Source organism: Chlorocebus sabaeus, chromosome 11, assembly GCF_047675955.1.
Source record: "Chlorocebus sabaeus isolate Y175 chromosome 11, mChlSab1.0.hap1, whole genome shotgun sequence".
In the NCBI taxonomy this organism is placed as follows: domain Eukaryota; kingdom Metazoa; phylum Chordata; class Mammalia; order Primates; family Cercopithecidae; genus Chlorocebus; species Chlorocebus sabaeus.
This window is the reverse complement of record NC_132914.1, coordinates 107,260,835-107,405,013: the sequence shown is the minus strand read 5'-3', so window position 1 is coordinate 107,405,013 and position 144,179 is coordinate 107,260,835. Positions and strand designations below refer to the sequence as shown.

Here is a 144,179-nt window from a genome sequence, read left to right as displayed (position 1 = left end):
GCTGCAGTCACAGTACATGTGTCATTAGGATGGGTCTTTTCCAGAAAGCGCCTTCACCCTCCTCTCCTCCCCACACCGTTCTTCTTAGTTACCTCCCTATATAAAATTAGGGGTAGACGACCGTTGGACCATTCCAGCAAGGCTTGATTTCATTGGTACATAAAAGGGTTCTAGAAAAAAAAAAAAAGGCTGATGTAGATAAAAAGGAAGGAAGGAGGCAGGATGCGGTGAATTACACCTGTAATCCCAGCACTTTGGGAGGCTGAGGCGGGCGGATCACCTGAGATAAAGTTCAGTTCGAGACCAGCCTGGTCAACATGGTGAAACCTGTCTCTACTAAAAATACAAAAATTAACTGGGCATGGTGGCATGCACCTGTAATCCCAGCTACTTGGGAGGAGTAGCTACTTGAGGCAGGAGAATCCCTTGAACCCGGGAGGCGGAGGTTGCAGTGAGCAGAGATCATGCCACTACACTACAGCCTGGGGGACAGAGATTCTGCCTAAAAAAAAAAAAAAAGAAAAAAAAAAGAAAAAGAAGAAGAAGTAAAAGGAAGGAGGCTGGGTGCGGTGGCTCACATCTGTAATCCCCGCACTTTGGGAGGCTGAGGTGGGCGCATCACTTGAGGTCAAGATTTTGAGATGAGAGTGGCCAACATGGTGAAACCCTGTCTCTACTAAAAATACAAAAATCAGCCGGTGTGGTGGCGCTCGCCTGTAGTCCCAGCTACTTGGGGGGCTGAGGCAGGAGAACTGCTTGAGCTCAGGAGGTGGAGGTGGCAATGAGCTGAGATCGCTGCACTGCACTGCCTGGGTGACAGAGCAAGACTCTGTCTCAAAAAATAAAAATAAATAAATAAATAAAAAGAAGGAAGGGACAAAAAGGAAGACATCATTTAGTAGACATGCATTTGCTCTGCATGCAATGTGCTGGGACCTTTTCACATGTTGTCTTAGTGTTTGTCTGGTGGGTATCATTATCATTCCTATTTTTCCAGGTACTGAAAGTTGATTCTCAGAGAGGTTAAGTGACACAAATTAGAAATCACTATTCAATAAACATCTTTGGGAATAGAAGATTATTTGTATAGAGAAGAATTAGCTTGGATCTATTTCTAACACAATGAAATGCAATCTCGCCGGGCATGGTGGCTCACGCCTGTAATCCCAGAACTTTGGGAGACCAAGGTGGGTGGATCACCTGAGGTCAGGAATTTGAGACCAGCCTGGCCAACATGGTGAAACCCCGTCTGTACTAAAAATACAAAAAACTAGCCGGGCGGGCATGGTGGCAGGTGCCTGCAGAGGCAGGAGAATCACTTGAACCCGGGAGGCAGAGGTTGCAGTGAGCTGAGATCGCACCATTGCACTACAGCTTGGGCAACAAGAGTGAAACTCTGTCTCAAAAAAAAAGAAAAAAAAAAGAAAAGAAAAAAGAAAAGAAATGCAATACATTTCATATTGGAAAGAGTGTTAAACATTTTTTTAAAAGTATGTAAAACAATGAAAAGAAGCAACAAACGTATATAGGTGTGGAGGTCGAGGAGGGTGGATCACTTGAGGTCAGGAGTTCGAGACCAGCCTGGCCAACTTGGTGAAACCCCGTCTCTACTAAAAATACAAAAATTAGCGGGGCATGGTAGCACATGCCCGTAATCCCAGCTACTCGGGAGGCTGAGGCAGGAGAATCATTTGAACCCCGGAGGTGAGGGTTGCAGTGAGCCGAGATTGCAGCACTACACTCCAGCCTGGGTGACAGAGCAAGACTCCATTTTGGAAAAAAACAAAAACAAAAACAAACAAACAAACAAAACCATATGGTTGAGGAGGGGAGAGAAAACTTCTAAGTACTTCAGGTATAGAAACATTTTAAATTTGCATAATAAAATGTTATAAAACAAATGGAGGGAATGTATTCATGGGGTTTTAGAAAGAAACTAGATGACTCCTGAAAAACCTTTTAATGCTAGGAATCTGTGATTCTCTGACTGTGCAGAAGCACTCAGAGACACACAAAGATTTTCATTATAGTAAATATCTCCTCAGCCGGTTCTTGGACCAGTTTAATTTCCTGATTCCAGATCTGTCCCTACTTCCCGCCATGGCAAGGGGAGAGAGGATCATTCTGAGTCACTGAAATGCATCTCTGTCCAGGGTGGGGAAGGGACAGCTGCTTAATTTGCAGCACATGTTGCTGAGAAAAGAGGCAAAGCAGAGTTCCCCTTCCACTGAAAGCTGCACAAGGATCTTCCACCAGCAGAATGCAGTGACCTGAGCTGGAATTCTGCCAGGACAGTGGGATTAACTTCCCAAGTGCTGGCCAAAAAGGGCCCCGGGATTTTTATTTTTATTCATTTTCCATTACAACTGCACAGCAACGCAAACAAGCCCCACAACAATGTGAGCCACCAAGAGTCATTTTCCTTTGCTGGGTGCCATGTCAATACCACACATCTTGCTGACCTCATTTTACCGAAGTTTTAAGATGCGGAGCTTGATTACTTACTTCCCTGCTGACGATAATGGGAGAAAGGCATTATGATTGCCCAATTAAAGCTGTATGCTTTAAAGGCAAAATAAAGCAACACATGCACACGGAGTTCACTGTACCCAGGGATAATAATTTAATGGGAAGAAGTGGAAATCCAAGCAAATGTAGGTCTAGCTCCCCGAGTCCCCTAAGATCAGGGGCCCAGAGGCACGGGGATTGGAGGAAATCTGACTACAGGCAATTAAATGTCAATTTAAAAGGGAGTCCAGTGGGGAGGGAAAGGAAAGGGCTTAGTGCACTAGAACCAGGCTCCAGGCTGATAAGACCCCTCAGAGAGGGCTTTGCACTTGTTAGACAGGGGGTGTGTTTTAACTTGTGATTTGCCCTGTTTTTCCAGTCACATGATTCAATATTATCGCAGTCTTCAAAACATCACCTTTTGGAAAACATGGAGAGACAAATTCAGAGAACTGAAGGCACCAGGTAATACTGCTGCTAATGCTCTTAGGTAAGCCACTTAATCTGTGTCCCTATTTCCTCAATTATAAAGAGTGGATAATTGAATCTACCTCATGTAGTTTTCGTGTGAGGTACCTGAGAGACTGTGCATGCGATGTGCCTCGCACATGCCTGGCAGCACTAGTAGAGAGACATTGCACACGCCTTTATCTTAGGCTGATCTTAAGGCCCAACCCTCCTAAAACGTAAACCATTTGGTTTAATCTTGTAACAACAAACATACCCCATCTATGCACCATTTAGAAATAAAACATTATTGGTAGAACTGAAGTTCCTTGTATGTTCCTTAAAACTCATTCGCGACCTTTCTTTCCCAGTGGTAATCTCTATCCTGAACTTGGGGTTTATCATTCTCATGCATATTCTTGTATTTTTACTGTAGATATGTATATCCATAAAACAATATAATAGTAATGGGCTAGGCGTGGTGACTCACACCTATAATTCCAGCACTTTGGGAGGCCGAGGTGGGTGGATCACATGTGTTCAGCAGTTTGAGACCAGCCTGGCCAACATGGTGAGACACCATATCTACCAAAAAAAAAATAAAAAATTAGCTGGGTGTGGTGGCGCGTGCATGTAATCTCAGCTACTCGGGAGGCTGAGACAGGAGAATTGCTTGAACCTGGGAGGCAGAGGTTGCAGTGAGCCGAGATGGTACCACTGCATTCCAGCCTGGGTGACAGAGCAAGAGTCTGTCTCAAAACAAACAAAAACAAAACAAAACAAAAATTGCAAACTGTATTATTTGGTATTTTTCATAGTTTACACAAACCTTACCAATTTTGTACATATTTGGCATCTTGTTTTGTTTTACTCACTACTATGGTTTTTTAAAAAATTTTATTTATTTTATTTACTTTTTGAGACAGAGTCTTGCTCTACCACCCACGAATGATCTCTGCTCACTGCAACCTCTGCCTCTCAGGCTCAAGCAATTGCCTCAGCCTCCTGAGTAGCTGGGATTACAGGCATGTGCCACCATGTCCGGCTAATTTTTGTATTTTTTGTAAAGATGGGGTTTCTTCATGTTGCTCAGGCTGGTCTCGAACTCCTGAGCTCAAGTGATCCACCTGCTTCCACCTCCCAAATTACTGGGATTACAGGCATGAGCCATGGCGCCTGGCCGGGTTTTTTTTTTTTTTTTTTTTTTTTTTAGGTTTATTCATATAAAGCTAAAAATACAAGTGTAGATACACGTAACTCTACTGACTTCCGTTTTTTTGCTTTATAGTTACATATATATTTAAAATAAACAAGTAAAAGAACAGAGAAAAAGCTGAAATTCTCATTGTTTCCTTCCCTCTGCAGTCTCTCTTTTAACTAGTTTACAATGTTTCCCAGAGAAAATCAAAGATGAAATTTCACTTTATCTTTCTTCTCCAAAAGACTCAACTCTGTTTTTCTCCTGTTTCCAAAATGGATAAGGTTTCTTTTATGGCTGTTAAATTTTATGCTATAGGTACCTGTCTGCTCTGCACTGTGGAGGATTTATCATTGTGTGATAATCAGGTCCCAGGCCCTCTTTCCTACCGTGAAGGCTGTTCCCGTGTTGAAGACAGTGAAGGCTGGCATTGCCATGGGGTCTGGCACTGTGGGGATACTGGCTGATGACCATTTATCAATTGTCAGTTTTTTTGTTTTGTTTTCAAACAATGTCTTGCTCTGTTGCCCAGTCTGGAGTGCAGTGGTGTGATCATGGCTCACTGCAGGCTCAACCTCCGGGGCTCAAGCAATTGTCTCACCTCAGCCTCCTGAGTAGCTGGGACCACAGGTGCACACCACCATGCCCAGCTAAATGTTTAAAATATTTTGTAGAATGGCGGGGTTGGGGGGAGAGGTGTCTCTCTATGTTGCCCAGGCTGGTCTTGAACTCTTGCACTCAAGTGATCCTCCCACCTTGGCCTCTCAAGGTGCTGGAATTACAGGTGTGAGTCATCATGCCTGGCCTCAACTGTCAGACTTTTCTTTTTTTTTTTTTGACATGGAGTCTCACTGTGTCACCCAGGCTGGAGTGCAGTGGCGTGATCCTGGCTCACTGCAACCTCCACCTCCTAGGTTCAAGCGAGTCTCCTGCCTCAGCCTCCCGAGTAGCTGGGATTACAGGCATGCAACACCACATCCGGCTAATTTTTGTGTTTTTAGTAGAGACGGGGTTTCACGTTGGCCAGGCTCGTCTTGAACTCTTGACCTCAGGTGATCTGCCCACCTCCGCTTCCCAAAGCACTGAGATTACAGGCATGAGCCACAGCACCCGGCCAATTGTCAGACTTTTGATAGAGCTTTAATATTAAAAGAGAATTGAGTAAAACCTGCAGGTCAGCAGAAATTTTTCACTCAGTCACCCCCTCCCAGACTCCCCATTTAAAATATTTCCGTTATCTTAAAGATAGAATGGTGTGAATGCCCAGACATCTACATGTCACCTTTCCTTTTGATTTTTGCTCTGAGCTACCTCAATCATTCTAAAACTTTAAGTTTGCTTGGAAATTACTGTATAGGGCTGCTGTTTGCACTATATCATGTATATTGTATTTTGTTGGCAATTTAAGGTACTTTCAAAGGTTGTTTGACTACAGCTAATTTTCACGTTACTTATATATGATGTAATTCCTTTGGAGTAAGTTTTCAGTAAATGCTAGTTATTAATTTTGTCACTCTTATTGGAGAGCTGAAGTGCATAACTGATTTGCAAAAGTACTGAAGAACAAAATCGGTTTGGGGTATCATAGAAAATGGCTAATATGTGTGAAGATGGTGCTTCGAGATTTCCAGATAATCTGTTCCGGGTGGACCAGGCGGCCTGGTGAGGTTTGGCAGGGGAGCCTGCCAAGCCATGCATGTGGGGTACGCCGGCACAACAAACAGGCTTCCATCCCAAGATTCATTGCCAAGCCAGCCTTTGGCACATGTGTAATTCAATTTACCTCCTTTTTTCTTTTGTGGTCAAAAACATAGCATAAAATTTACTATCTTAACCATGTTTAAATGTACAGTAGTACAGTAGTGTTAACTATATAAGCACCTTGCACAACTGATCTCTGGAAGCTTTCCATCTTCCAAAACTGAAACTGTATATCCATTGAACAACTCCCCATTGCCCCCTCCCTCGGGTCCCTGGCAACCACCATACTACTTTGTTTCTAAGAGTCTACTTTACATACCTTACACAAGTGGAATCACTCAGTATCTGTATTTGTCCTGTTGTGATTATCTTATTTCACGTAGCCAAATGTCCTTAAGGTTTATCCATGTTTTAGCAGATGACAGGATTTCTTTCTTTAAGGCTGAATAGTATTTTTTTTTTTTTTATTGTGAGACCGAGTCTCACTCTGTCGCCCAGGCTGGCGCACAGTGGTGCAATTATAGCTCACTGCTGCCTTGACCCCCTGGTCTCAAGCGATCTTCCTATCGAAGCCTCTCAGGTAGCTAGGACTAAAGGCATGCACCATCATGCCCAGCTAATTTTTAAAAATTTTGTGTAGGGGCAGGGTCTCACTATGTTACCCAGGCAGGTCTCGAATTCTTGGGCTCAAGCAATCCTCCTGCCTCAGCTTCCCAAAGTGCTGGGATTACAGATGTGAGCCACCTGTGCCTGGCCATTATTTTTCACTTCCTAAAATTGGGAAGCATTGCTACTTGCTATTTTCGTCCTCTTTCTTCCAAGGAGGCAGATGTAACTGTCAGAAGGAGTCTATCGACCTCATTCTGTCATTCTGTTCTTGAGGCCACTGAAGGGGATAAAACCCGCTCTTAGAGGCCCAAGGGCATGGAATCTAAACCATTGTTGGAAACTTCTCAGTGCTCCTGCTCCTCAGGGTTACCTGCTCTAAGTGTTTAATATCACTGAACTTTAAAAGGGAAAGACCCCGAGTCACGCAGGATTCAATTTCCAAGTCACAGAAGGATGGGTGCTTGCTCAGATCTTCCCTCTATGCCCCATATAAGACCAGAAAGTTTCAGTCTTTTCTTTTTTCTTCTTTTTTGAGACAGGTCAGGCTGGAGTGCCGTGGTACGATCTCGCTCATTGCAACCTCCACCTCCCAGGCTCAAGAAATACTCCCACCTTAGCCTCCCAAGTATACAAAAAATATGAGAACATAGCCAGGTGTGGTAGTGGACACCTGTGGTCCCAGCTAATTGGGAGGTTGAGGTGAGAAGATGGCTTGAACCCAGGAGGTCAAGGCTGCAGTGAGCCATGCACTCTACCCTGGGCGACAGAGTGAGACCCTGTTTCAAAAAAAGAAACAAAGAAACATGGTCAGGCTGGAACCTGTATCAATTGTATCAATTAACTGACCTATCTTGAATTAGCCTTTGAAAAATGAGGTGTCATCCCTAAAGGGGGTTCATGATGAACCTAATTTCCCTCTTTGGAGCCTAAGGCTCTACCAAAAAGACACCCAGTTGGATAATTTGGCAATAGGGAAAGATAATAGGATCTGACTCCACAGGAACGTAATGAAAATTTATTAGGTCTTTTTTGCCCTTAATTTTCCCCCTTTTTGGTCCATCCTGTACACATCCTGCCAACTTAATTTTTTTTGGAGACGGAGTCTCGCTCTGTCTTCCAGACTGGAGTGCAGTGGCGCGTTCTCGGCTCACTGCAAGCTCCGCCTCCCAGGTTCACACCATTTTCCTGCCTCAGCCTCCTGAGTTGCTGGGATTACAGGCGCCCGCCACCACACCTGGCTAATTTTTTTTTTTTTTTTTTGTATTTTAGTAGAGATGGGATTTCACCGTGTTAGCCAGGATGGTCTCGATCTCCTGACCTCGTGATCCACCTGCCTCGGCCTCCCAAAGTGCTGGGATTACAGGCGTAAGCCACTGCGCCTGGTCTTAATTTTTTAAAATAGCTTTTATTATAGAAATCCTCAAACATAACAAAAGTGGAGAAAATAGTATAATAAACCCTGATTTACTATGATCTGGCATCAGCAGTTATGAGCATTTCTGCAGTCATCCCACGTCATCCCTTATGGCTGTAAGTGGGCTCTCTAAGCTTCAGTTTCCCTGTGTGTCCTTGCCACATGATTTTGGCTGTATCCAAGTGTTATCTTTCTGTTATTTACATAGGAGTTTTCTTTCCATTAGTACCTATTTTAAATTTAACTAAATATATATAAATATATACATACATATACACACAGCTATATTTTATATATATATATATATATATATATATATTTTTTTTTTTTTTTTGAGACGGAGTCTCGCTCTGTCGCCCAGGCTGGAGTGCAGTGGCGCAATCTCGGCTCACTGCAAGCTCCGCCTTCCGGGCTCACGCCATTCTCCTGCCTCAGCCTCCCAAGTAGCTGGGACTACAGGCGCCCGCCACTGCGCCCGGCTAATTTTTTTCTATTTTTTAGTAGAGACGGGGTTTCACCATGGTCTCGATCTCCTGACCTTGTGATCCGCCCGCCTCGGCCTCCCAAAGTGCTGGGATTACAGGCGTGAGCCACCGCGCCCGGCCATATATATATTTTTTGAGACTGAATCTTGCTGTGTTGCTCAGGCTGGAGTGCAGTGGTGCGATCTCGGCTCACTGTAGCCTCTACCTCCCAGGCTCAAGCAATCCTTCCACCTTAGCCTCCTAAGTAGCTGGGACTACAGACGTGCACCACCACACCTGGCTAATTTTTGCTAATTTTTCATAGGGACAGGGTCTTGCCAAGTTGTTCAGGCTGGTCTTGAACTCCCAGCCGCAAGTGATCCTCCTGCCTTGGCCTCCCAAAGTGCTGGGATTACAGGCATGAGCCACCTTGCCCTGACCTAAGTAAGTATATTTTATTTATTTATATATATTTTTTGAAACAGAGTCTTGCTCTGTCCCCAGCCTGGAATGCAATGGCATGATCTTGGCTCACTGCAAACTCCACCTCCTAGGTTCAAGCAATTCTCCTGCCTCAGCCTTCTAAGTAGCTGGGATTACAGGTGAGCACCACCACACCTGTCTAATTTTTGTATTTTTGTAGAGACGGGGTTTCGGTATGTTGACCAGGCCGGCCTCGAATTCATGACCTCAGGTGATCCACCAGGCTCGGACTCCCAAAGTTTGGGACTATAGGCGTGAGCCACCATGCCTGGCCATAAATATATTTTAAAGGGAAATATTTAATTATGAAAAAAAGAAAACCAAGATTACTTGCCATATGTAGAAAATAATTGTGAAAGTAAATAAATAAATACATAAATACAATGAAAATGTTCTTATTAATAAATACTGTCGCCTGTAATCCCAGCACTTTGGGAGGCTGAGGCGGGCGGATCATGAGGTCAGGAGATCGAGACTATCCTGGCTAACACAGTGAAACCCGGTCTCTACTAAAAAATACAAGAAAAATTAGCCGGGTGTGGTGGTGGACGTCTGTAGTTCCAGCTACTCGGGAGGCTGAGGCAGGAGAAGGGAGTGAATCTGGGAGGCAGAGCTTGCAGTGAGCCGAGATCGCGCCACTGCACTCCAGCCTGGGCGACAGAGTGAGACTCTGTCTCAAACAACAACAAAAAATAATAATAAATAAATAAATAAAATAAATACTGTCCAACACTGGTGACTACCAGATTCTGCTCATTTTGCTAAAAAAGGGAGGTTATCAACAAGTTTAGAGATGTTAAAAAAATCAAGCCAGCACCAAACTGGGACATTCTCTCAGTTAATCAGAAGGGCTGAGAGAGGGTTTAAACAGGAGTTAGCTTTTCCTTTCTCAACTCAGTGTTATCTTAACACCAAGCTCCTGTATCTCCAACAGTCACCCAGTGTGCCATCTTCTCACAGACCTCTAGAAGCAGGATTTCATGTTTTGGAAAACACTGTTGATCCCATTCTCTCTTTCCTCTGTCCTTTCTGATTGGTACTTGTGATGGTCAGTTTTTTGTCAACTTGGCTAGGCTATAGTCTCCAGTTATTCAATCAAATGCTACTTTAGTTGTTGCTGTGTAGGTATTTTGTAGATGTGATTAATGTTCATAATCAATCGATGTTAGGCTGAGCACAGTGGCTCACACCTGTAATCCCAGCACTTTGGGAGGCCGAGGCAGGAAGATCACTTGAGCCCAGGAGTTGGAGATCAACCTGAGCAACATGGTGAAACCCCATTTCTACAAAAAATACAAGAATTAGCCAGGTGTGGTGGTGTGCACCTGTAATCCAGCTACTCAGGAGGCTGAGGTGGAAGGATCCTTTGAGGCCAGGAGATTGAGGTTGCAGTGAGACATGATTGTGCCACTGCACTCCAGCCTAGGTGACAGGGCAAGACTTTGTCTAAAAAAAATAATAATGAAAAGTTGACTTCAAGTTAATGATTTGAGATGTCCTGGGTGGGCCTGATCCAATCAGTTGAATGACTTTAAGAACAAGGCTGAGGCTTCCCCAAAGAAGAAATCCCCAAAGAAGAAATGGCAGCTTCAGGTCCTGGCTGAGTTTTGAGTCTGCCCTTCCTAACGGCCTGCTTCAAGAATTGAGAATTTTCCTAGCCAGCCCCTACAATCACGAATAAGCCAATTCTTTGCAGTAAATCTCTTGCCACATAGCTCCATTTCCTACTGGTTCTGTTTCTCTGGTGAAGCCCTGCTTGGTGCATACCCTATACATGTGTTCCATAGCAGCTAGAACGATCTGGCTATTCCCAAATGCGCCAGCTGCCTTCTCACCTCTGTGGTGTTGCCTGCTTCTCACCCCCTTGAGGGAATGTCCGTTTCTGCGAGGCCACCGTTCATGTCTTACATCTTGCCTTCAAGGCCCACCTCGAGTAGCTGTCTCTGTGAAGCCTTCCTGGGGTCTCGGGTCTGTTGTAGCCCTGCTGCTGAATTGAACAGCACCGTGGGTGCTCACTCACGTGGGCCTGCAGGCCACCTTTATCTCGTTCTGACCCTAAAAGGGCTTCTACATCTGTTTCTCTAACCCTAGCTGCTTCTCTACCCGGCAAATGTCCTTGGATGCTTGTTTATTTTTGATTTTTGTTTTTTGTTTTTTGTTTTTTTTTTGAGATGGAATTTCACTCATGTTGCCCAGGCTGCAGTGCAGTCACGTGATCTCGGCTCAGTGCAACCTCCTCCTCCCAGGTTCAAGTGATTCTCCTGCCTCAGCCTCCTGAGTAGCTAGGATTACAGGCATGTGCCGCCACGCCCATCTAATTTTTGTATTTTTAGTAGAGACAGGGTTTCACCAAGTTGATCAGGCTGGTCTGGAACTCCTGACCTGGTGATCCACCCGCCTTGGCCTCCCAAAGTGCTGGGATTACAGGCGTGAGTCACCATGCCCGGCTGATGCTTGTCTTTGAGGCCACTGAAGTTCTGTCAGCAAAAGTGGAGGGCCACCTTTAGCTTCCTGCCGCACCTCATCATTCCCATTCCTTCAAATGGCCAACCTTTTCATGGAGTGGAACACCCACCCCGCCCCACCCCATCTTGGGCTGGGACACCCCACAAGAACAGAAGGGGGCCTTCTGAAAGGGGACTCAGTAGAGGACAGAGTTGAAAACACGATCCTGCTGTAAGACACTCAGGAGTCCAAGGGCTGAGGAAATGTTCTCCTGTCCATTCCTGAGGCCGGCTTCCACCTTCTCCATTTTCCCAACCTGCAGGGATTTGAAGTGCCCTCCGCTTCCACTCAGGGAAGATCTGATAGAACTGAATGTCCAGGCCGGGCGCGGTGGCTCACGCCTGTAATCCCAGCACTTTAGAAGGCTGAAGTGGGTGGATCACCTGGGGCCAGGAGTTCAAGACCCGCTTCGCCAACAATGCGAAACCCTGTGTCTACTAAAAATACAAAAATTAGACAGGTGTGGTGCATGCCTGTAATCCCAGCTACTTGGGAGGCTGAGGCATGAGAATAGCTTGAACCCATGAGATGGAGGCTGCAGTGAGCTGAGATCACACCACTGTACTCCATCCTGGGCAACAGAACTGAATGTCCAGTATATGGGCCAAAGATCCAAGAGAAAGAAAGATCTTAAGTGGAGGAAGCAGGGAAATGGGAGTGAGTTTGGCCTGGGAGAGAGTCCCTAGAAGGGAGAGTACCAAGTTCTTCAGTGACAGGGAGAGGTGCAAGCTGATGGGAAGCCTGGGAAGGATGCATTCAGTGTTCCTGGAGCAGCTGGCAGGACAGGGTAACTGCAGTGCACTGGCACAGGAGCCCCACCCCAAAGGAGTAGGCACCGTCCATCCGGATGGCAGCTGGGGCCAGCAGTGAGGGTGCAGTGACTAACCAGCCAGCACCTGCTTCTCCTCAGCTCGAGGGCTGCACCTTCTGCCCTCCCGATGCTCCAGGCACACGAAGGTGATTGTGTAACCTCCTGGAGATGAAAGTGCATTCCTCGCTGGCTCCAAGGACCCCAGGGCTCCTCAGTCAGGGGAGCCCAGTCAGAAGCTCAGCAGGGAAGTCCATGCTGCCTCCGCCATAGGCCTCATGGGGAAGCGAGTTTCTTCTTCTGGCCCCCGTCCCACTCTCACTTCCCCTGAGAAAAAAGGAATGTAAGTGTCCTGAGAAGAGAAAGCAGAGGGCATGGGCCGGCTGGCTTGGCTTGGTACTTCCTGAATAAAACTGTACTATCTCCAGGACAGCCTGACGGTGCACATTTGAGCTTCCGTTTAAGGAAAATCTCAATCTCTGACCTTTCCTCTGAGGTGGGGCAATTCTGCAAGAGCCACACAGTGTGGTTGCGGGTGAGAGGGAGGAAGGAGGTGCCACAGGGACACAGTCCTCATTAAGACTAAGGTTCTGTGGGAAATGCTGAATCTGAAAACATTCTTCCCCTCCATGATGCACCCCTAAAGTAGCCTCATCCAGACTGAAACTTAGGACTGGGTATGGTGACTCATCCCTGTAATCCCAACACTTTGGGAGGCCGAGGTGGGCGGACCACCTGAGGTCAGGAGTTCAAGACCAGCCTGGCCAATGTGGCAAAACCCCATCTCTACTAAAAATACAAAAATTAGCTGGGTGTGGTGGCGTATCCCTGTAATCCCAGCTACTTAGGAGGCTGAGGCAGGAGAATTGCTTGAACCTGGAAGGTGGAGGCTGCAGTGAGCCAAGATTATGCCACTGTATTCCAACTTGGGTGACAGAGCAAGACTCCATCTGAAAAGAAAATAAAAACAGAGAAACTAAAAATCAACACATGCACACACACACACACACACACACACAAGTGCTAACAGGAATGATGACATTGCTCTCTGTGATAATTACTCATGGATCTTCAACTGCCTAATACATGCATGAAATAAAAATTCAACCCCGGCTGGGCGCGGTGGCTCAGGCCTGTATTCCCAGCACTTTGGGAGGCCGAGACAGGCGGATCACGAGGTCAGGAGATCGAGACCATCCTGGCTAACACAGTGAAACCCCATCTCTACTAAAAAAAATACAAAAAGCTAGCCGGGCGAGGTGGCGGGCGCCTGTAGTCCCAGCTACTCGGGAGGCTGAGGCAGGAGAATGGCCAAAACCCGGGAGGCGGAGCTTGCCGTGAGCTGAGATCCGGCCACTGCACTCCAGCCTGGGCGACAGAGTAAGACTCCATCTCAAAAAAAAAAAAAAAAAAAAAAAAATTCGACCCCACTAGTAATCAAGAAAATGTAAATCAACTCAAAGAGATAGGATTCCCACCTATCAAATGGAAATTTTTTTTTTGGTCTGAAGTGATTTTACCTTTATTTCCTTCACTTTAAGCCAATCATGAAATTTCACAGTGATTTCTGGGGTGGGGGCAGAAGGAAGGCGGTATTAAGAATCATCGGGGCTATGGCCCAGTCAACCCACGGAGGTGCAGGAAGGGTGGGCCCTCACTGGGGCAGCTGGAGGAGCACGGACTGCCCCGCCGGCAGGTAGGTGATACTCCGAGAACGTGAGAGCTGGTATGCAATGTCCTCCGCGGCTTCCAGCTTGCACAGCTCAATCAGGCCGTCCCCTGCAGTAGCCAGTGAGTTGGCAATCAGCTCAGCTGCCTTGGAGTCACCCTCAGCAGGGATGATGGCTGCCTTTTTCTGCTGCTCAGCCTTTTCCACCACAAATCTGGCCCTCTCTGCTTCCTGCTGAGCCACCTGTTTGGCTTCCACCGCTTCTGTGAACTCCTTCCCGAAGGTCAGATGTGTCAAGGACATGTCATCCAGGATGAGCCCAAAGGTGGCTGCTCACTCTGTAAGATCGTCGCTCACCTGCCTGGAGACCAGCTCTCTCTGGGTGATGAGTTCTCCAGCATCAAAGCGAGCCACCACTGACTTGAAGATCTTGGTCGTGATGGACGGCAGCACACGCTCATCATAGTCGTCTCCGATGCTGGTGAAGATGTGAGGAAGCTGGCTAGTGACTGGCGGGAAGAGGATGCGCAGTGTGATGTTGACATTCTGTAAATCTTTGCTACCAGTGATGACTGGCACATGACGTGGTCGAGAACGGCAGTCAAAGACAATTGGTTTCTGTATCCATGGGATGAGAAAGTGAGTCCCTTCCCCTACCACAATGTCCTGTACTCCATGGAACCAGTCCAAGATGACAGCTCTGTGCCAAGCATCCACATTATATAAGGCAGAGTTCACCATGCCTCCTGTAACAGCTAAGGCCAGACCAAACTTGCCAATGGACTCAAACACTTTGGCAGCCATGTTTTCTTCTGCTGGACCCTCTCACACCTGCTTCCACTCTGATGACCACATGACTTCCCCAACCACGCATACTATGCATGCGCTCCTCTCGGAATTGTTTTTAAACAGGGCCTTCTCTTCCACGTGCTGGTGGGATTGTGTGCTGGCTTTCTGGAAAGTCACTTGATAACCCGTAATGATACTTTAAAAAGAATGACTCAGTCATTTCACTTATAGGAATGATTCTAATGAAATGACAAGCCGGGTGCAGTGGTTCATGCCTGTAATCCCAGCACTTTGGGAGGCCGAGGCGGGCAGATCACCTGAGGTCAGGAGTTCGAGACCAGCCTGACCAACATGGAGAAACCCCGTCTCTATTAAAGATACAAAATTAGCCGGGCATGGTGGCACATGCCTGTAATCCCAGCTACTCGGGAGGCTGAGGCAGGATAATCGCTTGAACTCGGGAGGCAGAGGTTGTGGTGAGCTGAGATCATGCCATTGCACTCCAGCCTGGGCAACAAGAATGAAACTCAGTCTCAAAAAAAAAAAAAAAGAAAGAAAGAAATGACAAGAGATAAGAACAAAGATGTTCTATGCAAAAATGCTCATTACTTCATGATCATAGCAAAAGAAAAAACCTTAAATGTCCAACAACTTTAACTGTTCATCACACTAAGTCCATACTGGAGACTACTATGGAGTCGTTAAAAATGGTCATTGGGGCTGTAATCCCAGCATTTTGGGAGGCTAAGGTGGGAGGATTGCTTGAACCCACGAGTTTGAGACTAGTCTAGGCAACATGGTGGGACTCTTGCTGTACAAAAATTAGACTTCCGAGCATGTTAGCACACATCTGTAGTCCCAGCCACTCAGGAGGCTAAGGGTGAGAGGACTGTTTGAGCCCAGGAGCTTGAGGCTGCAGTGAGCCGTGACTGCACCACTGCACTTTAGCCTGGGCAGAGCAAGACATTGTTTCCAAAAAAAAAAAAAAAATTGGGCCAGGTGTGCTGGCTCACGCTTGTAATCTCAGCACTTGAGAGGCTGAGGCGGGAGGTCACTTGAAGCCAGGAGATCTACCTTGGAGGGTTGCTGTGAGAATCACACGTGATAATCTATGTAAACTGCTTAGCAGAGAGTTCCTGGTTTATTATACCACTAGGTAAGGCTGGGCATGGTGGTTCATGCCTGTAATCCTAGCACTTTGGGCGGTTGAGGTGGGCAAATTGCTTGAGGCCAGGAGTTCAATACCAGCCTGGGCAACATGGCAAAACCCTGTCTCTGCAAAAAAATACAAAAATTATCTGGGTGTGGTGGTGTATGTCTGTGGTCCCAGCTACTCGGGAGGCTGAGGCAGGAGAATCACTTGAACCCAGGAGGTTGAGGCTCCAATGAGCTGTGACCATGCCACTACACTTGACCCTGTCTCAAAACAACAACAACAAAAAAGAGTAGATAAATATGAGCAATGATTATTTAATAATGGACATGTGGCCAGGCACGGTGGCTTGCACCTGTAATCCCAGCACTTTGGGAGACCGAGGTGGGTGGATCACCTGAGGTCAGGAGTTCGAGACCAGTCTGGCCAACATGATGAAACCCTGTCTCTACTAAAAAATATAAAAATTAGCCGGGCATGGTGGCAGGTGTGGCTTTCTGGAAAGTCACGTGATAACCTGGACTGATACTTTAAAAAGAATGACTCAGTAATTTCACTTCTAGGAATGTTTCTAAAGAGGATTAGAGCAAGACATTGTTTCCAAAAAAAAAGTCATTGGGCCAGGTGCTCAATGCTACTTGGGAGTCTGAGGCAGGAGAATCACTTGAACCTGAGAGGTGGAGGTTGCAGTGAGCTGAGATCACGCCATTGCACTCCAGTTGGACGACAAGAGCAAAACTCCGTCTCAAAAAAAAAAAAAAGCAAGCAAGCAAGCAATGGACATGTATAATTTTTGATAATGACAAATATCCCAGTTCGTGCTTTTTTTTTTTTCTTTTTTTGAGACAGAGTCTCACTCAGTCACCCAGGCTGGAGTGCAGTGGCATGATCTCGGCTCACGACAACCTCTACCTCCCTAGTTCAAGTGATTCTTGTGCCTCAGCATCCCAAGTAGGTGGAATTATAGGCGTGTGCCACCACGCCCAGGTAATTTTTTTTTTTTTTTTTTTTTTTGAGACAGAGTCTCATTCTGTTGCCCAGGCTGGAATGCAGTGCCACAATCTTGGCTCACTGCAACTCTGCCTCTCGGGTATAAGCGATTCTCCTGCTTCAGCCTACCAAGTAGGTGGAACTACAGGCACATGCCACCACGCCTGGCTAATTTTTATATTTTTAGTAGAGACGGGGTTTCACCATGTTGTCCAGGCTGGTCTTGAACTCCTGACCTCAGGTGATCTGCCCGCCTTGGCCTCCCAAAGTGCTGGGATTATGGAGATGAGCTACTGTGCCCGGCCCTTGTAATTCATGCTATTTTAAAATAACATTTCAGAAGAATTTTTTATGAACTGGAACACAAAAATAATGAATTAAATAGAAAAGCAAGATACAATGTGTGTGCCTATAACCCCATCTTCCAACCTACATACATATGCATGAATATATACGTATATTTCAAAAACAGATTGTTTTGCCCCAAATACTACCAGTAGTTAAATTGTAGATTATGAATGATTCTTGTCCTTTATTCTTTAATGTATTTTCAAAGATTTCTAAAATAAGCACTCTTCTGGTTTTTCAAAAGTAAAACTTTAAAAAAGATCTAGAATCTGCTGTCGGGAAAACACACAGAGGGAAACCGTGACCTCCAGACGTGAGCGGCCCGGCTGCTGGTGTCATGCTCCACAGAAAGCCGAGTCACCCCTTTGGGGCCAGGGTGTCCTGTGAAATATATAGCCCAGGGTCAGGCCAACTCACGAGGCCCAATGGCCTCGGCAGACCTTTCTGGGGAGTGGGCACTCTGCCACCCCGGCCCATATCTTAATGAGATAATGTATGTGAAAGCACTTTGCCAAAGAGAAAACTCTATCCAGATAGGTGATTGCATGGCTTATTCTGGAGAAAGTAGGCTCTCAGAGCACATTCCATTAAGGAATTTCACACTCTATCTCCTCCTCCAAACTCTTCTCTTTTTCTCCCTCCCCTGAACAGAAATATATTTAGCAACCCTATCTAAATCCTCTTCTTTCCCTTAATTTGATTAAGGAGCAAGGGGAACAAGAGATGGAATGGGGGTGAGGGGAGTGGGGTGGCTGAGCTGCGGGGAAAGATTAGAGGAGCTGCATGTGTATCTCCGGCAGAGCGATGGCTGAGTGTGGACAGGACGAGGGCCTCCTGGTACTTAGTACAGAGGCACAAAGGACAGAGGGAGGGGACACAGTTGATCACGAACACACTTCTCTGGGAGAATGAAGACCGAATCAGGGAGGGTCCACCTTCTGGGACTAACTTGGGGGCCACTTCCTAGCAGGGGCACTGGATTCTGAGTCTCCTCTGCTTTCCTGGCGGCTTGGGTCCTCAGAGCCTCAAAAAGTCCCAGGAGGCTGCATGCACTGAGCTCTTGCTATGTGTTTGGTACTTTCACATATTCACATAGAACAGCGAATGTATTCTGTTTTTCCTTTTTTTTTTTTTTTGAGACAGGGTCTTACTCTGTTGCCCAGGCTGTAGTGGCACAATCACGGCTGCAGCCTCAACTTCCCAGGCTCAGGTGATCCTCCCACCTCAGCCTCCCAAGTAGCTGGGACCATAGGTACACACCATCACACTCAACTAATTTTTTTTTTTTTTTTAGTAGAGATGAGGTCTTGCTATGTTGCCCAGACTGGTTTTGAACTCCTGAGTTCAGGCCACCACACTTGGCCTGAATTTATTCTTTTTTTTTTTTTTTGAGGCGGAGTCTCGCTCTGTCACCCAGGCTGGAGTGCAGTGGCACGATCTTGGCTCACTGCAAGCTCCGTCTCCCGGGTTCATGCCATTCTCCTGCCTCAGCCTTCTGAGTAGTGGGGCTACAGGCGCCCGCCACCTCGCCCGGCTAATTTTTTGTATTTTTTAGTAGAGACGGGGGTTTGCCGTGTTAGCCAGGATGGTCTCAATCTCCTGACCTCGTGATCCGCCCGCCTTGGCCTCCCAAAGTGCTGGGATTACAGGCGTGAGCCACCGCGCCTGGTCTATTTTTTTGTGTGAGACAGAGTCTTGCTCTGTTGCTGAGGCTGGAGTGCAGAGGCACAATCTCGGCTCACTGCAACCCTCTGCCTCCTGGATTCAAGCGATCCTCCTGCCTCAGCCTCCCGAGTAGATGGGACTACAGGCACTCACCACCATGCCCAGCTAATTTTTGTACTTTTTTTAGAGATGGGGTTTCACCATGTTGCCTAGGCTGGTCTCAAACTCCTGGGCTCAATCGATCCCCCTGCCTCAGCTTCTCAAAGTACTGGGACTACAGGTGTGAGCCAATGTGCTCAACCTGAATTTCTTCTTTTTTGCTTGTTTGTTTTGTTTGGTTTGTTTTGAGATAGGGTCTCGCTCTGTCACCCAGGCTGGAGTGCTGTGGCACAATCTCGGCTCACTGAAGCCTCTGCCTCCCGGGTTCAAGAAATTCTTCTACCTCAGTCTCCCAAGTAGCTGGGATTAAAGGAATGTGCCACCACATCCGGCAAATTTTTGTATCTTTAGTAGAGATGGGGTTTCACCATGTTGGCCAGCTTCATCTCAAACTCCTGACCTCAAGTGATCCAATCACCTCAGCTTCCCAAAGTGCTGGGATTACAGGTGTGAGCCACCGTGATTGGCCGGCCTGAATTTATTCCTATGAAGTAGTTTGTCTTTACCTACGACGCTGATGCTGAGAGATTGTTTTGCCCAAAAGAATACAGTTGTTAATGTGTAGGGAAACAGGATTGCAGTCTAGTTCTGCCTGATTCCACTGCTCTCCCTGGTAAATATTATCCTCAGGAGAAAATAACAGCAGCCAGTGCTGACTTAGCCCTACTCACCAGGCACTATGTGCCTTAAAATACAGTATCTCATTAAATCCTCACAGCGCTCCTATGAGGTAGATAATGTTATTTTTATTTTTTTTCAGATGGAGTCTCGCTCTGTTGCCCATGCTGGAGTGTAGTAGTGTGATCTTGGCTCACTGCAACCTCTGCCTCCTGGGTTCAAGTGATTCTCTTGCCTCAGCCTCCTGAGTAGCTGGGATTACAGGCGCGTGCCACCATGCCCAGTTAATTTTTGTATTTTTAGTAGAGATGGGGTTTCACCATGTTGGTCAGGCTGGTCTCCAACTCCTGACCTCATGATCTGCCCACCTCAGCCTCCCAAAGTGCTAGGATTACAGGCATGAGCCACCGCCCCCGGGCGAGGTATACTATTAATAACCCCATTTTACAGATGAGGAGCCTGAGGCATACAGTAAACCATTTACATTACAGAGCTGGGAAATGGCAAGAGATAGGGACTTAGAGAGCCTGGGAGAGTGGAGAAATGTTGGGTACGAGGCATGCAAAATGAGCAGGCCCCTCTGCTTTATGTGTGTCTCTTCTGATGGTCTGGTTGCTCAGCAAGGACAGGGACCTTGTCTTGTTTATCCTGTATTGCCAACCCGAGCACAATGCCTGGAACAGAAGGAATGTTTGCTGCAAGAACTAGTGGTACCTGATAAACTTGGCTAAGCAATTGTCTCCACTGGGGGCCAACTTGGTGAGGATTAAGTGAGATTTATTTGTCTAGGGATTTCCAAGTCTAAAATGTCATGCTACTGGGCTTCGGAAAAGGCTCCATTGGCACTGGGGATCCCTGCAGGAGGCTTCAAAGGTGACCAGGACCTTGACAATGGGCAGGCCCAGGGAGATGCAGGGAGATGGCTCCAGCTCCCCTTGTGGGGTTGGATTCAGACCAAGGTGACAATGGGCGGGGGAGATCTGGCACACACTCCCCACTGTCCCCTTCCACAGGGACATCTCCAAACCCCAGGGGATAAAACAGGATAGGAGATGGAGGGAGTGAGCGGGTGGGTAGGAAGTGTGCCACCCAGGCTGCTCATAGAGACAGGAGAGAGGGAAGGTGGGAGATTGGTGTTTGAATTAACAGGAACCCTAAGACTTTTCTAGAAGTAGATTTGAAAGAATAAAGGGCAGGAATTTGTCTTCTTTTAGAAAAGAGGACTCCTCCAGGAAGGGTTCTCGGCTTCAACAAGAGTCTCCTGTTGACTAATAAGCCCCTCACTGCCTCGTAGTCTTCTATGCCTCACAGTGAGGATTCAAGCTTCTCTCCCTTCTATATCCCATGAGGAAGGCTACCAAGGGGCAGAGAACAGAAACAGCCACCAAGTTCTTGGGCCAAGTCCAGGGCTTCTTGGACTGTATTCAGAGAGCTGCGGCTTTTCTCTACCACTTGCAACAGCTCTTGGTGTCTTTATGTGAGTTGCTTATTAACCAGAGGATATCAGGACACTGGGAGGGCAGAGCTGGTGCTGGTTGCCAGTGAGAATAATTCAGAAACACAGAGCGGGGCAGAGGTGATGTGTGCAGCCGATGTGACGGACAGAGGTGCCTGGCAGCGTGGAACCAGGCTCTGGGCACCATGCAGGAGCAGCAGACTGGAGGGGCCTGTGGCCTATGGGGATGGCCAGGAAAGGCAGGGTCCCCTACCAACACTGCAGGCCACCCCCAGGAGAAGGCATGGCGAAGGGCACTGATGGCAACTGGAGGCCACCTGTTGGGATGGGACACGGCACTGGACTGACACTTCCCTCTCACGGCCACACATCTATCATCCTCCTTTTCCAAAGAGACTGCTTTTCCAGAAAAGGCCCTGAGTAAAAGACTCAAATCCCAGACATCGTCTTCCCTGTCTTCCGTAAGCTGCTACTGACAGTCCCCGTCTACAGAGTCAGTATTGATGGGCTTCACCTGCCAGCTGACCCCTTGGGGTCAAACCAAGGAAGCAAAACAGCCATGGGCCCTGAGATGGTTCCTGACACGAGGCCACAGAACAGCTTCCTGCTGTGTCTAAAGAAACACGGATTAGCCACGCTTCGGCCGGGCTGCAGTGCTATGTGTCTTAGGTTTCAAGCTGGTACCAGCTGCACCGAGGGGAAATGGTTGGGGAAGTTCTCCTGTTTGGCTTCTTTCCACATGGAGGACAGCAAAAGGAAGAGGGAGCTTAGAGCTGCTATGCTGGTACCGATGCCTTAAAAATGATGATATAAACACAGCCACAGGAGTCAGCCTGTGAGTCCCTGATGGGGACCAGAGGAGAAATGTCCTGACTTACCCTTCAGCCCACGCTCTGCAAACAGAAGTGACCCAGCCCTCATCTATCACCTCAAAAGCTAAACAACTTCCTCAGACGGCCCTATGGAATATAAATCAGGAGGGCCCTAGCTTCTAAGAAACCAGTACACAACTACAGCCCTCAGAAATACTTATCCTCATCTTCTTTCTTCCTCTCCTTTCAGAATAGGGTGCTAGCGAGTCATATCTGCAGATGAGGCCAGGCAAGGTGGTTCATGTTTGCAGTCCCAGCACTTTGGGAGGCTGAGGTGGGTGGATCACTTGAGGCCAGGAGTTTGAGACCAGCCTGGTCAACATGGTGAAACCCTGTTGCCACTAAAAATACAAAAATTAGCCAGGCGTGGTGGTGCATGCCTGTAATCCCAGCTACTCAGGAGGCTGAGCCAGGAGAATTACTTGAACCCGGGAGGCGGAGTTTGTAGCAAGCCGAGATTACGCCACTGCCTTCCAGCCTGGGCAACAGAGAGAGACTCCATCTCAAACGAATAAACAAACAAACAAAATAACTGCAGATGTATGTCGGAGGTCACCTTAAGCATGTTACTCAAAGTATCTGAGCATGGGTCCTCATCTGTATCTCTGAGCATGGGTTTGAGGTGGGAGGTAAATGAGATCATCCATTCAGAGTTCTTAGTATACTATTACCTCGATAAATATCATCATTTCAGTGGCTGAAGGCCATTCTCAGGTATAAAAAAGGAGAAACAATACTTCTATACTAATCCCAAACAAGAAGGCTATGGGCCAGGGCTTCAGTGATTCATGATGTCCAAGCCTTCTTGCTCCTGCTCTCTCTCATGCCAAGTCTGTGCCAGACCTGGTCGCACTTGGCAACCTCAGCAGCCTCCAACTTGTTTGAATTCTCACAGAGAATCCCAATGGGTACTCCGACCTGCTGGCGCAGAGACAAATTCAAACACACTGGAGTGGCAGTGAAATGTAGTATAAGAAATAGTCACAAGGAACGTTCAAGCTCTCAGAATGCCTGCAGAGCTGGGGTTTACACAGAGGGCCCCACTTTTCCAGACAGGCGGGGGAGCAAGCTTACAAATTATTTCCTCTCATGCATACTTTCATGATAGCATCATAACATGCACAATAAACACCTTTGGCTCCCCACTGAACAGGTACAGACACGACGGCTTTTCTGTTTTAAAGCTCCCGAATGCCAAAGCCTTCTCTGCTGCTCTGATGCCCCAACTTTCGCTGCCTGGGAATTGGATCTGGGGTAATGAGTGGCCCAGCAGGCAGAGATGACAGATTCCTGCCTAATGTAGCAATGCCGGGACAACCTGGAGTATCTGGCGTGGCGGGCAGGCACAGGCAGGATGGGAGAGGTAGCCGTGAGTACACCAACCTTTGTCCCTGTTTGCTCTGGGAGAGGGCAGGCCCTGCCAATGCTGCTCTCCTCTCGTGGTGCCTCTGCCTGGAGCTCTTGGCTAGTCAAACCTCCCTGGGGACCTGAGGCGACCTGACCTTGGTGGGTGGCAAGCCGAGACCTCTTCAGGCAGTCAAAGGGTGCTCTGGCACCTCTGACATGACACAGCAGGTGTGGGGTTTGTAGGCCTTGCCTGCTCCTGCCCCCTGAGGAAGCCTCTTTCCTTCTGGCTCCTTCCCAGTGGAAAGCTTATCATTAACTAGCCGCTCAGAAAACGATGACCTACCCTGGGGCACTCCTTGGTTCAAACCACTTACAGGGTCTGAGGAAAACAGAAGGATGGTGCAGAGCCTGAGCTGGGCGGTGTTGCATGCCTTCCTCTTGCCAGCCTTTGTCCTCTGGGGCAGGGGAGCACTCCTTTTTTAGCCTTGCTCACTGCCATATAAGTGGGTGTCTTGAGGAACCTGTGTGTTCTTTCTTCTGGCAAGGCTGCCCAGTTCTCTGGTTCCCCAGGTTAGGTACAAACAGGGTGACAGAGATACACGTCTGGTGGGGAGGTGGGGACACTCTGGCTCTTGTGTGAGAAATCCTCCTGCTTGCTCTCTCTCTTTCTCTCTTTTTTTTTTTTCCTGGATGACACTGCTGGGGCTTGAAGCAGGCTGATCCTGAAAACCTACTTTTCTTGAGAAAAGTCTGAGGGTTTTCTCTTTTCCTAGGAAGCTAGGCCCTGGTCCCCTGGCCCCTTCACCTTATGGAGGGCACCCCCTCTGCCAGGTCCCTCCCAGCTGGCAGGAGTGCTTACGAAGGTCAGAGAAAAGCATCCTTCCCTTTCACAAATAAACAAACCCAATCCATGTGCTGGAGGACTTAGGGTATATTAATAGCCAGATATTTTGTTTTCCTATTCTGGTGCTTATCCCCTTCCACTAGGATGAAAGATAAGAGAACACAAAATGTTCTCCATCAGCCACCCTTCTCCCCTCCCCCAGGGAGAGGCAAGCCGGGGGCGTGCGGTCTTCTGTTTAAAACCATTCCTGATGGAGAAACCCTGAGAAAATAGACTTAAAAGTTTATATTCAGTCTCTCTTGGCTACTGTTGCTGCTCAGCAAAGAAACTCTATATTGTTTAAACCCTCCAGGCGAACGGGTTGCAAGGCAACCTTCAAACAATAGAAAATACCCCAAACTAAAAATAAAGGCATTAAGAGATGGAAAGCATGGTGTCGCTTTGGTGAAGTGATTCCAGAATTGGGGCAAGGGAGAAGGTTGTCGATCAGGCTGTTTGTGTGTGACGTCATCCAGTTTGCCTGCTCTCACCCTTATCAATTGAGTTTCTTATAATCCAGACGTATGGGGTCCTGCTTCTTTTTATTTCTGAACTCTCTATCCTCTCACTGGTCATCAACTGCTTTGTGGGGGAGGGCCTGTAAGGTTGGGTTTGTCAAAGGCCTGTAAGGTTGGGTGCCTCCTGTCCTCAGGAAACTTCCTAATCAATGCACTTATCCCACTGGCTCCCAGCTGACAAGGAACGCCACTCCCGTTCCTGAGAAATCCTTAGAAACCCAAGAACAGACAGGTCTGGGGCCCAACTTAATATAAGGTTCTTACAGGAAGAAAGCAGGAGGGTCAGAGTTGGGGAGGACACGAGATGATGGAAACAGGCTGGAGCCTGTTTTGAAGACGAGGAAGAGGCCATAAGCCAAGGAATATGGGCAGCCCCTAGAAGCTGGGAAAGAAAAGGAAATGGCTCCTCCTCTAGAGCCTCCAGAAGGAACATGGCCAAGCCAGCACCTTGATTTTAGCCTTGTGAGACCCACTTTGCACTTCTGGCCTCCAGAAATGGAAGATCATGCATTCATGTTGTTTTAAGCCACTGGATTTGTGGCGATTTGTTACAACAGGAGATTAATACAATCATGAAAAGGAGAACCCGAGGAACTTGCATAAGGACAAGGAGTTGACAGTGAGTTCCTGGGCACTGCAAGGAAGCCTGGTGATGCCCTGGCCCTGGCCCTCAGTGACTGCTGCTCTCTGGCTGTGTGCTCTTTGCTGCAGATAGAGACCAGTAGGGGGCACTGAGCCAGCGGGGCAGCCTTTAAACAATCAAACACACATCAATACAAAGGCTGGGGCTTTGCCGATGGAGAGGGCAGGCTGATGGGTGCATTATCCAATAGGCAGTGGGGACGTTGTTTTCACCCATGACCCTTGGCCCACCCCAATCAGTGTCACTCAAAGAGAGATTAGACTGGAAACAGAAACTGGAAGAAAGAAAAATACATCACCTCCACCTCCTACGCCAGGTTGCTGGCCAGAAATTACTGAAGATTCCCTTGGACTTCTCTGGAAAGAGACATGTAAGAGACTACAAGGCAGGTTGTGAGCAAGTTTGCCTTCTCTCTGTTTATTCTCTGATTAAATGTCTTCTAAGGACATTTTCTTCTCTGGTATAACAGAGCCTAGGAAATCCTACGTCAAAAAAAAAAAAAAAAAAAAAAAAAAGGAGAAGACCAATAATTTACTCTGTTCTCATCACATTTCTAGAAGACAAGAACCATCAGTCCCATTTTATAATTTGGGACTCTGAATTACAGAGAGGGCAAGCAACATGGACATGGCCACACAGCCAACCAGAGCGTTTCACTCAAAGCAAAATGCAACTCTCCTGGCACCTGCACTGGTACTGCCTTCTGTGTGCTCACGCTTAGTCTCAGGCTCTGGCTAACCCGGTCAGTAGGGCGTGGCCTCTGGGTAGGTGGTCCCAGTGGAATGCAGAGATAGAAAATCATTAAACCTGTCATCACAGGGCAAGCCACTGACGCCTCAGTGGGAAGATTTTCCAGACCAGAGCTCTGAATTGCTCTGGGGTGTATGTGTGTGTCAGTTTGGAAGGTAATCAGGGGAGGACGGAAGGTCCTAAATAACAGCCAAGTCAAGGTATTAGCACTCTACTTTACATAAATAAACCCACAAAGAGCTCTCATTATTTTCTAGCATCAATCCAAATCTTTTTCTAGCTTTTTTCTCATTCATCTGCCCTGTTTCTCCCTCCCTTTATCATTCTTCTGAGAGTACCTGGAATCTACCTTTAGGAGCAAAGCTAAAAGATTCTCCAAACTCACTGCCAGGGGATTGAAGTGGCTTATGCCAAACAGCTGCTGAACCTTCAGGACCAGCTCTGCCAGGGCCCATGGCTCGGCATGAACGCCAGCAGCTCCGCACACTGTGGGCCATCTCCACTGCCCTTTCACTCAGAGAGGCTTCTGCAGTCACCCTTCTTTCTTTCTTTCTTTCTTTTTTTTGAGACAGAGTTTCGCTCCGTTGCCCAGGCCAGAGTGCAGAGGCATGATCACGGTTCACTGCAATCTCTGCCTCCTGGGTTCCAGCGATTCTCGTGCCTCAGCCTCCCAAGTAGCTGGGACTACAGGAGTGTGCCACCATACCTGGTTAATTGTTTTTTCTTTTTTTTTTTGAGACGGAGTCTCATTCTTGTTGCCCAGGCTGGAGTGCAATGACGTGATCTCAGCTCACTGTAACTTCCGCCTCCCCGGTTCTAGTGATTCTCCTGCCTCAGCCTCCCAAGCAGCTGGGATTACAGGTGTCCACCACCACATCCAGCTAATTTCTGTATTTTTAGTAGAGACGGGGTTTCACCATGTTAGCTAGGCTGGTCTCAAACTCCTGACCTCAGGTGATCCACCCACCTTGGCCTCCCAAAGTGCTGGGATTATAGGCATGAGCTACCACACCTGGCAATTTTGTATTTTTAGTACAGATGGGTTTCTTTTCTTTTCTTTTTTTTTTTTTTTGAGACGGAGTCTCACTCTGTTGCCGAGGCTGGAGTGCAGTGGTGTGATCTTGACTCACCACAACCTCTGCCTCCTGGTTTCAAGTGATTCTCCTGCCTCAGCCTCCTAAGTAGCTGGGATTACAGGTGTGCACCACCGCACCTGGCTAATTTTTGAATTTTTAGTAGAGACAGAGTTTTGCCATGTTGGCCAGGCTGGTTTCGAACTCCTGATCTCAGGTGATCCACCCACCTCGGCCTCCCAAAGTGCTGGGATGATAGGCGTGAGCCACTGCGCCTGGCCAGATGGGGTTTCACCATGTTGGCCAGGCTGGTCTTTAACTCCTGACCTCAAGTGATCCACCCTCCTCGGCCTCCCACAGTGCTGGGATTAGAGGTGTGAGCCACCACGTCTAGCCAACCCTCATTGCTTGCCACCCAAATTTTGTGACTCTCAAAGACTATGAAAGGATGCCTCTGTTTTCCTTAAGGTATAAAGAGAGTGAAATGGAATGATTTGGTTTCAAATGATATTGTCAGGTCTTAAGTATTTAAAAAGTGTAACAAGCTAGGGCAACATAGTAGGGCCCCATCTCTACAAAAAAATTAAAAAATGAGCTGGGCATGGTGGTGTGTGCCTGTAGTCCCAGCTACTCAGGAGGCTGTGGTGGTAGGATCACTTGAACCCAGGAGTTTGAGGCTGCAGAGAGCCATGATCATGCTACTGCACTCCAGCCTGGGTGACAAAGCGAGACCCTGTCTCAAAAAAGAAAAGTGTGTAGCTGAGGCAACTGTGAGCTTTCAACCGCTGGGGACCTTCTGCCCATCCTACATGATAATTGCTGCTCTTGCATCACCACAGCCAGTGCACCTCCTCAACCATGGGCAACCAGAGAAAACTGCACAACACTCAACTGTCCTCTAATTAAACTAAAGAATGAGTATCAACAAATGGGGAAATGGTCTGCAAGATACTGACACAAGGAGACCTCATGCCCAAGAATTTGGCAGTACTTACGTAGCATTACACAGACAAGAACAGAGACACAGTCTCCTGGCCAGTTAGCCGGTCACACAGAACTGTACTTACACAGGTAGAAGTCAAGATACCCCTAGAGTCTGCAGCTGCTTTCTAGGCTCCCATAAGAGCTCCTGATTAGCATCTGGGTGTCCTGGATCCCTTTATAACAGAAAAAGAGGTAGTTTGGGGGCCAGAGAAATATTCTAGGTCCTAGGATTCAGTTTCCAGATCTTCGAAATGTTTTTAATTGTAAAAATATGCGTAATAGGCCAGGCGTGGTGTCTCACGCCTGCAATCCCAGCACTTTGGGAGCCTGAGGTAGGCAGATCACCTGAGGTTGGGAGTTCGAGACCAGCCTGACCAACATGGAGACACCCTGTCTCTACTAAAAATACAAAACTAGCCGGGAGTGGTGGCGCATGCCTGTAATCCCAGCTACTCAGGAGGCTGAGGCAGGAGAATCATTTGAACCTGGGAGGTGGAGGTTCAAATGATCAGTGAGCCAAGATCACGCCATTGCATTCCAGCCTGGGCAACAAAAGTGAAACTCCGTCTCAAAAAAAAAAAAAAAAAAAAGCATAATATAAAATTGCCATTTAAAATGTTTAAGTCCAGTGACATTAAGTGCATTTACACTGTTGTGCAACTATAACCACCATCCTAGATAGTACAAAACTTTTTTTTTTTTTGAGATGGAGTCTCACTGTGTTGCCCAAGTTGGAGTACAGTGGTGTGATCTCAGCTCACTGCAACCTCCACCTCCTAGGTTCAAGTGGTTCTCCTGCCTCAGCCTCCCGAGCAGTTGGGATTATAGACACCCGTCACCACTCCTGGCTAATTTTTTGTATTTTTAGTAGAGACAGGGTTTCACCACGTTGGCCAGGCTGGTCTCAAACTCCTGGCCTCAAGTAATCCACTCACCTCGGCCTCCCAAAATGCTGGGATTACAAGCGAGAGCCAGCGTGCCCAGCCCTACATAGTATAAAACTTTTTTAGTGTGTGTGTGAGACATGGCCTCTTTCTGTCACCCAGGCTGGAGTGCAGTGGCACCATCACGGCTCACTGACCTCTCAGGCTCAAGCGATCCTCCCACCATAGCTTCCCAAGTAGCTGGGATTACGGGGGTGTGCCACCATGCCTAGTTATTTTTTTAAATTGTTGTTTTCTGTAGAGACAAGATCTCACCATATTGCCAGGGCTGGTCTCGAACTCCTGGGCTCAAGCCATCCTCCCACCTCAGCCTCCCAAAGTGCTGGGATTACAGGAGTGAGCCACCACACCTAGCCAGTGCAAAACTTCTATTAACTAGACTCTGTGAAGACCATAGCAAGGTGATTTCCTTGAAAAGGCTCTGCCTGAACGTCTTTCATGGTATCTCAAACTATGATATCCATAAGAAAGGTACCAAAAAACCCTTTTGGCCTCAAAAAGAGTAGTAACAAACCCACTCGTGTGCCAACTCCCCATTCCACTTTCTTTTCAGGCTCCACCGTCCCCACCACTTAGCAGTGACTTCAGAGCTGACCTAAATCTGAAGAGGAGCTTCATCAGCTCCTTTTAGTATCCAAATCTGCCCCCACCCTTGCTCATCCCTTTTAGTTTCTCTGGGTAATTGCATGTTTTCATACATAAATGAAAAGCAACGATTGCAAGGCTGAGGGGTAAAGGTGGTATGGGCAGGTTCCATAACAGAGAGGTTTCCAGAGAATGACAAAATGGGGGAAGACTCCCTGATCTGGAAGAAATGTGAAGCTGTAAGAAAATAGCTTGAGAAAGGACTGTTGGGGGAAACTCAAGAGAGCACAGAGGGAGGGAGGTATGAGTGGAAAGGGGTGGTGAGACCTATACATTGATTCCAAAATCTTTATTTATCTTTATCTATAGCCCTGACTTCTCTCTGGAATGCCAGACTCATAAATATAGCTCCTACCTGACAATTCCTCTTGGATGTCCAATTGGTACTTAACATGGACAAAGCAGAACTCTTCATTTGACCTGCCCTACCCAAGTCTGCTTCTCCCTTAATCTTTTCTAACTCAATTAATGAAAAAATCTGAAAGTAACCGCTAATAGCCCTTTCTGTGACTCCTCCCAACCCTGCAGAAAGTCTTACTGACTCTATTTCCACAAAAAATGCCGTGTAGCTGTCCACTTTTCTCTATTTCTACTTCAATTGTCCCAGTCTAAGCCATCATCATCTAACATCTCTCTACAATGACCTCCTCAACTGACCTGCCTACTTCCATTCTACAACCCCTACACCATCCATTTTCTACTCAAAGTTAGTGATCTTTTAAAATTCAGATCAGCTCATGTCACCTTTCTTGCTTAATAGCTTTCAAGGTCTTCTCATACTTTCAGAATAAAATACAGGCCGGGCACGGTGGCTCACGCCTGTAATTCCAGCACTTTGGGAGGCCCATGCAGGTGGATCACGTGAGGTCAGGAGTTCAAGACCAGCCTAGCCAGCATGGTGAAACTCTGTCTCTACTAAAAATACAAAAACTAGCTGGCGTGGTGGTACATGCCTGTAATCCTAGCTATGTGGGAGGCTGAGGCAGGAGAATCACTTGAACCTGGGAGGCAGAGGTTGCAGTGAGCTGAGATTACACCACTGCACTCTAGCAGGTGACAGAGTGAGACTTCGTCTCAAAACAAAAACAAAAACAAAAACAAACAAAAAAAAAATGCAATTTCCTTACCCTAGCTACAAAGCCCTCCATAAGCTGGACTCCGTACATTTTTCCTACCTCACTTTTTTGTTTTGTTTTGTTTTGTTTTTTGGGACGGAGTTTCGCTCTTGTTCCCTAGGCTGGAGTGCAATGGCACGATCTCAGCTCACTGTAACCTCCATCTCCTGGGTTCCAGTGATTCTCCTGCCCCAGCCTCTCAAGTAGCTGGGATTACAGGTGCCCACCAGCACGCCCAGCTAGTTTTTTGTATTTTTAGTAGAGATGGGGCTTTACCATGTTGGGCAGGCTGGTCTCAAATTCCTGACATCAGGTGATCCACCTGCCTCGGCCTCTGAAAGTGCTAGGATTACAGGCATGAACCACCGAGCCCAGCTTCCTACCTCACTTTATATCATTTTTCCCTGATTCTGCCATGGCCACACTGGCCATCCTGCTGGTTCTCAAACACAAAGAACTTCTTCCTACCTTGTTGACTCTGTATGAGTTAATATCATGTTATGTCTGGAATGCTTCTCTCACATGTCTGTCTATGGATGGCTCCTTCTTATCATATCTCAGCTTAAATGACACATCTTCAGAGAAACTTGCCCTATGCATCTCATCTAAAGTGGGCAAGACACTAATTTACTACTATGTGATATCTTCTGGCTCATTTAATTTTTTGTGTCTTACCCCATAGAATATAAACTCCATAAGAGAAAGACTTTGTCTTTTCTATAAGGGATTCCCAGTGCCTAAAATAGCGTCTGGCATAGAACAGGTGTTCCATAAAGTAAGTTGGATGAATAGGTTAAAAAAATATGATCATTCTATGCAATAAATGATCAAAAGGAACAAAGCAAAGATCAAAAGTAAGGTAGGAAACCAGACAAAGACATAAGAAAACTACAGACCAATGTATCTTATACATATTGAAGCAAAACACTCTCAAGAAAATGTTAGCAAACTGAGGCCCCGCCTGGGGGCTCACACCTGTAGTCTCAGCACTTTGGGAGGCCAAGGTGGGTGGATCACCTGAGGTCAGGAGTTAAGAGACCAGCCTGGGCAACATGGCAAAACCCTATCTTGTCCTAAAAATACAAAAATTAGCCGGGCATGGTTGTGTGCATCTGTAATCCCAGCTACCCAGGAGGCTGAGGAAGGAGATCACTTGAATCCGGGAGGTGGAGGTTGTGGTAAGCCAAGATTGCGCCACTGTACTCCAGCTTGGGTGATAGAGTGAGACTCCATCTCAAACAAAACAAAACAAAACAAAAAACAAAAAACAAAAAAAACCTAGCAAACTGAACCCAGCACATATAAAAGCGATAATACACCATAACCAAGTGGGATTTATCCTAGGAATGAAAGGTTGGTTTAACACTTGAAAGCCAATTAATATATACAACATAATAATAGAATAAAAGGCAAGACCCATCTGTGATCTTCTCAATAGACGCAGAAAAACACTGAACCAAATCCCTTTTATGGTAAAGACACTCAGCAAACTAGGAATAGAAGGGAACTTCCTCAATCTGATAAAAGGCATCCACTTAAAACCCACAGCTAAAATAATACTTAATGGTGAAAGACTGAATACTGTCTCCTGAAGATCAGGAACAAGACAAGGATGTCCACTCTTATCACTTCTACTCAACATTGTACTGGAAGTTCTAGCTAAGGCAATTAGGCAAGAAAAAGAAATGGCATCTAGATTGGAAAGGAAAAAGTAAAACTCTCTATATTTGCAGATGGTGTAATCTTGTATATAGAAATAGTATTGTATGGCCAGGCATGGTGGCTCACGCCTGTAATCCCAGCACTTTGGGAGGCTGAGGCGGGTGGATCACGAGGCCAGGTGATAGAGATAATCCTGACTAACACGGTGAAACCCCGTCTCTACTAAAAATACAAAAAATTAGCCGAGTATGGTGGCAGGCGCCTGTAGTCCCAGCTACTCAAGAGGCTGAAGCAGGAGAATGGCATGAACCTGGGAGGCGGAGCTTGCAGTGAGCCAAGATCGCGTCACTGCCCTCCAGCCTGGGCGACAAAGCGAGACTCCGTCTCAAAAAAAAAAAAAAAAAAAAAAAGGAAAGACATAGTATTGTATATAGAAATAGTATTTTCTATATTTTAAAAAAAACTGTTAGAATGAATAAATGAGTTCAGCAAGATTGCAAGGTACAAGATCAATATACAAAATCCATTTTTTGTTCATTAGCAATGGTAATCTGAAAATGAAATTAAGGGAATAATTATATTTATAATAGCATCAAAGGGAATAAAATACTTAGAAATAAATTTAACGAAAGAAATATAAGACTGGAAAACTGAAAACTATAGAAATGGTCAAAAATAAATGAAAGAAGACCTAAAGCCGGGTGCCCTGGCTCACGCCTGTAATCCCAGCACTTTGGGAGGCTGAGGTGGGTGGATCACCTGAGGTCAGGAGTTCGAGACCAGCCTGACCAACATGGAGAAATCCCGTCTCTACTTAAAATACAAAATTAGCCGGGCATGGTGGTGAATGCCTGTAATCCCAGCTACTTGGGAGGCTGAGGCAGGAGAATCGCTTGAACCTGGGAGGTGGAGGTTGCGGTGAGCCGAGATCGCGCCATTGCACTCTAGCCTGGCCAACAAGAGTAAAACTCTGTCTCAAGCAAAGTAAAAAATAAAAAAGAAAAAGAAAAAAAGAAGAAGACCTAAATAAATGGAAAGACATCCTATATTAATAGATTGGAAGACATAGTACTGTTAAAATGACAACATTCCCCACACTGACTTATAGATTCAATTAATCCCTAACATTTTGCAGAAACTGACCAACTGCTCTTAAAATTCGTGTGGAAATGCACAGGATCCAGAATAGAAAAAAAAAAAAATTCTGAGAAAGAAGAACAAAGTTGGAAGACTGAAACTTTCCCAATTTCAAAACTTATTCCAAAGCAAAGGTAATCAAGACAGTGTGGTACTGCCATAAGGATAGAGATATACATCAATGGGAAAGAATGGGAAGTTCAGAAATAAACTCTCACAATTTTTCTCTTTTTTTTTTGAGATGAAGTCTCTCTCTCTCACCCAGGCTGGAGTGTAGTGGCCTGATGTCAGCTCAATGCACCCTCTGCCTCCTGGGTTCAAGTGATTCTCCTGCCTCAGCCTCCCAAGTAGCTGGGATTACAGGTGCGTGCCACTGTGCCTGGCTAATTTTTGTATTTTTAGTAGAGACAGCTTTTTGCCATGTTGGCCAGGCTGGTCTTGACCTCCTGACCTCGGGTGATCCACCCGCCTCGGCCTCCCAAAGTGTTGGGATTACAGGCATGAGCAACTGCACCCGGCCAATTTTTTAAAAAACAAAATTAAATACATATGTTTAAAAGTAGGCAAAGGAAGCCAGGCATGGTGGCTTACACCTGTAATCCCAGCACTTTGGGAGGCTGAGGCGGGTGAATCGCCTGAGGCCAGAAGTTCGAGACCAGCCTGGCCAACATGGTGAAACCCCATCTCTACTAAAGATATAAAATTAGCCACGTGTGGTGGTGCGTGCCTGTTGTCCCAGCTGCTTGGGAGCCTGAAGCACGAGAATTGCTTGAACCCAGGAGGCAGAGGTTGCAGTGAGCTGAGACTGCGCCAGTGCACTCCAGCCTGGGTGACAGAGCAAGACTCTGTCTCAAAAAAAAAAGAAAAAAAAAAAGTAAGCAAAGGACTTTGAATAGACATTTTGCCAAAGAAGATATGTAAACACATGAAATGCAAATCAAAACCACAGTGAAATACTACTTCACATCTATCAGGTTGGCTGTAATAGAAAACATGGAGGCTGGGTGTGATGGCTCATGCCTGTAATCCCAGCACTTTGGGAGGCTGATGCAGAAGAACTGCTTGAGCCCAGGAGTTCAAGACCAGCCTAGGCAACATAGCAAAACGCTTGTCTCTACAAAAGATTAAAAAATTAGCTGAGTGTGGTGGCACATGCCTGCGGTCTCAGCTACATGGGACGCTAAGGCAGGAGGATTGCTTGAGCCCAGGAGGTCGAGGCTGCCATAAACGCTGTGTCACTACACTCCAGCCTGGATGACAGCAAGACTTCGTCTCAAAAACAAACATTCTAGGCACGGTGGCTCATGCCTGTAATCCCAGCACTTTGGGAGGCCAAGGCAGGCGGGTCACCTGAGGTCAGGAGCTCGAGACCAGCCTGGCCAACATGGTGAAACACTATCTCTACTAAAAATACAAAAATTAGCCAGGCATGGTGGCGTGCGCCTGTAGTCCCAGCTACTCAGGAGGCTGAGACAGGAGAATCGCTTGAACCCGGGAGGCAGAGGCTGCAGTGACCCAAGATCACGCTACTGCACTCCAGCCTGGGGAACAAAAGCGAAACTCCTTCTCAAAAATAAATAAATAAATAACTAAATAAATAAACAACAAAAAACAAAACAAATAAAAAACCCCCCAGCTACTCAGGAGGCGGAGGCAGGAGAAGCGTTTAAACACAGGGGGCTGGCTGGGCGTGGTGGCTCACGCCTTACTCCCAGCACTTTGGGAGGCTGAGGGGGGTGGATCATCTGAGGTCGGGAGTTTGAGACCAGCCTGACCAACATGGAGAAACCCCGTGTCTACTAAAAATACAAAATTAGCCGGGCGTGGTGGTGCATGCGTGTAATCCCAGCTACTTGGGAGGCTGAGGCAGGAGAATCGCTTGAACCTGGGAGGCAGAGGTTGTGGTGAGCTGAGATCATGCCACTGCACTTCAGCCTGGACAACAAGAGTGAAACTCCGTCTAAAAACAAACAAACAAACAAACAAAAAAACAGAAAACAAACAAAAAACCCAGGAAGCGGAGGTTGCAGTGAGACAAGATGGCACCATTGCACTTCAGCCTGGGTGACAGAGTGAGACTCCATTTCAAAAACAAAACAAAAAAACAAATAGACGGATAGATAGATGGACAATAAGAAGTATTGGTGATGGATGTGGAGAAATTGGAACCTTCATACTTTGCTGTTGGGAATATAAAATGACATAATTGCTTTGAAAAAGTTTTTACAGTTCTTTAAAAAGTTACTATACGGAGTTACCATATGACCCATTAATTCCACTCTGTCATGTGGAATTACTCCAAGAACAAACTTGTACCTGAATGTTCACAGCAGCATTACACATAAGATCCAAAAAGTGGAAACCACCCAAATGTCAACAGATGAATAAACAAAATGCAGTGTATCTCTACAATGGACTATTAGTCAATCGTAAAAAAAGAATAAAGTAGGAAGGAAATTCTGACACATCCTACACATGGATGACATGATAGCAATGTTCTTGAGGACATTATGCTAAGTGAAATAAGCCAGTCACAAAAAGACAAATACTGCATAATTCCACTTATAGGAAATACCTAGAGTAGTCAAATTCATAGAGATAGAAAGTAGAATGGCAGGTGCCAGAGGCTGGAAGGAAAGAAAAATGGGGAGTTGTTACTTCACGGGTCTAGAGTTTCAGTTTTGCAAGATGAAAAGAGTTCTGGAGATCAGTTGTACAACAATGTGCACAGTTTACTGTATGTCACACATAAAAATGGTTAAATGGTAAATTTTATGTTCTGTTTTTTTAACCACAATTTAAAATTAATTTTTTTTAAAAGCACGGTCTTGAGTAAAAAACCTTAATAAAAATTCATTTTTATCATGCTATTAAAGTATAACAGACATGGAAAGAATTTTCAAATTTGATAAAGACACTTGCTGGCTGTGTTTACCTTTATTTTTTACTCTTCTTAGAGTAGTGAAAACAGACCACTTGGTTTAATTTTAATTATTTTTACTTCCTGGTTCCTGCCTGATTATGCAATTCTTTTGGTTACAAATAGAGAGGGGAAAGTTTATGTGCCAGTCTATTATATTTATGTCATTACATGAAAGAAGACTGATAAATGTTTCTATTTATGTCAAGTTTTAATAAAAACTTAAATCTTCCCTAAGGTCTATGAGCTGATGCTATTTTATATCCTAAATTCATTCTTATTTTAACTGATTTTATAATACACTAGCTTCCTCTTTCAACAAACCTAAAGGTTATAGAATCTATCTTGAGTAATACAGAATATGTTGCATAGCTTTTGAAAATTTCATCACAACTTCAAAATGTAACTACTGCTTGTCTTTGACAATTTGATAGAAGATATGCTAAAAAGGACAGATGTTCATTACAATCACATGCAAAAGGCCAGCTCCCAGAATAGCTACTATTCCATACGTGCATCATATGATTTCCCAAGTTAGCATCTCCGCCTTTAAACAATAATCACACAGATGCATTTTTGTGTGTCTTAAAGTCACAATAGCATCCATTTGCTATGAACTTTATCCTAAGCCTTGTGGGGGCTCTATTATTAAAATTATGTACCTAGAACTACTGAGAAAGCAGTTGTGACTAAGATGTCAAAGTCCCCAGGACATACTATCTCAACATTTTTCATTATAATCAGGATCCCTTAAATTGTTCTCTGGTAAATTTTGTGACAATATCACTGGCTGCTTCTTTCTGTATAAGAGGACACAAGTGTGTTTCCATGTAAGGTATACCAGAGACACTGGGGATGGTTATTTGTAATTATAAAGTGATATTACATTTACTTTATTCTCTGTTTAGCCAAAAAAATTGAATGCTTGGGCAGTTGCTATATACTAGGACCTGCTTGACTGGGGCCTGAATGGGAACCATATTGAGCTTTGTGAAAAGAATGAGGAAACAGTCTCCTTGGAGAGGGTTCCCACTCTCATCTACCATTTTCATACATTACTTGATTTGATCCTTTCAATAATTCTTGGATGCTGTAGGGAAAGAAACTGAGGTTCAGAGCAATGAAGTGATTTGCTCAAGGCATACTCTTTCTCTTTCATTCATTCTTCATTTAACTAATATATATTCATCAACCCTGCCTATCTGCCTAAGGAGGCGCAGGGAATACAACTGTCAACAGAAACCAATCCTGCATTCCATGCTCTTACAGTCCAAAAGGAGAAACAGATACAGAAGCATCCAGGGTGTGTGTCTTTGAATGGCTGACCCTACATGCTAATCATTTACCATCCCCCAGGGTTCACCACACCTTTATGTTCTTGTCCTGGCTCACTGACCTCATCTCCTGTTTACATATTATGTATATGTAATTATAATATATATACACACACAACCATAAACCTATATGTGTATGTAAACACACACACATACATTTAAGGAAATGTGTATGCTCCTTTTTAAAGGTATAGATTTTAAAGGTAAAGATTCCTCTATCTTCCCTGCCATTAAGGGATCATCGAGCTGCATCTCTGCCACTAACAGACCTATTGGCTCCGAGGAAATCTCATCCAGTTTGAGACTTGGTAGTGACAGGACAGTGTCAAGGAAAGAATGTTAATGATTTTTCCACTAGCTGATCCCAAAAGCTTGGCAGAGGGGAGCTCAGTCCACTGAATATTTATATAGCACCTTGATTAAAAGAGCTCAAAGTAGTACTCTAAGTAGCTAAATTATAACTTCATTTGATAAATTACATATTTTTTGAAAAGCTCCTTTACCAACCTTCATTTTTTGTTAAAAATAATCACAAGAAGATCTTCATAGAAAGAAGCCTAAAGAAAAATTGTAAATGGTAATAATCTCTGGGTGATCTTAATTATCTCCTGTATCATTCAAAATTTCTACAATAATTATATGGACTTCTTTTTCAAATACAGAAAAATGTTACATAAGAAATTAAATCTGGGCCATAAAAAAACTCAACCACACTCATAATTTTTAAAATATAAATAAAAATGATTCTTTAAACCTATCATATTGGCAAGACTATTATAAAGCTAGTATACCTAGTATAGGCAAGGGGACAGCAAACTCAGCATGCTCATATCCAGCTGATGGGTGTACAAATTGGCACCAGCTTTTTGGAGGGCAATTTGGCAATATCTATTACAATTTTAATGCACATACTTCTGAACCCAACAATTCTAATACTTTTCTTAGATATATACTTGTATAAGGGTGCAAAGATATATGTGGAAGGACATTCAATAAGGAACTTAATTGTGCTAGATCCATATAGAAGAATATTTGCAACTATTAAGATAACTCTATACTTATGATTAGAATTTACGGTTTAATTCAAAAAACAAGTTGTAAAACAGTGAATATAACACTTTCTTTCTTTTTTTTTTTTTTTTTGAGACACAGTCTCGCTCTGTTGCCCAGACTCGAGGGCAGTAGTGCAATCTTGGCTCACTGCAACCTGCGCCTCCTGGGTTTAAGAGATTCTCCTGCCTCAGCCTCCTGAGCAAAGTAGCTGGGATTACAGGCACACACCACCACACCCAGGTAATTTTTGTATTTTTAGTAGAGATGGGGTTTCGTCATGTTGGCCAGGCTGGTCTCAAACTCTTGACCTTAAGTGATCTGCCCGCCTCGGCCTACCAAAGTGCTGAGATTACAGACTATGAGCCACCGTGCCCGGCCCTGTTATAAAATTTTAAAAGGATGTAAATGCATTTATGTGCTTGTGCATAAAATTACAGCATCTGGAAGAGTATTTCAAAACCGAATTGTGGAAATACCTCTGAGGAGTGAGAAGACTGGGGCAGGACAGGGCTTTTTATTTTTATTTTTTAATTTTTATTTTATTTATTCATTTTTTTTGAGACAGAGTCTCGCTGTGTTGCCCAGGCTGGACTGAAGTGGCGCGATCTCCACTCACTGCAAGCTCCGCCTCCCGGGTTCACGCTATTCTCCTGCCTCAGCTTCCCGAGTGGCTGGGACTATAGGCACCCGCCACCGCGCCCGGCTAATTTTTTTGTATTTTTAGTAGACATAGGGTTTCACAGTGTTCGCCAGGATGGTCTCAATCTCCTGACCTCGTGATCCGCCCGCCTCGGCCTCCCAAAGTGCTGGGATTACAGGCGTGAGCCACCTTGCCTGGCCGGCTTTTTATTTTTTTTAATCTAATATTCTTTGATATTATTTGAATTTTGTTACATTAAGCATGCAATTTAATTTTTAACAGTTTTATTGGGACATAATTCATACATCATACAATTCACCAATTTAAAGAAGACTTTTGTGCATTTATACATTCAGTGGTTTTTAGTATATTCAGAGTTATGCAATCATACCTACCGCATATATTTTGTAAAATGAAAACATATTTTTGAAAGATGCTTTAAAAGTGAACTTACTACTGCCAAGAAAATTTGTGTGAAAGAGAATCAGAAAAAATTTGAAGAGTATAACACTCATAAACAGGGAGGAAAAATATATATGAACAAAAAAAGATGGAGAAGGTCAGAGACAGAAAACAAAGAAAGATTTTTTTTTCTTTTTTTAGAGTCAGGGTGTCACGCTGTTGTCCAGACTGGAGGGCAGTGATGCAATCATAGCTCACTGCAGCCTTGAACAACTCTCCGGCTCAAGAGATCCTCCTGCTTCACCCTCCTGGGTAGCTGGGACTACAGGCCACCATGCCTGGCTAAAGAAAGATTTTTAAATGAGTTTTAACTAAAAGCATGTTAGATCTGTATCCTTAAATAAATACATCTGGATTTTGTAACTAAAAGATCAAGGTAAGATATTTGGGCACAATAAGAAAAAGAAATCTTTGATTTGACGGGACTGCAAATACAGTATTTGGATAAACCAGATTCCATATAAATGTGCAGACAGCTGGATATGAATTCCATCTATGGAAGACACATAAAAGAGTTTAGAGAACCATGGTATTCTGTAATTTCCAGAAATCTCTCCTGTCTTAGGAATGCTGACAAAGAGGTTCTTACTCTCAAGCAATGAATACTCACTGAACATCAATAATGCTGATTTGGTTAAGTGTATCTGAAAATATAAGGATAGATAGATAGAGAGAAAAAGATTCCTGAAACATACGACAAACTTAATAACCACAAACCATGCAGGAATATTCTGACTTTTTGGCTCAAACTTTTGTCAATGAGAAAATTACTCTTGAAGACACACAGTGTTTTATGAAAACATTCAGCAAAACTCAAATTTAATCTATTACTTAAAATAAAATTATCTTTTCTCTGAGACATTTTCCTCATTAAAATCATCCTTGAGCACTACAGATCTTAGGAACATTCTGTAGATCATCTTATTTTGTTTTTTCAAGCCTTTAAAAAGCACAGTTCCAAAGTTGTGTAGCTGGAGGCATCTCTGACACCAGGAAAAGCAAACTTTACTTTTCCTGTGTATTCTGTAAAATCAATTAGCTTGATTAGTATATGACCTTATTTACTTAATTAGGGCAGTGTGGTGACTTTAGCAATTGCTGTAGTTCAACTTCACTACAATAATGGAAATGTACACAGGATAGCTACTCCCATGCAAAACCTGTTTTTATAAAGGAGTAAATGTTAGATTAAAAATAAAAGTCACTAGTTTTTGAGTTAGGAGACTGCAAAGTAATCCTGGTGCAATAATGTGTAACAAAAATTTAAGATCAGTATGTCATCTGATGAGACGGGTCATCTTTAAAAGTATCTTAAGTGGTAACAGGGTAATAGTTTATTTTTTATTTACTTTGTGGTAATAGTTTAAAAATTTCTCGACTATCTTTTCAAAATCACTCACCTTGTGGCTAACACATGATTAATACTTGATTCCAAATCAATCAAGAAGGAATCCTTGAGAACAAGCTGTCCTTTAATAAAGTGTTATAATATGGTGTATCTGTTTCCACATGTGCATGTTTGCATGTGCCTATGTGTAATGCAGAATTTTTTTTTTTTTTTTTTTTTTTTTTTTGAGACGGAGTCTCGGCCTGTATCCCAGGCTGGAGTGCAGTGGTGCAATCTCTGCTCACTGCAAGCTCTGCCTCCCAGGTTCACACTATTCTCCTGCCTCAGCCTCCCAAGCACCTGGGACTACAGGTGTCTGCCACCACGCCCGGCTAATTTTTTGTATTTTTATTTTTAGTAGAGATGGGGTTTCACCATGTTAGCCAAGATGGTCTCGATCTCCTGACCTCGTGATCCGCCCGCCTTGGCTTCCTAAAGTTGCTGGGATTACAGGCATGAGCCACTGCACCTGGCCTGTAACGCAGCATTTTATTGGGAATTAATGTATTGCACATGCTGGAGACTGTAACTAACAATGTATTAATCTCTATAAATGCTCTAATTGCCTATAACATATTAGGAAATCATATGAAAATAGAAAATGTGGCTATCCCTGGTAATACGCCATGTAGGACAATTATCAGACTAAAATTCTTATTTAATTGCTTAAAAGTAAAACCACCTTATCAGAAAGGTTACCTACATCTTATCCTGTGACCATGACAACAAATTAAAAATGGAACTGCTGAAACCTCCAAAATATGCAAAATGGTAACTGAAAGGATGTCACTTTAATGATAGTTAAAACATCCATCTCCATGGGCTAAATGTAGACACAATTGGAAGCTAACCTTGGCATTCAGGCTTGAGGTTAGACCAGCAGGACTTCTATTGTCATCTGGACAGGTGGCAATAGCCTTAGAAGGGGATGTCAGGGCCTCCAAAGTCTTCTTTTAGATCTTACATCAAGCTACAATGAACCCTGGCTTCAAATGAAAATATGAATGCCAGAAAGCAAAGGCGAAGAGTTAACTGCGGGTTGTTTTTTTATTTCTTAGATGCTAAAATATTTTAAAAAGCAAGGATAGCTCAATTTAGATTACAAAAAGGCACTCTGATGAAAAGCAAATGTGTTCCTAAATGTATGTCGAAGTAGATGGTTAGAAAGCTAATATAGAGTTTGTGGGCTAAATATATCATTTCTTTTAGAAGCAGAACATATTGCTGGGAGAAAAAGTCCTCTATCACAGGACTTATGGCATATAGTAACTAAAATGTTTTTCCATTCGTTGAATTTTCAAAGTTGGGGAATATTATTATTCAGTAGACCTAGAGAGAAGTCCTAAATTGGAAAAGCAGCTGAGTCCAAGGTCATCTCTTTGTTTCCAAATATATCTTGAAACAAATGCAAGAAGGGCACTTTGCTGAGTGTTATCTGGACATATATAGTTTCAATCAAATTCTTCAAGAAGTGTCAGAATAAAAGTTGAACATTTGTTTGACACTGCCAAGACACTAGCAAGTGGGTCTCTTCAAGCGCTGAGGCTCTCCTTGCCGACTTGGCAATTATTCTGTAAAAAGTTCTTTTTCCTCCCCTTAAGAAAAAAAAAAAATCAAGCACAGTGAAAAACCAGCTTTTAATTCTTCTCACATTTTTTAAAATATAGGAAATCACATAAACTTATAAAAATGTCTCCCAATAAAAATATAACTCTAAATATTCTGTTTCTCAGCTTAATTCCTTGGAATTACCAAATCTTTTTCACAAATCTGAAAATGTTAAATGTAACAAAGAAGTGATGGCATAGATGATATAGAGTTGTAAAATGAATCAAAGAATAAAATGAGGCCGGGTGTGGTGGCTCACGCCTATAATCCCAGCACTTCGGGAGGCCAAGGTGGAAGGATCACTTGAGGCCAAGAGTTTAAGACCAACCTGGCCAACATGGTGAGACCTCATCTCTCTCTAAAAAACAAAAAACAAAACAAAACAACAAAAACAAAAACACAAAAGAATAAAATGCTGAATCTTTGAATTAGTGTAAAAAATAACCCTCAAAATACAATGAAACAAATTAACTGGCTTACCACCTGTATTGCTCTTCTCTGTCACAAAAAATAAATCAAACTTAGTCCATGATGGCAGTCTTCTGTGGGAGATGATAATTTGTCATTCCCTACAATGCAGTGAAATCTCATTTCATCAACGGTCCAAAACGATATTAAGAAGAACTCCTATTGTTATTACCAACAGACCATGGCTGATTATCGCACCAACTAGAAACCTTCAGCTTCAATCTCTCATTCCCTTTCCAGCTTCATCTTCTGTTTCCTCCAGCCGGGTCTGGCTCCTACCTCAGGGCATTCCCTTTTGGGGCTTCCTCTTCTCCACGGAGCTCTTGCTCCCTCTCAGAGCCAATTTCTACTCAAGCTTCCATAAGAGTTTTAACTTGAATGTTTTCTCCTCTAGCCTGACCAGATTGCTCCAGCCTGTATTTTCTCCAGCTTTGAGTTCTGTGGGGATTATTAACTCTACTATCTATGTGGTTTTTATCCCATTCCAGGAAGCTGAACTAAAAATTTTAGAGACCCTAACTCCCAAAAAATTATAGTTCTCCTCCCCACTACATGCAATGAGAAGACACAAAAACTAAACCGTAAAACGAATATAAGGACGTCTAACAGAGTTCTGCTTTCTTTCTCTCTTTCTTTTTTCTTTCTGTTTTTTTCTTTCTCTCTTCTCTTTCTTTTTTTTTTTTTTGAGACAGAGTCTCACTCCATCACCCAAGCTGGAGTGTAGTGCTGCGATCTTGGGTCACTGCAACCTCTGCCTTCTGGGTTCAAGCGATTCTCATGCCTCAGCCTCCTGAGTAGCTAGAATTACAAGCGTGCGTCACTAATCTGGGTAATTTTTGAATTTTTAGTAGAGACAGGGGTTTTGCCATGTTGGCTAGTTTGGTCTCAAACCCCTGACCTCAAGTGATCTGCCCAGCCTCGGCCTCCCAAAGTGCTGAGATTGTAGGCGTGAGCCACCGTGCCCGGCTGAGTTTTGCTTTTTCTAATGGAAACTTCTTTGATTTTTGAAATATCAAATACTTTCAGAAAATCTGTAGTGCATGTTTGCCTACTGGCTAATCCAGTACTGCTTTGTTGGTTACATCACTTATCTTGATAACCGGATTTTAAGCTGCTTAGAAGTGACAGCCATGCTTTTCTTGCTCAATATACTTGCTATAGAGCTGGATAAGGGAGAGGTGGGTGATGAATACTTGCTGGTTTCACTCCTGCTGTTCTGCCATTCTCTCCCATTCCCCTGTCCACATCTTACCCATCCTTCCAGGCCCAGATCAATTCCTACCTCTTTGATAAAGCCTCCTTGACTCTACTCTTCCTTGACCTTCTGGTCTTCCCTGTAGCTCCAATTTGATTGAATTTCTATTGCTCTACAAAATTTAGTATTTGGTTATTACTTCTTGATGTGTCTACTGTTGTTTAATGCATTGCTAGTCCTGTTAACAACAGGGGCCATATCTTATATTTTTACTGCACCTTTTCATTCAGTCTAGCTGAGTGTCCAGCACATTATAGAACCCAAGAGCTTGATACATAATAGGACTTCTTTCCCCATCCCCCATGCACCTGTGTAACTTACTGAGCCATACTAGACTTCTTGTCCTTTCCTTAACATGCCGTATCGTTAAATGCCTTTATGTCTTCACTTTTCCCATGCCTATCAAAATCTTAATTCATCCTTATAAATAAGCTCAAGTCCCATCTCCTCTGTTAATCTTTTCACAATCCCCCATCAGTATTAATTGCTGCTTCCTCTGAGCTCCCTGTTCTTTGTACACACAGCACTTATTTTGCTGCATAATATTTGAGTCTTCTAAACTGTGAGGTCTTTGAGAGCAAAAACTAGGTCATGTTCAATTTCTATTTTAGCACTTAGCACAGTGTCAGGCACACAAGATAACAAATACTTGCATAAAAATAAATGAATGGACTTTTAATTTCATTCTCCTATTAATCAAGTGTTATCTTGCTAATTTCCTTGGTTAAGAAAGAAATTGCCTGTTGGTATTTTCACAGAAAAAGACAAGAAATATCTATATAAAATATCTATAAAACTGTTCAGCAGATTCTGGATTTAACCAAATTTGATAAATTTTGTGGTTTTGCTTTATTATCTTATTGTATTTCAATCTTCTTTTAAAATTTTTTTAATTTTTATTTTTTGAGACAATCTCGCTCTGTTGCCCAGACTGGAGTGCAGTGACACGATCTTGATTCACTGCAACCTCTGCCTCCTGGGTTCAAGCGGTTCTCCTGACTCAGCCTCCCAAGTAGCTGGGACTACAGGTGTGCACCACCACACTCGGCTAATTTTTTGTATTTTTATTAGAGATAGGGTTTCACCATGTTGACCAGGCTGGTCTCAAACTCCCGGGCTCAAGCAATCCTCTTGCCGTAGCCTCCCGAAGTTCTAGGATAAGGTGTGAGCACCGCACCCAGCTGTATTTTTTTCTTTTTCTTTTCTTTTTTTTTTCCTCCAGATGGAATCTAGCTCTGTCGCCTAGGCTGGAGCGCAGTGGTGTGACCTCGACTCACTGCAACCTCTGCCTCCTGGGTTCAAGATTCTCCTGCCTCAGCCTCCCAAGTAGCTGGGATTATAGGTACCTGCCACCATGCCCAGCTAATTTGTGTATTTTTAGTAGAGACGGTGTTTCGCTGTGTTGGCCAGGCTGGTCTTGAACTTCTGACCTCATGATCCGCCCACCTTGGCCTCCCAAAGTGCTGGGATTACAAGCGTGAGCCACCGTGCCCGGCCACCCAGCTGTATTTCAATCTTTAAGTTTCATTGCAGCATTGTTCATAAAGTGAAAAACTGGAGTTGATCTAAATGTCCAGCAATTGGAGACATGCATGATTTTAACACACTCACAGAGAGATTTAAATAACCCTATAAAGTTTCAGTTTACTCTGTATTTAAAACTACTACTCATTTCTTTCATTCATTTACAGGACATTTATTTTCAGTATAATTCCCTCATCTGGTTGGTTGAGGTTACTTTTAACCATTTAGTGAAGTCTGTTCTTTAGGTATAGTAAGTAAATACATTTTTTAAAAAAAGGTACTATAATTTTATAATAAGCACTAAAAATTATTTCATACCATAACTAACAAATAGACATCAATCTGTTTGTTTATATACAATAGATATATATATGGGTCACACTACAATATAAGTACTTAAGAGCACAGGTTTTGGATTGTGGCTCTGCCACAATCATTAGTTGTATAATATTGTGAAAGTCTCTCTGTGCTTCAGTTTCCTTATCTATAAAATGGGGATAATTGCAGCTGCCTCATAAGGTTATTGTGAGAGTTATGTTAGTTCTACATGTAAAGCACTCAGGACAGTGCCTGGTATAAGTACATGGAGTGCTCAGTACCAGGTTAGTTGCTTGAATCACTTATATGATCATGGTCATGATTACAGCTTCAGAGAATAAAATTTGTTAAATCTTGATTTGCATAACTGATGTTCATAAAAAGTCCTTTGTAAGTCTGCTTCAGTTTCAGAACCAATAACTTAATTAGGCTGTGCTCTAACAATGAAACAGGCTCCCTCATGAGGAGTGAGCCGCATTGCGGGTACACTGCCATGGCTGGAAAGTGATTCGCTACACGCGCTACAGAACTGATGTCCACACTGGAGAGAGGTTGGAAGAGATCCCTCAAAGCTCCCGATCTAATAAATGATTATATGAATCATTCTGAGGTTCCTTTCAAGCTCTAAAATTCTATGACTGTTTACCAGGATATCACGTGCAGCATGAAGAAGCCAAGCCAGGAACCTGCTGTTACACTCTGAACTGAGGTGGAAACACATACTTTCACGGAAGAACAAAAATCTTTAATTTCTTCCTGTGCTCAGAATAGTGAATTTCCATAGCAGTAAACCGAGTTTGGTGACTCAAGCCTCTCAGCAGTTCTAGAAAGGAAATTGTGAAAATATCGATGTTTGCCAAGAAAGTACTTCCAGTTTGCCAAAAGAGGGAGCATAGGAGCAGAAAGCATATGTTTGTCCAAGTCTCTTAAAAATACTTATTTGGGATCTGCGTTTTTATTTTTTGATCTCTTTTGCAAGGATGGGGTGGGGCTAAATAATATTTACAGTCAACTTTCTCTTGTTAAGATTATCTTAAGACAGAAGGGTCAAAGATAAAAAATACATAGATAACTTTTAATGATCCCTCTCCATCCCCTGAGACAAAACGCTCATTCCAGGCCTGGCTGCCATACACCAAGCAGCTCTAATTAAACTGCTCTCATTAAAAGGAAGAGGAAGAGGAGCTAAGCCAGTATAAGTGGAGGAATAATTTACATATTTAGTAAAGACACATCTTATGTCTCTCCTGGTTGCCATGAATTGTCTAAAAAAGATCTGTTGCATATGTAATCTACTCCTCACCTCACTACAACAATGACGTTACTGATATAACCAAGTTTAAAGAAAGTTAATCATCAGGATGCTATCTTACCCGCTCCCTAGGGCTAAAGACTCCTTCATGCCAGACAAGATGAATGATGTAAGCACCTAGAATCCTTTGTAGAAACAAGTCATTTACTCACACTCATTAGTCACTAATACAGGGTAGAATGCCTATGTAAGACAAGGCTTCTATAAGACACACACCTGCATACAAAGTCATTTTTCTTTTTCTTTTCTTTTTTTTTGGGGGGGATGGAGTTTCGCTCTTGTTGCCCAGGCTGGAGTGCAATGGCGCGATCTCAGCTCGCTGCAACCTCCACCTCCCGGGTTCAAGCGATTCTCCTGCCTCAGTCTCCTGAGTAGCTGGGATTACAGGCATGCACCACCACACCTGTCTAATTTTGTATTTTTAGTAGAGATGCGGTTTCTCCATGTTGGTCAGGCTGGTCACGAACTCTTGACTTCAGATGATCTGCCCACCTTGGCCTTCCAAAGTGCTGGGATTACAAGTGTAAGCCACTGCGCCCAGCCACAAAGTCATTTTTCAATACAAACTTTGTCTTTGTAAAGACAGCTTTGGCAAGTTACTGATTTGTCATATTTTTGTATTCAATTCAGAAAAATTCTGCAAATTTGTATATTTTTAGTTTCAGCGATATATTTAGCCTTTTATTTTACTCAAATTACTAAAAAGTGCTCTGTATTGTGTTACCTTAAAAAGTTAAGAAACATACTTGGGGCCGGGCGCGGTGGCTCATGCCTGTAATCCCAGTACTTTGGGAGGCCGAGGCAGGTGAATCACTTGAGGTCTGGAGTTCAAGACCAGCCTGACCAATATGGTGAAACCCCATCTCTATTAAAAATACAAAAAGTTAGCTGGCCATCGTGGTGCATGCCTGTAATCCCAGCTACTTGGGAGGCTGAGGTAGGAGAATCGCTTGAACCCAGGAGGTGGAGGTTGCAGTGAGCCAAGATCCTGCCATTGCCCTCCAGCCTGGGCAAAAAGAGCAAAACTCCGTCTCAAAAAAAAAAAAAAAAGAAAAAGAAACAGACTTGGAAAGTGCATAGACCTTAAAAATTTATAAATGTTAATTAGGCAAAATAATATATTTACATTTATCTGATAGTTTAAATGAAATTTCTTTTATTATTATCTCCTGAATTAGAGCAAAATAAGGGCAAGTATTAATCTAAAGAAAAAGGTAGGTGTTCTGCAATTTCTGGTTTGATTTTCATATGGATTTGAACAGTGTTCTAAGACCCTTCTGGTACATTCCCCAGACCTAGAAAATACACGGCTTTTGGAATTCAGTTGTTAATAGATTTATAACAGAAAGCACATTATCATATTATAAGATTCTTCTTAAAGGACACCATTTAAAGTTGGAGGCGGGCGGATCACGAGGTCAGGAGATCGAGACCATCCTGGCTAACACAGTGAAACCCCGTCTCTACTAAAAATACAAGAAAATTAGCCGGGCGTGGTGGCGGGCGCCTGTGGTCCCAGCTACCCGGGAGGCTGAGGCAGGAGAATGGCGTAAACCCGGGAGGCGGAGCTTGCAGTGAGCCGAGGTCGCGCCACTGCACTCCAGCCTGGGGCACAGAGCGAGACTCCGTCTCAAAAAAAAAAAATAAAAAAAAATAAAAAATAAAAAAATAAAGTTGGATTGTTTCCTGAACTAATACAGAAAGCAAGATAAGCAGTGGCCTTTTGAAATTTACAATTATACAGTCAGTCCCATGCAACAGCTGGCAACTAGAAGAAGGAAATCTGTGAACACAGAGGCAGATTTCACAGGCTGCATTCTTCTCCTTTATTTGGGCCATCACATGAAAGACAAATTAGTTTCTGAAATGATTAAGTACTCTGATCAATTAGCTAGCCAGAGTATCAATCCTGAAGGAAAAATGTAATAAGCTCTTCAGTAAGTGCCAGCTGTCAAAGACTGTCAGGGTTAGTTAAAGCTTTTTAATGTTCCAATCAAATCATGAAATGAGTGGAAAGTCACTGTGCTAAACCCATTAAGCTGCATTACTAAATGTCCAATGTTACATACAATCTATAAATAACTTTGTACTTTTAGAGTTTTTTTTTCAATTTGCTTTTCTTGAAGTAATAATGATGTTCTGCTTCAGTGAACAAAGTAATTTGGAGCTGCCTTTGCGTTTAATCCACACATTCTTTCTGTATGGAATAAAGGCGGCAAGTAATAATCAAATCAGTAGAATTCTAAGGATTCTGTGGAGTATCTGTCATTAACCATTTTAAAAATCAAGAAGAGTACCAAAGACAGTGAAGAACATCAAGAGGAGTACCAAAGACAGTGAAGAAAATCAAGAGGAGTACCAAAGACAGTGAAGAAAATCAAGAGGAATACCAAAGACAGTGAAGGGCTAAAAAATAATTAACACTAGGCTTAATAATTTTATGAACTGACTTTCCTCTGGGGGAATAAAATGCTGTTTCTATAAAGAGCATCTCGTCTTTTTCAAATACTTGCGAAGGAATTCATATTCTGTTTAAAGTAGCATCACTTACTATTGGCTTAAAAACAACATGCCAGTAGCCAACACCACACAAATATATCTATGTTGCTATCCAAAAAATGATGATTGAATTAAGGATTTGTTTCTACACACTGAGACACCGCTTTTCCTCTTTTGGGGGACTGCTGGTCTGCTAGTTGATCTAAAGGCACAAATGACAATTATGGCAGCTGATACTTGCACAAATAAGAGGATAAAACAAGCAGAGGACCAATTCAAATCACTTATGAACACTGAAATGCTTCTGTTTTCCTTATAAAAATTTAAAAGATATTTCTCTCCGTACTTTCCTGGTAAGTCCAGTTCTTCCTTATTCTGATGGACCCCATCTCTTCTTGCTACAGCTCCTAGCATTACCAATTATCTCTAGCTAGTGAGGCTCTTTGATTACCAATAAAAAACTTTTCAAACAAAAATTAAATGTAGGACACACATGGGAACAAAGAGATCCATATTTTTTACAGGGTAGAAACAATTTTATCCTTTAAAAAATGTTTTTGGTGGTGGTGCATGCCTGTAATCCCAGCTACTTGGGAGGCTGAGGCAGGAGAATGGTTTGAACCTGGGAGGTGGAGGTTGCAGTGAGTCGAGATGCGCCACTGCATTCCAGCTTGGGCAACAAGGGTAAAACTCCATCTCAAAAAAAAAAAAAAAAGTTTTGGGCCAGGCATGGTAGCTTATGCCTATAATCCTAGCACTTTGGGAGGCCAAGGTGGGAGGATCACTTGAAGCCACAAGTTCAAGTCTAGCCTGGACAACAAAAGGAGACCCCATCTAATATGGTTTAGATGTTTGTCCCCTCCAAATCTCATGTTGAAATGTAATCTCCAGTGTTGGAGGTGAGGCCTGGTGAGAGGTGCCTAGATGATGGAGGTGGATCCTTATGAATAACTTAGTGCCATCCCCATGGTGATTAGTGATTTCTAGCTCTGAATTTACACAAGATCTGGTTCTTTAAAAGTTGAGTGACACCTGCCCCTGACCTCTTGCTCTTGCTCTTTCCATATGATGTGCTGGCTCCCCTTTCACCAGGAAGCTTTTGCCATGGCTGGAAGCTTCCTGAGGCCCTGGCCAAGAGGAGACGCCATCACCATGCTTCCTGTACAGCCTGCAGAACCATGAGCCAATTAAACCGCTTTTCTTTATAAATTAGCCAGCCTCAGGTATTTCTATATACTGACACAAAAACAGCTTACATAGCATCTCTTAAAAAAAAAAAAAAAAAAAAAATTAGCCAGGCATGGTGGCATGTGCCTATAGTCCCAGCTACTCAGGAGGCTGAAGCAGGAAGATCACTTGACCCCAGAAGTTTGAGGCTGCATAGAGCTATGATCATACCACTGCATACCAATGCCTTCCAGCCTAGGCAACAGAGCAAGATCCTGTCTCTAAAAAAAAAAAAAAAGAAAAAAAATTTAAAGACAACTGAAAAGAACTAGCCTAAGATGGACATGCTAACAATTTGAAATTTGAGTTTTCAAATCTAAAGCCAAGATATTTTGAAAAACTACTAAAATTGAAATTAAGTAAAGCATGGCACATGAATTTGGTATCTTTCTAAGGGAAACCTAAGAAATCTTCAAGTACCTTGTCCAAATGAAGCAGAGATTGGAAGCACTTTGAACTCTTGAATTTCACTTTGAGTCTTGTGCTACATTTAATATGTGATATCTATATTCTACGACAATTTTTTTTATATTTAAAATATCAGGCCAGGTGTGGTGGCTCATGCCTGTAACTGTAATCCCAGCACTTTAGGAGGCCAAGGCGGGTGGATCACTTGAGCTTAGGAGTTCGAGACCAGTCTGGCCAACACGGTGAAACCCCGTCTCTACTAAAAGTACAAAAAACTAGCCAGGTGTGGTAGTCCATGCCTGTAATCCCAGCTACTCGCGAGGCTGAGGCAAGAGAATTGCTTCAATCTGGGAGGCAGAGGTTGCAGTGAGCTGAGATTGTGCCACTATACTCCACCCTGGGCAACAGAGCAAGAGACTATCTCAAAGAAAAAATAAAATAAAATAAAATAACAGTTCCCATAACTATCAGATTATTATTATTATTATGATTTTTTTTTTTAGACAGGGTCTTGCTCTCTATTGCCCAGGCTGGAGTACAGTGGCATGATCTCGGCTCACTGCAAACTCCACGTCCCAGGTTCAAGTGATTCTCTAGCCTCAGCCTCCCAAGTAGCTGGGACCACAGGTGTGCCACTACACCCGGCTAATTTTTGTCTTTTTTGTAGAGATGGGGTTTTGTCATGTTGCCTAGGCTGGTCTTGAACCCCTGACCTCAAATGATCTGCTTGCCTCAGCCTCCCAAAGTACTGGAATTACAGGCATGAGCCACCGTGTCCACCCTGGTTATTATATTATTAAATCTGTAATACACCAGGCATGGGTGGCTCACGCTTGTAATCCCAACATTTGGGGAGGCTGAGGTGGGCAGATCACCTGAGGTTGGTTGGGAGTTCAAGACCAGCCTGCTGGTCAACAAGGCGAAACCCTGTTTCTTTTCCTTTCTTTTTTTTTTTTTTTTGAGACGGAGTCTTGCTCTGTCGCCCAAGCTGGAGTGCAGTGGCGCAATCTCAGCTCACTGCAAGCTCTGCCTCCTGGGTTCACACCGTTCTCCTGCCTCAGCCTCCTGTGTAGCTGGGACTACAGGTGTCCACCACCACTCCCGGCTAATTTTTTGTATTTTCAGTAGAGATGGGGTTTCACCATGTTAGCCAGGATGGTCTCGATCTCCTGACCTCGTGATCCACCCGCCTCGGCCTCCCTAAGTGTTGGGATTATAGGCATGAGCCACTGTGCCTGATGAAACCCTGTTTCTACTAAAAATACAAAAATTGGCCAGGTGTGGTGGCAGGTGCCTGTAATCTCAGCTGCTTGGGAGGTGGAGGCAGGAGGATTGCTTGAATCCTGGAAGCGGAGGTTGCAGTGAGCTGAGATCACACCACTGCACTCCAACCTGGGCAACAGAGTGAGACTCCATCTCAAAGAAAAGAAAAAAGAAATCTGTAATAGATTTTTGGTGAAAATAAGTAATAATCTGGCTGAGTGTGGAGGCTCACGCCTGTAATCCCAGCACTTTGGGAGGCTGAGGCAGGTGGATCAAGAGGTCAGGAGATCGAGACCATCCTGGCTAACACGGTGAAACTCTGTCTCTACTAAAAATACAAAAAGTTAGCCGGGCGTGGTGGCAGGCGCCTGTAGTCCCAGCTACTCGGGAGGCTAAGGCAGGAGAATGGCGTGAACCCGGGAGGCGGAGCTTATAGTAAGCCGAGATCGCGACACTGTACTCCAGCCTGGGCAACAGAGCAAGACTCAGTTTCCAAAAAAAAAAAAAAAAGGAAAAGTAATAATCCTCCAATTTAATATTAGATGTTAATACTTACTTTAAAAAGAATAAATTTTGACACAACTTCACATTTTTTAAATAGACATAAAATATGTACCAAGTTTATTTGCCTTTAAATTATACAAACAGAACATGTTAGTCAAAATATTAAATTTTCTTGCATTTTACAGAAGAAAAATAAACTGAAGTGAAACTGTACGAACTGCTGAACTTCAGATAAACATTTCTTCAAAACAAGAGATACTAATTCCTAAAAGATTCTTCTAAAGTTTTTTAAAAAAAGATTAAGAAAAACAGTAAGCCATTGGGTTATTACATCCTAAAAAAAAACTACATGTTTCTCAATGGACATATGTTTACATTTACAGATAGTAAACTTAGTTTCCTGTCTCATAAAACTCAGAAGATGCCAGTGATGTCTAAACTACGGAAAATAATAAAAGCCTCTTTTTCATATGAAAAAACATTAAGACTAAATCTACCTTAACATTATTTTCTACAAAAACTTAATAAAGAATGGCTAATCTGAAAACAAAACGCTATACAAATCAGTTTCAGAAAAGAAATACATTATGAGATTAGGCTTATAGCTAGTGGTATGGAGTAAAACTCCAAACGATAACACAATTCACAGTATTAGCCGGTCCTCTCCTCCCTCCTGAATTACCTGACCAATGGAAGTTTGGCTTTGTTGTTTCAGAAAGCACTGTTTCTTACATTCCATTAATTGTTGCAAATCACGCCACATTTTTGCTTGTTTCATATTTGGACCATGACTTTCCCGTACAACTTTTTGTTTTTCCCGAAGTTTCTATCACAAAAAAAAACAGGAATAATTAAATCTCAGTTACAGGGGCATATTTCTACTGCTATAGTCAGAGGAATATGGTATGTTTTCTACACTAGATAAATAATAGTTAGCTAAACCACATACTCCTATAATGTATCAAAACTAAGATTATAAAAGTTAGCTAAGGCCAGACGTGGCGGCTCATGTCTGTAATCCTAGCACTTTGGGAGGCTGAGGCGGGCGGATCACGAGGTCAGGAGATCGAGATCTCTACTAACCTCGACACTAAGTCAACCTGTTTGCCTTTCTAGTTCTCCAAAAAAACACAGAAAGACAAAAATTAGCCACGCATGGGGGTGTGCGCCTGCAGTCCCAGATACTCGGGAGGCTGAGGCAGGAGAATTGCTTGAACCTGGGAGGCGGAGTTTGCAGTGAGCAGAGATCATGCCACTGCACTCCAGCTTGGCAACAGAGCAAGACTCCGTCTCAAAAAAAAAAAAAAAAAAAAATACAGAGAACAAAAACAAACAAAAAAACCACACAAAACTATAGAAGGAAGTGAGAGAAAAAGATACTTAGGAAAGTGGAATAGTATCATGGTGTGAAAAGAAGAATATAGAGTTTGGAAGTCAGAAGACTTCAGTTTTAATTTGGTTTTGTCTCCTCTAGCAGTAAGAAAGGCACTTAATTTCTTGGGACTTCAGTTTTCTCAATTATCAATAAAGGTTAATAGACCAGGCGTGGTGGCTCACAACTGTAATCCCAGCACTTTGGGAGGCTAAGGCGGATAGATCACTTGAGGTTAGGAGTTCGAGACCAGCCTGATGAACATAGTGAAACCCTATCTCTACTAAAAATACAAAAATTAGCAGGGCATGGTGGCATGTGCCTGTAATTCCAGCTACTCAGAAGGCTGAGGCAGGAGTATGGCTTGAATCTAGGAGGTGGAGGTTGCAGTGAGCTGTGATCGCGCCACTATGAGACTCTCAGTCAAACTGCTTGCCTTTCTAGTTCTCCAATGAAAACCAGCTAGGAGGATGTACATGACATATTACTCAAGAATAATGTATAGTTATAGCTCAGATAGCTTTAAAATAATTCATTTATTAGCCTAAGCCTGAGAAATGTTCACCTTTTGTTTTAGAATTTCCATATACATAAAAATTTCTCAAGAAACCAACAGGCTCAGTATATTCTATATACTAAAACCTAATTCTTATTTATTCAAGATATAATTATGGAGCACCTGTTATGTGTCAGGTATACTTGGAGTTTCAAGTGGAAAACAGGACTCATGCTATATAGGTGGGCAGATCACTTGAAGTCAGGAGTTCGAGACCAGACTGGCCAACAGGAAATGAAATCCTGTCTCTACTAAAAATACAAAAATACAAAAATTAGCTGGACATGGTGGCATGTGCCTGTAATTCCAGCTACTCAGAAGGCTGAGGCAGGAGAATTGCTTAAACCTGGAAGGCAGAGTGAGCCAAGATCGTACCACTGCACTCCAGCCTGGGCAACAGAGTGAGATTCCGTCGCTAGAAAAAAAATAAATAAAATAAGGTGAATAATAGGAGGCTGGGGGCTGGGCGCAGTGACTCACTGCATGTAATCCCAGCACTTTGAGAGGCCGAGGCAGGAGGATCGCTTGAGCTGGGGAGTTCAAGGCCTGCCTGGGTAACATGATACCCTGTCTCTATAAAAATAAAAACTAAAAAATTAGCTGGGAATGGTGGTGGCACGTGCCTGTAGTCCTAGCTAGTTGGGAGGCTGAGGTGGAAGGATCACTTGAGCCAGGAATTTGAGGCTGCAGTGAGCTATGCTGTCACCACTGCATTCCAGCTTGGGCAACAGAGCAAGACCCTGTCTCTTAAAAACACAACAAAAAAACCAAATCAAGGCTAACAATAGGGGAAAATAAAAGCATTTACTTGATAAGATTATGTTTTCAAGCGACATAATAGATATTGAAATACTTGATAAATTATCATGTATTATATATATTCTTGTTATTAAATGCTGTATTCTATCCTATCCTGAAACAGTGTATACTCTATTTATGTCCAAATAAATAAAATTGTATGCACATATACTTCAGGGAGCAAGCTTAGTGATTATAAAAATAGTATACTATTAAATAAGCCAAAATCCTTCTCAGAATTGTTTTTGTTACTAACATATTAGACGGTCCACTTGCCAAAACTGTTTTACTCATTGACTCTAAAATTTTAAACAGGAATAAAAGAATCTCCAATACATTACAAAAATATACTTTGGTTCCATATTATAGCAAATTGAGAAAGGGTGACTGAAAGCAAGAGTAGACTCAAAGTCAGAGACAATAGGTGACAAGGTAGGAAAAAAGAAAGAGAGAATTCAGCCTGGGCAAGGAAGTGAGACTCCCCCATCTCTACAAAAAAATTTTTTTTTAATTAGTTGTGTATGGTGGCACATGCCTGTGGTCCCAGCTACTCAGGAGGTTGAGGCAAGAGGATCACTTGAGCCTGGGAACTCAAGGCTGCAGTGAGCTGGAGTGCCATTGCATTCCAGCCTAGGTGACAGAGTGAGACTCTGTCTCAAAAAAAAAAAAAAAAAAAAAAGGAATTCATTTATAATCCCATGCTCTAGAGACAACTACAGTTGACATTTTGGTAGAAAAGGTGATAGTGCACATAGAGGGAAACGCAGTGTGTCACAAATACCTGTACTGACACCGAGTGTGAGAAAATTACCAAGACAGACAGAAAACCAAGCAGAGACACAGAGGCAGAGTGCACAGGAACATCCTCATTCTTTCCTCTTTTAACATAGGGTCAATATACTAGTTGATCTGAGACACAAATGAGAATGCTGGTCGTTGGTACTTGCGCAAATAAGAGGATTAACTAAGCTGAGGACCAGATTCAAACCACCCATTAAAATACTGCCCACCCAGCTATGCATAATGAAAGCAAAGTTAACAGCAAACAGGAATAGAACACAGAATTTTAAAAATATAAATATAACCAGTACATTTTTTGATGCAATACCTGGCATATTAATACATCTATTTAAGTTTATGTTATAAATAATGTATCTTACAATAAATATTTTATCTTCATAAACTAAAAAGTATTTAGAAAGGCCATTAAGGCAGACCAAGAATTTTAAGACTTCTGCACATAATTTTAAATTACGGCACTACTTAACCTGTAACTTTTCTTATATTATTGGAATAATTTCCTTGTCAAAAAATTCTAACAACCTATAAAAGTTATTTAAAGAACCAAAGACAGGATGTGGGCACTGTCTGTGTCAGAAATATTACATTTAATTTGCTTCATAACCATGTGTGTTTGAAACCTTTAACTTTATGAATACAACTGACGTTAGTATGTATGTATTTTAAATCTTATTTACATTTGTTTACAGTTGCAATGTACAAAAATCACTAATCACATATTTCATTGTTCTTTAAAGGAGGAGGTGGTGGTATAGAAGGGGGGAAACTCAGTTGGCCTGAGGAGGTCTATGGATGCCCAGTTTATATTGGCTTAGAGGGCTTAGACTATCATCACTTTGAAAGGCTAGGTTTGTTCTGTCTGCCTTGAAAATTTAGATCTACTCTAAAACTTTGAGGATTAAGAAGCTTTGTTTCTTAAATGATACAGCCTGACATCTGGGGAATGAGCCAGTCATTGGTTCACTTGCTTAAATATACTTGATGTTATATTGCCACTTTTCCCAATGATCCTGCAAGAAAACACTACACTGGATGGGGGAAAAAAAATCTTTAATCAGATTTGGCAATTAAGGTTGGGTCTTTGAAAGGATTTCAGGTTTGAAAAATATTTATGTATGTACAGCATCCATCCAGATACTTTGCAAAAGAAAAAAAAAAGAGGAATGTTTTCATATGAAAAAAGTACATTACTTTACACGAAATCTTTGGATGAAGTCCATTTTGGGCCAGGCGCAGTGGCTCACACCTGTAATCCCAGCACTTCGGGAGGTTGAGGTGAGTGGATCACATGAGGTCAGGAGTTCGAGATCAGCCTGGCTAACCAGGTAGAAACCCCATCGCTACCAAAAATACAAAAATTAGCTGGGTGTGGTGGCACACTCCTATAATCCCATCTACTCGGGAGACTGAAGCATGAGAATCACTTGAACCTGGTGGGTGGAGGTTGCAGTGAGCGGAGATCACGCCACTGGACTCCAGCCTGGGTGACTGAGTGAGACTCTATCTCAAAAAAAAAAAAAAAAAAAGTCAATTTTGACAATCATATCAAATCCTACAAATCCAAAAATCTCTAGTTAAAATATTATACAAATGAATGTTTATAACTTGATTCACATATATGCTTTCAAATATGAAAATTATTTCTTTTTTTCCTTTTAAGTATGGTGTGTCATCCCATAAGTGAAATAATGTACACGGAATTCACTATTCTCCCAGTAAATGGAGGAATCAGCTTTGAGAAGGCTTCCTTTTATTTTTTATTTATTTTCATTGATATAATGGTCATTTATTAACAAATCACAGGTGAACACTTTTTAGAGAAATGGCTAATTTCAGGTTTGAGAAAGAAAACGTACAGTATGAAATTAGAACATTTTGTCACACCAGAAAACAAAGAAGTCATCAAAGTCTACTAGGGTTTTTTCAAAAGGATTCAAAAGCTAACTTCAGAGGCTTCCACTGGCCAAATTTGAGTACTAATGGGACTAATAATCACAATAGATTGAAACATATCAAATGTGCTCAATCTAAAAGTCATAAGATTACTTTTGAAGGACGATAAAGAACCAACTCATCATTTTGAAAACCAGTAAACAGTGAATCAAGCAGTTATTCTACCTTTCTTATATGAATGTAACTCAGGGTAAGTAAATAGAAGATAAGGAGAAGTTGCTCATTACAGAATTATTCCAGCCAATAAATGAAGAAGGAATGACATAATCAGAATGTCACCACTCTGCAACTTTCTAATGAATTATGGATCCAGGAAATGATTATCAATGGCTGTCTACATCATAAGAAGAAAGCCTCCTGATAGAAGTACATACCACCATCTATGAAATATTCTTGCCAAATATCAAAACATATTTAATCAAGCTTCTAGATCTAACTACCAATTCACAGGATATACTGGGAACAGAAGAACATGCTAATTGACACCAAAGGGTTACCAACAGCAAAGTTCAAAATGTTGAAAACCCACTAGGACAAATTATCAGGTTTTTTTTTTTTGTTTTCAACAAAAAATTGTAAGGAAAAAATGATGGGGGAGTAACCTAGAGAGAGAGAGACTTAAGAGAGATATAAGCTAATAACAATGTATGGACTGTTAGTAGGATCCTGATTTAAACAAATAAATCATGGTGAAGTTTGAACATTGGGTATTGGATGTTATGTAATTATTGTTAAATTCTTTTTGGTAGGATAATAGTGTTGTGGTTATGTTCAAAATATGATACATACTGAAATGTGATGAGATAAAATAATAAGAATTTGAGATGTGTTTAAAAATAATTTAGAAAAAAATTGGGGGCAGGTACTGGATGAGACTATAGATAAAACAAGGTTGGCCACGAATTTAATAATTAGAGTTGGATGATGGATATATATGGATTGATTAAAATACAGTTTTGAAAATTTCGATAACAAAGGCTATCTTTTTTTTTTTTCCCCTTTGAGATGGAGTTTTGCTCTTATTTCCCAGACTGGAGTGCAACGGTGTGATCTCTGCTCACTGCTCATCTACCTATTTCAGTTTAAATATGAGGAAATGAACTCTAAAGTGATTAGAGGGCTTGTTTAGAATCACAAGTCTAAGAGTGAAGCCAAGTCACTTGATGACTGGTCATCTTTCCTCTGAATTATTAGTAAGTATATGTTTTTTCTTTTTTTCTCCTAAGAATGCAAAGCTGGTGTCTTTGTTAAATTGGTTGCTTTATGAAGTCAGCTAGAATAACTAATCAGTTGGTCATTTAAGTCCTGATGGTCAAGGCCATAACTTACTCTCTACCACTTCTAGGAGTGGCTCAGAGAACTAAGAACAATAATCATACAGTCCTATTTCAGTCACCATCAGATAACTCTGGCAGGAGGGAGATGAGTATCTCAAGCAAGGTTTTTCAGTTGTTTGTATTAAATAAATTAATGTTTGTAAAGGGCTTAGACCAGGGCCTAGATCATAGTAAGAACTTTATGTTTATTAAATAAAGTAAATGAATAAATTTGTACCTATCGCATAAAAAGGTATCTGAGAATAATTTTTTTTTTTCTTTGAGATGGAGTCTCGCTCTGTTACCCAGGTTAGAGTGCAATGGCCCAGTCTCGGCTCACTGCAACCTTTGCCTCCTGGGTTCAAGCGATTCTCCTGCCTCAGGCTCCAAACTAGCTGGGATTACAGGTGCCTGCCACCACGCCTGGCTAATTTTTGTATTTTTCATAGAGACGGGGCTTCACCACGTTGGCCAGGTTGGTCTTGAGCTCCTGACCTCAACTGATCCACCGGCCTTGGCCTTCCAAAGTGCTGGGATTACAGGCATGAGCCATCGTGCCCAGCCTGAGGATAATCTGAAAACTGTAATGCAGAACATTATTATGAACTCTTTGTGATTTAAAAATAGATAATTTTTTCTTTAAAAAATCCATTGTGCCTTTATTTCTGTAAAATTAAATTCTTAAGGAAGTCTTCCATCTTTAAAAAGAATGAACAATTTTCTCTCAAAAACTGTACTGTAACCTTTTGGAAAGAATGACAGTCATAAATCATGTACAGTACTGAAAGCCTGAATCAGTTAGACACACGTAAAAAAATAAATAATAATTCTTACCTTTCCAAGGTTTTCTTGTTCAGCAATATTTTTGGTATACTGTTCCCTAGGGAGTCAACATAATGATTTACTTTCAATTTACTTCAAATGATTTGATCATACAAGTGAATTATAAATTAATATATCTATCTAAAATACATTAGGCAATATAGTTTAGGGTACTGGAGTCAGAATGAAATCCATTATGAAATTCTTTGTCTTTCCCCATCTTTAGTTAGTTCTTCAAGTAAACAGTAATTTAAAGAAAAAAAAGATAGCAAAACATTCCATAGGAAATTAAGAGAATTAAAATGTTAAATACTATTTCTGGTTAATCTTCCCTCAAAACAATGGCAACCCATTTGCTTAAATTACACATTGTTTTTGAAGAGGCTTGTAGAAAGGAGAAAGGATATACATTTCAAATAAACATTAAGTAGCACCTAATCTTACAATTCTACTTCTAGGAAGTCATCCTACAAAAATATCCCATAACTTAAATAAACATAGAAGCAGACTATTTACTTCACCATTGCTCATAATAATGAAAATATGCAAACAAACTAAATATCTGTAGATGGGAAAATGTTTAAGCAAATTATGGCACATCTATTCAAACAAATAAGAAGGAGTTATACAAAAGAATGAGGTAAATCTATAAACACTGAAGCGGAAAATATTCTAGATCAAGAGAAAAACAGTATATGTAGTTTAATCTTTTTTTTCTTCCTTTGAGACAAGGTCTCATTCTGTTGCCCAGATTGGAGTGCAGTGGCATGATCACACCTCATTGCAGCCTCCACCTCCCTGGCCCAAGCCAATCTCCCACTTTAGCCTCCCAGGTACTGGGATTACAGACATGTGTCACCATATTGGGCTAATTTTTTTTGTAGTTTTTTGGTAGACACAGGGTTTTGCCATGTTGCCCAGGCAGATCTTGAACTCCTGGGCTCAAGCAATTCGCTCATCTCAGCCTCCCAAATGCTGGGATTACAGGTGTGAGCCACCACACTCAGGTGCAGTTTAATCTTATTTTTATAGACATATATATGTATACGTTTGTGTATACACACATGCACATAACATTTCCCATGCATTAACTAACACACATATATACAGATGTATCAGCAAACGCATGGGAAAAGAATATGGCATAATGTACACCAAAGTATTAATAGTAGACATTTCTGAGGCATGGCAATATGGACAGCATTCAACTTCTGTGCACACTACTTCATAATGGTTACTTTTGTTTTTACAAGTATTTGTTTTGTAGGCTAAAAAAATAATACTTTTAACGTAAAAATTAAAAACATAACAACATTGTATTTTACTTATAAACAAAATTATATTTCAATACTATTTAAGACAAAATGTGAGATTTAAAGCAGGTGACATGTTAAGGATAAAGACTGAAGGATGAGGGTAAAGGAACACACAACAAAGAAGAGCCTGTTTTTCTGTGTAAAGCTACACTGTAGTATTTAAGAAAAAAGTAAACAATATAAAATTGGGACTCCAAGAAATCATAAGCCACAAAAAAAGAAAATATAGCAGTCTAAGTAAAGGAAAATTTTGCAATTAGTCCTGATGAATCCTCATTTTCGGTGGGGCATGGTGGCTCATGCCTGTAATCCCAGCACTCTGGGAGACCGAGGAGGGTGGTTCACTTGAGGTCAGGAGTTTGAGACCAACCTGGCTAACATGGTGAAACCCCATCTCTACAAAAATACAAAAATATAAACTAAAAAAACACAAATAACAAAAATTAGCCAGACGTGGTGGCATGTGCCTGTAATCCCAGCTACTCGGGAGGCTGAGGCAGGAGAATACACTTGAACCTGGGAGGCGGAGGTTGCAGTGAGCCGAGATTGCGCCACTGCACTCCAGCCTGAGCGACAGAGCAAGACTCTGTCTAAAAAAAAAAAAAACAAAACTATATCTATATCTATCTATCTATCTATCTATATATCTATCTCTGGCTAGAAGACAGATCAGAAAATCAATAGTTCAAGAGCACTTATTTCCTTCTTTACTATTTATATTGATAACTTTGGAAGAAATAGAACTTAATTTATAAAAATTTTTATTTTTAAAGAACAAATTTAACTTTTCTCATTTCTTATCATTGGCCATATAGGTTTATATGAACGAAGTTTACATTCAATGAAATAATATGAATGAGTACATTTTTAGTTTAGTATATTAGAGTATTAGAAAAAACACTGCTCTATTTGTGTAATATTTTCAGTCTGGTTTGCATTCTAGTGCATTACATTGAAAAAAAATTCAGATTCTGCAAGACACTCTATTTCTTAGATTCCTTTTTTCTTTTCTTTTCTTTTTTTTTTTTTTAAGACAGAGTCTCCCTCTGTCGCTCAGGTTGGAGTGCAGTGGTGTGATCTCAGCTTACTGCAGCCCCTGCTTCCCGGGTTCAAGTGATTTCCATGCCTCAGCCTCCTGAGTAGCTGGGATTATGGGCACTCACCACCACGCCCAGTCTCTTTTTATAACATTAATGTACAGGCCACTCAAAATCTCAATGCAATCTAGAATAAACGTGAGTCCTACATTTTATCTGAATTTTTACTGAATAGTAACAACAAAATATTTAACATTTGAATTGTGATGAGGGGCAAAGAAGGCTTATGTTGTTCAATGACTGCATTTTATCACAGCTAGCAATTCAACCATAAATGTATTTTTTTTAGGCAGGATTTGATTTATTACAGTATGCCACAAGCTGGGATTGCAAAAAAAGCACCATATAAGGACTAAGCAGTATTTATACATCCTTCTTGTTTTGAAGACTGGTACACTGCAATCACACAATTTCCAGCTAAAATGCAGTCATTACACTGCACAATTAGCAGGCAGATGACTAGAGTCTAGGCCATGTGGGACTTTAAAAAGAGACCAACTTTACTGCTTATGACAAAGCAATTATGAAATTATATATATTCCTGGGTGAGGGGGAATGAAGAATTATTGCTTAATGGTTACAAGAGTTTTTGTTTGGGATAACGAAAAAATTTTTTACATATACAGTGGTGAAGGCTGTACAATGTTGTGAATGTAATCAATGCCAATGAACTGTACATTTAAAAATGGGTAAAGTGGCAAATTTTATGTTTTATATATTTCACCACAATCAAAAAGTAAGCAAGCAAGAAATAAAATCATATGTATTCCCACTTAGCAGGGCTGAAATATCTAGATGTTTAGTAAGATTTAGTATTAATATCTTAGTGTCTACTTACTTAAATATGCTAAATTTGTATAATTCTACCTTATTTATAAAACTTTTATTGGTGAAAATATGAAGTATCTCAATATAAAACAACAAAATTACTTGCCTAATTGCCTTTCTTTTTTCTTGTTGATCAGAAGAGATATATGCCTTCATCTCATCAGTAGCACGACGAAGTTGAACTTCTAGGTTCTAAACAGAAAGACTTAAGTTTTAGGGAAGACTTTGATATAGAAAAAACTCAGAAATGTTTTTGATCTACTTTGTCTTACCTTAATCATACAATTTGTATAATGGTATCTACTTTCTTCTTGAAGACATTCTTCACGGAGTCTTCTAACTTCCTATAATATATAATTTTAGATAGGCAACATTATCGAAAGAATGAGACAGACATGGTGATGATGACTTTAGATGTACAACAAAGGACTACCATCAGAGTCATTTTCTCTTCTGCAATTTTAACTTTGTTTATTCTATCACAATAGGAAATAATCTTTTTCTAGAGAATACTCATATCACCCCTGCAAGTCCAATTGTAGTTTTTGAGACAGCGTCTCGCTCTGTCACCCAGGATGGAGTGCAGTGGTGCAGTCTTGGCTCACTGCAACTTCCTTCTCGCAGGTTTAAGCATTTTTGTGCCTCAGCCTCCTGAGGAGCTGAGACTACAGGCACATGCCACCATGCCTGGCTAATTTTGTATTTTTAGTAGAGATGGGGTTTCACCATGTTGGCCAGGCTGATCTCGAACTCCTGGCCTCAAGTGATCCTCCCACCTTAGACTCCCGAAGTGTTGGGATTACAGGCATGATCCACTGCACCTGGCCCAATCATACATTTATTAAGTACCTACTGGGTGTCCAGCACTGTTCTAAGTGCTGAGAACACAGAAGTGAACAGGCAGGTTCCCTGCTTTCACTGAAGTGGAAGAAACCAACATAAACAAGGAAACATAATGAAGGATACTTGAGATGGGGATAAGTGCTATGAAGGAAATTCATCAGTAGACTGTGATAGAGGGACTGGGTGGGCGAGGTTGGGAAGGAGAGTGGATAACATCAGGTAATCAGAGATCTCTGAGAGGCGGAGACACTGAGGCTGAGACCTAGTGATGAAAAGGAGAGAGGAGGGCAAAGAGTTAGGAGCAGAGTATATCATGCAGAAGAGAGGAGTACATGCAAAATTTCACAAGTGAAAACAAGCTTGGCCTGTTTGAAGTTTAGGAAGAAGGTCAGAGTGGCTGAAGCTCCATGGATGAGGAGTAGAGCACATGGACATGAAGTTCATAAGGCAGGTGGAGCCTTGTAGATCACAGTTTGGTGGTTAGATTTTATTTTAAGTGCAACAGGAAGCCAATGAAGGGTGGCAAAAAATTTTAAACAGGTTTCTTAGGCTGCCCTATGGAGAATGAACCTTAGGAGAGCAAGAGTAGAAGCAAGAGAATAGGTAAAAGGTTTCTGTGGAGGCCAGGCAGCAGATAATGAGCCTTGTATTTTGTTGGGAGTGGTACAGATGGGAAATTCAGTGTGTACAAATTAAAGAAATAAAGATCTCTGGAGCTTTGGAGACAGGCTTGGGAGATGATGATAAAGATTTGGGAATCTTTTGACATTGATGTAGTGAAAATGTGCACACACAGGCAGTATTTAAAACATTTTTTTTAGAGACAGAGTCTTGTTCTGTGGCCCAGGCTAGAATGCAGTGGTGTGATCATAGCTCACTGTAGCCTCAAACTCCTGGGCTCAAGTGATCCTCCTGCTTCAGCCTCCCGAGTAGGTGGGACTATAGGTGTGTACACAGGTAGTTTTTGCTAAATTGTTAAAATAAAAACTCTCTTCTTACCTGTTCTAATTTGGACCGATTGCTTTCGAGGCCTGCTGCACAGCTATCATACTGGGATTTCTTTTCATCACACTCCTGGGTCAGTTCCTAGTATAAAAAGGGAAAATGATTGAATAAGTGAAAAACAAAGGTCCCAAACATGGCTCTGAAACAATGCATGCCCTTGTCAGTCTTGTAACTTAACTCTAAGCTTCTTGGCATACTTAAGAGTTATTTATACAACAACCAGACATTTGAGAATTATGATAGATGAAGGTGCTGATAAGAACAATAGCTACCATGTATTGAGCCGTGTGCCAGGTTCTTTGTTAGGTGCTGGGGAGACAATAGTGAATAAAACAGCCAAAAATTTTTCCTCTCAAGTAACGTTCAGACAAGTAAACAGGCTGCTGAGAGCTATGATAGGAAAACACAAGGTGTTACAGAAGGCACACAGGACTCGGGGAGCCTAACCCAGGTTTGGGGATCAGTGAGGACAACTTCCTGGAGAAATTGATATCTAAGCTAATCACGAAGGATTAGTAAGAACAGTTAGGTGGAAGATGAACAAGGGGAAGAGAGTATTTAAAAACAGGAACACTATGTATAAAGGATTGGAAGCTACAGAGAACAAGAACAATTAAGAAACTTACAAGTAGTTTACTATACTGGTTTGTTTATTTATTTATTTATTTATTTATCTATTTATTGAGACGGAGTCTCATTCTGTTGCCTAGGCTGGAGTGCAATAGTGCAATCTTGGCTTACTACAACCTCCGCCTCCCGGGTTCAAGCAATTCTCCTGCCTCAGACTCTCAAGTAGCTGGGATTACAGGTATGTGCCACTCCGCCTGGCTAATTTTTATATTTTTAGTAGAGATGGGGTTTTACTATGTTGGTCAGGCTGGTCTTGAACTCCTGATCTCAGGTGATCCACCCGCCTTGGCCTCCCAAAGTGCTGGGATTACAAGTGTGAGCCACTGCACCCAGCCTATGCTGGTCTATTTCTGGGAAATGGTGAGGGGAGGCTAAAGACCTATCTAGGCAGGGGCTCAATTAGAACTTCGTAAAACATTCTAGGGTGTTTGAATGACAATAACTAAATCTCATAATGACACCTCAAAAGAGATATTAATACCACCACATAATGCTTGGAGAAAGTTCAGGGAGTCAAGTACCTTGCCAAAGATTATACTGCTAAAAAAGGGTGGAGTCTGCCAGGCGCGGTGGCTCACGCCTGTAATCCCAGCACTTTTGGAGGCCCAGGCGGGCAGATCATGAGGTCAAGAGATAGAAATTATCCTGGCCAACATGGTAAAACCCCATCTCTACTAAAAATACAAAAAAAAAAATTAGCTGGGCATGGTGGCACGTGCCTGCAGTTCCAGCTACTCAGGAGGCTGAGGCAGGAGAATCGCTTGAACCCAGGAGGCGGAGGTTGTAGTGAGCCGAGACCGCGCCACTGCACTCCAGCCTGGCCACAGAGTGAGACTCTGTCTCAAAAAGAAAAAAAAAAGGTGGAATAACAATTTGAATTCAGGTTAAGTAGTTTCTTTATTGCGAAGGGACAGGGAGGAATTTTAAATTTTGTTTTGTTTAAGTTGTTTCAAAATTTCTTCTAATGTAGTATTTTGAATGGGATAATTTGAAAATCTCCTGCTACAAACACCTAGAAATGCTAAAAATACTGTCATGCATGAGAAGATGTTTCAGTCACAATGGACCACATATATGATGGCAGTCCTATATGATCATAATGGAGCTCAAAAATTACTATCACCTTAGTGATATCACAGGCATCATAATGCCATAGTGCAACAAATTACTCAAGCGTTTGTGGTGATGCTGGTGTAAATCAATCTACTGTCAGTTGTATAGAAGTATAGCAATACAATTACATACTGTATACAATACTTGATGATGATAATAAGCCACTATGTTACTGGTTTATGTATTTACTACGCTATATTTTTTATTGTTATTTTAGAGTGTACTGCTTTTACTTATAAAAAGTAAACTGTAAAACAGCCTCAGGCAAGTCCTTCAGGAGGCATCCAGAAGAAGGCATTGTTATAGAAGATGACAGCTTCATGTGTGTTAATTGCTCTTGAAGACCTTTCAGTGGGACAAGATGTTTCAAGGTGGAAGACAGTGATATTGATTATCCTGACGCTGTGCAGGCCTAGGTGTGTGTTTATGTCTTAGTTTTTAACAAAAAAGTTTAAAAAGTGAAAAAAGGCTGGGTGTGGTGGCACACTCTTGTAATTCCAGCACCATGGGAAGCCAAGGCGGGTGGATCGCTTGAGCCCAGGAGTTTGAGACAAGCACAGGCAACACAGCAAAACCCCACCTCTATAAAATAAATAAATAAATAAATAAATAAAAGCCAGGTTTGGTGGTATGTGCCTGTGGTCCCAGCTACTCCTTAGGCTGAAGTGAGAAAGCTACTTGAGGCCAGGAGGTTGAGGCTGCAGAGGGCCACTGCACTCAGCCTGGGCGACAAGAGCAAGACCCTATCTCAAAAAAAAAAAAAAAAAAAAAAAATTTTTAACCTTTTTTTCTTCTAGAGACAGAGTTTTGCTCTTGTTGCCCAGGCTGAAATGCAATGGCACGATCTCCAGGCACTGCAACCTCTGCCTCCCGGGTTCAAGCGATTCTCCTGCCTCAGTTTTCCAAGTACCTGGGACTACAGACATGTGCCGCCACGCCAAGATAATTTTGTATTTTCAGTAGAGACAAGGTTTTACCATGTTGGCCAGGATGGTCTCAAACTCCTGACTTCAGGTGATTTGCCCACCTTTGCCTCCCAAAGTGCTGGGATTACAGGCGTGAGCCACCGCACCTGGCCAAAATGTTTTTTTAAATAGAAAAAAGCATATAAAAGAAGGATATAAAGAAACAAAATATTTTCATACCACTATACAATGTGGTTGTGTTTTAAGCTGTTATTACAAAAAAGTCAAATTTTTTTTAAAAAATTAGAAGTTTATAAAGTAAGAAAGGTTTTTAAAAGTTTTTTTCGAGACAGAGTCTCGCTCTGTCGCCCAGGCTGGAGCGCAGTGGCGCAATCTCAGCTCACCGCAACCTCCGCCTCCCAGGTTCAAGCAATTATCCTGCCTCAGCCTCCCGAGTAGCTGGGATTACAGGCGTGTGCCACTGCACTCAGCTAATTTTTTTGTGTTTTTAGTAGAGACAGGGTTTCGCTATGTTGGCCAGGCTGGTTTGGAACTCTTCACCTCGTCATCTGCCTTCCTCAGCCTCCCAAAGTGTTGGGATTACAAGTGTGAGCCACTGCCCCTGGCCAAGAAAGCTACAGTAAGCTAAGGTTTTTTTTTTTTTTTTTTTTTCTTCTTTAATTTTACATAAATTTAGAGTAGCCTAAGTGTACAGTGTTTCTAAAGTCTATCATAGTGTACAGTAATGTCCTAGGCCTTCACATTCACTTACCACTCACTCATTGACTCAACCAGAGAAACTTCCAGTCCTGCAAGCTCCATTCATGGTAAGTTCCCTATAAAGGCATACCATTTAAAATCTTTTATACTATAATTTTACTATACCTTTTCTACGTTTAGATGGGTGTAGATACACAAATACTTACCATTGTGTAAAAATTGCCTACAGTATTCAGTATAGTCACATGCTGTACAGGTTTGTAGCCTAGGAGCAAAAGGCTATCTACCATATAGCCTAGATGTGAGTAGGCTATACCATCTAGGTTTGTGTAAGTACACTCTATGGTGTTTGCACAATGATGAAATCACTCAATTATGCATTTCTTAGAATGCATCCTCATCATTAAGTGATGCATGGCTGCATCCACAAATGCTTGGTAAGAGAGCAACATCCTTTCAAATCCTGAGCTGAACTGAACTCTCAAAGAAAGAAAAGAAATTAACAGGACCAAAAAAAAAGGGTAATATTATGGCTATCCTTGGTGAAAGGAATTGGTAATGGCAGTCTTGGTAACATAGTGATTTTAATGTTCAGGCAGAGCAGATGCAAAGCCTTAGGTCTGTGCAGAGTGGGAAGTTAGAACTGAGGACCCCATAGTAAATCTTAAGTTGTTTTCAACTTGCGAAACTGTGAGTAAAGGGTTAACACCATCCTGAGAATGACCTTGCATGGTTTCCTGCTGCACCGTTTCCTTAGAAACAGGATAGTTAGCACAGATGAGTAATGTGTATGCTGCCTTTGTTGTGTGGGACTGCATCTGGGTTGGGGTCACTAGTACAGAATAAAAGATAGCTGGGAGAAAGGGGATGTGGCTTCTACGTATCAAAGTGACCTACAGACACCCAAGGCTCTCAAGGGTGAAAGTCACATCCAAAATGGGAAAAGGGGCCGCAGAGCCTATGTACTTAGGTAGCTGCTTGCCTCTCAATGAGATGAAGGTGCTATAGTTGATAAAATCCTTTTTTGGTCACAAGTCTTATGGTCAAATTGATCACTATGCAGCTGTGATAGTGATCACAGCTGTCCTCAGGCAGCTCTGGAGTTTGAATTTACCCTATCTACATGGTCTAAGAACTTCCAAGCTGAGAAATTAACTCAATATTAGCTCCAAGTTTGTGATATTTCTAAAACACAAGTTTGTGATATTTCTAAAACACTGCAAAACCATTGTAGAGGGACACACCCTCCATCCTGGATGCCAGGATTCAAGAGACAAACTCTATTAATGAAAGCTCACAGTCCCAAAGTATAAAATATGTAAGGGAAAAATCAATTCATTAGGAGTGAGAAACAGAAGATATAAATAACAGGACTATGCCTAAAGGAACTTTGGACACTAGAAATAAGCCAACTAAATAACTATATTTAAAGTAATAAAAACTATAAAGGAGGAACTGAAATCAAAAGACTACAAACAGTGAGGCCAGGTTCGGTGGCTCATGCCTATAATCCCAGCACTTTGGGAGGCTGAGGTGGCCAGATCACTTGAGGTCAGGAGTTTGAGACCATCCTGGCCAACATGGTGAAAGAAACCATGTCTCTACAAAAAATACAAAAATTAGCCAGGCGTGGTGCGCATGCCTGTAGTCCCAGCTACTCAGGAAGCTGAGGCAGAAGAATAGCTTGAACCTGGGACACGGAGGTTGCAGTGAGCTGAGATTACAACACTGCACTCCAGCCTGAGCTACAGAGTGAGACTGTCTAAAAAAGAAAAAAAAAGAAAAAGTGAGAAAAAATAAAAATGAAAAAGACAGTCATTGAAATTAAAAATTAAATGGATGGAATAAACATAATATTAGATGCCACTGAGGAAATAAAAGAATGAACTAAAACACAGAGCTGAAGAAATTATCTAGAATTCAACACAGACAAAAATATGAAAGTGAGATTAAGTAACAGGGAACAGAATAAATATCTCTAACATATCTCTAATATGAGTAGTTGGAAAATAGACCACAAAAAATGGGAGAGAAAATATCTGAAGGTATTATGTAGACTTTTTCCAGAATTCATGGAAGACACAAAACACAAATTCACAAAAGTAAATAAAATTCAATATACATGCAAAACATGGTAGTGAAATTTGGACAACACCAAAGAAAAAGATAAAAATATGAAAACCAGTTATAGGGAAGATATTACCTAAAAATAAATGATAAACTGATAGCCGACCCTTCAATAAAATAAAAGAAAGCATGAAAATATTTTTTTTTCTGACCACACCATTATTTAAGAAGAAAAAAAAAAGATGGTTTACTTATTGTAATGATTCTTTACTGAGAACACTAAACACACACATACGCACACATACAAAACAAGGAAATTGTATTTCAGGAAAAAGAAAACTGAATCCAGAAATAAGGAGTAAAATACAAGCAGTGATGGTGAAAACTTCTAAATATATAGGTAAATCTAAATAGGAAATGATTATATAAAGTTGTTATTATAATGCTAACAACCACCATGACAACTACTTTCAGAGATGTACAAATAAAGAAGTAAGGGCTGGGTGCGGTGGCTTATACCTGTAATCCCAATACTTTGGGAGGCCAAGGCGGGCGGATCACCTGAGGTCAGGAGTTCAAGACCAGCCTGCCCAACATGGAGAAACCCCATCTCTACTAAAAATTCAAAATTAGCCAGGCGTGGTGGTGCACGCCTGTAATCCCAGGTACTTGGGAGGCTGAGGCAGGAGAATCGCTTGAACCCGGGAGGCAGAAGTTGCGGTGAGCCGAGGTTGTGCCATTGCACTCCAGCCTGGGCAACAAGAGCGAAACTCCGTCTCAATAAATAAATAAATAAAACAAATAAATAAATAAAATGCCAGAGGATAACAAGACACGTAAGGTAGAAGAGGGTGTCAAATTATTCTAAGGTTCCTGTATTGTGGAGATGTTAACAATTTTAGGCTTTGTTTTTTTTTTTTTTTTTTGAGACGGAGTCTCGCGCTGTCGCCCAGGCTGGAGTGCAGTGGCCGGATCTCAGCTCACTGCAAGCTCCGCCTCCCGGGTTCACGCCATTCTCCTGCCTCAGCCTCCCGAGTAGCTGGGACTACAGGCGCCGCCACCTCGCCCGGCTAGTTTTTTGTATTTTTCAGTAGAGACGGGGTTTCACCGTGTTAGCCAGGAGGGTCTCGATCTCCTGACCTCCTGATCCGCCCGTCTCGGCCTCCCAAAGTGCTGGGATTACAGGCGTGAGCCACCGCGCCCGGCCTTTTAGGCTTTGTTAAGTGAGAAATATATATATATATGATAAAAACCTAACAGTAAATCATATGAGAATCAAAGATAAAAAAAGGAAAAAAAGAGAAAAGAAAACAGAATTGGTACAATGGATGGTAAAAAAAAAAAAAAAAAAAGCAAAGAGAAAACACACTAAATAATAGGATGTACAAAATAGAAAAAAATTCAAATGCTTCAAAAATTAGAGTAAACATAAATGGGATTAAACTTGCCAGTTGAAAGACAGATTCTCAAACTGGATGTAAGAAACTACATCCACACAAAATACATCTATCTATCTATCTACCTACCTACCTACCTACCCACCTACCTACTTATCTACCCACCCACCTACCTACCTATCTACCTAGAGTGTAGGTCTTACTCTGTCACCCAGGCTGGATGCAGTGGTGCTATCATGTCTCACATCAACCTTGAACTCCTGGGCTCAAGTTATCCTTCTGCCTCAGCCTCCTAAGTAGCTAAGACTATAGGTGTGTGCTCCCATGCTCAGCTAATTTTTCTACTTTTTGTAGAGGTAGAGTCTCACTATGTTGCCCAGGCTGGTATTGAAATCCTGGGCTCAAGAGTCTCCTACCTCAGCCTCCCAAAGTGCTAGGATTACAGGCATGAGCAACTGCTGCCTGGCCCTACATGCTATTTATGAGACATACATAAGACAAAAATAAGGACATAGGAAGCTGAAAGCAAACAGAAATAAGAAGCAATACTAATCATAAGAAAGCTGGCATATACGCTTTAATAGTAGACAAAATAATACTCTGAGGCAAAAACCGTTATGTACCATGATAAGGAATAAAGTTTAAAAACAAAGACAAAACATAAAATTCAACAGGAAGTTTTTTTTTCTTCTTTCTTTGTTTAAAGACAGGGTTTCACTATGTTGTCCAGGCTGGTCTTGAACTCCTAGGCTCAAGTCATCCTCCTGCCTTGGCCCCTGAGTAGCTAGGACTATAAGCATGTGCCATTACTCTGGGCTGGTTTTCATTTTTTAACCGGGAAGATTTTGTTTGTTTTCTCTTTTTTTGAGATGGAGTCTCACTCTGTCACCCAGGATGGAGCGCAGTGGCATAATATCAGCTCACTGCAACCTCTGCCTTCCAGGTTCAAGTGATTCTGCCACCTCAGCCTTCTGAGTAGCTGGGACTACAGATGTGTGCCACCATGGCTGGCTAATTTTTGTATTTTTTGGTAGAGACACAGTTTCACCATGTTGGCCAGGCTGGTCTCGAACTCCTGACCTCAAGTGATCCACCCGTCTTGGCCTCCCAAAGTGCTGGGATTACAAGCATGAGCCACCACACCCAGTCTGTTTTGTTTTTTGGTGTAATAAAATACACATAACAAAATTTGCCATTTTAACCATTTTTTAAGTGTACAATTCAGTTGGCATTAAGCACATTCATAATGTTGGGCAACCATTACCAGCATCCACCTACACAACTCTTTTCATCTGAAAAAGTTTCAGTGAAACATTTTACTCATTCACTAGGAAGTTTAGAACACACTTTTATAAGCCTGATCTGATGAACACATGGAGAACCCTGTACTCAACAACTGGAAAATAGACATTCTTTTCAAGATCAAGTTCCCAAAAAAATTAGGTTGGCCTCGGATCTCTCCATAGCTACATTTAACCCTAGAAGACTATGGAGCTACACTTAAAAAAATCCTCAAGGAAAGAAAGCATGATCTAATAGTCAAATGGCTGTTGAAATGTTTAGGCAATAAACTAGAACATGCAAGAACTCATCAGGGAATATTGTTCTTATGAGTCTTTTTTGAGGACTTAACTAGAGGACAAGTTCCAGGCAATCAAAAGAGAAGTGAGACAAGGGGCAGTCAGTGGATTGGTAATGAGCACTGGATCTAATAATTACAGGTCTAGAGCTGAAAACCAAAGTAAGCAGTAGGGTAATAGAAGAGAATGTAAATATTATATGCAGTGACAAGTTAGAAATGATACAACAAAGCCTTCAGGAAGGAGAAGGGGAAAAGAAGGTGGAAGGTAGAATAAGTAAGCTGGTTTCCTCAATTTTTTAATTGCTAGGGGTGGGTGGGGGAATGTCAAAGAATATCATTTAAAGCTAACAAGTCATAGTATAAGCATATTCAAGGTATAACGGCAAACACTAAGACAATACAATCTACTAAAATCAGATGTTAGAGGAGAGACAAGGGAGGGAGGAGGAACAAGAAATATACCAATTTCATGACTTCTCACAGTGGGGATTAATAGATGCCATCTAAAGAAATAAATAATGAATAGTAGAGTTAAAAGGCTAAAACTAAAACCATAAGCCAGAACACACACATGAGGGAGAGAAGTCAGGGGATGAATGAGGAGGGGAAAAAGGAGGAGAAGATTTTTTGTAGGCTTTAAAATTGAAAGCCAAGCATAAAGTAATGCCACCCAAACCAAATGTATTTGCATATTAATATATAAATTTACCTATTAAAATAAACCTTTCAGATGATATGACATAGCAAAACCTAACTCAAGATCTATTCAAGAGACACACCAGAAACAAAATACTTTTTTTAAAAGTGGAAAGTATAAGGTGGGTAAAAAAAGCACAGCAACCAAATGTTAAAAAAAAGAAAGCAGATATTTTGATCTTGGTATCAGTCAAGGTTGATTTCAGTCCTCCCACCTCCTGAAAAAAGCTTTTGTTTTTAGAAAGTAGAACAAAAGCGTGGAGAACAAATTTAAGGTAGTTACTAAATAATTATCTGTTCATTAATTCTCAGAAAATTTCTGGAAAATACATATGGAGCTGTTAAGTCACGTGCTGGGGATGCTGAAAGAAATGATTTTTATTCTTTTCCTTAAATAACTCTGTATAGCTTTAATTATTGCTAAGAACATGATTTTACTTTTATATGAAAAAGTAATAAACAATAGTTATTTCATAGAAACTAAAAATTATCAGATTGCATACTCAAAAATATAAACAGGCTGGGTGTGGTGGCTCATGCCTATAATCCCAGCATTTTGGAAGCCTGAGGTGGGAGGACTGCTTGAGCCCAGGAGTTCGAGACCAGCCTAGGCAACAGTAGACTCCGTCTCTACTTTAAAAAATTAAATGAATAAAATAAAATATGAATATTTCAGTTTTTTCCTACATATTAGCAATTATACATAATTATTCCATTTAATTACATATAATTTCTAGAACTGCTCCTAAGAAAATAAACATACAACTTTTCAAAATGCTATTCTAATTCTAGATGACTATAAAAGATTTAGATAAATTTAAGTTAGACGTCTTTCATTGTTGATATGGTTTGGATCTCTGTCCCTGCCCAAATCTCATGTCAAACTGCTACCTCCAATGTTGGAGGTGGGGCCTGATGGGAGGTGACTGGATTGTGCGGGTGAAATTCTCATGAATGGTTTAGCCCCATTCTCTTGGTGCTGTTTTCATGATAGTGAGTTCTCATAAGATCTCGTGGTTTAAAAGTGTGAGGCCCCTCCCCCCACCCCCTTGCCGCTCTAGCCGTGTGATATGCCTGCTCCCTCTTTGCCTTCTGCCATGATTGTAAGCTTCCTGAGGTCTCCCTAGAGGGTGAGTAGATGCCTGCATCATGCTTCCTGTATAGCCTGTAGAATCATGAGCCAATTAAGCCTTTTTTCTTTAGAAATTACTCAGTCTCAGGTATTTCTTTACAGTAATGCGAGAACAGACTAATCCAGTGGTGATGCTCTAATATTCAAACAGCTGTTAATATTCAAATTTAGAAAAAAATGCAAGTACCATACAAAGGAAATATACTCACACTTCCCTATAAAATTTCCTAATAGTTGAGGGTTGTCCATTAAAGTAAGTTACGTATTTTTAAGTATTCCTGCTCTTTAAAAGTGTCATAATGTATTTTTGTAGTTTCAAGTATTAAATATAATTAAACAAGTTAAAAAAATAAATAGTATTAAAAATAGAGAACAGTGAATGTCAAATGGTGGAGGCCACCTGATCTGAATTTGTAGAGGGCATTCACCTTCTGACAATTTATGTTTAAAGCAGTGGTTAGAACTAGTTTCCAAGTAATGGTATTTGATCACTTCTCATAAACGATGCCTCCTCACAGTGCAAGTTCATTAACCTAAAGTTAACTTGTTACCACTCGTGGGCAGACTCTGAGCTTTTACCTGGACACAGAAGAGTATGACTTCATATTTATAGCTGTAACATCCATGTGATTTAAAGAAAAAAATCTCCTCTGGCTGAATTTGAGGATTTCAGCTTAAACTGCTTTTTCTCCTTCTCCCCTGCCTCCAGTTATGGCTAAATAAGCAGCATAAATTAAACAAAAACCTTTGTAGGTCATTTTTTTTGGGAGGGGTGGGAGACAGGGTCTCACTCTATCACCCAAGCTGGAGTACAATGGCACGATCATGGCTTACTGCAATCTTGACCTGCTGGGTTCAAGCAATCCTCCCACCTCAGCCTCCCGAGAATCTGGGGCTACAGGTACATGCCACCAAGCTCAGCTAATTTTTTTATTTTTTGTAGAGACAGGGTCTTGCTGTTAGCCAGGCTGGTCTCGAATTCCCGGGCTCAAGTGATCATCCTCCTGTCTCAGCCTCCCAAAGTGCTGGGATTACAGGCATAAGCCAACACAACTGGCCTATATGTCACGTTGTAATTCTCTTTTGAAGAATCGTATCAATAAGATAATAATGCTAATTTGTTTTCTATATTACCCAAGTAAAATATTCAGGGTTCTAACTAGCACATGTGAATAAGATAGAATACTAAAAGTATCATAAAGTCAAATTCACTTACTTGACATTTTTGACGCAACTGTCGTAGCTCTTTTATAACTGAGGCAAGAGCTGACTTCTTTTCAGATACCAGTGAATTCAGTTTTTTCACCTGTTTTTTAAACAAAAAATGTAACATCTAAAAAAGAATTCAAAAGAAGAAAAATACTACATACATAAAGATATTAATTTCAGTGTTAAATATGAGTAAAAAACTATAAATTATGTCAGTTCCAAACAACAGAGAAGTGCTTTAGAAAATCCTGATTCCTCAGCAAGGTGGAATACTAGACTATTTAATCATTCAAAATGTCAATTCTCAAGACTGTAAACCATTATGGGAAAATCTTCATAATCAAACATTGAATAAATAAAATAAATTATAAAATTGCCTTATACAACTCTAATCATGATGTATTATTTATGTAGGCATAAAAATATACACAAATATAGATGGAGTGACATTCAAAACACTACAGTATAGTCCAAATAGCATAAGTAATGATCCATCAGAATGGACACCAGTCAGAGAGATGAACAGGGTCTATTCTCTTTTGAGACAGAGTCTTGCTTGGTTGCCCAGGCTAAAGTACAATGGCGTGATCTTGGCTCATTGCAACCTCTGCTTCCCAGGTTAAAGTGATTCTCATGCCTCAGCCTCCTGAGCAGCTGGAACTACAGGCATGCAACACCACGCCCAGCTAATGTTTGTGTTTTAGTAGGGATAGGGTTTCACCATGTTGGCCAGGCTGGTCTTGAACTCCTGACCTCAAGTGATCAGCCCACCTCAGGCTCCCAAAGTGCTGGGGTTACAAGTGTGAGCCACCGTGCCCAGCCTATACAGGGCCTTACATGCTAACCCTTTTAGGAGTTAGATTGTGATGAGATCCAGAGGGTTCTGGGGGAATGGCCAATGTGGGCAAGGCAACTGGAGGGGGGTACTCTGAGGGTTTGGGGCAGCTATTTACCAACAAGTAATATAAGATTTCAACATTTTAATGCCTGGTGAAAGTGTACTAGTACATCCTGATTAAATACCAGTCCTGAAAATGAAAAGATTCTAAGAACATACACAACAATTAAATAATTCTATTAGGGTGGTATGATCTGGGAAAACTTATTTTTCTTCTTAAATATTTATTTAATGTTATATAACTTTTGCACATTAAAAAAACAGAAAATGCATAAACAATTAGAATTTAAACAACCTTACTAGAATGAAAAAAATTTAAGAGATTGATAAAGACAGATAAGACCGGGCGCAGTGGCTCATGCCTGTAATCCCAGCACTCTGGGAGGCCAAGGCAGGTGGAGCACCTAAGATCGGGAGTTTGAGACTAGCCTGGCCAACATGGTGAAACCTGTCTCTACTAAAAATACAAAAATTAGCTGGGCATGGTGGCACACACCTGTAGTCTCAGCTACTCAGGAGGCTGAGGCATGAGAATCACTTGAAACCCAGAGGCAGATGTTGCAGTGAGCCAAATTCATACCACTGCACTCTAGCCTGGGCAATAGAGCGAGACTCTGAAAAAAAAAAAAAGATGAAAGAATATAATGTGCAGAAATTAACAGGTGAATGTTTCACTGAAAATAAAAATGAAACACCTGCCTTCTAGCTACACAATAAAAGAAAATTTAAATAAAAGTATCATCACCATTTCAGACATATCATCCAATGTTCGTCCTTTCATTTCATCAACTTCACTCTTCAGTGCAGATACTCTTTCTAGCTCTTCCTGGGTGTAACTATATCCGGATATACCCTTTTTCTCCTCCATAGTTTGCTATAAGTGAAAAATAAAAAGGCCACAAAACGTGTCAAAACCTTGCTGGCTCCCATAAGAAATATACAAATTTCATACATAACAAAAAATTGTAAATAGAATTAGTTTAGAATCGTAAAGGACAATCTTCGTGGACTTCAATTATTAGTTCATTCAATTACAAGCCTTTATATATTATAAACCTATGGTATCTTCAGGTACATAGGAAGTATTTCTAATTGTAGACTTTATAATAATGTTATGTACTTAGCACAGAACCTAAAACATAGGATACATTCAATAAACATTTGATGAAAGAATGAATTCTCAAATGATTAGCTGTACTTGCATTTGTTCACTCATCCAATATTTATTATATATTTAAATGTGCCAAGCACAGTTCTAGGCACCAGGTATACAGCGGCAAATAGAACAGGAAAAAAAGATCCCTTCCCTCACAGAGCTTACTACTAGTGGGAATAAATAAGCAATATGTAAATAAGTAAATAAATAAATATAGTATAACCACAAGGTGGTTAGAGAAGATGATCCTGAGAAGATGACATCTGAGCAAAGTCCTGTAGGAAGTGAGGGAATCAGCAAGTGCAAAAGCTGGGAGCAAACTTGGCCAGTTCAAGAAACAGTAAGGAGGTGCAGTGAGAATAAGGTGGGGATAAAGGAGGGGTTACATGTTGCTCAGCTGGTTTGCTAGGTCTCAGTGTATCTCTACTGTCCCTTGCACTCCCTAAAAAGTATCCTAGTTTAGATAATAAGTTATATTGTTATCTTATTTTTAAGCCGATGAAACAGCTTTGTTTTATTTAACATGAGATGGGAGGCTGTTGAAAGGTTCAGAGTTAGGGCAATTTAAAAATGATCACTTTAACACCCGTGCTGAGATCAGGCTAGGTAGGAGCAGGGAGAACAATTAGAAGACCGTCTCAATAGTTCAAGTTAGAGAAAATGGTAGCATGAATCAGGGTGGTGGTGACAGAAGTAATGAGAAATGGTTCTTTTGAAGGCAGATCCAACAAGATAATGTGAAAATTAGATGTAGGGATGTGAACAAAAGTAAGGGATAAAGAATGAGTTCAAGGTTTCTGACTTGAGAGACTAACAGGATGAAGCTTCCATTTGTTGAGATGAAGAAGAATGGGGACTTGTTTGAGGAGGTGGTGCAGATCAGAAGTTTATTTTTGGACATGTTAAAAATTTGAAATATATATTAGGTATCAAAATGGAGAGGTCAAGATGTTATATGTGTAAGACTGGAATTAGGCCAGGCCTGGTGGCTCACACCTGTAATCCCACCACTTTGGAAGGCTGAGGCAGGCGGATCCCCTAAGATCAGGAGTTTGAGACCAGACTCGCCAACATGGCAAAATCTTCTCTCTACTAAAAATATAAAAATTAGCCGGATGTGGTGGTGGGCACCTGTAATCCCAGCTACTTGGGAGGCTGAGGCAAGAGAATCACTTGAACCCGGGAGGTGGAGGTTGTAGTGAGCCGAGATTGCACCACTGCACTCTGGCCTGGGCAACAGAGTGAGACTCCATCTCAACAAAAAAAAAAAAAAAAAAAAAAAAACCAACTGGAATTAGAGGAGAAATCTAGGCTGGAGATATAAATTGGTGAGTTGTCACAATATAAGAGGGGGCCTTTACAACCATGAGACAGGATAAGATCACCAAGGAAGTAAAGATAGGAGATCCAAGGGCTACGCCTAGGGAACCCTAACATTTAAACTTTAAAGAAATGATAAGAAATCAGCAACGGAATAGGAATAGGAGTGTTAGTTTGGAAGAAAAACCAGGGAAGTGTAGTGTCTTAGAAGACAGAAGAAGTTGTTTTACAGGAAGGTGGAGTGATCAACTATGCTAAATGCTGCTACTAGGTCAAGTAAGAAAGGGACTAATAATTAATCATTGGATTTGGCAATGTGAAGGTATTAGTGACCTGACAAAAGACTTTTTTTTTTTGAGATGGAGTCTCGCTCTGTTGCCCAGGCTGGAGTGCAATGGTGCAATCTCGGCTCACTACCACCTCCGCCTCCTGAGTTCACGCCATTCTCCTGCCTCAGCCTGCCGAGTTGCTGGGACTATAGGCACTTGCCACTACGCCCGGCTAATTTTTTGTATTCTTTAGTAGAGACGGGGTTTCACTGTGTTAGCCAGGATGGTCTCGATCTCCTGATCTCGTAATCTGCCCGCCTTGGCCTCCCAAAGTGCTGGGATTACAGGCGTGAGCCACCGTACCTGGCCTTTTTTTTTTTTTTTTTTGAGACAGAGTCTCGCTCTGTCACCCAGGGTGGAGTGCAGTGGCATGATCTTGGCTCACTGCAGCCTCCGACTCCCGGGTTCCTGACCTCGTGATCCACCCACCTTGGCTTCCCAAAGTGCTGGGATTACAGGCGTGAGCCACCGTGCACGGCCTGACAAAAGATATTTCAGTGGAATGGTAAGTGTGAAAACTGTATTGAAGAGAGTGCAGAAGAGAATGAAAGAACCAAAAGGAAAGAAAGACAAGGAAAGGCAGAATGGAAGAAGAGTTAAGATTTTGGCCTGTCAGTGGGAGTGGGACCTAAAGAGAATTAGCCCCAAATTCTGTATGCAGTTTCCTCTTTAGGCATTACCAAATCTTAGGATATGCACAAGCAGAGTAAGACTCTCAAAAACCAAGTGGGAATCAGTAGATGGGTTATTAAAGAGCTGAGCAAAGATTGTAGCAGTCTCACAGTACTAGAGAGATAAAGGTAGGAATTCAAGACTTGCCAGGGTGCACGGGCTTTGGTAAATGCCTCACATTATCAACTGAAAACCTAGAAGGTCTACTCCTTAGAAGGGCTATAACCTAGGAGTAAGACCTACATCCTTGGAGTAAGGACCACTTCCTAAAGTCTCTACCACAGGTATAAGAACTGTATCTTTGGATTAAGAGAAAACTGGAGAAATACCAGCTTAAGGAAAAAAAAACAAACAAAAAAACCTACTCTCAACTTGATCAAGGTAACTTTCCAGAAAAAAAATTAAATCCTCCTTATAGAAAAACAAATATAGTCAGAGCTTCTAAAATTTAATGACACTTTATACCCAACATTCAATAAAAAATTAAAAACAAATATAGTCAGAGCTTCTAAAATTTAACAACACTTTATACCCAACATTCAATAAAAAATTAAAAACAAATATAGTCAGAGCTTCTAAAATTTAATGACACTTTGTACCCAACATTCAATAAAAAATTAAAAACAAATATAGTCAGAGCTTCTAAAATTTAATGACACTTTACACCCAACATTCAATAAAAAAATTACTAAGTAAGCAAAGTAATAGGCCCAAATGAATGAAAATCAAGAGAAAAAATACATGGCCAGAAACAGTGGCTCATGCATGTAATCCCATCACTTTGGGAGGCCGAGAAGGGCAGATCACTTAAAGTCAGGAGTTCAAGACCAGCCTGGCCAACATGGTGAAATTCTGTCTCTACTAAAAATACAAAAAATTAGCCGGGTGTGGTGGTGGGTGCCTGTAGTCCCAGCTACTCAGGAGGCTGAGGTGGGAGAATCACTTGAACCCAGGAGGCAGAGGTTGCAGTGAACCAAGATCACACCACTGCACTCTAGCCTGGGTGACAGAGTGAGACTCTGTCTCGAAAAAAACAAAAACAAAAACAAAAAACAGACAACAGAAATAGGTGCTCAAATAAATTTCAGACATGAACTTTAAAATAGCTGTGATTAATATATTCAAGAAAATAAACAAAAAGTTGAAGAATGTTACAAATAACTGCAATCCATAAAATTGAATCATATGGAAATTCTAAAACTGAGAAATATAATAATTGATATTAAGAATTCAACAAATGAATTAAATAACAGATGAGACACACAAAAAAGAAGAAGATTAATCAACTGGAAAATAGCACAGTAGAAAAAAATACAGATTGAATCACAGAGAGGAAAAAAATAATAGAAAATGAAAAAAAGAAAAAGAAAAACACTAAGCCCATAAGAAATACATGGAAAATGGTGAAAATGTCCAACATGCATGTAGTTGGAGTTAAAGTAAAAGAGGACAGAATAAGATTGTAGTAATAATTGAAGAAATACTGGGCTGGGCATGGTGGCTCATGCCTGTAACCCCAGCCTTGGGAGGCTGAGGCAGGTGGATCATTTGGACCTAGGAGTTCAAGACCAGCCTGGGCATCATGGCAAAATCCTGTCTCTAAAAAAACTACCAAAAATACACACACACACACAAAGGCTGGGCATGGTGGCTCAGGCCTGTGGTCCCAGCTGCTTAGGAGGCTAAGGTGGGAGAATTGCCTGAGCCCAGGAAGTCGAGGCTGCAATGAGCTGAGATCACACCACTGCACTCCAGCCTGGGGAACAGAGTGAGACCCTGCCTTTAAAAAAAAAAAAAAGAAAAAGAAAGAAAGAAAGATGTAAATAAATAAATAAACATGGCTGAGAACTTTTCAAAAATGAACAAAGACATCCAGCCACATATTCAAGAAGCTTCACAGACCCTAAGCCAGGTGAATAAAAAAGAAAATCATACCTAGAAAAGTCATAGTAAAACTACTGAACAACCAAACACAGAGAGATCTTAAAAACAACCAGAGAATAACAGACTACCTTGAAAAAAAAACAAGATGTACAGTTGATGTTATGAAATAAATAATGGAAGCCAGAAGAAAATGGAATTAAATCTTTAAAGTGCTGAAAGAAAATAGCTGCCAACCAAAAATTCTACATTCAGTAAAAATGTGTTTCAAAATGAAGGTAGAACACAGGTGTCTTAAGAAAAACAAAAACTGAGATTTCAGCAGACCTGAACTAAATGAAATACTTAAGGTGAGCTCATTAGGCAGATACCAATAGAAGAAAGATGATGAAGGAAGAAAAGAAGAACCATGAAAAGAGTAAACAGGTAGATAATCTAGAATAATATTGAATATAATATCATGTACGATTTAAATTCTATCTAGGCCCAGGCACAGTGGCTCACACCTGTAATCCTAGCACTTTGGGAGGCTGAGGTAGGAGGATTGCCTGAGCCCCTGAGTTTGAGGCCAGCCTGGACAATACAGTGAGACCCCATTTCTGAAAAAAAAAAACCACACAAAAATTAGCTGGGTGTGGTAGTGCATGCCTGTAGTCCAGGTACTTGGGAGGATCACTTGAGCCCAGGAGGTTGAGGCTGCAGTGAGCTCTGACTGTACCACTACATGACTGTACCACCAGACTGTTCTACAGCCTGGGCAACAGAACAAGACCCTTTCTCAAGAAAACTGTACTTAGAATTAAAAAAATATTATCAACAATAGCACTAAATACGGGAAGGTGGTAAACAAAGTTAAAGTGTTTTAGGTTCTTGCATTGCCCAGGACACGGCAAAAGTAAAAATTTAGTGAAGACTGGCTGGGCGTGGTGGCTCACACCTGTAATCCCAGCACTTTGGGAAGCTGAGGCGGGCGGATCACAAGGTTGGGAGATCGAGACCATCCTGGCTAACATGGTGAAACCCTGTCTCTACTAAAAAAAAATACAAAAATATAGCCGAGTGTGGTGGCACACTCCTGTGGTCCCAGCTACTTGGGAGGCTGAGGCAGGAGAAACACTTGAACCTGGGGGGTGGAGGTTGCGGTGAGCTGAGATCATGTCACTGCACTCCGGCTTGGGCAACAGAGAGAGACTCTGTCACAAAAAAAAAAAAAAAAAAAAAAAAAAAAAATTAGTGAAGACTGTAATCAGTCAAGGGTGTATATTGTAATCTCTGGCATAAGCACTAGAGTGCAATCACTCACTGGCTAAATGGAACTAAGGACTCTATCACTGTGGCAGGTAGAGTACTGACAGTCCCGGGTATGTTGTAGCAGTGCAACGAATAAGACTTTCACTTGTGGTGAATTGGGGAAGAAGAATACAGGTGGATGGGGATTGTAGTGGCAAGCAAAATTTTATGGCTCAGATTGCTTTCAAGAGAGTTGGCTGAGGGGAACAGAGCTGACTGACATCCATAGCTGCTGCCCCTTTGGGTTCATCACCATGTTTGCACCAACGCTATGCTTCCCTGGAGCTGCTCTCAGCCAATGACTGAGCACAGCAGTAGTACTAGTGTTGGCCCAGTCCTGCCTGACAAGGGACTCCTCTGATAGGTGACTGGCTCAGGAACTCTTCATTAACCTGACCAAAACTTTCTCAGAGTTGTGCTGAAGTTTGAGGCTATTTCTAACCAATCTTCCTTCCTTTGCCCTCTCCTTTCACAGGTGTCAGACCTGGATCAGAGCCTGAAGGCTTTCCCTGCCTCCTCCTGCTCCCTTCCCTTTATCCTTCTTAAGTGTGTCCTTCAGTAAATCTCTTATACACGTAATCCCATCTCAATGTCTGCTTCTTGGAGGATCTGAACTGATACAAAGATGTACTAGACAGTGTAATGTTTCTGGCATTTGAGGAGAAATAGTAACTATAAGGACTATGGAATTGGGGTGGCTATCACTAATCTCCACTGATGGTTGAAGAGATAATGGGCTCAAATCCATTAATTTGTAATTTAAAGCAAAGTGATCAAGTTAGAGAACCTCCTTAAGAGCTTTAAAGAAACCCTCATTTCCCATGGCTAAAGGGCAGAGGGAGCTGAAAACCAGGCACAGGACTTAATTTTAAGACTGGCAAAACTCCAGAGAAAGTTGAATTCTTAGTCTAGGCAAATATTCTATGCCAAAGTCAGGGAAGAAAAGAGAAGAAAAAGGGTGCTGAGTCTGGGATGTGGGTATATGGATAGACCCACTTGAGGACCTTGAATCCCCAGATTATCCTGCATCCTCTGGGCAGTGGCAAATGGCTCAGCTTGTCGGTCAAGGCCCTGGAAGATGCAAGACAGCAAGGACAAGGAGGTCCAGGAAAGAGGCATGTGGATGAACCTATGGGTGTAGACACTAAGTATAAAGATCTTTTCATTACATGGAAACCAGAAAATGTCTACTGCAGAAGAGGCACTGAACAACTAAGTGGAAAGGATGATATGGCCAGCAGATGTCAGCCAGCCTCTGACATTGGCCCACACAGTGCTTAAACAATGGACTCACAAACAGAATGGCTTTGTTGGTAGAGATGGAAGTTATGTATGAGCCAAACAGCATGGGTTCTCTCTCAACCATGCTCATCTAGCTACTGCCAATATCAAACATCTGACCCGCCACCAACAGAAACCAATCCTGAGCTCTGGGTATGGAATCATCCCTTGAGGAAACCAACCCCCTATTTTGTGTCAATTTAATAACATCAGACTCTTTCTGCCCTGAAAAGGGTGACATTTCATCCTTAATGGGACTGATCCATATTCTGGGTATAGGTTTGTCTTTCTTGCCCATTGTACTTCAGCCAGCAGTACTATCCAAGGGCTAAGAGCATTCAGTCTACTGATGTAGAATCTCACATAATATCACCTCAAACCAAGGGATACACTTTACAGCAAAGGAAGTATGATAGCTTTCATATGACCATATAATTCAGTAATTTTACCACATACTACACTATCTGGAAAGCTGATGGCCTGACAGAATAGTGGACCAGTGTCTTAAACGTAAGGCCCCAGCTTGGAACTGGATGGCCTATGAAAATGAGTTCTACCTTTAGGATGGGGTGTACACCTTAAACCAATGCCCATGACATGGTGCTATGTTCCCAATAGAAAGCATAGGTCTCAGAACTATGAGATGAAAGTATAGGTGTCACCACTAACCACGATCCCCATTGATCCACTTTAGGGAATTATGCTTCCCTTCCAGACAACTTTAGGCTCTGTGGGTAGAGGTGTTCTGGTTGCCAGAGTGGGCATGCTTCCATCAGAAGGCACGTTAAGAGGCCCTTGACATTTAATGTTCTGACTACCATCTGGTCACTTGGGCTCCTCATGTCAATAGACTAGCAGGCAAAGAAAGCAGGATATCATAAGGCTATATAGATGCTGCTATATAATAGGGACAGAAAGAAATATATTTAGGACTCAGATGATCCATTAGGGCATATCTTAGTATTCCCATGCCCAGTTTTAACTGTAAATGGGGAAGTATAGCAACCATGGCCTGGGAAGGGCATGATTACTAGAGTCTCACACTTTTCAAGGATGAGGAACTGGGTCATCCCACCAAGTAAGTCATCTAAACCAGAAGAGGTGCTAGCTGAGGTGAGGGAACTCTAGAATAGACAGTAAAGGAAGGAGATGTTGAATATCCGTTATGTCCTTGGAACCAAATGTAGCAATGAGAGTTTCCATTTGTCTCTCTTTCCATCTTTCTCCTATAAGTTTTCCTAGAAATTGTGACCAACCAGAATCCTATGGAAGCTATAGCTGGGTGGAGTAAATTTAATGTGACAAACAAGTAGATTCTACTAGTGCAAGGGGTGAACTGTAGTAGATGCTGCTGATGCCCCACTCAGACCTCATTTGCAAACTGTTATGAGTGTTGACTGCTAAATAGCTTCATAGTTACACTCTTCTCCAGAGAGTGCCCTCAGCCAAATGGGAGGTGTCTCGCCTAAGAGGTTATACCTGAGCACAGCCAAATGACTGACTGCCATGGGGTACAAAAGGCCAGCCCCCTTGCATCAAGGTGGAATCAACTCCAGTGCAACTTGTTCCAAAGTTGATCATGGGATCAGAATGAAGCCAACTCCAGTTCAGACCATGTCTTTTTCTTGCTTGGCTTTTTTCTGTTGCCTCATCTGCTTCCCTCACTCCCCTCCTTCCGAAGGTACTCCCTCAATAAATCACTAGCACAAAGAATTCCCTTCTCGAGCTCTGCTTCTAGGAACCCAACTTAAGAAAAAAAATATAAAGCAAAAACTGATGGAACTAAAAAAAGCAACAAAGCAATAATTATAGTTAGAGATTTTTAACACACTTATCTCAGTAACTGATGGAACAGGCAGACAAAAAATCAACAGGAATATGGAAGATGTGAATATCATGGCTAACATACTGACTGAATTGACATACTTAGAATACTATTCCCGGCCAGGCGCAGTGGCTTATGCCTGTAATCCCAGCACTTTGGGAGGCCAAGGTGGGCAAATCACGAGGTCAGGAGATCAAGACCATCCTGGCTAACACGATGAAACCCCATCTCCACTAAAAATACGAAAAATTAGCCAGGCGTGATGGTGGGCACCTGTAGTCCCAGCTACTCAGGAGGCTGAGGCAGGAGAATGGTGTGAACTTGGGAGGCGGAGCTTGCAGTGAGCCGAGATTGCACCATTATACTCCAGCCTGGGTGACTGAGCAAGATTCCGTCTCAAAACAACAACAACAAAAAAGAATACTATTCCCAACAACTGCAGAATATACATTCCTTTCATTGCACATGAAACAATTACCAAAACAGACCATACACTGGGCCATAAGGCAAGACTACAAATTTCACAGGACTGAAATCAGAGTGTGCTCTCTGGTCACAGTGAAAATAATCTAGAAATTCATAATAGAAAGGTAACTAGAAAATCCCCCAAATGTTTGATTTTAAGCCATAACCAAAAGGTCAAAGAAATCACAATACAAATTAGAAAATATTTTGAAGTAAACAATAATGTAGTTACTACTATCAGTTTTAAAATTAGTGCTGCTAGAATCCATGTTGATTCACAGTAAATTTTCAACCTTAAGTTCCCTAAAAGCAAATAATATTCATCAATACGAGACAGTTCATACTGCCAGTTAAAAGGAAACACAACAGGTTGAAATTGCACTTACCTCTACCAGATTATTGCTAGCTAGTAAACCAGCACCCAGATGAAACAGTTTCCCCATTGGTGAAAGAAAAAATAAAAGCCAAATGAAGAAAACGCTGAGGAACTAGCATCCACAATTAGAACAACCTTGCTGTTGGACTACTTTGGGTTTAACTCTTCTCAGACAACCAAGGCACAAACACATAAGGAATAAGCCTGGAAGCAGACTTCCACACAGCACTTTCCTGGATATTTCTTTCTAAAGCTTCTTGGAAGTGGCTGCTTAGAAATTCCTGCCCAGCAGGCCATGATAAAAAAAAATTTTACAGTCACTCTCTTGGTATGATAATTTTACTCATATTAACTAACCAAAAGAAAAAACCTACTTGGAATTCAAGTTATGCTATTAATAACCCCAAAGTCAGCACACACACAAAAGCCAGTGCTTACTGCTACATTAGAAATAAATGAATCAACTTATATGACATGTCTGTAATTAAGCAGAGAAAAGTAATACTTTTATAATTTTTCCAGTAAAAACAATGACCTCAGTATAAAGCTGCAACCCATAAATCTCCTGGCATTTGTATTTATAGTAGCCCAAGAAAATACCATATTACCAGTTGTTGTTGAATATTTTCATGACGTTGCTTAAGAAGTTCTTCAGTCCTCTGCAAAAGACCGAATTCAGCTTTAAGTTCAGCTATTATCTGATGTTTCTTTTTGAAAACTGTACTCTTGCTTCGAAGTTTACTGACATATCGTTTGAACTGTAAAAGAAACACAGTATGTAATCCAATGAGTAGAAAAGTAGTAGCTAAATATCATACATCTGTATAAACTCAATGTATTAACATTTTTTCTTTTCTACTTCCCAACATGTGTCACACATATATAATTTCGTTTTATTATAAGACTTTATATAATTATATAATAACTTAATAATTTAGTTTTATTAGAAAACTTCTCAAGCCCCACCTTCCTGTCTTCATCCCTACCCAGGTTAAACTCCTGTTACTTATTTGCAGAGCCTATTCAGTTCTGTGTAACGATTGCCACCATTTTAAATTTCAGTTCAGTATTTGTTTTCCCCACTATTCCTTAAGCTTGATGAGGGCAGGACCTGCAAGTATCTTGCTCTAAGCAACTCTGCATTGTATCCTTTGTATCTGACACAGTGCCTAATATATAATAGATAATAAACAGTACTTACCAAATGAATTCCTATATTTATTTATTTATTTTTTTGAGACCAAATCTCACTCTGTCACCCAGAGTGTTTAAATATTTTGTGTTTTTAATTTTTGACTCATTATATGTACATATATATGTATATATTATGTGTATATGTATATGTATACATATAAAATATTTATGTGTATATATATGTATGCATGTGTATATATATATATATTTCGAGATAGGATTTGCTCTGTTGCCCAGGCTGTAGTGCAGTGATGGGATCACAGTTCATTGCAGCCTTAACCTCCTGGGCTCAAGCAATTCTCCTGCCTCAGCCTCCTGAGTAGGAGGCCCACAGGTGCTGAGCAACACGCCTGGCTAATTTTTGCATTTTTTGTAAAGATGGGATTTCACTATGTTGCCCAGGCTGGTTCAAAGTCCTCGACTCAAGTGATTCACCCGCCCTGGCCTCCCAAAGTGCTGGGATTACAGGCAGGAGTCACCGTGCCTGGCCTTAAATATTCTAAATCCTTATATAAAAGCTATTCATTTTAGACTTTACAAATAAGGATTAGGAAAACAGAAACACAATCTTATAAAAATAAAAAGGTTTAAAAAAGAAGAAAAAGGAGGAGATAATGACCACAATTCTGGTTGTGGTTTTATCATGGTATATCTCATGTACTGTACTATTTTGGTAGCAGTCCATTGGACTACTGGGACTAATATAGCCAACCAGAACCATCAACACTCGTAGCTACTATTTATCACTTAAGAAATGTACTGTGACTATATATTGCTATCAGACATCTGAGACACTGGGATGGTACCCATCCCAAATGTTAAAAAGCTAAGAATATTCCAAGTTAGTGAAAACTCGTAGTTATCTAATTTATCTATTTACCTACCCATGATATCAAAGTTATAACTAATAATGGAAAAAAGTTACAACTCTAATGGAAACACCCCATTATTAAGTAATACCAACTAGAGTTTGGAAGAGCAAACAAAGTAGCATAATATTTAAAGGAATTCAAGGCTGGGTGTGGGGGCTCACGCCTGTAATCCCAATACTTTGGGAGGCCAAGATGGTTGGATCACTTGAGGTCAGGAGTTCGAAACCAGCCTGGCCAACATGGTGCCTGCCCCTCCTTCAATGGTGAAACCCTGTCTCTACTAAAAATATAAAAATTAGCTGGGCATGGTGGTGCTCACCTGTAATCCCAGCTACTCAGGAGGATGAGGCAAGAGAATCGCTTGAACCCAGAGGCACAGGTTGCAGTGAGCTGAGATCACACCACTGCACTCCAGTCTGGCGACAGAGTGAGACTCAGCCTCAAAAGAAAAGAAAAGAAAAGAAAAGAAAAGAAAAGAAAAGAAAAGACAAGAGAGGAGAGGAGAGGAGAGGAGAGGAGAGGGGAGAAAAGAAAAGAAAAAGAAAGAAGGAAAGAAAAAGAAAGGAAGGAAGGAAGGAAGGAAGGAAGAGAAAGAAAGAAAGAAAGAAAGAAAGAAAGAAAGATTTCTTTGTATAATATTACAATATCATATACATAATTTTTGAGATGGAGTCTCACTCTGTTGCCCAGGCTAGAGGGCAATGGCATCATCTTCGCTCACTGCAACCTCTGCCTCCCAGGTTCAAGTGATTCTCCTGCCTCAGCTTCCTGAGTAGCTGGGATTAGGGGCACCCACCGCCATGCCTGGCTAATTTTTGTATTTTTAGTAGAGATGGGGTTTCACTATGTTGACCAGGCTGGTCTTGAACTCCTGGCCTCAAGTGATCCACTGGACTCGGCCTCAAAAGTGCTGGGATTACAGGCGTGAGCCACCGTGCCTGGCCTACAATACCATAGTTTTACTGTACCTTTTCTAAGTTTAGGTCTATTTAGATAAACAAATAATACCTACCACTCTGTTACAGTTGCCTACAGTATTTAGTATAGTAACATGCTGCACAAGTTTGCAGCCTAGGAGCAATAGGCTATGGCATACAGTCTAGTTGTGTAGTAGGCTATATCATCAAGGTTTGTGTAAGGTCTATGATGTTCACACAACAACAAAACTGCCTAACAGTGCATTTCTCAAAATGTATCCTTGTCATTAAGCAATGTATGACTGTACAGTATTGCTCAATGTAAGAAGCAAACGCCAGAAGAAAATGCCAGAAATTTCTGATATTTCTGAAACAGAACATAATACTTAAAAAAACACTTCCTCTTCTGTATTAAGACTACTAATAATTTCCAGATTTTTGTACTATATAAAATAATTTTGGCTGGGCAAGTTGGCTCATGCCTATAATCCCAGCACTTTGGGAGGCTGAGGTGGGGGACTGCTTGAGTCCAGGAATTCAAGACCAGTCATGTGCCTGTAGTCCCAGCTACTTGGGAGGCTGAGGCAGAAGAATTGCTTGAACCCGGGAGGCGGAGGTTGCAGTGAGATTGTGCCACTGCACTCCAGACTGGGCAACAGAGTGAGACTCCGTCTCAAAAAAAAAAAAAAAAAAGAATCTTAGCCTTTTTAATGTCCACTGCTTCTTAAAGCTAATTTTGGGGGATAGTTAATAAATAATTTTATAAATAATAAAAGTAATGAACATATTGTTGAAATTTTGGAAAACAGAAAAAAGGAAAAGTTCACTCAAAGCCACTATCCCAACACAAGCTCTATTACCATATTGCTATTTTTCTTTTTTTGAGATGGAGTCTTGCTCTTGTCTCAAAGGCTGGAGTGCAGCGGCGCAATCTCCCCTCACTACAACCTCCACCTCCCAGGTTCAAGCGAATCTCCTGCCTCAGCCTCCCAAGTAGCTGGGATTACAGGTGCCTGCTACCACGCCAGGCTGGTCTCTCGCTCCTGACGTCAGGTGATCCACTCACCTTGGCCTCCCAAAGGGCTGGGATTACAGGCATGAGCAACTGTGCCCAGCCCATATTGGTATTTTTCCTTCCAATTTTTTTTTTCTTAAGTCTTGCTTTCTCACCCAGGCTGGAGTGCAGTGTCACGATCTTGGCTCACTGCAGCCTCTGCCTCCAGGGTTCCAGCGATTTTCCTGCCTCGGCCTCCCGGGTAGCTGGGATTACAGGCACGCACCACCATGCCTGGCTAATTTTTGCATTTTTAGTAGAGATGGGGTTTCACCATGTTGGCCAGGCTGGTCTCGAACTCCTGACCTCAGGTGATCCGCCCACTTTGGCCTTCCAAAGTGCTAGGATTACAGGCATGAGCCACTGTGCCTGGCTTTTCCTTCCAATTTTTAAAGCAAATTCTAAGGTCAATAATTCTAACTTATAAAGTAGTAAAATAGAAAGTACAGCATCTCTAAAATTTAATTTTTTTTCTAAAATACTTGATTCCTGAGTATACAAACATTCCTTTAAAATATTAAGATTAAAAATTCTTCACGTTAAATAAACTTCCAATTCCTAGTTTAGACATCTTTTAAACTTGACTTAAACTTTGAAAGAGTTGGCCAGGTGCGGTGGCTCACACCTGTAATCCCAGCACTTTGGGAGACTGAGGTGGGGGGACTGTGTGAGCTCAGGAGTTTGAGACCAGCCTGGGCAACATGGCGAAACCTCATCTCTACTAAAAATATAAAAAATTACCCAGGCGTGGTGGTGTGTGCCTGTAATCCCAGCTACTCGGGAGGCTGAGGCAAGAGAATCGCTTGAACCTGGGAAGCAGGGGTTGCAGTGAGCTGAGACAGTGCCAGTGCACTCCAGCCTGGGTGACAGAGCGAGATTCTATCTCAAAAAAACAAACAAACAAAAACAAACAAACCAAACAAAAACAAAAAAATTTTTGAAAGAACTGAGGAACACACTGTGTTTTAGAAGAAGAAAGTTTAAAATATTTTTCTATCCATGATTAGGTTAGTTTTAATATTAAGGAATCCAGCCCTTACACCACAAATTTTCAATAACTGCATTATAGAAACTTCTTTAAAAATTAAAAATTTAAGTCATACTAATGTACCTGAAGTCTAATAACTTGCAAATTTTCCTTTTAAAGAATAAATGTGTAAGCCTGACATCACCACAGATTCAGAATCCCTAGAGTAACTATATATGCTATTAAAAGTGTCCTGGGCAAAGTGCCCAAAATGAAATCAACCCTGTTCATCTGCTATCCTCTGTAATATAGAGGCCAATTTTCCCCTTCTCTATCTTGCTGTGCTCCAGAACTATTTTTAAAAGTTGAAAGCTATAAATGTTTCTGATGAAAGAACAAACCTACAAGTTACTGAGTGTGCTTTATGCTGATTGGTTATTATTTGATATTCATTATATATAATACCTAATGGAAGAGTAGTCTGGGTCAGATTAATCAGTTACATATGATTAAGCAATAGGTAGCCATCAAAGCATTCTAAGAGCTCTACTATTCCACAATTAATTAGAACAAAGAAAACACATTATCAATGTTTTTTCTTCCATTCATGGTTTCTTTTAATTATCATTTGGATTTTAAGTTATTTCTGAATCTTCAATGTCATACAAAAACCAAAACTGATGAACACATTGAAGCTAAATCTTCAGACTTATAAAACACAAGTACTAATTCCATTAGCTGCCAGAGCAATGGCCTGATCATTTGTGAAGCCTCTGGTAAACTCTGCTGTACACTCAGATGAGAGTAAGGGTAAAAATTGCCCTCCTCTTCCCTTCCATTCCTGGTTCACAGGGGTCAAAATGGTGGCTGGAGAGGTGGGCAGTAGATAAGAGAGCTGCATGAAGGTACCAGTAAGGTTGGGGAGCTGCATAGAGGCATGGTGGGGTACAGGGTTCAGAGGTCGAGGATACTGGGAAATGAGGGGACTTGGGAAGTTGTATTAGAAGTGTGGACCAGGAGCCTGGTGACTGGGGACACAGGGGAGTAGGGGGAGTTAATGGAAGTACAGATCAAAAGGCTGAATGGCTAAGGATATGCAATGATGGGGTTAGGGGCTGAGGAAACACACAGAGACACAGGCTAGCAGGCCTGGCAGCTGAGGACACAGAGGGGTGAGCGAGGAGTCATGGGGAATATAGACACAGAGGGTTAAAATGTGGTTGGTGGGATAGGGGCACAGAATTGGTGTGTAAAGAAGGAGGCCGGAGTAGTTGATAGATTGTTTAAATCGAGCAAACAAGCAAGTTAACGGATTGAGCAAATAAATAAATGCAATATAGAAAAAGGGAGCCAAATTTCTCAAAGCCAGAGAAGATACTGGGCAACAGAGAGAGACTCCATCTAAAAAAAAAAAAATTAAGACAACAATGAGATGCCATTTTCACACCCACCCAATTGGCAAAAATAAAAAATCTTTCAATATCAAGTGTTGGTGATGATGTGGAGGAAGTAGAGAGCGAGATAGGTAATTTAGAGCAACAGTCTGGAAAACAACTTGGCTTGTCTACTGAAGTAGAAACTGTACATATTCTATGGCTCACCAACTCCACTTCTACGAGTAGCAGGACTTCTCAAACTATCTGTTAAGGATAAAGGACCAGTTTTTAAAAAAATTTCTAAACATTTGTTCATCAGATACTTTTGTAAAATAATGAAAATACTGAGGTCAAATGACTATAAGGGTTTCTAAATGTTTCCTCTCAATTTATGTGGCTGCAGATTAGAAGAAACTAACAGTCTCTGAACTGAAACTAGTCTACAGACCACACTTTGAGTAGCACTGCTCCAGAGCAGAGCTTCCTAAATGGGGTATGCTCCGGTACACACACGTGCCACAAATATTGCAGGTGTGCCAAGATATTAATCCACTCAACCTTTGCAGTAGCTGGGCAAGATATTATAAAGAACTCTCAGCCAGTCACCTTTAGCTATAAATGAAAAAAATAATTTTTAAAGGCATAGGAGGTAAGCAACAAATTCTTAGAACATTAAGGAAAAACCTTCCCATAGTGTATCGTTAACAGGTAAACCAAACGAATTTGTCAGTAAAGTGAACTACAAAGCTTGCCACTGGGCAGGAAAGCCCATTATGGCAGCTATTACTACCCATATACATTTGTACAAATACCCATGTATTTGTACCCATATACATTTGTAATCTGTTAGTCCTCTATGAAAGAGCAGCCATCATTTTAGATGCTGAGATCAAATAAGATTAATACTTTGTGATTTATGCTAGCAGGTGCTGAGAGAGTACTCAGTTGTGTGAAACTCTAATCTTTATCTCTTTTGTAATGGACTAATGCTTTATAGTGCTAGCTTCTAGCTTCAGGATCAATTTTAAAGACTCGGCTCCCTTGTGATCAAAATGGAAACTGACAGATGTTCTTTTTCCTTTTGTGTATTTAATATGTTTTACAACCTTTAAGAGTGATGATCAGAATCTGAGCTAGCTTCTGTAATGGATAGGCAGTTTATTTCTCTAAGAATGTAACCATTTATAAATGTTTTTCGCTTATCAGAAAACTCAAAAGAATTAATGGATTCCAGGCATCATTCTAGATATTTATGTGAAACAAGAATTGCTGCTCCTACTGTAAATTTTCTCCCTCAATATCTGGCATGAAAATGATTTTCAAAGTAATTAGCTGTGAAGACTTAAGACTATCATATATTGGCTGGGCGCGGTGGCTCAAGCCTGTAATCCCAGCACTTTGGGAGGCCGAGACGGGCGGATCACGAGGTCACGAGATCGAGACCATCCTGCCTAACACGGTGAAACCCTGTCTCTACTAAAAAATACAAAAAACTAGCCGGGCGAGGTGGCAGGCGCCTGTAGTCCCAGCTACTCAGGAGGCTGAGGCAGGAGAATGGCGTAAAACCCAGGAGGCGGAGCTTGCAGTGAGCTGAGATCCGGCCACTGCACTCCAGCCTGGGTGACTGAGCAAGACTCTGTCTCAAAAAAAAAAAAAAAAAAAAAAAGACTATCATATAATAAGCACTTTATATTGTTTAAGAACCACAAAGCCTTTTTTTTTTTTTTTTTTTTCCTGAGACGGAGTCTTGCTCTTGTCTCCCAGACTGGAATGCAACGGCACAATCTCGAGTCACTGCAACCTCCACCTCTCAGGTTCAAGCGATTCTCTAGCCTCAGCCTCCCGAGTAGCTGGGATTACAGGCATGCTACCAGACCCGGCTAATTTTTTTTTTTTTTTTGAGATGGAGTCTTGCTCTGTCGCCCAGGCTGGAATGTAGTGGCATGATCTTGGCTCACTACAAGCTCCACCTCCCGGGTTCATGCCATTCTCCTGCCTGAACCTCCCGAGTAGCTGGGACTGTAGGCATCTGCCACCATGCCTGGGTAATTTTTTTGTATTTTTAGTAGAGATGGGTTTTCACCGTGTTAGCCAGGATGGTCTCGATCTCCTGACCTCGTGATCTGCCTGCCTCGGCCTCCCAAAGTGCTGGGATTACAGGCGTGAGCCACCGCACCTGGCCTAATTTTTGTATTTTTAGTGGAGACAGGGTTTCACCATGTTGGCCAGGCTGGTCTAGAACGCCTGACCTCAGGTGATCCTCCTGCCTTGACCTCCCAAAGTGCTGGAATTACAGGCATCAGCCACTGTGTCCAGCCAGAGCCATTTTTTAAAATAGAAAAGCACTAGGAACCCATAGAGAAATTAATACTACTTACTAAAGTTCAGTAAGTTAGAAAAAAATAACTAGAATGAACACTTTTCAAATACTGTTAGTACAACATCCAGGCTATTTTCCATTTCTTAATTAAATCACATCTTTGTCAGATATTTCATCAAATGATGTATAAGCATAGACAACTATAGGAATTGGCTGAAGGGAGTTAGGCATGAGATGAGATAGAACCAACTGTTTAGGAGTGGCATGAATATACACAAAGGCCACAGTCTTTCTGCTCATTTGTCAGTGTCTTGTGCTTTAGACAGAACTTCTGACTTGAAGAAAACCTGAAAAGGCCATCATATCATGCTCCAATAAATTATTTGGATTCCCTGAAGTCTGGTCTCAGAGTTGCTGTTTGTTTTAAGGCAAAAGAAAATGTTTCAAAGCAGTCTTTGTAATCTGCTAAAATGACAGTCTTTTTAAATCACCCATCATAACTAGTGCCATATAAACACACATACAAATACTATCCTAACCTTTTCTAACCTGTTAGTGGCACATTTTCAACTGTAAATTAGAAAATCTCACCAAGTCAAGCACAAGCAATGTAATTATCTACATATGGTAGTGGCTAGTTAACTGCTCAATCTTTTAAGAGAGTCTGTAATAATCAATATGATATATGTGGGTAGAAATCTGTATTAAATGAAATTTGTGACACAGGAACATCCATCTGTGGAACACAGTCAGTCACACAATCCAAGGTCTCTGTGCTTCTATTATAAATCAAATCACCACCACACAGCTGTTACTATCTCTAATGGGTGCTTCGACTGCTGTCCAAGCAGTTAATTATCCAGAAAAAAAAAAAAAAAATCCATGAAAAGTTTTAAAATTTGGGGTTAAAAGTGTGGCATTACCTAGACTGCATGCATAATGCACTACACTTCTATTACAGTGAACTGAGCCAAATTTATTTGATTCTGTTTTGTTCTATCTCTTGGGAAATTTTAGGGGCCTCAGGTCCTGCTATGAACTCTAAAGAGTACAATGTGATTTGAAAGGTTCTAAAAATATCACAGGTTTGCCTGGGCTCACTTAGAAGGGTGGATGATTCAATTACAAGTGTCAAAATTTGATTCCTAATTTTTCAGGACCTGACAGCTGCAGCACATCTTGCCAGGATTCCCTTATCTTCAATGTGCTTCTCTTTGAAGTATTTTAAGAAGATTTCATAATCTTTCCAATTTAGCTCTAGGATTTCTGTCAGTAGCTGTAGAATGAATTGGCTGGCCCTTTCTAAAGCTGCTTATAAATATTACTTGACCAAGCATATTTTAAAAGTAGCTGTAACTGTGAAACAGCTGAGCTTCTTGTAATGGTCAGGGGAGAAAACACAATGGACTATAATACACCCATACACCATAAACCAGGGGTGACCTTTCATTGCATGAGTTCCAATGGAACCTTAACCAGAGGTTCATTTGTCGCTATAAAAAAAATTCAGATCCCAAAGGCATGCATTCATACAAATGATCACTTTGGGAAGGGCACTAGTACTGTATATCATTGGGACCGGTTTTTTGTTTGCTTTTTCAAATTATGAAAGCAGAGAATCAGAGAGATCAAGGTGACTACGATGGTAAAATCACTAGCTACTGGCACTACTACAAGAGGCACATGTTCTATTCTTTGTCCTTCCAGTAAGTGAGAGAGTCTTCAAGCTTAGATTGCTGCCTATGAAACAGCAAAAATCATACTAAAAGAGGTAGCTGAAGGCTACCAGATTAAATGGCAAATTTAAGTTTCCTACCAGGTATTTAAAAAATAATACAGGCATGAACCACCACACCTGGCATAATCAGATTTTTTAAGATTAAAAAACCCAGCCATGCGCGGTGGCTCACACCTGTAATCCCAGCACTTTGGGAGGTCGAGGCGGGCAGATCACAAGGTCAGGAGATCGAGACCATCCCGGCTAACATGGTGAAACCCTGTCTCTACTAAAAATACAAAAAAATTAGCTGGGCGTGGTGGCAGGCGCCTATAGTCCCAGCTACTCAGGAGGCTGAGGCAGGAGAATGGCGTGAACCCAGGAAGCAGAGCTTGCAGTGGGCCAAGATAGCGCCACTGCACTCCAGCCTCGGCGACAGAGCAAAACTCTGTCTAAAAAAAAAAAAAAAAAAAATTAAAACACTCAAAATACTCATCTCCAATGTTCTACTTACTGCACACATTACTTCAAAAATGTCCCTTATCTGGGCTGGGTGAGCTGGCTCAAGCCTGTGATCCCAGCACTTTGGGAGGCCGAGGTGGGCAGATTGCTTGAGGTCAGGAGTTCAAGACCAGTCTGGCTAACATGGTGAAACTCCGTCTGTACCAAAAATACAAAACGTAGCCGAGCATGGCGGTGGGCGCCTGTAATCCCAGACACTTGGGAGGCTGAGGCATGAGAATCGCTTGAACCTGGGAGGCGGAGGTTGCAGTGAGCTGAGATCATGCCAGTACACTCCAGCCTGAGTGACAGAGTGAGACTGTCAGCCTGCTCCATTACTGAAGAAAGCTCAAGTGGTAGACATTTTTCTCTAGTCAATCAAATATTTCATTCTAATCACCATTCGTTGATCCTAATTTGGCTTTCTCATAAACAAACAAACAAACAAAAACCACTAATCCATTCGTGTCAGGGGTCCCCAAGACCATCTCTAGATTCAGTGATTCACTGGGAGGACTCAAAGCATACAGTCATACTCTTGGCTATGATTTATTACACTGAATACCAAGCAAAATCAGCAGAGGGAAAAGGCACATGGGGTGAAATCTGGAGGAAACCAGGTGCAAACTTCTAAAAGTTGTCTCCCACTGCAGTCACAGAAGGCATAATTAATTCCTCCAGCGATGAGTTGTAACAACACACATGAAATGATCAGGGAGGCTCATTGGAGACTTAGTTCCCAGGGTTTTTACTAGGAGCTGATCATCTAGGCACATTCTGCCTACCCTGTACCAATATTCCAGGAAGAGGAGAGAGAGAGAGAGACAGAGAAAGAGAAAAAGAAAGAGAGAGAGAGAAAGAACGAAGGAAGGAAGGAAGGAAGGGAGGGAGGGACGGAGGCAGGCAGGGAGGGAGAGAGGGAGGAAGGAAAGGCAAGCAGGAGCTCGACATAAACCACACTCTTCATATACTTTAGGCAAGGTGAGCCATTCTTATCAGCGAATGGCAGGAATCCATCTAAGAACCAAGTTCTCCCAGATGCCAGCCAAGGGCCAACTTTGCAAGCAGACCTTTCTAGGGATAGCAGTCTCAGGCCTGCATGTTAATTTTTTTCTGAACACCATCTTTTTCATAATCCTTTATTTATTATGTCGTTCTTCAGTCTTTTATTCCTTAATACATAATCAATTCCCACTGTGTCTTTCTCTAGTCTTTTGTTTCAATTAATACATAATCAATTATTGATATGAAAGTTTCCAGACTTTTCATCCATTTTAGTCACGCTCATATGGGACTCTGGCATGACTGTCTCTTTTTTTTTTTTTTTTTTGAGACAGAGTCTTGCTCTGTCGCCCAGGCTGGAGTGCAGTGGCGCGATCTCAGCTCACTGCAAGCTCCGCCTCCCGGGTTCACGCCATTCTCCTGCCTCAGCCTCCTGAGTAGCTGGGACTACAGGCGCTGGCCGCCTCGACCGGCTAGTTTTTTGTATTTTTTAGTAGAGACGGGGTTTCACCGTGTTAGCCAGGATGGTCTCGATCTCCTCACCTCGTGATCCGCCCGTCTTGGCCTCCCAAAGTGCTGGGATTACAGGCTTGAGCCACCACGCCCGGCATGACTGTCTCTTAAAACATGAAGTCAAAAATATGAAATAATACTCCAGGCATAATTAGACCATAAAAAGGATACTTTTTAAAAATTAATGTAGTATAATCATTTATGCATTTTTAAAAGCTGTGTTAGTAATAGATGATGTGTTGAATTGGCAAACAAAACCTGAATTCTACCACATTATATTTATTATAATCCCATTAATGGCATTTTGTTTAAGCACAGTGCCTCTATCTACCAAGAAGATTCTGAACTATAGTTCCATCATGTGTTTCAGGTTGACTATTTCTTCCAGCTTTTTGTCATATGCAAACTATTGATGGCTCTACAGCCAGACTGCTAAATCCAACTCCTGGTTCTACTACTTACAAGAAATGGGGTATCAGGCAAGTCAGCTTAAACCCTCTGTGTGTCTCAGATCCTTTATCTGTAAAAACTGGGAATAGTAATTACAGCCAGGCACAGGCTCACGCCTGTAATTCTACCACTTCAGGAGGCCAAAGTGGGAGGACTGCTTGAGGCCAGGAGTTTAAGACCAGCCTGGGAAACACAGTGAGACCACATCTCTACAAAACAAAACAAAACAAAAAAAGAAAATTAGCTGGGCATGGTGGCTCGTGCCTGTAGTCCAAGCTTCTCAGGAGGCTGAGGTGGGAGGATCACTCGAGCCTAGGAGTTTCAGGCTGCAGTGAGCCATGATCACACCACTGCACTCTAGCCTGGGTGACAGAGTGAGATCCTGTCTCTGGAAAAAAAAAAAAAAAAAAGAAAGAAACCTAAATAAAAAAAAAATTGTACTTACAGAGTTGTACAATGACATAAATGAGAATAATGTATATAAGAAGACTAGTATGATATCTGGCACATTGTAATTGCATAATTTAAAAAATTATTATTTATCTAAAATATTGATAATAATAAACAAATTAGGATAAAGGGCAAATCTCCATGGCATTTTGTGTGTGTACATTTCCTCAGAGATGACAGCAATCAAAATATTTTGAGACTATCAATTCAACCAGATTTATATTAAGATATACTTAAAATCCAATATAAAAACCTTTGAGATATAAAAACAGTAAAACATTCATTATTATTTATTTTCAGTTACGTTAGCAGGGTGTAATCGCTAAACTAAATGTAATCATTTAATAGAGTGTAGTTTCTATCACCTTCCAAATACTGGTATGAAGAGAAAGAAATCAAGATTGACTGGATGGGTAGGAAAATGTATCTTTTATCACTGAGAAGATCATTTCAACTGTTCAAGCAATTCCTACTTATGTCAGGACTCTGGCAGAATAAGAGATAAATACATGCCTGTGCTTATTCCTGTGTACTGTCTTACTTTATGAAAATAAAATGTTAAAATGATAAAGTACAATGGAGGGAAAGTACTTCTAGAAACTTCATCTTTTACTAATAAGGAAAACCAATGAAATACTAATAAAAAGGCCTAGTAAAGAAAAAATGTCTGTAGCATCTGCAATCAGAAGAGCTAAAACTCTTAGACAGTATGTAACATCTGGAATATTAACTTTAATGGCAGTAGGAAGCATCAAAATGTATACTTCACCACCAAAATAAAAACTGCTAATGGACCTCTAAAAAGAAAATGACAAATGAATATAAATCATTGTATCACTGTATACGTCTAGAACTTGTTACATTTATGTTTATTAACACGTTATGTTCCTAAATTTTTCCACGATAAGATCAATCAAACTACATATGGACAATCAAGGAATAAAGTTTTACATCCAAACAAATGGCTGTCATATAATTTCCCGCAAATAAACACTTCCAATTAATGATTGTTCACAGTATAGTCCTCTTTAGAGTCAAATATGAATCCTAAAATTTACCCATTCTAATGGTGCCATCTCCAAGGCACTACTGGAATGGGTAAATTTTAGGATTCACATTTGATGGTAATCAAATATTGCCATTAGGATGGCAATATTCTCTTACCTGTTAACTGTGTGACTTTGGGCAAATTATTTCAATGTCTCTATTTCTCAGGTTACAAAATGGAGGTAATATTTACTTCAGAGGCTTTCCAAGAGGATGAATTAGGGTATATTGTGAGATAACATAAAATTTACCGCTTTAACCATTTTCAAGTATACAGTTCTGTGGTTTTAAGTACATTCACGTTGCTGTATAACCATCACTAAAGCTGTATTTTTTAAGCTTTCAAGACTGAGCATGCAGTAACTGCTCAGAGAATGGCAGCTAAAATTACTCTCATTAGTGCTATCTTATTCTATCTTAAATTTGTGTAAATTATTTATTCCTAAACAGAAACTATTTCATATTTATTTCCACTAAATTACTCCCAGTCTGAGAAATACTAGTTTCATCTTTTAAGCTGTAAACTATATTTCTAGCTTTCAAATTCTTCATCCAAGTGAATAACAAAAATATACAAATACTAAGAACTAACACACTGAGCATTTACTATGTGCCTAGTGCTGTTCTAAGCATGTTCAATTAATCCTCAAAATAATTTTAGGAGTTATATCCTACAAACATTCACATTTTACAGCTGAGCATAAAGAGGTAAGGAACTCGTCCAAGGTCAACCATCTGGTAAGCGGCAAAACCAGGATTTGCACTGAAACAACCAAGTTCTAGAGCCACTCTTCACCACTCCACTATGCTGCCTCTCACACACATAGTAACATACCACCCATGGGAATGATTACTTTCAGATGCCAGGTGTTATATGTTGACTGAGCCTTTGAGTTTCTCAGAAGCTTTAGCATCTATTATTTCATGTGCCTTTCCCAGAGATAATAAAGAGCAATCAGCCCCGTTTTGCAGATAGAGAAGACTCAGGGAGGTCAAGTAATTTGTTCAAGGTCAACAGACCTTGGAGAGGTCCTGGGTTTTAGCTTGGCCACTTACTAGTTGTGTGAAACTGCAAACTCCTTGAGCATCACTCAACTGTGAAAGGGAAATGATAACAACACCTTTTACAAGAAGTAAAAAAAGTATCTGTTTGCAAAGTACCTGGCATAGAGCTTTGTATAAAAAGTGCTCAATAAACATGATTCCCCCTTTCCTCATTTTGCGTGCGATTCCTGGCATAGTGTTCTTTCCAAACACCATGCCACCAATTATCAATACCTTCTCACCAACTGTGTTAACAGATGGGGGGCAAAGGATATGATTTTTTGGAGATTACTATGTGATATCAAACCAGAAACCTCAGTGAACCATGTGATACCAAATCAGGCACCTCAGTGAATTATACCTCCAGCTGTATTATATAATTTTAAATATAAGAAACTTCTTTTATTTTGTCCATATGGCCTATCACTTTATCAAAGTAGAAAATAAAATTGGTATACCAAGATTTGTTCTTTATATAATTATGCTTAATGTTCCCCAATACCTTCTGTTCTTTTAGGTAACTGCCAAATACCTTACTTGATTTGTTCTGTTTCCGACCAGACATTGTTCAAAAATTATCATTTCCAAATGCTATCTTTTTCCCCTTAAAAAAAAGAATGCTTTTTTTTCCTGTCACTAGATCCTTCTCCTGTTCACCATGATTTCTCAAAAATAAAGACTAATAACTTGGCACTAGGTTTTTTCCCTCACATTTCCACAGAGGGAACATCTAATACTGAATTATAAGTACTATTTATGCCAAATACAGCCATAACAATTAGTATTTTTTGCCATTTAGGCAGCATTTTCTTAAGAAAAGATAAAAATGCCAGGAGATGGCATACTCTCTTGTAAAGTGAAATTGCTGCATAATTAATCTTTTGTTTTTTCCTCCAGACAGCAAGGATGTCACGAAGCATGCACTGTTGACTTCCAAATATCATTTAAAACACTCCCTCCCATGTCTTAAAACAATTTGGAAGTGGATGTTAAAAGCCAAGGGAATTTTTCAATCCCATGTTGACTTCCTGAATCTTCCCCAACAAGCTAAAAGGCACATTGGGAGGGTACAAGCAGAAGTACCACAGAGAAAAGTGGTACTATGGGAACAATTCATTTGTTTGGCACAGTGAAGGTTCCCGCCAATTTGTAACAGTATGGATTCAACAACTTTTCAAAGTCAAAAATGAGGTTTGGACAAGAGTAGCTTTCCACAATAGCTTTTGCTGAGATCTAATAGCTAATACAAAATGTAAAAGCCTGTAAAAATTGGTAAAGTCCAGACAATGTTTAGGAATTAAAATATGACCTATCACTTTATTTTGCTAAAAAAGCACCAAGCTAAGATATTTGACTTCATGTATTCATTCATTCCTGGGCTAATTTTATGAAAAGAGGATGGAAAATTGTATTTTTGGTGCTTGAGTTTAGCCATCTATAAAAAATATTATTTGTCCTACTAATCTTATGAGTCAGAAGGATAAATGAAACAAAAGCTATTAAAGTATTGTTCAAAATTTAAAGTATATAGCAATGTGAGATACAATTGTATTTTTTTAAACTTGTAAGCCTCTATGATGAGGTCATTTTAATCATGTCAGTCCCACCAGACAAGTATACATTACTGACAAAATAACTTAATGATATTTTCTTAGCCCTTTATGGAAATACATTTACCAACAAATATAGATTTTTGTATTATCTGTTTGCTACTAATGTTTTTCACTTTTATAATTTAATATTTATAAATAATTAAATCCAATATAAATTCACTTAATTAATAAATGAAAATTTGGGGTCAGGCACGGTGGCTCACACCTGTAATCCCAGCACTTTGGGAGGCTGAGGCGGGCGGATCATGAGGTCAGGAGTTTGCCAGCCTGACCAACATGGTGAAACCCCATTTCTACTAAAAATACAAAAATTAGCTGGGTGTGGTGGCATCCACCTGTAATCCCAGCTACTCACGAGGCTGAGGTAGGAGAATCACTTGAACCCAGAAGGTGGTGACTGCAGTGAGCCAAGATCACGCCACTGCACTCCAGCCTGGGTGACGGAGCAAGACTCCATCTCAAAAAAAAAAAAAAAAAAAAAGTGAAAATTTGGAATATAGTATCTCGTAAAATCACTAACATATCTGCCATTTTACATCAATAAATTCTCAGTATGGCCAGGTGTGATGGCTCACGCCTGTAATCCCAGCACTTTGGGAGGCCAAGGCAGGCAGATCATCCAAGGTCGGGAGTTCGAGACCAGCCTGGCCAACATGGTAAAACCCTGTCTCTACTAAAAACACAAAAATTAGCTGGGCGTGGTAGCAGGCATCTGTAATCCCAGCTATGTGGGAGGCTGAGACAGAAGAATCACTTGAACCCGGTAGGTGGAGGTTGCAGTGAGCAGAGATCCCGCCATCGCACTCCAGCCTGGGTGACAAGAGTAAAATTCCATCTCAAAAAGAAAAGAAAAAGAAAAAGAAAAAAAAATCTCAGTATTATTGCAAAAAGACTATTAAGTTTTAAATAAGTTTTATAAAATAAGATTAACTTCCCAATATTAACATTCAAACTAAGAAAGTCAAACACACTAATAGTTTCACATAAAAACAATACTTATACCCTTGTCCCATGAAATGGTTCAGCTTACCTCATCTCCCTTTAAAACTTCAGTACCATCGAATTCACGGGTCTGATTTCTCTTTACTGATGCTTCTCTCTCTAGGCTGGCTAACTTCTCCTTGGCCTCCTGAAGTTCTTCAGCTTTGGCTTCTTTTTTACGGGAAATGATAGATGCCTGATTGAGCATTAAATATGAATATATAATAAGATATACAAACAGCTTCCTATTATCTTGTGAAATTATCTATTTTTTAGATTTTACCAAGTTATATTTTCAATATCAGCTTGGTCTCTCCTAACCAATACTCCTTGCCCTACTACTCATCATCACCAATTATACTGAATATGAACATACAACGTATATTAAATACCAACCTACAAACACTTTGGAAGACAAAGCTCTGAAAATGTAAGACATATCAGCAGAGAAACAAAAATGTGCTAATAAGAAAAATATTAGGCCAGGTGCAGTGGCTCAAATCTGTAATCCCAGCACTTTGGGAGGCCGAGGCAGGCGGATCATGAGGTCAGGAGTTTGAGACCAGCCTGACCAACATGGTGAAACCCCATCTCTACTAAAAATACAAAAATTAGCCAGGTATGGTGGTGTGCGCCTGTAATCCCAGTTACTCAGGAGGCTGAGGCAGGAGAATCGCTTGAACCCGGGAGGTGGAGGTTGCAGTAAGCCGAGATCACGCCACTAGGCTCTAGCCTGAGTGACAGAGCAAGACTCTGTCTCGGGGGGAAAAAAAAAAAAAAAAAGAAGGAAAAGAAAAATATTAAAGTCTTCTCACATAACACTCAAATGCTAATGAAAATACATCCTAGTTCAAGTCAATAGAAGGTAACACCAAGTCTACTGTATTTTTACATGGTGGGTTTCCCTTTATTGGAAGAAAAAAAATGCTTCATTCTCAAAACTACAACACGGGTCATCTTACTAAATTCAATATCCATACTTTTAAAATGAAATATTAAAACATCTATTATATTTGGGCCATTCTAATAAATAAAATGCAGGTTCAAACTCAAACATCTGACTCACCAGAATTAGACAAATGTTTACAAAATGCAAATAGCTACTCTTAGCAGCATTTTATATTAGCTAGTAACTGTTGGGAAATTTCCTTAAATGAACCATAGGTGTACTAGTTTAAGAAAAACATTAGCCAATCTGTCTTAAGAGAAAGGATACAAATAATTTTTCAAGAAAATATGACAGGGGAGCGAAATCTCTAGCACAAATCCTTAAAAAAAATTCTATTGTCCTTTTTTTAAAAAAATGAAAAGACAGGTGATGATGAAGGAATGTTTCACTCCATAGAACTATTCTAGCTTAAACAATGAAGGAGGCTGAGTGCAGTAGCTCACGTCTGTAATCCCAGCACTTTGGGTGGTCAAGGTGGGAGGATCACTTGAGCCCAGGAGTTTAAGACCAGCCTAGGCAACATAGTGAGACCCTGCCTCTAAAAAAAAAAATAAATAATAAAAGAAAAATAGCTGGGTGTGGTGATGCACACCTGTGGTCCCAGCTACTTGGCAGGCTGAGATGGGAGGATCATTTGAGTTTAAAAGGTTGAGGCTGCAGTGAGCCATGCTCATGTACTGCACTCCAGCCTGGGTGACAGAGACCCTGTCTCAAAGTAAAAAAAAAAAAAAAAAAAAAAAAAAAAAAGGGTCAGGCATGGTGGCTCATGCCTGTAATCCCAGCACTTTGGAGGCCAAGGCGGGCGGATTACCTGAGGTCAGGAGTTCAAGACTAGCCTGGCCAACACGGTGAAACCCTGTTTCTACTAAAAACACAAAAATTAGCCAGGCATGTTGAGGTGTACCTGTAGTTCCAAATACTTGAGAGGCTGAGGCAGGAGAATTCCTTGAACGTGGGAGGCGGAGGCTGCAGTGAGCCAAGATTGTACCACTGCACTCCAGCCTGGGTGACAGAGTGAGACTCCATCTCAAAAGAGAAAAAAAAAAAAAGTGGTGAAGAAGGAATGATAGAATACCAAACTGTGTAAGAATTGATGGTATACTTCAATAATAAAATAAGTAACATAAAATAAATATAAACTTCATTCCCAAACCAGGATCTTATTTAATAGAAAAATATGAGGGTATTTCCCACTAAACTCAGGAACAAGAAAAAAATGCCCACTACCTTTACACAGTTTAATTACTGCGTTGAAAGTATTAGCTAATAGACAGGAGACAACAGTTAGAAGCATAAAAATTTGACAGGAAAAATTGGAATTTGCATGTTATATATAATTATGTGTCCAAAAGAATCAATAGAAAAACTACAGAAACCAAATCAATAGCTTTCATAGACAAAATCAGTCGGAAGACATAAGGAAAGAAAAGCCCTCATTTATAAAAGCAAAAATGAAAGTAAATATATGTGATGGTTAATATTAGGTGTCAACTTGACAGGATTGACGGATGTCTAGGTGGCTGGTAAAGCATTTTTTCTGGGTGTGTCTATGAGGGTGTTGCCAGAGGAGACTGACATTTGAGTCAGTGGACTGGGAGACAAAGACCCACTCTCAATGTAGTGGGCACTGTCCAATTAGCTGCCAGTGCTACTAGAACAAGGCAGGGAGAGGAAGGTGGGATAGCTTTGCTTGCTGAGTCTACTGGCTCTCTTTGTTCTTCCCATGTTGGATGCTTCCTCTCCTACTGTCCTTGGATATTAGACTCCAGGTTTTTCAGCTTTTGAGACTTACACCAACAGCTTCCTTGGGCTCTTGGCCTTTCAGCTGCACACTGAAGGCTACACTGTCGTCTTCCCTGGTCTTGAGGCTTTTGGCTTTGGACTGAGCCACTACTGGATTTTCTCTTTCTCCAGCTTGCAGATGGTCTATCATGACTTTGCCTTGTAATTGTGTGAGCCAATTCTCCGTAATAAACTCTCTTTTATATATACCTATATCCTATTAGTTCTGACTAACCAATAGGATATATGGTTGATTAGGATAACCCTGACTAATACAATATGTAGGCATAAATTTTACTTTTAGTTTCGAAACTGTTTGAGGAGGTGAGATTCTGAGAGGGTGGTGGAGCAGGAAGCACCTGAAATCTGTCTCCTCACCTAGTGAGGTATTACTCTGGTATTCCAAAATAATTACAACACAGGATTCTACCAGTGTAATTGTTAGAATACTGAGTGCTTGCAACATCCAGTGGAAAGCTTAGACAGCAAAGTGAGGCTAATTTCAATCAATTTCAGCCCTTAGCACAGTAGCAGGTTTCATCTCCCACCCCCAGCCCCAAACACATGTTCCTGGTGCAGCCTGCACACAGCTTGCTGGAGCAAGAGTGAACAGAAAGGACCTAGTCCTCCAATACTGGGGATCTGTGACCTGAGTGCTACTTCTGATCACAGAGGTGCAGACAAAGAGAGGGAGGCCATTGTTGTTGCATCTTCCACCATTATTACAAGTCCCTCCCCCTCTGACTGAAGTGACTTCTAGAGGATTTATAGGTCTGGATCCTTTTTTCTGTCCCTTTAATTTTTCTCATTCTCCCTTTTTGGAAACCAGACATTTAAGACTAAGACATTAAAAAGCAACTGCATATATGGGAAAATTTAGAAAGTGACCACACATGTCCAGGGAAATGCAATGGCTCAGAAAAGACCTGAGATTATTTATTTATTTATTTATTTATTTTGAGACAGGGTCTGGCTCTGTCACTCAGGCTGGAGTGCAATGGCCCAATCTTGGTTCACTGCAACCTCCGCCTACCAGGCTCAAGCAATCTGCCCACCTCAGCCTCCTGAGTAGCTGAGACCATAGGTACACACCACCACACCAAGCTATATTTCTGCATTTTTAGTAGAGACAGGGTCTTGCCATGTTGCCCAGGTTAGTCTCAAACTCTTGAGCTCAACCAGTCATCTTGGCCTCCCAAAGTGCTGAGATTGTAGGCATAAGCCACTGTGCCCATCCTATCTTAACTTTACACTTTAGCCTATTCTTTGGCCCAGTCTACACCAATCAAAAAAACAAAAACAATAACAAAAAAACAGTAAACCCCTGGGAAGAGAGAGAACCTAATTTCCAGAGTTACTACATTATGAGATTCCAATGTCCACTTTTCAACCAAAAAAAATCACAAAGCATAAAAAGAAACAATAAAATATGATACATCTAAAGGAAAAATATGAGGCCAGGCACAGTGGTTCACACCTATAATCCCAACACTTTGGGAGGCTAAGGCAGAAGGATCCCTTGAGGCCAGGAGTTTGAAAACAGTTTGAGCAGCATAATGACACCCTGTTTCTATTTTTTAGAATAAAATTGTTAAAAAAATTTGAAAATAGACCAGGCACGGTGGCTCATGCCTATAATCCTACCACTTTGGGAGGCCAAAGCAGTTGGATTACTTGAGGTCAGGAGTTCCAAGATCAGTCTAGCCAACATAGTGAAACCTGTCTCTACTAAAAATACAAAAATTAGACAGGTGTGATGGCTAATTTTTGTATTAGCCTGTAATCCCAGCTACTCAGGAGGCTGAGGCAGGAGAATTGCATGAACCCAGGAGGTGGAGGTTGCAGTGAGCTGAGATTGTGCCACTGCACTCCACCTGGACAATGGAGTGAGACTCTGTCTCAAAAAAAATAAAATAAAATAAAATAAAATAAAAATAAAAACAGAGGAAAAAAATGAATCAATAGAAGTTCTCTGAAAGAGACCTGATGGCATATCAACTAGATAAGGACTTTAAAACTACTGTCTTAAAGATGCTTAAAGAACTCACGAAGATGTGGAGAACATCAAGAAAACAACGTATTAACAAAATGGAAATGCCAAATACAGAGAAAACCTAAAGAGAAAGGAAAAAGAAATCCTGGAGCTAAAAAGTACAATATTGAAATTAAAAATTCACTAGAGGGATTCAAAGGCAGATTTGGGAAGGCAGACAAAAGAATCCATGAACTTGAAGACAGGTCAATGGAAATTATCAAGTCTGAGAAATAGAAAGGGAAAAATACTGAAGAAAAGTGAACAGAGGCTAAGGGACATGTGGGATACCATTAAGTAGGCCAGTATATGCACTGTGGGAGTCCCAGAAAGAAAAGACAAAGAGAAAGGGACAGATAGAATATATGAAGAAATAATGTATGAAAACTTCATCAATTTGATTAAATATAAATATAAACATCTAAGAAGCAGAATAAACTTCAAGAAAGATGAACTGAAAGAACACACACTGAGACACATTAAAATCAAACTGTTGGTGCTTGACCTTCTTTCTTTAAACTTCATGTGCCTGCTTGGGTCTTTTCCAAGTGCACTTCCTTTCTTTTCTGTTCTAAGGCCTTTTATTATGATGATTATTTATTTATTTATTTATTTTTCGAGACAGGGTCTCATTCTGTTGCCCAAGCTGAAGTGCAATGGTGTGATCTTGGCTCACTGCAACCTCCGCCTCCCAGGTTCAAGCAATTCTCCTGCCTCAGCCTCCCAAGTAGCTAGAACTATAGGCGCACGCCACCACTCCAGGCTAATTTTTCTGTTTTTTTGGTAGAGACGGAGTTTCACCATATTGGCCAGGCTGGTCTCAAACTCCTGACCACATGATCTGCCTGCCTCGGCCTCCCAAAGTGCTGGGATTACAGGCGTGAGCCACCACGCCTGGCCTCTAAGGCCTTTTAAAATAAACTTCTACTCCTGAAAAAACAACAACAACAACAAAATCAAACTGTCAAAAGCCAAAGGCAAAGAACATTCTGAAGGCATCAAGAGACTGACTAGTCACATGCAAGAGATCCTCATTAAGATCATCAGCATATTTCTAATCAGAAACTTTGGAGGCCAGAAAGCAGTGGGATAATATATCAAGATGCTAAGAGAAAGAACTGTCAATCAAGAATCATATATCTGGCAAAATTGTCCTTCAAAAGTAAGGGAGAGGCTGGGTGTGGTAGCTCATGCCTATAATCTCAGTACTTTGGAAGGCTAGGGTAGGCAGATCACTTGAAGTCAGGAGTTCTAGACCAGCCTGGTCAATGTGGCAAAACCCCATCTCTACTAAAAATACAAAAATTAGCTGGGCATGGTGATGTACACCTGTAGTCCCAGTTACTCAGGAGGCTGAGGCAGAAGAGCTGCTTGAACCCAGGAGGTGGAGATTGCAGTGAGTGGAGATCATGTCACTGCATTCCATCCTGGGCAATGAAATGAGACTTCATCTCTTAAAAAAAAAAAAAAAAAAAAAAAAAAAAAAGTAAGGAATAAATTAAGACATTCCCAGATAAACAAAAGCTACATTCCCAGATAAGCAAAAGCTAAGAGACTTTGTTAAAACTACACTTGCCTTGGAAGAAATGCTCAAATAAGTCCTGTAAGGTGAAGTGAAAAGATACTAGGAAGTAACACAAAGCTGTATAAGAAAGAAAGATCTCAATAAAGGCAAATACATGAGCAATTATGAAAGCTAGTATTAGTGTAACAATGGTCTGTAAATCCACTTTTTGTTCTCTACATAATTTAAGAGACTATACATTTAAAATAACAAAATTATTAATAGCTGAATGGCTAGTATTACTGTAATTTTGGTTTATAACTCCACATTTTGTTTTGTATATAATTTAAGAGATTAACACATTTAAACAAGTTATTAGTTTATGTTTTTGGGCACACAATGTGTAAAGATGTCATTTTGTGACATGAACAACTGAAAGGGGTGGGGATGTAGCTGTAATGGAGCAGAGTTTTTATATGTTATTGAAGATCAACTTGTATAAATTCAAATCACAGTGATAGAACTTTAGGATGTAATCCCCATGGTAACCACAAAGAAAATAGCTATAGAATATACACAAAGGAAATGAGAAAGGAATTTAAACATTTCACTATAAAAAATCAACTAAACACAAAAGACAGTAAAGCAGGAAATGAGGGACAAAAAAGCTATAATGCATATAGAAAGCAAATAGCAAAATGACAGAAGTTGCTGTTTATCAGTAATCACTTTAAATATAAATAGATTGACTATCCAATGAAAGGACAGTGATTGGCAGAATGGATAAAAAACATGTGATCCATGCCAGGCGCTGTGGCTCATGCCTGTAATCCCAGAACTTTGGGAGGCCGAAGCAGGCAGATCACCTGAGGTCAGGAGTTCAAGACCAGCCTGGTCAACATGGTGAAACCCCGTCTCTACTGAAAATACAAAAAATTAGCTGGGCGTGGTGGCAAGCGCCTGTAATCCCAGCTACCCAGGAGGCTGATGCAGGAGAATCGTTTGAACCAGGGAGGCAGAGGTTGCAGTGAGCTGAGATCATGCCATTGCACTCCAGCCTGGGCAACAAGAGCGAAACTCTGTCTCAAAAAAAAAACCCCCAAGAAACCACATGATCCAAGTAATGCTGTCTACAGGAGACTCATTTTAGATCCAAAGACATAACTAAATTGAAAGTGAAAGGATGGAAAAAGATATTCCATTCAAATAATAAACAAAAGACAACAGGGTGACTATATTAATATCAGATGAAATAACTTTAAATTTTAAAAGAGTACAAGAGACAAAGAAGGACATTATTAATAAAAGGTTCAATACAGCAAGATTATAAGCAATTATAAACATTCTCACATCTAATGACAGACCATCAAAATATATGAAGCTAAAACTGACAGGATTGAACACAGAAAAAGACAATTGTATAATAAATAATTTCAGACTTCAACATTCAATCTCAATAATGGATAGAACAAGCAGAATATAAGTTAGAAAATACAGGACTTAAACAACAAAATAAACCAACTAGATCTAGCAGACATATAGAAAACTGAGACATACAGAGGCTGAGATCTCGCCACTGCACTCCAGCCTGGGTGACAGAGTGAGACTGTGTCCAAAAAAAAAAAAGTTTCAGTAGATTTTAAAAGATAGATATCATACAGAGTATCTTATTTGACTACAACGGGATGAAGTTCGAAATCATTAACAGAAACAAAACTGGTAAATTAACAAACTTGTGGAAATTAAAAATACATTTTTTCTTTTTTTTTCTTTCTTTCTTTTTTTTTTTTTTTTTTTTTTTTTGTGAGGCAGAGTCTTCCTCTGCCACCCAGGCTGTAATACAGAGGCATGATCTTGGCTCACTGCAACCTCTGCCTCCCAGGGTCAATTTTTCCATCTCAGCCTCCCGAGTAGCTGGGATTACAGACATGTACCACCACGCCTGGCTAATTTTTGTATTTTTAACAGAGACAGGGTTTCACCATGTTGACCAGGCTGGTCTCAAACTCCTGGCCTCATGTGATCTGCCTGCCTCAGCCTCCCAAAGTGCTAGGATTACAGGCGTGAGTCACCGCACCCGGCCAAAAATACATTTTTTTTTTGAGATGGGAGTCTCGCACTGTTGCCCGGACTGGAGTGCAACGGCATGATCTCAGCTCATTGCAAGCTCTGTAATCTTAGCACTTTGGGAGGCCAAGGTGGGTGTATCACAAGGTCAGGAGTTCAAGACCAGCCTGGCCAAGATGGTAAAACTCTGTCTCTACTAAAAATACAGAAAAATTAGCTAAGGGTGGTGGCAGGCACCTATAATCTCAGCTACTTGGGAGGCTGAGGCAGAGAATTGCTTCATCCCAGGAGGCAGAGGTTGCAGTGAGCTGAAATTGCGCCACTGCATTCCAGCCTAGGTGACAGAGCGAGACTCTGTCTAAAAAAAAAAAAATCTCCCAACAAAGAAAAGCCCTGGACCTGATGGCCTCACTGGTGAATTCCACCCAACACTTAAATTAACGAACGCCAGGCTGGGTGCAGTGGCTCATGCCTGTAATCCCAGCACTTTGGGAGGCCGAAGCGGGTGGATCACCTGAGGTCGAGAGTTCGAGACCACCCTGACCTTTAGTAGAGACATGGAGAAACTCTGTCTCTACTAAAAATACAAAATTAGCTGGCGTGGTGGTGCATCCCTGTAATCCCAGCTACTCAGGAGGCTGAGGCAGTAGAATTGCTTGAATCTGGGAGGCGGAGGTTGCGGTGAGCCGAGATCACGCCATTGCACTCCAGCCTGGGCAACAAGAGCGAAACTTCGTCTCAAAAATAAAAAAGTAAAAAATAACAAACACCAAATCCTTCTCAAACTTTTCCAATAAGTTGAAGAGTAGCATAACTTCCTAACTCATTCTCTGAGGCCAGCATTACTGTTAGGGAACAGCATAAGACTGTTAGAAGGAAACATAGGGTAAATGTTTCACAACACTGGATTTAGCAATGATTTCTTGGATATGACATCAAAAGCATAGGCAACAAAAGAAAAAATTAGACAAATTGGACTTCATGAGAATTTAAAACTTTTGTGCATCAAAAGACACTGTCAACAGAGTAAAAAGGCAACATACAGAATGGGAGAAAATATTTGCAAATCATGTATCTGATAAGGGATTAACATCCCGAATAAGCCAGGCATAGTGGCTGATACTTATAATCCCAGTACTTTGGGAGGCCCAGGCGGGAGGATCTCTTGAAGGGACTGAAGACCAGACTGGGCACTGTAGAAGGATCCCATCTCTACAGAAAATTAGCTAGGTGCAGTGGCAGGTACCTGTAGTCTCAGCTACTTGGGAGGCTGAAGAGGGAGAATCACTTGGGCCCAGGAGTTCAAGGCTGCAGTGAACTATGATGGCACACTCCAGCCTGGGCAACAGAGTGAGACTCTATCTCTAAGAAAAAAAAAATCCAGAATATACAGAGAACTCCTAAAACCCAACAACAAAAAACCAAACAACCCAATTCAAAAATGGGGTTAATATCTAAAATATATAAGGAACTCAACTCATATCAAAAAAAATAGATAACCTGATTAAACAATGGGCAAATAACCGAAAGAGACATTTATTAAAGACATACAAATGGCCAATGGGTATATGAAAAAATGCTCAGCATCCCTAATCATCAAGGAAATGTAAATTTAAAAATGAGCTATCACCTCATAACTATTAGAATAGCTATTATCAAAATGACACAAGATAACAAGTGGTGGTGAGGATGTGAAGAAAAGGGAACTCTGGTACACTGTGGATGGGAATGTAAATTAGTACAAGCCATTATAGAAAACAGTATGGAGGTTCCTCAAAAGTTAAAAATAGAACTAGCATATAATCCAGCAATCCCACTAGTGTGTATATATCCAAGGGAAATAAAAATCAGTATATTGTAGAGATACCTGCATTTACATTGTCACTGCAGCATTAATTTCAAGGGCCAACATATGGACTCAACCCATGTATCCATCAGTGAATGAATACATAAAGAAAATGTGGTATATGCAAAATGGAATACTATTCAGCCTTTAAAAAGAAGGAAATCCTGTCATTTACAACAACATAGATGAGCCTGAAGGACACTATGTTAAATGAAATAAGCCAGGCACAGAAAGACAAATACTGCATGATCTCACTCATATGAGGAATCTTAAAAAGCTGAACTCATGGAAGCAGAAGAGTAAAATGGTGGCTTTCAGGGGATTAGGGAGGTATACAGATTGGAAAGATACTGGTCAAAGGATACAAAATTTCAGTTGGGGGAATAAATTCAAGAGATCTTTGTATAATGTAATTATAGTTAATGTATCTTACACTTGAAAATTGTTAGAGGATAGATGTTAAATGTTCTCACCACAAAAAAATTAGTATGTGAGGTAATGCATATATTTGTTCGATTTAGCTATTCCATGGTTTCAAAACATCAGGTTGCATACCATAAACATAAACAATTTGTATTTGTCAATTTAGAAAATAATTTTAAAATCCCATATATCCACACAAAAACTTGTATAAGAATGTTCGTAGTAGCATTACTCATAATAGCCAAAAAGTGAAAATAACCTAAATGCCCACTAACCAATGAATGGACAAACAAAATATGATGCAGCCATACAATGGAGTATTATTCAGCAATAAAAAGGAATGATGTACTGATATACATACTACAACATGGATGAACTTTAAAAATGTTATGCTAAGTGAAAGAAGCCAATGACAAGGAATAACATATTAAAATATTCCATTTATATGAAATGTGCATGACAGGCAAATCTATAGAGACTGATTTGGTCTCAAATCAGTTGAAATTGGGGGTTTGGGGGAGAAATGGAAAATGGGTGCTAATGGGTTTGGGGTTTATTTTAGGGGTGATAAAATTGTTCTAAAATTGATCGTGGTGATGGTTGCACAAACTCTATAAATACACTAAAACACCACTGAAGTGTACACTTTAAATGGGTAAATTGTATGGTATGTGAATTATATCTCAATCAAGTTATTTTTAAAAAGGAATAAAAGGTTTTCTACTATGGAATGGTCACCAGCATATATTGTTAAGAAGAAAAAAAATGCAAGGAGAAGAAAAGGGTGTTTAATATGTTCTTCTTTCCCTAAGAAGTGAGATATGAATATATACATCTATATAATATTTCTAATGGAATAATAAAGTGTGAAATTTAAAAAATAACCTATGTGGGAAGGAAAGAATAGGGTGGAAGCACAGGGATAGATGCTAGAAACGTCTCTGAATATATACCTCAAGGACAAAATGAACTAAAAACCAATTTTCAGTAGTAATCATATTCTTGATGGTTTGTTTTTTTTTTTTTTTTTTGAGACAGTCTCACTCTGTCGCCCAGGCCGGAGTACAGTGGTGTGATCTTGGCTTACTGCAAGCTCTGCCTCCCGGGTTCACGCCATTCTCCTGCCTCAGCATCCTGAGTAGCTGGGACTACAGGCGCCCACCACCACGGCTAATTTTTTGTATTTTTAGTAGAGACGGGGTTTCACCATGGTCTCGATCTCCTGACCTCGTGATCCGCCCGCCTCGACCTCCCAAAGTGTTGGGATTACAGGTGTGAGCCACCACGCCCAGCTAGATATATATTCTTAAATATTTATAGATGTAATGATATGACGAACTCTAAGATATGCTTCAAAATAATACAGTTGGGGTTGGTAGTATAGAGGAAACAAGAATGGCCATGAACCCTGTAGCTCAGGGAAACATGAGCGTTTATTGAACAATTTGCCTCTACCTTTGTAATTGATTGAAATTTTCCATTATAAAGGTTTAAAAAATTCTAATGTCCTTAAATAATGCTTTGTTATGTAGCTTAGTATTTTCTGTGGTTATAGAATGCTCTTCACACTAAAATCCTCCCACCTGGGTTCTTTTCAGATAAGCCATGGCCTTCATTTCAATCTTTTATAGAAATATAAAACAAGGTAAGTACCCTCAAAACTAAGTGACAATTTAGTTGTGGATAAAATAATAAATGCTTTAGCACTAAAATTTAATTTATTCTACACTTGCAAACTAACTTTAAACCTGAAAAAGCATACTTTTATTAACTCATTAAAAATTTTAAATGTTTTTACTTATACCACCTAAGGTAAGTTTTCATTTTAAAAATAAATTCCAGTCACAGATACAAACACAAATAGCTCTATTACTACAGTTTGTACATGCTGAGGAAACTAAGCATTATTAGGGGTATCAAATTTCAAACTTCAATAAGCATCTTTTGTGGCTTTTCCACTAATTCTTTGATATACTCTGGAGATTAGCAGTGACAGAACAACATTTATTCTCTACTTCCTTCTCACTTTAAGACTACAGATAACACAGCCAGTGGTTCACGAATATGCTTACAGATCTATATATGTGAGCCAAAAGAATGTTCTTACCTGTTGCCTATACAGTGAGAGTTTGCCTTCAATGGGCTCATTTCTCATCATTTTCTTTTCAATCAGCTGGTTAATTTCTGTGTTTATTTCATTTATCTAAAACAGCATGAGAGAAAAAAAAAAAAGTTAAATCTTTCCCTATAAGTACATAAACTAAGTGACATCTGGCCAAACTAGCCTTGAATTTATGGGTTTTTTGTTTTTGTTTTTGTTTTTTAAGAGACAAGGTCTCAGTTTCACCTAGACTAATTTTTTTTTTAAGAGATGGGGTCTTGCTATGTTGCCCAGACTGATTTTGAATTCCTGGGTTCAAGTGAGCCTCCTACCTTGGCCTCCCAAAGTGCTGGCATTACAGACGTGAACCATAGCACCCAGCCTGAATTTACAGTTCTTAACATTAAGTCTCTGATGGGCAAAACAGTTCCATTAATGTTATGGGGAGCTTGTTATGATTACTTTTAGAAACAATTTACATTTAATGATATATAGTTACACAATTTGATTATTTATACAGATTTAATCACCCATGTCTAAATTATTCTAAAGTATTTTACATGAAATATTTATACATTACCACAAAGATGCTTTCTAAAAATCTGAAGCTATCCCCTCACCTAGGTTGTGACTTCAAGTCACTGCAAGTGATAAAGCAAATGTGAACAAACATGCACCAAGGATTTATTACAAGGATTCATGAACCCAGCTGAGAGTTGACAGGGATAACGCCCTTCCTGTGCTAATAATCTGTGAATCTTCGATAGCTATCATTTATCCTAATCATTAATCTAAATATCTCCAAAATGTAACAAAACTGAATAAATCTGACAGAAGCATATGGTTCCTCAACAAATCAAAACAAAAACCATGGTTTTCAGTGTATCTATCCTTTGAAAGATTAGAGTTCTCTCTAACCCTAACCCTAATTCTGTGACATTAAATTTTAGCCAGATTAGGCCGGGCGTGGTGGCTCATGCCTGTAATCGAAGCACTTTGGGAGGCTGAGGCGGGTGGATCATCTGAGGTCAGGTCGAGACCAGCTTGGCCAACATGGTGAAATCCCGTCTCTACTAAAAATACAAAAAATTAGCTGGGCATGGTGGCACGCACCTGTAGTCCTGGCTACTCCAGGGGCTGAGACAGGAGAATCGCTTGAACCCAGGAGGTGGAGGTTGCAGTGAGCCAATATCGCATCACTGGACTCCTGCCTGGGCGACAGAGTGAGACTCCATCTCAAAAACAAAACATAACAAAAGAAATTTTTAGCCAGATCTGACTTGGACATTTAATTTTTCTAAGTAAATTAAAAGCATAAAACAGGCCCGGGTGCGGTGGCTCAAACCTATAATCCCAGCACTTTGGGAGGCCGAAGTGGGTTAATCACAAGGTCAGGAGTTCGAGACTAGCCTGGCCAACACGGTGAAACCCCCATCTCTACTAAAAATACAAAAATTAGCTGGGCATGGTGGTGGGTGCCTGTAATTCCAGCTACCTGGGAGGCAGGAGAATTCACTTGAATCCAGGAGGTGGAGGTTGCAGTGAGCCGAGATCGCACCACTGCACTCCAGCCTGGGCAACAGAGCTAGACTCTGTCTCAAAAAAAAAAAAAAGTCAGAATTACATATTTAATTGTAGTTTTTTTTTTTTTTTTTTTTTTTTTTTTTTTTGAGACGGAGTCTCGCTCTGTCGCCCAGGCTGGAGTACAGTGGCGCGATCTCGGCTCACTGCAAGCTCCGCCTCCCGGGTTGTAGTGGCTATTAACCACATATTAAGCACACTACAGAATTAGCAAGTCAAAACTTTTCAATTAGGCTGAGTGCAATGGCTCACACCTGTAATCCCTGCACTTTGGGAGGCTGAGGCGGACAGAGGCAGGCAGATCTCTTGAATCTGGGAGGTCAAGACCATGCTGGGCAACATGGCCAGACCCTGTCTGTACAAAAAATTCAAAAACTTTGCCAGAACTGGTGGCATGCACCTTATAGTCCCAGCTCCTTGGGAAGCTGAGGTGGGAGGATCACTTGAGCCTGGGAGATGGAAGCTGCAGTGAGCTGTGATCATGTCACTGAACTCCAGCCTAGGTGACAGTGTGAGACTCCATTCCCTGCAAAAAAAAAAAAAAATTAGCCAGGCATGGTGGCGTGCACCTGTAATCCCAGCTAGTTGAGAGGCTGAGGCAGAAGAATTGTTTGAACCCAGAAGGTGGAGGTTGCAGTGAGCCAAGATTGTGCCACTGCACTCCAGCCTGGGCAACAGAGCAAGTTCAGTCTAAAAAGTAAAAAAAAAAAAAAAAAGGCACTGAACCTGACCTAGTGTTTTAATTCTAGGGAACAAAAATGGTATAATCAGGCCAAGTACATTGGGTCACACCTGTAATCCCAGCACTTTGGGAGGCTGAGGTGGGCAGATCACCTGAGGTCAGGAGTTTGAGACCAGCCTGGCCAAATGGCAAAACCCTGTCTCTACTAAAAATAAAAAAATTGGCCAGGTGTGGTGGCACATACCTGTAGTCCCAGCTACTTTGGAGGCTACTTGGGAGGCTAAGGCAGGAGAATGGCTTGAACCCGGGAGGCGGAGGTTGCAGGGAACCGAGATCTCGCCATTGCACTCCAGCCTAAGCAACAGAGCAATACTTCATCTCAAGAAACAAAACAAGGCCCGCCTGTAATCCTAACATTTTGGGAGGCTGAGATAGGTGGATCACAAGGTCAGGAGTTCGAGACCAGCCTGACCAACATGGTGAAACCCTGTCTCTACTAAAAATACAAACATTAGCCAGGCGTGGTGGCACATGCCTGTAATCCCAGCTACTCAGGAGGCTGAGGCAGGAGAATCACTTGAACCCGGGAAGCGGAGGTTGCAGTGAGCCAAGATCATGCCACTGCACTCCAGCCTGGGCAACAGAACGAGACTCCATCTCAAAAAAAAAAAACAAAAAACAAAAAACAAAACAAAAACAAAACAAAAAATTAGCCAGGCTTGGTGATTCGTGCCTATAATCCTAGCTAGTTGGGAGGCTAAGGCTGGAGAATCACTTGAACCCAGGAGGTGAAGGTTGCAGTAAGCCAAGATTGTGCTACTGTACTCTAGCCTGGGCAACAGAGCAAGTACTGTCTCAAAAAAATAGAAAAAGGTATAATCTGATACTAGCTTTCAATAAGCATTACAACATTTAGTAATTCCAAGGCAGCTATACCAGGTTAATAAAAATATTAGCTTTAAATATAAAATTGCTATAATACTTTGCTTGGAAATAAAAATTAATAATTAAAATATTTTTAAATTTCTCATCTAAATGCTTATATTATGAAGACATGAACCCACTGGTCAATTCATTCATATTAATTTACATATTTAAGTTATTTCATTTGCTAATCAATTGACTATGTTTTCATAACATCATGTGGATTAAGTAACAGCATAACATTCTAAAATTCCTCATAAAGGACAAACCCTCATGAGAGTTGTCAACTCTTAGCATAGATTAATTTAAGAGTCAATAGTGGGATACTACAGAAAGCAGTTCACATAATTTTATAGGACTGGGGATCAGATAAAATTGAGAGCTATAAAAAGATGATTCTCACTTACTTTAGATTCAAGTTCAAGAAGATCAGAATGGCCCATTGCTGGCTCTGAAACTACTTTTTGTAAAAAATGTAATTCCTTTTTCTTATTTTCTAATTCTTTAGGAAATTTTTCAGTTACCATATATAAATTAAATTTTATCTCCTCCTCTAGCCTCTTCATTAAACCTTTAAAAATAAAATAAATAAATATTCAGCCCAAAAAGTAGGTACAGTGATATTCTGTATACTATTTTAAATATAAGACCTGGATAGGGCATATCTGTTGAAAACAATTTGCATAATATCTAGCATAGTACAATAAAAGATTGGCCATTGAAATATTTTATTGTTGATTACAATGAAAATGAAGAAACACAATTTACATGGAAGAATATTTAAATAGTTATAGAAAAAGTGTTATTATGACCTTTTCAAATTATAACCTAATTCTTTTATAACCCACAATACGCAAAAATAACATGTGCAGAGTGAGATATATCGTTGGGTCATATTTTACCTTCTAAGTATTTAAGAGACCCATGAACCAAATGATAACAAAATCTAACCCAGGTGCTCTTTTATTCAGATGATCATGTATTTTTTTTCTTTCGGAATACTTTTGATGCAGTATATATATATGTGTGTGTGTATTTATATTTTTTTATATATATACACACACACACATATATATATTTATTTATTTATTTTGAGACAGGGTCTTGCTCTGTCACCCAGGCTAGAGTGCAGTGGCACTATTATCTCAGCTCACTGCAACCTAAACCTTCACGGCTCAAGTGATCCTCCCACCTTAGCCTCCTGAGTAGCTGGAAGTAGCTGGCACCACAGGTGTGAGTCACCACGCCTAGGTAATTTTTGTATTTTTTTTGTAGTGATGAGGTTTTGCCACGTTGCCCAGGCTGGTCTCTTAACTCCTGGGCTTGAGCAATTACCCACCTCAGCCTCTCAAAGTGCTGGGATTATAGGCGTGAGCCACTGTACCCAGCGCAATTTATATTTCTTTTTTTTTTTTTTTTTTTTTTGAGACGGAGTCTCGCTTTGTCACCCAGGCTGGAGTGCAGTGGCGCAATCTCGGCTCACTGCAAGCTCCGCCTCCCGGGTTCACGCCATTCTCCTGCCTCAGCCTCCCGAGTAGCCGGGACTACAGGCGCCCGCCACTGCGCCCGGCTAATTTTTTTCTATTTTTTAGTAGAGACGGGGTTTCACCATGGTCTCGATCTCCTGACCTTGTGATCCGCCCGCCTCGGCCTCCCAAAGTGCTGGGATTACAGGCGTGAGCCACCGCGCCCGGCCGCAATTTATATTTCTATTATAACAGTTCATAAATGGTAATTAATTATCATTTGTCAGCTTCAAGCCAATGAAGACATTACTAAAAGCTCCACAAGTTAAAATCTAAAAAAGAGAAACAGGCCAGGTGCAGGGGCTCCCACCTATAATTCTAGCACTTTGGGAGGCCAAGGTGGGTGGATCACCTAGGTCAAGAGTTTGAGAGCTGCCTGGGCAACATGGCGAAATCCTGTCTCTACTAAAAATACAAAAATTAGCCGGGCATGGTGGCGCATGCCTGTAGTCCCAGCTACTTGGGAGGCTGAGGAACAAGAATTGCTTGAACCTGGGAGGAGGAGGATGCAGTGAGCCGAGACGGCATCACCGTCACCGCACTCCAGCCTGGACGACAGAGGGAGACTGTCTCAAAAAAAGAAAAGAGGGCCGGGCGCGGTGGCTCAAGCCTGTAACCCCAGCACTTTGGGAGGCCGACACGGGCAGTTCACGAGGTCAGGAGATCGAGACCATCCTGGCTAACACGGTGAAACCCCGTCTCTACTAAAAAATACAAAAAACTAGCCGGGCGAGGTGGCGGGCGCCTGTAGTCCCAGCTACTAGGCAGGCTGAGGCAAGAGAATGGCGGGAACCCGGGAGGCGGAGCTTGCAGTGAGCTGAGATCCGGCCACTGCACTCCAGCCTGGGCGACAGGGCGAGACTCCATCTCCAAAAAAAAAAAAGAAACAAGGTATCTATCTACACATAAATGTTTTAAGCTTTCCATGTTTTGGTATTTTTTTTATTTTGTAAAGTATTATTAGTTTACAGTTAAGGGGCAATTTATATTTTTAAGATTTTAGTTTTCTTATTTATGCAGATGGACAACTACATACACAGATTTTCAGTGAATAACAGTCTTGTTTTAAATTCCCAGCCTAGAGAGATTTACAAAGTTTATTTCAGATCTTTCCATTTACACATTTACAAATTCTGACTTGAATGTTTTTTGGTTTTCTTGAGACGAAATCTCGCTCTGTCACTCAGGCTGGAGTGCACTGGTGCATTCTGGGTTCACTGCATCCTCTGTCCACCTTCTGAGTTCAAGCAATTCTCCTGCCTCAGCCTCCTGAGTAGCTGGAATTAGTCGCACACTACCAGCGCAGCTAATTTTTTGTATTTTTAGTAGAGATAGGGTTCCATCATGTTAAGGCCAGGCTGGTCTCCAACTCCTGATCTTGAGTGATCCGCCCGCCTGGGCCTCCCAAAGTGCTGGGATTACATGTGTGAGCCACTGCATCCGGCCTGGCTTGAATTTTTAACACATGGAGTTTCTGGTTTAAGTAATCTGTGGACATAGATTGCATAATACATCTGGCCCAAAGCCTTAAAACTATTTTTAGTTCCACTGTGCTAACCATATATTAACATGTAAAATTTTATTAACTGCAAATTATAAGTTTTCCATTCATTACTTCACTACCCCTTCTTTTTTCAGGATTAGAGAAAGGAAGAGAAGAGAAAGTGTTTAATAAATCACACTGTAGGCTGGGCGCGGTGCCTCATGCCTGTAATCTCAGCACTTTGGGAGGCCAAGGTAGGCGAATCACCTGAGGTTGTGAGTTTGAGACCAACCTGACCAACATGGAAAAACCCCATCTCTACTAAATATACAAAAAATTAGCCGGGCGTGGTGACTCATGCCTGTAATCCCAGCTACTCTGGAGGCTGTAAACACGCTTGAAGCAGGAGAATTGCTTGAACCCGGGAGGCAGAGATTGCGGTGAGCTGAGATCATGCCATTGCACTCTAGCCTGGGCAACGAGAGCGAAACTCCATCTCAAAAAATAAAAAATAGGCCAGGCATGGTGGCTCACGCCTGTAATCCCAGCACTTTGGGAGGCCAAGGTGGGCGGATTACCTGAGGTCGGGAGTTTGAGAGCAGCCTGACCGACACGGAGAAACCCTGTCTCTACTAAAAAAAAAAATACAAAATTAGTTGGGCATTGTGGCATATGCCTGTAATCCCAGTTACTCAGGAGGCTGAGGCAGGAGAATTGCTTGAACCCGGGAGGCGGAGGTTGCAGTGAGCTGAGATCATGCCATTGCACTCCAGCCTGGGCAACAGGAGCGAAACTCCGTCTCAATAAATAAATAAATAAATAGTTAAATAAATAAATAAATAAATAAAATCACACTGTAATCAGTCAGTCATTCCTATGTGGCTTTTGATTAAATCTACATCCTGGCTTCTTTGTCTGTTAGATGACCAGCTTTTCCATCCTCAGGTTTTTAAACATACCCCATGTAATTAGAGATGCATGGAATCAAAAACTAAAATGTTTTTCAAGATTTAAAATACTCAAATAATATTTTCTGTATTTAAAAAAAAGTTTCTAATTCTAGAAAATATAAACTGATTTACAGTGACAGAAAGCAAATCCATGGTTGTCTGGGGAGGGACAGAGAGGCAGAAGGGGGCAAGAGTGAGACATTAAAAACAGTCAATGGAAATGTTTAGGGATGATAGATAGGTTTGTGATCTTGATCAAAAGCTGATGGTTTCACCAGTGTATACATATGTCAAAAGAAATCAAGAATACACTTTAGGGCATGGGAGGAAAGGGGAAGAAGAGCATTCGAACAAATACTTAATGTGTGCGGAGTTTAAAACCTAGATGACAGGTTGATAGGTGCAGTAAACCACCATGGCACATGTATACTTATGTAGCAAACCTGCACGTTCAGCACATGTAACCCAAAACTTAAAGTAAAATTTTAAAAAAAATTTTTAAAATACACTTTAAATATATGCTATTTATTTACTGAGACAAGGTCTTACTCTGTCACCTAGGCTGGAGTGCAGTGGCACAATCATAGCTCACTTTAACCTCAAACCCTTGGGCTCAAGTGATCCTCCTGCCTCAGGCTCCTGGATAGCTAGGACTATAGGCATGCACCATCATGCCCAGCTAATTTTTTATTATTTTTATTTTATTTTTTTTTTGAGACTGAGTCTCGCTCTGTCGCCCAGGCTGGAGTGCAGTGGCACGATCTTGGCTCACTGCAAGCTCTGCCTCCCAGGTTCATGCCGTTCTCCTGTCTCAGTCTCCCGAGTAGCTGGGACTACAGGCGCCCACCACCATGCCTGGCTAATTTTTTATATTTTTTTAGTAGAGACGGGGTTTCACCATGTTAGCCAGGATGGTCTCGATCTCCTGACCTTGGGATTCACCCGCCTTGGCTTCCCAAATAATTTTTTATTTTTTGTAGAGATGGGGTCTTGCTATGTTGCCCAGGCTGGTCTCAAACTCCTGGGCTCAAGTGATCCTCTTACCGTGGCCTCCCAAAGGAGTAGGATTATAGGCATTGAGTCACTGAACCACACCAAATATGTGCAGCTTTTTCTTTTCTTTTTTCTTTTTTTTTTTTTTTTTGAGACAGAGTCTCCCTCTGTTGCCCAGGCTGGAGTGCAGTGGCACAATCTCAGTTCACTGCAACTTCCACCTCCCAGGCTCAAGTGATCCTCCCACCTCAGCCTCCCAAAGTAGCTGGGACTACAAGCGTGCACCACCACACTTGGCTAATTTTTGTATTTTTTTGTTTTGCCATGTTGCCCAGGCTGGTCTTGATCTCCTGGGATCAAGTGATCTGCTCACCTTTGCCTCCTAAAATGTTGGGATTACAGGTGTGAACCACTAGACCAGGCCTTGTATGGTTTGTTATATGTCGACTTTACCTCAATAAAGCTGTTTAAAACATAAAACCCAAGTTTCCATCAAATTTTAAATTACTCTCTTAAAAAATTTAACTTAGACCTTGAAAACTAGTCATATGTTTCTATGAAAAGTTTTAAAAGCATTATCTTTCAAAATCCTGGAGAAATTAAATACAAGGTCACTAAGATGTCAGCAAACTTTTCTATTAAAAACCCTTTGAAAACATCTCACTGATCCTACTATAATCAAATGAGTGTCTTCTTTTATGTAATAAATCTCACAAATGTGTGGAGTATAACGATGATTAGCCTTGGCCGGGCGCAGTGGCTCATGCCTGTAATCCCAGCACTTTGGGAGGCTGAGGCGGGTGGATCACCTGAGGTCAGGAGTTAAAGACCAGCCTGGCCAACATGGAGAAACCCCGTCTCTACTAAAAACACAAAAATTAGCTGGGCGTGGTGGCGCATACCTGTAATACCAACTACTCCAGAGGCAGAAGAATCACTTGAACCCATGAGGCGGAGGCTGCAGAGAGCTGAGATCACACCACTGCATTCCAGCCTGGGCAACAAGAGCAAAACTCCATCTCAAAAAAAAAAAAAAGATTAACCTCAGTGAATGTTTTATAATATAGCTGTTACTCTGCAAAAAGACAAATTACACTGTCATACTAAAAGTACTTTTTGTTATGTAAGTAAATATTAGCTTTTGTAAGCCTTTTTTGTTACTGAAAAGTTAAAGCTTGTTAAAATAAATACCTGGATCAATTAAATATGTTTAATCTACCCTTTTCCTAGGCTGTGAATAGATCACTTAAGACTTTTCCACTTCCCAGAAAGATGTCAACAAAGTCGGAACTCCTTAACCTCCTGCTCCCTGCTCTTATAGAATTTCATAGATTACTACAGAAAGATGAATTAACCCTCTATCAGCTATTTACACTGGGATAGTTCTCCAATACAAATGAGAGATTTCCGTCGCTCTTTCAGTTTGTGTGGTCTTTCTTCTGACAAACAAAACGCTTTGTAAAATGCCTAGGATGGATCTGGTGGTGTAATCTGGGCTATTAGGACAGTTTATCCTCTGTGTTAAGCTAATGTAAGAACACAGCCAGAGATATCTACATCATTAGCACTGTTATTCTACAAACCAAAATATGAAAAACACTCGGTTTTAAGGATCCAGCATTCTATTATTTTTCTTTATAGCCCTGGCTTTAACACAATGATTCATAATTTTTCCAATCATCATTTTCACAACAGCCATGCTAAGTCCTTTATTTATTTATTTATTTATTTATTTATTTATTTATTTAGAGTCAGAGTCTCACTCTGTTGCCCAGGCTGGAGTGCAATGGTGCGATCTCGGCTCACTGCAACCTCCGCCTCTCAGGTTCAAGCAATTCTCCTGCTGCAACATCCCAAGTAGCTGAGATTACAGGTACATGTCATCATGCCCACCTAATGTTTTTGTACTTTTAGTAGAAACAGGGTTTCACCATGTTGGCCAGGCTGGTCTCAAACTCCTGACCTCAAGTGATCTACCCGCCTCAGCCTCCTAAAGTGCTGAGATTATAGGTGTGAGCTACCATGCCCAGCCATGCTAAGTCCTTTATACAAGCATAAACTGGACAGCCTCCCTCTACAATTGTTTTCATTATCTTTACTCTCTGATGTGAAAAACTGGTTAGGAATTTTTTGTTGCTGTTGTTAAGATGGAGTCTCCTTCTATCGCCTAGGCTGGGCTGCAGTGGTGTGATCTTGGCTCACTGCAACCTCCGCCTCCCAGATTCAAGGGATTCTCCTGCCTCAGCCTCCCGAGTATCTGGGATTACAGGCACCTGCCACCATGCTCGGCTAATTTTTGTGTTTTTAGTAGAGACGGGGTTTCTCCATGTTGGCCAGGCTGGCGAACTCCTGACCTCTCGCCACCTCGGCCTCCCAAAGTGCTGGGATTATAGGCATGAGTCACTGCACCTGGCCATCTGGTTGGGAATTTTTAAAAACATCTGGTGAAAACCCAGGGATATCTTCATCAGGGCTCTCCTTCTCCAGCTAGGAAATGATGTTCCAAAATGCTAAGACATCACTTGATGATAATTAATTTCCACAAATTGATTTTTTTAGGAAGATCTTGATTTAAATTAGTATTTTCTAATCACCTATACCATATAATAATTTCCACTTACTTTCAGGTTTTGCATCTGCTGCAGCTTGGCGCATGCTTTTCAGCTGGTTTTGTACTCTTTGCAATCTTTGCACTGCATGAAATAGCTTTAAAATACAATTAAATTGATTACTTGCTTAGTCTACTGAAGCTTATCTCTCACTTAAGCAAGCAATGGAAAATACAAGTTCCTTATAATTCTTATGATATAAAGGGAACAAATAATAAAAACTCAGAAAATTCCCATATTAAACCCAAAATGTAACTGGTTCTCTCAATACCTTTTCATGTACATTTTTAAAGGAAGTTTTCAGAAATTTTTCTTTAGTTATTTATTGAATTTGCAGTTTAAGGAAAAATACTTATCAAAGAAACACACACACCAGATTTTTCTTGTTATACATGGTTTTCTTAAGGCTAAGTAATGTTAACATTGTCATAGCGATGTTTCAGAATCACAAACCGACGCCAAGTAATGCAGCTTACTGCTTAGGCAATGCAGCTTACTGCTGCAGTGAAACTACTTCAATGCCAAGTCAAGTGCCAGCAGAGCCAAACATTTAAACTGCTGATTTAGTAGTAAATGAAGCTTATGTGAAATATATTTTAATGTATAACTCTACTCAGATTTTAAAATAGATTTTTAATATGTAGAAGTAATAATTTCTGAGCAAATTATTTTTTCTTTAAGCCAAAGTTTAAAAACATGGAGTGTAGGTGATTTTGAGCCTTTTCATGACTTATTTGCCATTGTATTAAATTGCAGAGGGTACTGTGATCAGTGGAATAAAAAGAATGGTCTCATAGCCCTGCAATCTAAAGGCATCCGTTAGAGATTCTAGAAGTTTTATTAGCAGTTAATCTTACTGTTAACATTACAATGACTCTTCTGTAATGTCGGAACAACATGAGGTAAGCATAGGCCAAAAGACAGTGTATAGATACAATTCAGAATATAAAACCCAAAAAGTGGTATTGTTGTTGCCACAAAATATTTATCTTTTTTTTTCTTTTCTCAGACAAAGTCTCACTCTGCTGCCTAAGCTGGAGTGCAGTGGTGCGGTCTCGGCTCACTGCAACCTCCACCTCCTGGGTTCAAGCTATTCTCCTGCCTCAGCCTCCTGAGTAGCTGGGACTATAGGCATGCGCCACCATGCCTGGCTAATTTTTGTATTTTTAGTACAGACAGGGTTTCACTGTGTTGGCCAGGTTGGTCTTGAACTCCTGACCTTGTAATCCGCCCGCCTCAGCCTCCCAAAGTGCTGGGATTACAGGCGTTAGCCACCGCACCCGGCCCGAAATATTTATCTTAATTAAAAGAGTATTCCACTATGTTAGCAAAAGGAATGTGAAAGTCTACAATTTTAAAACTCTTTTCTTTACCTTTGGATTATGAGAAGGAACTATTTCTTTCATACAAAAATATAAACTTTTATGTGGATACCTGATTCTTTTGTTCCTGTTTCTGTTGTGCAAGATATTCTGCTCTCTCTTTTTCAACTCGAAGTTGCCTTGCTATTTTAAGCATCCATTGATAATTCTGAGCTGTCTCCACCTACAGTAAGGGAATAAGTAGTACACGTTACTGTCAGGTTTGAGGAAACAAATTAGCATGTCATGTGACTCAGACATCACTTATCATTTCCTTTTGGTAAACAGTACTCCCTAGAGATGACAGTAAAGCTCTAGACTCCAGGTCCTTGAAAGTGCTGGGCTACTGCCTAGAGAGATTCCCTTTTCGTCAATGTTATTTGAGTCCATCCTCAGATGTACACTCATGCTTGGCTGAATCTTTATTTGCATTCCTAAGTCTTTGCAAGTCCTTGGGGCTTGGGGCCAAAGTCTTACAGTGCTAATTCTGCCTTACCCTTTTCTTCAGATGTTCAACTCTCTTAATGAGCTGATCCTTTTCTTCTTCCATTGCACTGATATCCTAAAAAGTGGCAAAGAAGACATTATAAGAAAAAGTATTCTCAGTCTGTAGGATACAGATAAGGTTTTATTTTGATTATGCATCTAACATTTTCATCATTTATAACCAGAGCATTAACAACCAAGATCCTCTTTTGGATGAAGGTCATTTCTATTTTTCTCCCAGGGCTTTTTATGCAGGGTAATTTTTTTGGCAGCTTGGTGTTCATCCAGAAATGCAACAAAAACCGGTTATAATGCAGCAAGGTAAAGCTGCCAACCAGCACATTTGTGTTCTGATTCCAAATATGGGCACATGATTTTTGAAAACTCTTCTATAATGGAAAGTGTGCACGTCTAAATACATGAACAACAGCTGCTGACATCCCATCTGTTCTGTTAAACACCAAACCGTATATTCTGCCAATTTTCCATCAAAATCATTTTTAAGGCTATGGTATTTTCATGACATAAATTTGTGCCTGGTTTTTCCAGTTAACCAATTCCCTCTCTGAAAATAAAACTTGAAAAATAAACTTCCTTCCTATTAACCAGCTTCATAGTATTTTGTTATAAAAGCAAACAAATAAAAAAACCTCTTCCTAAATCTAAAAAAGTAATAGCTTAACTATCACAGTAACAGTAAAGTTACTGTACATTTACCATGTAAATATACATGGTAGTCAATATTGATAGAATTTGGAATAATGGGCACTCTTACTCATTACTGATAGCATTGTACTGAAGAACAATATCAAAAGTCTTAAAATACAGCCTGGCCAACATGTTGAAACTTTGTCTCTACTAAAAATACAAAATTAGCCGGGCATGGTGGCAAGTGCCTGTAATCCCAGCTACTTAGAAGGCTGAGGCAGGAGAATCGCTCGACCCCAGGAGGTGGAGGTTGGAGTGAGCCAAGATTGTGCCATTGCACTCCAGCCTGGGTGACAGAGTGAGACTCTGTCTCAAAAAAAAAAAAGTGTTAAAATAAATGTTCATCCCTTCTAGCCCAGTAATTTTATATCTGATGATTTGTCCGGATAAAACATTCATGAAAAGACATCCTCTATAAAGATTCTCATTAATGCAAGTTACACCTAAAATTTCAAAATGACCAAAATGTATGAGAATTGTTAAATAAATCACTGCATAATACAATGAAAGTCATTAAAAATTATGCAGAAGAATGTTTAATGACATGAGAAAAAGTCATGATATGACATTACTTGAAAGAGGCAGATTACATTTATCTACAGAATACCAAGAAAAAGATTTAAATATATTTATCAAAATGTCAAACCATAGTTGTCTCTAGAGAATGAGATTATGAGTGAATTATTTTTTATTTATTTATTTATTTTTGAGACAAAGACTCACTCTGTCACCCACCTAGACTGCAGTGGTATGATCACAGCTCACTGCAGCCTTGAACTCCTAGGCTCAAGTGATCCTCCTGCCTCAGCTTCCTGAGTAGCTGGGACTACAGGCGAGCACCACCATGCCTGGCTAATTTTTTTTTTTTCTTGAGACAGAATCTTGCCATCTTGCCCGAGCTGGTCTCAAACTCTTGGGCTCAAATGATCCTCCAGCCTCAGCCACCCAAAGTGTTTGGATTACAGGCATGAGCTACCACACCTGGCCTACTAAAGTATTCCTGAACATATGCTTCGTAGAAAATTTAGAAAATATGATTAAACAAGAAATAGAAGCTAGTTGCAGTAGTGGCTCATGCCTATAATCCCGGTACTTTGAGAGGCCAAGGTAGGAGGATGGCTTGAGCCCAAGAGGTCAACACCAACCTGGGCAACATGGCAAAATCCCGTCACTACAAAAAAAATACAAAAATTAGCTGGGCATGGTGGTGCCTGCCTGTAATCCCAGCTACTCAGGAGGCTCAGGCAGGTGGATCATTTGAACTTGGGATGTAGAGACTGCAGTGAGCTGTGATCACACCACTGTACTCCAGGCTGGTTAACAAAGTGAAACCCTGTCTCAAAAAAAAAAAAAAAAAAAGAGAGAAAACTTTAGTAATAATGAATGAAATTAAAATACAGACTCTAGGTTCTTGTCATTATTCTGGTTTACTTACAGGACATAATGGAGGAATAGTAGATGGACATATATCACTTTTCTTCCGTACTATAAGAAACTACTCATTGTGAATTTACCCCAGTCTCATCAATTTCATCAGTAAGGAACTACCGAAGGTCCCACAAAGTAAAATGTACCATTTGCTATCACAGTCTCCATATAGTCTTAAGACTCATACTGAATTAATTAAAAACAAAAATGCTAAATCCAATATTATTCAAATCCCAAGAAAATTGTTACTATGTTTTCTTTCCTTTACCTTTCTTATTTCTGCTGTAGAAAATCCAGATGCTTTGAGCTGCTCATATTCTTTATGCAAAGTTTTAAAGGCTTCCATTAACTCTTCATACTAAAAGAATAAGTTAATAAATTGTAAACTAATAACTAGATCCAGTTGAGTTTTCTTTTTTTTTTTTTTTTGAGACAGACTCTTGCTATGTTACCCAGCCTGGAGTGCAGTGGCACAATCTCGGCTCACTGCAACCTCCGCCTCCCAGGTTCAAGCGATTCTCCTGCCTCAGCCTCCTGAGTGGCTGGGATTACATGCATGTGCCACCACACCTGGCTAATTTTTGTATTTTTAGTAGACACGGGGTTTCACCATGTTAGTCAGGCTGGTCTTGAACTCCTGACTCGTGATCCACTTGCTTTGGCCTCCCAAAGTGCTGGGATTACAGGTGTGAGCCATAGAGTTTTCTTAATCAGGTTATCTATTAACTTACAGCGATAACTTAAGTCATTGTTAGAACACCATTAAAAACACAAAAACACATCCTTATACATTTATATAGGATACAAAAAAGTACATCTCTACCATCTTAACACTAAATACTTCTCTATCTTCATTTCTGGTTACTTTCCTACTTCACACTCTACACTCTAGCTATGTTGATGTCTGAGTCCCTGAACATTCCAAGCTCTCATGTCCAGCTTATACATCTATGACTCCTTCACCCATAACTTAAGCAACTCCTATTCATCCTTCAAGTCTTCACATAGATTCCACTATTCTCAGGGAAGCCTTCTCTGGCTCTTTACCTATCCTATCAGAGTAGATATCATGTACAATTATAACTGACTATTATGATTTCCTGTCTGTCTCCCTCCATCATATAGTAAGAGCCAAGAGGAAAAGAATCATATTCATTGTGTACACCCTTGTATCCCTGGGGCCTAGCACAGTGCATAACCCATGGAGGTGTTTAATACAAAGTAGTTGAATGGGCTAGGTGCGGTGGCTCACACCTGTAATCCTAGCACTTTGGGATACTGAGGCAGATGGATCACTTGAGGTCAGGAGTTCGAGACCAGCCTGGCCAACATGGTGAAACCCCATCTCTACTAAAAATACAAAAAATTAACTGGGCACAGTGGCACACACCTGTAATCCCAGCTACTCAGGAGGCTGAGGCAGGAGATTGCTTGAACCTGGGAAGCGGAGATTGCAGTAAGCCGAGATCGTGCCACTGTACTCCAGCCTGGGTGACAGAGCGAGACTCTGTCTCAAATAAAGAAAAGTAATTGAATGAATGAAAAAAATCCCGTTACCTAAACATTTTTTAAAATAGTCTTTTTGTTGTTGTTGTTTTAGAGACAGGGTCTTACTCTGTCACCCTGGCTGGAGTGCAGTGGTGCGATCACAGCTCATTGCAGCCTCGACCTCCCTGGGCTTAGGTGATCCTACCACCTCAGCTTCCCAAGTAGTTGGGACTACAAGCTTATGTCACCATGCTGGGCTAATTTCTTAAATTTTTTGTAGAGATGCGTTTCACCATGTTGCCCAGACTGGTCTCCAACTCTTGAGCTCAAGCAATCTGCCCGCCTTGGCCTCCCAAAGTGCTAGGATTAAAGGCATGAGACACTATGCCTGGCCAAAAAGTTATTTTGATGGGGAATGACAGGAATAATATTTTTCTTGATTGATCATATCTTACAAATCTATAAATTATTAATTATAAGACTCTTAATTCCAAAAGATAATATGTATTTTTATTAGGATTCCTGAAATGACTGGCTAAATGTGTAAATCATTATACACTGTAAATCATTGTGTGTATATCTCTTTCTCATATATATAATGTATATATATATAGAGAGAGAGAGACAGATACCTGTCGGATATGCTTCAAGAACAAGTATGTCTTTATTACCATTAATTATTTCATTAACTAGCTGAGCATATTTAGCAAAGACTTAATCAGGTCGGGCACTGTGGCTCATGCCTGTAATCCCAACACTTTGGGAGCCAAGTTGGGCAGATCACGAGGTCAGGAGTTCAAGACCAGCCTGGCCAACATAGTGAAACCCCATCTCTACTAAAAATACAAAGATTAGCTGGGTGTGGTGGTGGGCACCTGTAATCCCAGCTACTCGGGAGGCTGAGGCAGGAGAATCGCTTGAACCCAGGAGGCAGAGGTTGCAGTGAGCCAAGATCACACCACTGCACTCCATCCAGCCTGGGCAACAGAGCAAGACTCTGTCTCGGAAAAAAAAAAAAACAACAAAAAAAAGATTTAATCAACTTCCTTTAGATAAATTAATTTTTATCAGATTTATTGATGGTGGGAGCCTAAGAAGGAGAAAGTACACATTTACACTTCTCTATTTCCCACATTGTGTAAAATATTCAAAGGTAAGGACAGGTGGTCTCATTCTGCTGTGCTTCTCCCATGGCATCTACTGTGACATCTGACATAATTATTTGCATAAATACTGTCTTAAGAGATCAATATTGACTCTATTTTGAGTTACTGCCATGTCCACCCAAAATAGCAAAATACATGGATAAAAATAAAAATATTCAGTTGGTTACTGTGATTCAATCCAAATATTGAGCTCACATTAGAAGTGACTACACAAAGTCTGGAAGAAAATAAAGACGGGTAAGACATTACACCTGTCTCTATGAGCCTCAGAATATATTGGGAAAAACAGATTGACAAACTGTTCACAACAATTTGGCACAAATCAGTCTATGTAAGTGCTGTGGAATAAAAGTGTGAAACACTGAACAGAAGCACTTAAAAAAAAAAAAATCAAAGTCCTTTTAAATCTAAGCCTAATTACTTTCTCTCTACTTTCTTTGGCCAGCAATGTACTCAGGGATCTCAGGATCAGAAGCCAGACCAGCCAGAATCCTCAGTACTCAAGAGCTTTAAGACCTTATGCCAGAACCTAATGTTACTCCAAAACTCTGGCGAGAAAGATGCACTGAGATTTCAAACTCCGGAATCTATCTCTACGCTTTGTCTGATTAGGAAGTCCTTTGAGACTGCCAGCCTAGGTTCTTTGCCTGCTTCTTTCCAGGAGCTCACATGTCCCAGTTTGCCTGGGATAGTGTCAATTTAAACCATTTTTCTTGGTGTTTAAATGTTATGATAGTCTGTTTCTCTCTAATTTGGATAAAAAACTATGTAGTCACCTTACTGATGAACAAAGTGCTGTGCAGACTTAACCCAGGATCCTATTTACCCACAACTGCTAAGTAATAAATTATTCTAAAATCCTAGTATCAGGTTTTTTTTTTTTTCTATTCACACAATCCTATCACTAAAACAGTATTTGTGCACAAAAGCCATTATCTTGAGATGTGGCCATAGTTGAACATTAGCTGATACAGTTTTATCTTCTTGTGCCACTTGGAACTATAAAGATAGCAAATGAAAAAAAGAGTAACATGTATTTGAATATGTACACCTTGAAATCCATTACAGTTTCAATGTACCATTTATGTATTGTTTACCTGTTTATTGGTGTCAGCCACAGTTTCATCCTGAAGAAACTCACTTGGTACCTCAAGTTTTATTAAAAAACGAGCTAAATATGCTCTTTTCTTCAGTTCATTAGTCCTCTGAAGAAGCCAGTGGAGCACTGGGTAAATTACAGGTTTACTTCCAATCACCAAACCCTGACGAAAAGTAGTCCTAAGAGAGAAACACACACAAACACACACATACTTAACAGTAAACTTTGAAGAGAGACAGCATTTTCTCAAAAGCTGATTTACAATGTCCAAATTGCTTTCTGCAACTTTTTAAAAAAGATAAACCCAAGGAATTTTATTTTTTTTTGAGACAGGGTCTCACTTTATTGCCCAGGCTGGAGCATAACACAGCTCACCGAAGCCTTAACCTCCTGGCTCAGGTGATCCTCCCACCTTAGCCTCCCAAGTAGCTGGGACTAGAGGCACCAACCACCATGCCCAGCTGATTTTCTGCTGTTGTATTTTTTTGTAGAGACAGCATTTCGCCATGTTGCCCAGGCTGGTCTTGAACTCCTGAGCTCAAGCGATCCTCCCCCCTTGGCCTATCAAAGTGCTAGGATTACAGGTGTGAGCTACCATGCATGGCCCCAAGGCTATTCTAAAGTCAGTCTGTACATTAGTTAGAAAATTAGAAAAATCAGGCCCTCAATATATCATTAGCGTATCCAAGTAAGTTGTGTTTAAGCTGTTTTTATCTAGGATGGCAGATAAAGGATAAAATGGTATAGTGGATTTACCAGACAGCTTGATTAAGGGAAAGAACTGACCCACTTAAGACTTCTGAGTTTGGTTGGTTATAGAAGGTTTAAGATTATTTTGAAACTCAGTGATGTTCTCAGGCCATCAAATGAGGGAAACCAGGTATTACCTAAAAAGATTGACTGCAGTATATGAAGGTTTGGATATTAAAGCATAATTTTAAAAACTCAATACGTGATCAGATTCTTACATGTCTGTGGCATTTCCTGAAGGTTTGTATTTAAGAATACCAAGAAGGCTCAACATTCGTTTGGCTGTCTGCTCTGGCATCTCCTCTCTTAAATCCACAAGTTGCTAACAAAGAAATTGAAAAAAAAATATGTTATTGCTGTATACGTAACAAAGGACAATATTTAAACTCACTGACAAAATTGTTCTGCTAGAGCTTAACAGCACAATGGTCTCTTCATAAAACAGATTAAGGATGGAGGTCCCCAGATTCCAAGTGAGGGTGCACCCAAGTCAGATCAAGATTCATATTAAGAATGTTAAGCTTCAAAAAAAGTATCCAGTGGAATGGACCAGTGTATGAGAGACATGAACTAACTTGCAATACAATAAAACCTTTTGTAAAAGCATTTTCATTCCCTAACCAAACCTATTTATGTCTGGAAGTAGAGAAATAATTTCTAAATAAGGTACTAATAGATAATTTATTTTTGAGCTAGCAGAGAAATGTTATGCATCATTTACTATTACTTTACAGACATGGTAAATAAGGCTCAGAGAGGTTAAATAATTTGCCCAAGACTCACAACTATTTAGAGGCAGAAACTGGCTTTCTGCTACCCATCAAAAAGAAAGAGAAAACTCTTACCTTTGGGTCAATCTCAGCCAAAACATCACTGAGAACTTGTAATAGTTGCATTGGCTCCAAGGAATCAAACGTGATTAAATTATAGTTCTTCCTAAAGGGCTCCTTATTGAGACTGTCCACAATGAATTTAATTTGATCACTCATAATTAGGTCTTATAATTTTAACTAAAAAGTAAAAATAGAAAAAAAAATCCTCAATACTGGTAACAAAAGTCCTGGGTAAAAACCAGAATTAAGTTCACACAACGTAGGCATGAAAAGTATAATTCTGCATGACATACAAAATGCTGTGAAAAGGGTTATTTTGTTGAAAGAAATCCAAGTATAATGGCTTTATTATGAAAACTGCAGTATATACTGTTAATTTTAACATCAAATGCTTTGTACATGCATTTGGTGTAACAGTAATCATCTGAGTTAATGTGGACAAATGAATAATAAATCCCACCTACATTAACATCTTTCCCATGCAGGTGCATAATTTCTACCCAGGAATTAAACATGCTCCTAATTTTTAGGAGCCTGTCTGCAAGCCTAACAGATGTTTCTCCCAAAAAATATTGAGAGATTTTTACTTTAAAATCTATATTTCCAGTTTCTCTTGAAAATCAGATCTGGCAACCGTGGGCCCACATTTGTGTATGCCCACAACCAACTGCAGCTGAATAGAGGCTGCACACTTAAAGTACCCTTCATCCATTTCTGTTATTGGTGTGGCCAGTAGGCATCCACTCTGCCACCCTAGAGTAACTCAGGCCTTCATTTCCTTTGGCCTTCAATGAGGCAACAGCCTCTTGTTCTCTGGTCTCCACCTCTTCCCATTCCAAATCATCTGTAGGCTCCTTATCACACACAAAATACAGCTCAAACTTCTTGGATTTTGAGACTCTTTATGATTTGGCATAACTTATCCCTTTCCAACTTTATTTCCAAATTGTTACCTTTCTACCCCTTCAAAGTTCAGCCTATTGAAACAGTCACTGCTCCTTAGTTTTTCTATCACTCTGCCTTTAGTTAATGTTGCTTTCTCTGCCTAAAATGACTGCTCACCCCTCCTTCATCTCGAGAGGTGCAAACCCCCCAACCATCTTTCAAGCCATGCCCACCAAATGCCAGTTCCCCCAGGAAATCTTTCTCAAGCTATCCTCCAGGTTTTGCAGCAGTGCCAACACCTGTCCTCCATAGCTGACCACACTTAAACTGTGCTTCTCTCCTAGCATGACTTTTGATCTTGTGCTAGTTCTTTAGGTACACATCTTCTCTTCCCTGCTAAACTGTAAATTCCATATCTGTGTCCAATTCCATTTTTGAACATCCACTGTCTAAAATGTTGATTCCTTCCACTAGCTTGAATAAACTTTTTCACAGGCAAAAGGCCAGAAACAACATAAGCCTAAATCTAAAGGAAATCAGGCTGGCAGTGAGAAAGATCATAACTTTTTAAAAAATTGAATATCTGATTTCTTAACTGCTGAAACAGCTTTACCTAGGTAAATGCTTTAACGATTAAGAATAAATTAAAAAATAAATTGCTGCTGGGAGCTGTCACTCATTCCTGTAATCCCAGCACTTTGGGAGGCCGAGGCAGGCGGATCACTTGAGGTCAGGAGTTCGAGGCCAGCCTGGCCAACATGGTGAAATCCAGTCTCTACTAAAAATACAAAAATTAGCCAGTTGTGGTGGCGGGTGCCGGTAGTCCCAGCTACAAGGAGGCTGAGGCAAAAGAATCGCTTGAACCCGGGACGCGGAGGTTGCAGTAAGCCGAGATCGGGCCACTGCATTCCAGCCCAGGGGACAGGGCAAGACTCCGATTCAACAAAAAAAAAAAAAAGGAAAAAAGGATATGATCATTTCTCCACCATGATGAAAAATTATGCACAAATAATTATTATTGCTAAGAAAATAAGTCAAAAGAGGATAGGAAGGATAACCACCAGGGCTTATAATAAATCTGAGGTTTCCTTTAAGCTATAAAAGGAAAACCTTTAAATAAGTTTCTTTTTTAAATCCATATTGGAAGTGCAAGTTTTCCATTGTTTAAAGTATTTTAAGTAAAAGTCCACATCATAATCTTTGCGTGCAGAAATATATATTTCATTTTAAATGATTTAGAAAGTATCTATAGGTCTATTCTTTTTTCCCTCAAAAAAAAAAAAAAAAAAAAGAAAAAAGAAAAAAGAAAAAACTGGATAAACCAGTACAACGTTTCCAGGAAGGCAAAATAAACTAGTTGGGTTCCCCCAAGTCGCCCACCAGCCTGCAAATGGTCACTCAATAAGGACAAAGGTGTACTGAACAGGCAGGCTACCTGTGCCCAGAGGGCTCTGCGCTCTAAAATTAGCAAAAGCAATTACTGTCCCTCTTCTAGCGCGAAGTCGCCGCGCTAATTCCCAAGCACTCACCCACAAACGAGTCGCAGGGGGCGGGGAACAATGAAAACCAGGACGTGCGTGTTCTCTGGCACAATTTGGGACAGAAACCGTGCTGCCCGGGTCCCAGGCTGGCACGAGCGCCGACCCGCAGCCTCCTGGGAGTCCCAGAAATAGCGTCCCCCTCCCCAAGCTCGGGACAGGGGACAGGGGACCCCACTCCCAACCGGGCCTCTAGCGGGGGCTGCCCTGGGCCGCTCGACAGTACACCCCGCCCGGGAGCGGCCTGGATCCGCGCGAATCCCAGCAGGGCCCCGATCCCTTATCCGAGGGCTTAACCGCGACGACCCCTTCCACTTGCGAGGTGCTGCATCGGGATCGAGAGAGGACGGGATTACTCTCCTATTTCGGGGTTCAGGGGAGTTTCCGACCGCGAGTTGGCGAGGTTACCTCAAATCCTCCTCACGAAACCGTTTCCCCACCCCCAAGGAGGCGTCCGGGCTCTAGACGGCTCCTAGAGTCGAGCTCCTTGGCAACGGTTGCTAAGCCGTGGAGTTACGTCACTTCCGGGGAACCGGGCGCGCGCGCGAGCTGAGGGCGGGGCCTGGGTCCGTTAGGGTCTGACAGGCGCTGGGCTTACTTGCAAAGTTGGCCCTTTGGGACTGTTATTCCGACCTAGACGCGCTACAATAACCTTCCCGAAAGTCCTGTACTTCGCAGTTTACAAAATACTGTCTGCATGATTAACCTATGTTAAATGCGTGTGCTGTTTCATTCATTCATTCATTTATTCATTCATGCATGCATTCATGCACCAAACGTAGGTGATGATTTTTGTTTGTTTTTGAGGCAGGGCTGGGTGGTAGAGGGGTTGGGATGAGCAAGCATTTGGCCTATGCTTCAAATTTAGGTTTTTGACATAAGAATCTCCAAATTAGGTTATGCATAGGAACAATTGTAGTGAGGCTCTGGCAGGATTAAAAGAAGACACATTCATCATAGAGATTTCAGCTTCTGTGTCACATTACTGGGCCACATTACCTGAACTGGGAATTAATTTTTTTTTAACCCAGTACGTTTTGAATATGCTGAGAGCCTGAAAGGGGGTGCAGGAGAACTAAGTGTCCTAAGGTTTCTTTGGCTTCTGAGTGGGCTCTCTTTAGGTGCCTGCAGAAATAAATTCAATCCTTGTGGTCTTCATGGAGTTCACATCCCGTGCAGGAGGCAGGGAGATCTTTGTGCCCAGTCACTGATGAGGTCTAAAAGTCTACTGGAATTTGCACTAGCGGGTTTGTGGGAGACTTTAGTTGGCAAATAGTATTTTGAACCAATCCCTATTAGACTAGAGACCACGATACTTTGTGATATCAGCTGGCAACGAAAGAAAGAGAAGGAAACAAAAATCAAATTATTGATACCTTGAAAACTTAGTTGCCTGCTCAAACAGCATAGGAGAAACCAACTATAGCTTTAGCATCAGACCTACCGCAACAAAAAATAACAGATTACGTATTAGGCATTTCCTATATGCCCTGTACTGTACGTGCTGCTGGGAATGCAGAAAAGCAGGACATACCTGGCCCCTGCCCTCATGGAGCTGACAGTCTAGTGCTGGCAGA

General features: G+C 41.1%; 1 protein-coding gene and 1 pseudogene across 9 annotated transcripts; both read right to left on the bottom strand.

Annotated features, from left to right (window-relative positions):
* Positions 1 to 13,605: 13,605 nt before the first annotated feature.
* LOC140712799 (prohibitin 1 pseudogene) lies at positions 13,606 to 25,716 on the bottom strand (annotated as a pseudogene).
* Positions 25,717 to 54,216: 28,500 nt separating this feature from the next.
* Positions 54,217 to 143,112, bottom strand: IFT81 (intraflagellar transport 81). 9 transcript variants are annotated; one of them, XM_073021090.1, is made up of 20 exons: positions 143,011 to 143,112; positions 140,192 to 140,356; positions 139,565 to 139,668; positions 138,595 to 138,775; positions 135,112 to 135,201; positions 132,718 to 132,783; positions 132,295 to 132,405; positions 130,873 to 130,957; positions 129,154 to 129,270; positions 123,707 to 123,870; positions 120,119 to 120,214; positions 107,458 to 107,604; positions 89,999 to 90,148; positions 79,541 to 79,669; positions 77,905 to 77,994; positions 66,441 to 66,527; positions 64,871 to 64,942; positions 64,705 to 64,790; positions 61,370 to 61,415; positions 54,217 to 54,565 (listed from the first exon to the last, which is right to left on the bottom strand). In XM_073021090.1, the coding sequence occupies exons 2-20, from the start codon at positions 140,333 to 140,335 to the stop codon at positions 54,383 to 54,385; spliced, it is 2,148 nt and encodes a 715-aa protein (XP_072877191.1). In that variant the 5' UTR covers positions 140,336 to 140,356; positions 143,011 to 143,112; the 3' UTR covers positions 54,217 to 54,382. The 9 variants fall into 9 exon arrangements, with proteins under 9 accessions (XP_072877191.1, XP_072877192.1, XP_008002867.2 ...); XM_073021091.1 differs by lacking the exon at positions 143,011 to 143,112 and adding an exon at positions 142,594 to 142,993; XM_008004676.3 differs by lacking the exon at positions 129,154 to 129,270.
* Positions 143,113 to 144,179: the final 1,067 nt, after the last annotated feature.

Coding starts and splice junctions, on each gene's coding strand:
- IFT81 (XM_073021090.1), bottom strand. CDS start 140,335: ATGAGTGATCAAATTAAATTCATTGTGGACAGTCTCAATAAGGAGCCC. Junction 132,406..132,717: donor TTGAACATCTGAAGAAAAGG/GTAAGGCAGAAT, acceptor CCCTTACTGTAG/GTGGAGACAGCTCAGAATTA. Junction 123,871..129,153: donor TGGAGTAGTTGGTATTACAG/GTATGCGCCACC, acceptor TTATTTTTAAAG/GTTTAATGAAGAGGCTAGAG.